The sequence below is a fragment of the Carcharodon carcharias genome, chromosome 18, assembly GCF_017639515.1.
Source record: "Carcharodon carcharias isolate sCarCar2 chromosome 18, sCarCar2.pri, whole genome shotgun sequence".
Taxonomy (NCBI): Eukaryota; Metazoa; Chordata; class Chondrichthyes; order Lamniformes; family Lamnidae; genus Carcharodon; species Carcharodon carcharias.
Window position 1 is genome coordinate 11,643,929 of NC_054484.1, and position 144,179 is coordinate 11,788,107.

The 144,179-nt window shown below is 46.1% G+C and overlaps 1 protein-coding gene across 2 annotated transcripts; it reads right to left on the minus strand.

The window, feature by feature from the left end:
• Window positions 1-7,143: 7,143 nt before the first annotated feature.
• Window positions 7,144-71,148, minus strand: LOC121290866 (SAM domain-containing protein SAMSN-1-like). Of its 2 annotated transcripts, none has more exons than XM_041211883.1 (8): window positions 70,949-71,148; window positions 30,588-30,668; window positions 27,084-27,242; window positions 24,361-24,487; window positions 20,330-20,481; window positions 18,874-19,080; window positions 16,739-16,883; window positions 7,144-10,154 (listed from the first exon to the last, which is right to left on the minus strand). In XM_041211883.1, exons 1-8 carry the CDS (start codon window positions 71,003-71,005, stop codon window positions 9,955-9,957), a joined length of 1,128 nt encoding a protein of 375 aa, XP_041067817.1. In that variant the 5' UTR covers window positions 71,006-71,148; the 3' UTR covers window positions 7,144-9,954. The 2 variants fall into 2 exon arrangements, with proteins under 2 accessions (XP_041067817.1, XP_041067816.1); XM_041211882.1 differs by having other exon boundaries at window positions 20,330-20,484.
• Window positions 71,149-144,179: the final 73,031 nt, after the last annotated feature.

The window sequence follows — 144,179 nt, forward strand, 5'->3', positions numbered from 1 at the left end:
TCACACACTCACAAGCTCATCACACATTCACTGGCTTCACACTCACTGCCAGCTCAAGGGACATCGCCACTCACTCTTTCTCACACACACCCTCACATCTCCATCTGGAGACTGCCTGCTTGTCCCTCACCCTCTTGAGGCCACTTGCACAGATCAAAATGTATTCCACACACAGATAAAAGCAAAATACTGCGGATGCTGGAAATCTGAAAGAAAAGCAGAAAATGCTGGTAAAACTCAGCAGATCTGGCAGCATCTGCTGAGAGAGAAATAGAGTTAGCATTTCAAGTCTGTATGACTCTTCTTTAGAGCTAAAGAGAAGGACAAATGTGATGTGATGTATTTTATACTGTTTAAGGTGGGGGGGGTGGGGGAGAAGGTGGAGCAAGATAGAAGGTTAAGGATATGTGACACCTAGGAGAGATTGACAAAGTGTCATGGACACAAGACAAAGAGAGTGTTAATAGCAGTGGTAAAGAGTAAAGGAGGTGCTGACAGAGGCATAAAGATAAGATAGCAGAAAGAGTTGCACCCAGGCGCAGAGCTGGAACTCCAGGACATGTCAAAGTTAGGGTGATGAGATGCTGGGAGGGGAGCTTCAAGGTGGCGTTGGCACTGATCGATTTGCAGTCCTCTGCGCTCCATGTGCTTGCGCCTCCTTGCTATGGGAGGTTAGACCGTGTGGTGCCTAATGTGATGTAGGCAGCATTTGGCCAAGGGGGTGGGGGGGTTGGGGACAGGCCTCGCATCTTTGTGTGAGTGTTCAGCAGTAGCGGGGTGAGGAGGCACTGGAGACCTGCAATGTCCCACTCTGGTTGGGGTGGACTGTCCACAAAGAGAGTCCAGGTACAATTAGCACTAATCAATGTTCTGCTCTCCTTCTCAGGAGAAGAATGCACATAATGCAGGCGAGCGGGTGAGGACTGGTGTAGGGCTGGTACAGTTAGCGATTCTCAGCGGCTTCAAGTAGGAGGCCCTAGATTTGCAGAGGCGCCTTGCGCCCAGGTCCACCGGTGTCGGTGAGGGTGGGGTACCACGGGCAGGTATGTTTGCCCAGCAGTGAGGTCACCATTGTTCTCCCAATAGCCATGGCAGTGCTGAATGTTCAGTGATTGAAGTTTTCAACATGGTTTGACCATTGCTTATGGAAGGATGAGCGCATAATGATCCGGGGAACAGGGATGCACATTGACATTGTCTCCACGTTAACTAATCAAATGCCCTTGTTCTTCCTTTCAGCATCAGTGGAGCAGGGCCGGGAGGGGTAGCAGCAGGAGCCCCCTCTTACACCTGAGGGCCCTGAAGTCTCACCAGTGTCACACCATCTCTGCCAGGCAGGCACCTCGGTAAGAATTAAAACATCAGCTAGTGTCCCGGGGCACAGCGGTGAGGGCACTTCACAGTCGCTGGAGGAACTGGCAGAGACAGAGAGTGCCCATGGCACCAGCAGTCGGAGGACTGCAGGGGACCAGGCACATGCTCAGTCGGTGCCTCAAGATGTGCCTCTGGAGTCGGAAATGCGACCTGATGTGCGGGAGCATCTGGGGGAGACACATGAGGCTATGCTTGGCTTGTGTCCATGGTGGAGAAATCTACGCAGACGATTGCAGAAGCAATGAGCCTCATGTCCAAGCACCATGCATCCTCCATGGGGAGAGTGGCGACTCTCGTGGAGAACCTCCTCCAGGAGACCCATCAGGGCTTCCTGGGGATGTGCTCTGACCAGCAAGCCCTCACATTGGCATTGACCTCAGCTGGTCATTGCCAGTGTGGGAGATGGTCTGGGCATCAAGTTCCCCAGCTCGGTGCCCATCCATCCACAGTGAGCAGGGAGGTCTGAAGTGACCTCACATTGGCGCAGCAGCTGCCTGTCGTCTCTGCGGGCACCTCTCAAGGTGCTCCGGATGAGGGCAGCAGCTCCTCCACCCCTCTCCCATTGACCATTGCATCCGGTGAGGCTGCAACGACTGGGGAACTGCTCACTGTGGAACTGGCATCTCCCTCCCAGGTGGGGCCAGCACAGGCTCCATGGGCCAGAGGACGTCCGCCAAGGTCACTGAGGTCAACAGGACAGCAGAATCAGCAGGCTGGCTCAGATTCCACTCCCAGCGAGGGGTCAGCACCAAGATGTAGCACCTGGAAATGAAAGTATAAGGCACCTTGGGCACACCCTGGGTTTATCACTGGTGATTTGGTATTGGCCCGCAACGAGGTCTTTATGAGTTGGTGTGATTTTTAACACCTTTTTCATTTTGTTTCATTAAGTCTCTTTGGTTGCAATATTAAATTCAGCCATGTCATCACGGCTGAGGGAGCTTCTTTTGTTCTGCAGGTGGATGGTTTCCAATAATGTAATGAGTGCTTTGTGGGACATTCAGCTTTATTAAGAAGGACCTTAGTTAATGTTCTTAACCAGGCAGATTTTGCATCAGGTATGGAGCCTACAGCCCAGGCTTGTCCTGGAGGTCCATCTGTGCTGTGCTAGCTGAAGGTTCGTTGGATTAAAGCCTCCTGGGTGTCCCTGCTTCCTTGGAGCTGCTGAGTTTTACCAGAATTTGCTGTTTTTATGTCCCCACACACACTCTGGGATACCCCCTTACCCCAGTAATGCCCTAGCCCCGCAGCCTCCTCCCTCGCCTGAAGCCACTTCTCCCCCAGTAGCTGTTGAAAAGCTACCCCCTCCTTAAGGCTGGCCTGGTAAGTAGAGAACAAAAACAGGATTACCTGGAAAAACTCAGCAGGTCTGGCAGCATCGGCGGAGAAGAAAAGAGTTGACGTTTCAAGTCCTCATGACCCTTCGACAGAACTTGAGTTCGAGTCCAAGAAAGAGTTGAAATATAAGCTGGTTTAAGGTGTTGCGGGGGTGGGGGGGGGTGGGGGGGCGGGGTGCGGAGAGAGAGAGAGAGAGAGAAGTGGGGGGGTGTGGTTGTAGGCAAAAGCAGTGATAGAAGCAGATCATCAAAAGATGTCACAAACAACAGGACAAAAGAACACATATGTCTTAAAGTTGGTGATATTATCTAAACGAATGTGCTAATTAAGAATGGATGGTAGGGCACTCAAGGTATAGCTCTAGTGGGGGTGGGGAGAGCATAAAAGATTTGAAATATTTAAAAATAATGGAAATAGGTGGGAAAAGAAAAATCTATATAATTTATTGGAAAAAAACAAAAGGAAGGGGGAAACAGAAAGGGGGTGGGGATGGAGGGGGAAGTTCAAGACCTAAAGTTGTTGAATTCAATATTCAGTCCAGAAGGCTGTAAAGTGCCTAGTCAGAAGATGATGTGTTGTTCCCCCAGTTTGCGTTGGGCTTCACTGGAACAATGCAGCAAGCCCAGGACAGACATGTGGGCAAGAGAGCAGGGTGGAGTGTTAAAATAGCAAGCGACAGGGAGGTTTGGGTCATTCTTGCGGACAGACCGCAGGTGTTCTGCAAAGCGGTCGCCCAGTTTACGTTTGGTCTTTCCAATGTAGAGGAGACCACATTGGGAGCAACGAATGCAGTAGACTAAATTGGGGGAAATGCAAGTGAAATGCTGTTTCACTTGAAAAGAGTGTTTGGGCCCTTGGACAGTGAGGAGAGAGGAAGTGAAGGGGCAGGTGTTGCATCTTTTGCGTGGGCATGGGGTGGTGCCATAGGAGGAGCTTGAGGAGTAGGGGGTGATGGAGGAGTGGACCAGGGTGTCCCGGAGGGAGCGATCCCTATGGAATGCCAATAGGGGGGGGGTGAAGGGAAGATGTGTTTGGTGGTGGCATCATGCTGGAGTTGGCGGAAATGGCGGAGGATGATCCTTTGAATGCGGAGGCTGGTGGGGTGATAAGTGAGGACAAGGGGGACCCTATCATGTTTCTGGGAGGGAGGAGAAGGCGTGAGGGCGGATGCGCGGGAGATGGGCCGGACACGGTTGAGGGCCCTGTCAACGACAGGTAAGTAGAGAACTGCCCATGAGCCCCCCTTAAAAGTGATGTGGTGCTGCCTGTGAAGCCTGGTGCTGATGACTGCGAGTGCTGACCGAAACAAGGTAGGCAAACAGACTTCAAAATCCTGAGCGAAGTGCAGCCCGCCAGGTGCATGTTATTTATGTACAGTTGTGAAACATGTCGGAGTGCAGTCAAATCCAGCGTCGGCGGGGTTGGGGGGGGGCGCAGTGGATGATTCCGGTGAGCTGGGCATACAATGATATGCAGATGTATTACAATGAAGTTCCCAATGTGCAGCAGTGGGAAATGCAGCCCACCATTGACAGGCAGAGTGGACGATTGCAAACTGGTCGTGAAACTGATTTTTGACCTTCCTGTTATATTATCCGTTCACGCCCACCATGCGCCTGATACCAGCGGCACAGGAAATTCCGCCCCTGGTCTTTATGTACATTCATGTGAGCAGTGTCAGACAGGTGTAAAGACCCTCTACCCCATCGAACTCATTGCACAGAGCTGTAATACCTTATGTATAGGGCCTTGTGAGAGTGTACCTGGAGCATTGTGTACAGTTTGGGCCTCCTTACCTAAGGGAGGATATATCTACCAAAGAGGGAGTGCAACAATGGTTCACCAGGCTGATTCCTTGGATGGCAGGATTGTCCTATGAGGAGTGATTGAGGAGACTGGGCCTGTATTCTCTAGAGTTTAGAAGAATGAGAGGCGATCTCATTGAAGTGTACAAAATTCTTACAGAGTTTGGCAGCGTAGGTGCAGGAAGAATGCTTCCCCTGGCTGAGGGGGTCTAGAACTAGGGGACACAGTCTCAAGATCAGGGGCAGGCCACTTAGGACTGAGATGAGGAGGAATTTCTTCACTCGTAAATCTTTGGAATTTTCTGCTCCAGAGGGCAGGTGGAGGCTCAGTCATTGAATATGTTTAAGACTGAGACCAATAGATTCCTGGATATTAAAGATATCAAGGGATACGGGAATAAAGCAGGAAAATGGCGTTGAAGTAGAGGATCAGATATGATCTCATTGAATGGATATGATCTCATTGAATTGAGCACACAATTATGTCCAGCCATGTTTACAAGCTTTCAAACCTCTGTACAGCAGGTGAACGCTGCTTTAAATTTTTAGTCCCTATTTCATAGGGGAATCACTCTTTTTAATCTTATAACTCCTTATTTTTAGCAGGGTTCTCTCATAACTTCATATTTATAGCTGCATTCCTTCACAGTATTACCACAAAAGTTTGCACCACAGCTTAGCAAAGCCATGAAGAGGCAAACCAAGCCCACTATTTATTTCTGGGGTAGGGGTGAAAGATCCTTTGGTGCTATTTCAAAGAAGAACAGGGGCATTACCTCCAGTCCTGGCCAATAGAGATTACTCAGTTAACAGCACAGAAACACATCATCTGGTCATTATCACATTGTTAAGCACATTCCTAGTAAAAAGAAGATGACGGAATATGGATGTTCATCTGCGGTATCGACATAACTAAAGCAGAAGCAGTAGGAGTAGGAAAATAGAATTGGAAAATTATGATAAGCCTGTACTGAAACTTGGTTAGACCACACGTCGAGTACTGTGTGCAGTTCTGTTTGCCATATTATACAAAGGATGTAGAGGCACTGGAGAGTATGCAGAAAAGATTTACAAGGATGATCCCAGAAATGTGTGGGTATGCTTATCAGGAAAGGCTGGCTCTTCTTTCTATTGAAAAAAAATTGAGGGGTAACCTAATAGATTGCTTTAAATTTACATGAAAGATTTTAATAGAGTGGATACAGGGAAAATATTTCCTCTTGCGTGGAACAGCATAACCAGAGGGCATCAATATGAGATAGTCAACAAGAAACCCAGCCGGGTATTCAGAAGAAACTTCTTCATCCAAAGAGTGGTGAGAATGTGGAACTCGTTACCACAGGGGGAGGGGGGTGATTGAAACGAATAGTATAGATACATTTAAGGGGAAGCTAGACAAACTTATCAGGGAGAATGGAATAGAGAGTTATGATGGTAGATTTGGATCAGGAAAATGGGAGGATGCTCGAGTTGAGCATAACCACCAAATGGCCTGTTTCTGTGACATATATTCTAGATAATCAACACAAGTTGTTGTTGTTGTGTGGGACCAGCATCACATACAGGTCAGGCTGGGTAAGGACCGTTGGTTTCCTTCCCTGAAGGGACATTAGTGAACCGGCTGGGTTTTTTGGAATGGATCCAAAAGCTTCAGGATCATTTTCACTGAGGCCAACTTCTTATTTCCTTTTTTAACTGAAAGCAAATTCTCAAAAGACCAAGGTTGGGATTAGTTCACGTTCTCTGTAGTTTTATTCCAGTTCCCTGGATTACTCGTCGCTCCAACAATGTCAGGCCCAACAATTCCACCACAAAACTGGATGGGACTGGAGTGTGATGCCCTCCATGGTCAGATAGTCTGACAGTATGCCCATGAAGCATTGAAGATGGTTGGAGCCTGGGTGATGCAGCAGGATTTACATCCTGGCAATCTTAGGAGAAGAGGAAAAAGTAGCAGAACTGAGAAGATTACAGGATGAATTAGTTGAGGTGTTGAAGATGCTTAAAGAAGTTAACATAAGAACATAAAAAATGCGAGCCAGAGGCTCCATCAGTCAACAAGCCATGATCTTCTACCTCAACTCCCAATTCCCAAACTATCATCTATATTCTTTCAGTACCCAAAAATATATCAATTTCAGTCTTGAATATACTCATTAACTTCGAGTACCCGTAGCTCTCTGGGCCAGAGAATTCACAGTTGATAAGAAAGGGTAGATAAAGAAAAAGTATTTCCTGTGTGTGGAAATGTGGAACAAGTGGGCATGACTTAAAATTAGAGCTAGCTTATTCAGGGGTGGTGTCAGGGAACAATTCTTCACGCAAAGGGTAGTGGAAAACTGGAACTCCCTCCCCTAAAAAGCTGCTGAGGTTGGGGGAAGTGGCATGCGGGGTGAATAAGGAAATTCTGGCCAAGAGGCTGAATGGCCTCCTCCTGTTGCTATGTTCCTGAGGAATAAAAGATTTATCCCCCTTCTTGAACCAGGAATAAACGTCATTCCGAACAAGCGTCCGATCAGAGTCAGTTTGACGCAGTGGGGAAAACCATATTGGTTTGTGAGCACAAGATAATTGTTTTTATCTCATAGTTTTATGAGTCAAATATGCAAATTTAGCATTCTACAAATATTTTAAAAATCTTATAATTTATTCACTGAGCTACATTTAAAGAACTTGTGATGCCTTTACATAAATTCATTTAAAGGTCCCAATGCAGAATACAACAGTAAAGGAGGAACAATTCGAGCCAAAACTTAAAACACAGGGAATTCCAAAACGATTGTGTAAAATCTATCCAGATAAAATACAAAAATCAAATAAATATTTACACATAAAAAGTTTAAAGTAAGCTTAAGACACGGACTGATGCAAATCACTCAACCGATCGTCATGGAAACTGTGTGGTGAAGGAAGGAGAGAGCAAAGGGGATTTTGATTTTCTACAACTTGGTTAAAAGTCACACATCTGACCTAACTAGTTACATCAAAATTCTTCTGTTTGCATTTACCATTTAAAACATGTTAAGAAAAGTAGAACAGCGGTTGCAAGTTGGATGTATTGACCTCTGTGTATAAATGTTTGTATCTGCATGTGTGTGTGTTTGTTTGTATTCGTGTGCATTTACGTATGTTCATGTGACTGTATGTATCTGTGTGTGTTTGTACATACACGTATATATGTCCATTCATCTGCATCAATATTTCCCTTAACTTGCACTCTTGTGGAGTAACCCAAAAGTCCCTGTGCAGGTCGCGCACAAGTTACTGTGCATCCCAACAGTACAAAAAGACATAAAGGGACCATGCGTATAACTAAATGAATTACATGCTCCAAAGAAAAACAGAGGAAACGTTGCATGAATCTCTGTATGTGTGCTGCGTGTATACCTGTGCAATACTGTATGTTTGTTGCGTACATGGGATCAGGCAGATGTAACCTTTGCCTTTCCCAGCACTGCATTTTCCCGTGTGTCAATATACCATGGGGCGAAGCACTAATTGTGTTGCCAGAGTTGCCACATTTAATTTTACCTCCACGAATTCGGCAATATCATGAGAATATTCGGGAGCAGGAAGAGAAACCTCAACGAACCTCTCCTTTTCCACATAGATTGCTCACCTCCTCACCTTAATCCTCGCTCAGTCATTTTTCTCACCAGATACTTGCCCGGTTGTTTCTTGGTCCCAATTATATTCTCTGTGGTGAAATTTCTCCTGCTTTTTCCAAGCCTTTCTGTCAGCAACTTTGGTGGAAAACTCCACTCGGTGGAATATATCCAACCAGAGTTGGCAACACTATTTTCATCATTATGAAACCTGGGCTCTAGAATAACTTATGGTGCTTCAGTCAAATGGGCAGGGTTCAAAAGCAATGTTGCATTGATGATATGATTCTCATGTTCAAAGACCATTCACTTCCGCATTGTCCACTAAATGATCATTTCCATCTGACAATGGTCCTTGCCAATTACCTTTCACATCATTACCCTGGCTGGGCGTAAGAAAATCGGAAGCGATCCGGCGAGCTGGGAAATTGGGAACATATAGGCGCTGAATTTCCACGCTCAATCTTTTGGACAGGGCCGAGAGAACCAAACTGGTGGTGGTCTACCTGCCACTCTTCCTATTGCCATTTATGGTTGGAGGTGCAGAACAGATGAACACTTTCATCCTCGGAGAGTTTTCAACTTCTCTAAATGTATAGCCATTGAAAGTCCAGCTTTTGTCTGTGAGTTGTTTGCTTTTCCCAATTGATAACTCATCTAACCACTCAAATGCTACATTCTGGCGTTGAGCACTGGTGGAAACAATTTGTTTAGCCGATCTTTGTATTAACGGGGGTTCATCCGTTCCAGTAGAGGAATGATCTTAGCCCGAGTGCCTCTCAGGAGATCATAGAATGATACAGCACAGAAAGAGGCCACTCAGCCTATTTTGTCTGTGCTGATTCTTTGGCACAACTACACAACTAGTCCCACTCTCTTTCCCAATATCTCTGAAAATTCTTCTCCTTCAAGTACTTGTCCAATTCCCTTTTGAGATATATAAACAAATTTGAACAATGTCAAGTACAAGGCTGCAAAAACCACAGGGGTTTATTGGGTTGTATTTTCTCAGCCCCATGAAAACAGCTTTGGGAGCAGCAAGGGCCAGAAAATCTAGAGGAAAAAAACCCATCAGGATGGCTCCCCGACATGTTCCCACCTCCTTGTGATGTTCCCAGAGGTGGCTTCAGGGAGATGATGGTTAAATGGCCAGTAGAGGTGAGAAGACAGTCAGGGTAATGACTGAGCCACTTGATGACCATTTTTAGGTGGGATAGAATTTTGCTGGTGGCACACAGGATTCCTGATTTGCCTGTGGCTCACCTACCCACAGGAGCACAGCGGGAGGTCAGTGCAGAGGCAATGGTCACTCTAAAGATCCAAATTGTCAAACCTCAGGCCGTCCACCTGCAAAGACATGAAAATCCATGCATTTCACCTGCAGATGGATCCAGTGGATAGTGCTGGGTGAGAGCAATTGGCTGATGGTCCCATCATCAGCATCTCACCTCCATTTTGTGCGAATTGGACATCAAAAGTGGAGGCAATGTACTAATAGATCACTCCCACAAAATTTAACTTCAACCGTGTTCACAACCCAGAAATGACCCCTAACATTGCATGACTAAAGTTCATAGAAAAGTTCAGCCTGTTTATTTGCAATAATTTGCTAATCAACATACTTTTAACAGGTATTCCCTGCTTTTTGGGAGATGGCAGGGTGAATCCAAAACTGTGCCCATTGCTTTCTCTTGTGGATTCAGATTAAATAAAGGAAACCATGTTCAATGTGTGCCCATGGATATCAATGCTTAGAGACTGAAAACCCTCAAGCATCCATTGGCTCCAACTGTATGACTTAAAACTGAACGACTTAACGATTCCCACTGCAATCAGTCGGCAAGAGAAACGCCTTCAATCATTTCTGGCAAATTCTCCAAATCCAAGTCTTCTTTACCATTGTCCGAGATTTCAGATGTAGCATAGCATCCAGAGTCCCTGGGGCATTGCATCAAGTGTGTTTGTTCGAGCTTGAGGTCAGAGGCTTGGCTAGGAGTTATAACGTCATTTTTCTCTTCCTCTTCACTTAGAACTGTAATAAAGAAGTGTAAGAATATCATTCTCTTTATCCATCATAATCTGTTTATCATTAAATAGGAAGGGATAATTGAATAATGCTCTTGTCTGGGAGACACGTGGTTGTGGATTGTGATGCTTGTACTCTGCCAAGACCTAGAGACCACTCAGTTATGAAGGTAGTACTGCAGTGACTGAGGTTCTTTGCCTTGACTTCCGCTCCAACTTTCTCAATGTATCCCTCAAACCTACCCACCTACTTCCTGTATCCCTCAATCCCATCTACCCACCTTCTCTACAGTTCCCTCAGCCCCACCTGTCCACCTTCTCCCCATATCCCTCAATCCCACCTACCCAGCCTCTCCCCATATCACACAATCCCGCCTACCCACCTTCTTCCCATATCCCTCAGCCCCTCCTATCTACCTTCTCCCCATATCCTTCAATCCCATCTACCCACCTTCTCCCAAAATCCCTCAACCCCGCCTATCTACCTTCTCCCCACATCCCTCGATCCCACCTATCCACCTTCTCCCCATATCTCTCAGTCCTAACCTTCATTTAGGGAGGCTTCTGTTAGGGTGTCAGCGTCATCAGCCCTTAGCCAGGTTTCTATCAACCCATGGTGTTGATGCAATGATCCACAATGAACTCTGGGATTGCTGGGGGCTGGTCTTCTGAAGTCCCCGGTGTTTTTGTTGCCTTAAGGTAGCAGACCAAGATCATAGTTCCTAAACTTTAAACATGACTTTTGTTTGGTGCAAGATGGTTCGATCACAAGCAATGTGCCCTTACACGGGACATTAGAAAGACAGTTCCACCACAAACTAATAACTGGCATCAACCAATTGACAACTATTTGTCACTGTCAGATTATGTCCATTATCAAAAGCTGTGGGACCTGCACGGGTGGAAGTCATGTTTGCTGGGTCTAAGTGGGCAGTGTTCTCACTTCGGTTGCAGAAAGTTGTGGGTTCAAAGTCTCAGGGGTCTGCGTCTGAAGTGAGAATGCAAAGTCACAGCAAACATGACATTTCCGTCCTCAATGGTAACGTTCACTCCAGAGACGAGAGTACAAAATCCAGGCTGATTACTCTCAGTGCAAGACTGAAGAAATGCTGCACTGTCAGAGGTGCCGGCTTTCGGGTGAGATGTTTAAGTGAGGCCCCCGCCTGTGACCTCAGGTGGATGTAAAAGATTCTGCAGTCATTATTTTGAAGATAAGCTGGCAAATTCTCCCCGATGTCCTGAACAATAATTCTCCTTCAACCAAGATCACTAAGTAACAGAGGATTTGCTAAATTGCTATGTGTGGAAGATCACTGTAAGTAAATTTGCTGCTGCATTTCCTTAGATCATAATAATAACTTCAAATCAAGACACACTCGCTGTTATTTTATTCCCTAGATGAGGATCCCTCTCCCCTCACCAGCTGGAGAACCAGTTGGAAACGTTGCTTCCAAGGATGAAACCAGTCAAAATGAAGTGTCCATCAGGCACCTCACTGGACAGTGCGAGGACGCCGGGGCAGAAATCCTGCCCTTGAGAGTTGCCAACCAATCAGGGGCCAGCAGCTCTCCATTGCCGGCAGCGCCTGTGGGATCAGTGGCTGCTGCTTGTGATGCATCAGTGGACAGTCCAAGGATCATCCCTTGATTCAGGTACACAAGTGAGAGGGACGGGATGGGGGTCACAGGGTGGGGATCACCAGAGGTCGGGAGCAATCGGGGGGGTCAGGGCCAAAGGCAGGGGCTGGCTTTCAGCATTACCTCCCTTCCTGATGCCAGGTCCCTCGACGATTGGACACAGTGTCTGAAAACAAGGGACCCCCCTCACACACACCCCACGACGACGAGGCCTCAGGCAAACCCTACAGGTGCAGACTCTGGAGGTGAGGGAGAGCCATGCAAAGCCCATAAAATCCCTGTGTCACCAAGAAATTCCTGTGCCCTCAGGGCTTATTGGTGTCAAGTGGCTCATTCTTGAAACAAATTAACATCCTGTCACCAGTGGATGGGATTCTCGCTGCGGGCCGATCCTAAACTCTCAACCGGCTCACACACCGAAACCGGACACGGGCTCGCACACCGAAACCGGACACGGGCTCGCACACCGAAACCGGACACGGGCTCGCACACCGAAACCGGACACGGGCTCGCACACCGAAACCGGACACGGGCTCGCACACCGAAACCGGACACGGGCTCGCACACCGAAACCGGACACGGGCTCGCACACCGAAACCGGACACGGGCTCGCACACCGAAACCGGACACGGGCTCGCACACCGAAACCAGACACGGGCTCGCACACCGAAACCAGACACGGGCTCGCACACCGAAACCAGACACGGGCTCGCACACCGAAACCAGACACGGGCTCGCACACCGAAACCAGACACGGGCTCGCACACCGAAACCAGACACGGGCTCGCACACCGAAACCAGACACGGGCTCACACACCGAAACCAGACACGGGCTCACACACCGAAACCAGGACACGGGCCACACACCGAAACCAGACACGGGCTCACACACCGAAACCAGACACGGGCTCTCACCCCCCGACACCAACGAACCACGGGCTCACACACCGAAACCAGACACGGGCTCACACACCGAACCAGACACGGGCTCACACACCGAAACCAGACACGGGCTCACACACCGAAACCAGGACACGGGCTCACACACCAGAAACAGGCCACGGCTCACACACCGAAACCAGACACGGGCTCACACACCGAAACCAGACACGGGCTCACACACCGAAACCAGACACGGGCTCACACACCGAAACCAGACACGGGCTCACACACCGAAACCAGGACACGGGCTCACACACCGAAACCAGACACGGGCTCACACAACAAAACCGAAACCAGACACCAGGGCTCACACACCGAAACCAGACACGGGCTCACACACCGAAACCAGACACGGGCTCACACACCGAAACCAGACAACGGGCTCACACACCGAAACCAGACACGGGCTCACACACCGAAACCAGACACGGGCTTCACACACCGAAACCAGACACGGGCTCACACACGAAACCAGACACGGGCTCACACACCGAAACCAGACACGGGCTCACACACCGAAACCAGACACGGGCTCACACACCGAAACCAGACACGGGCTCACACACCGAAACCAGACACGGGCTCACACACCGAAACCAGACACGGGCTCACACACCGAAACCAGACACGGGCTCACACACCGAAACCAGACACGGGCTCACACACCGAAACCAGACACGGGCTCACACACCGAAACCAGACACGGGCTCACACACCGAAACCAGACACGGGCTCACACACCGAAACCAGACACGGGCTCACACACCGAAACCAGACACGGGCTCACACACCGAAACCAGACACGGGCTCACACACCGAAACCAGACACGGGCTCACACACCGAAACCAGACACGGGCTCACACACCGAAACCAGACACGGGCTCACACACCGAAACCAGACACGGGCTCACACACCGAAACCAGACACGGGCTCACACACCGAAACCAGACACGGGCTCACACACCGAAACCAGACACGGGCTCACACACCGAAACCAGACACGGGCTCACACACCGAAACCAGACACGGGCTCACACACCGAAACCAGACACGGGCTCACACACCGAAACCAGACACGGGCTCACACACCGAAACCAGACACGGGCTCACACACCGAAACCAGACACGGGCTCACACACCGAAACCAGACACGGGCTCACACACCGAAACCAGACACGGGCTCACACACCGAAACCAGACACGGGCTCACACACCGAAACCAGACACGGGCTCACACACCGAAACCAGACACGGGCTCACACACCGAAACCAGACACGGGCTCACACACCGAAACCAGACACGGGCTCACACACCGAAACCAGACACGGGCTCACACACCGAAACCAGACACGGGCTCACACACCGAAACCAGACACGGGCTCACACACCGAAACCAGACACGGGCTCACACACCGAAACCAGACACGGGCTCACACACCGAAACCAGACACGGGCTCACACACCGAAACCAGACACGGGCTCACACACCGAAACCAGACACGGGCTCACACACCGAAACCAGACACGGGCTCACACACCGAAACCAGACACGGGCTCACACACCGAAACCAGACACGGGCTCACACACCGAAACCAGACACGGGCTCACACACCGAAACCAGACACGGGCTCACACACCGAAACCAGACACGGGCTCACACACCGAAACCAGACACGGGCTCACACACCGAAACCAGACACGGGCTCACACACCGAAACCAGACACGGGCTCACACACCGAAACCAGACACGGGCTCACACACCGAAACCAGACACGGGCTCACACACCGAAACCAGACACGGGCTCACACACCGAAACCAGACACGGGCTCACACACCGAAACCAGACACGGGCTCACACACCGAAACCAGACACGGGCTCACACACCGAAACCAGACACGGGCTCACACACCGAAACCAGACACGGGCTCACACACCGAAACCAGACACGGGCTCACACACCGAAACCAGACACGGGCTCACACACCGAAACCAGACACGGGCTCACACACCGAAACCAGACACGGGCTCACACACCGAAACCAGACACGGGCTCACACACCGAAACCAGACACGGGCTCACACACCGAAACCAGACACGGGCTCACACACCGAAACCAGACACGGGCTCACACACCGAAACCAGACACGGGCTCACACACCGAAACCAGACACGGGCTCACACACCGAAACCAGACACGGGCTCACACACCGAAACCAGACACGGGCTCACACACCGAAACCAGACACGGGCTCACACACCGAAACCAGACACGGGCTCACACACCGAAACCAGACACGGGCTCACACACCGAAACCAGACACGGGCTCACACACCGAAACCAGACACGGGCTCACACACCGAAACCAGACACGGGCTCACACACCGAAACCAGACACGGGCTCACACACCGAAACCAGACACGGGCTCACACACCGAAACCAGACACGGGCTCACACACCGAAACCAGACACGGGCTCACACACCGAAACCAGACACGGGCTCACACACCGAAACCAGACACGGGCTCACACACCGAAACCAGACACGGGCTCACACACCGAAACCAGACACGGGCTCACACACCGAAACCAGACACGGGCTCACACACCGAAACCAGACACGGGCTCACACACCGAAACCAGACACGGGCTCACACACCGAAACCAGACACGGGCTCACACACCGAAACCAGACACGGGCTCACACACCGAAACCAGACACGGGCTCACACACCGAAACCAGACACGGGCTCACACACCGAAACCAGACACGGGCTCACACACCGAAACCAGACACGGGCTCACACACCGAAACCAGACACGGGCTCACACACCGAAACCAGACACGGGCTCACACACCGAAACCAGACACGGGCTCACACACCGAAACCAGACACGGGCTCACACACCGAAACCAGACACGGGCTCACACACCGAAACCAGACACGGGCTCACACACCGAAACCAGACACGGGCTCACACACCGAAACCAGACACGGGCTCACACACCGAAACCAGACACGGGCTCACACACCGAAACCAGACACGGGCTCACACACCGAAACCAGACACGGGCTCACACACCGAAACCAGACACGGGCTCACACACCGAAACCAGACACGGGCTCACACACCGAAACCAGACACGGGCTCACACACCGAAACCAGACACGGGCTCACACACCGAAACCAGACACGGGCTCACACACCGAAACCAGACACGGGCTCACACACCGAAACCAGACACGGGCTCACACACCGAAACCAGACACGGGCTCACACACCGAAACCAGACACGGGCTCACACACCGAAACCAGACACGGGCTCACACACCGAAACCAGACACGGGCTCACACACCGAAACCAGACACGGGCTCACACACCGAAACCAGACACGGGCTCACACACCGAAACCAGACACGGGCTCACACACCGAAACCAGACACGGGCTCACACACCGAAACCAGACACGGGCTCACACACCGAAACCAGACACGGGCTCACACACCGAAACCAGACACGGGCTCACACACCGAAACCAGACACGGGCTCACACACCGAAACCAGACACGGGCTCACACACCGAAACCAGACACGGGCTCACACACCGAAACCAGACACGGGCTCACACACCGAAACCAGACACGGGCTCACACACCGAAACCAGACACGGGCTCACACACCGAAACCAGACACGGGCTCACACACCGAAACCAGACACGGGCTCACACACCGAAACCAGACACGGGCTCACACACCGAAACCAGACACGGGCTCACACACCGAAACCAGACACGGGCTCACACACCGAAACCAGACACGGGCTCACACACCGAAACCAGACACGGGCTCACACACCGAAACCAGACACGGGCTCACACACTAATACATGTAAGTTAAAGTGATGATAATGCTGCCACAGGTGACATTATTACTCATTCACCTTCATGCAGAGAGACTGACAGAGTAACAGCAACAGGCAGAAGTACCCTTATCGCCCTTACCATCATAATCCTGCTGAGCTGCGGTCAGAAGCAACGCCCTCTGTTCTGCATCTGTGACATTAAGTTCGATGAGGTGACTCTCCTTGAGATCCTTGAGGTCCTCCAGGCTCTGGTAGCCGTTCAGAAGTAATGTGGAATAAAGATCCTACATGGACCAAAATATGGAAACCAGAACCATTACTACTGGAAAGGGAGGAGAAAGAGTGCGGTACCTTTATTGTGACATTCCATAAAAGCTACCTCTTTGACCAAGTTATTGGCCGTCTGGCCCTGATTTATCTCCTTGGCCGGGATTTTACGGCCCTGGCACAGCATGTCTCCCCCTGGTGGATGCGGCGAGCCATTTAAATCTCCTTTCATTTCAGCGGGACTGTAATATCCCGCTGGGTGGGAGGTGCGGTAAAATCCTGGCCCTTGTGTGGCTCGGTGTCAAATTTTGTCTGATAAATGCTCCTGTGAAATGTCTTGGGACATTTTGCTTCATTAAGGCGCTAAGTAAATGCAAATGATTTTGTCGTGATGTCATTCTGCTCGCCAAACATTTCGGAGGGATTTCAGCTATCCCGCCTTCCTAGCAAGGAAGCTCCCCCAGTGAGCTAACACTGCGGTTCTGTCTCTGTCCATTCTCCCTCCAATCACAGCTCTCGCTGTGGGGGGTGTGATCAAATCCATCCTTTAGTATTTGAGTATGTAGTTCCCTATTAGAAAAACATGTCACCCGCTAGTTTGCTTATACGTGAAATATAGTAACTAGGATGGTGTGTAGTGAGTTAGCTTAGCTTAGTTGAAGAGATCATACCTACGGTACACAACAGAGGCAGTTCCGACTGGTAGAGGAGGCATGGAAGCAACCTGTTTTGCGAAACATGTAAGATTCTTAGGAGGCTGGACAGGGTCAATGCTGAGAGGTTCCCCCCCTCCGTGTGGGAGAGTCCAGGAGGGCAGAGGGCATAATCTCAGAGTAAGGGGTCGCCCGTTTAAAACAGAGTTGAGGAGGGATTTCTTCTCTCTGTGAATTCTTTACCGCAGAGGGCTGTAGAGGCTGGGTCGTTAAGTATATTCAAGGCGGAGATAGACAGATTTTTAAACAGTAAGGGAATCAAGGGGCATGGGGTAAAGGCAGGAAAGTGGAATTGAGGATTATCAGATCAGCCATGATCTCATTGAATGGCGGAGCAGACTGGATGGGCTGAATGGCCTACTTCTGCTCCTACATCTTATGGTCGTATGGGATATTGACATCGCTGGCAATGCTAGCATTTATTGTCATCCTTAGCTGCCCTGGACATAATTTTGGAGACCAGTTAAATGTTCAACCAAGTTGGAGTCACATATTGGAAAACTCGGGGGGTGGGGGTGTGGTAAGAATAACAGGGTTTCCTTTCCTAAAAGGTGTTAATGACAACCCAACAGCTTTGTGGCCAAGTTATTAACTGACACCAACTTATTCATTTTGAGATTTATTAAAAGCTCAGTCCATATTCTCAAACAGCCACAGCAGGGTTTGAACTCGGTATTAGTCTAAGCCTGGTGCGTTACTAATCCAGGAACATAGCCAAGACTCTAGCGTAACTGCCAAAAAACAGAGAAGTTTTTCAAGCAGCAAGTCATGAGGGTCTGGAATGCACTGCTTGGGAGTGTGGTGGAGTAGGCTCAATCTAAGCGTCAAAGAGGCAATTGGAGCGTTATCAGAAAAAGGAAAAATTGCAGGGCTACGGGGTAAAGCGAAGGAGCGACTCTGAGCGAATTGCTCCAATGGAGAGCTGGCACCTCCCTCTGTGCTGTAACTATTCCGTGATCCTTTAAAAAAGGAGCTCAGTTTGAGGTAGCAACCCCATGTGAATTCTCTTTCAGTGACTTGGAAATTGGGAAAGAGCAACAGGGATCTCCAACCCAGATTATTATACTTAGTGAGCCCTACAAGAGAGTGCCCGTGTTCATGACAGTTAATGTCCCTTCGCACCCCGACCCCCAGTTTAATTCAAAAAGATTTCCCAAGATGCGACACCTTCACTTGCCATTGAAGAATGAGCAAGGTGTCAGATGTCTTTGAGTGCCTGTGCGAGAGCCAATGTAATCTGGAGCAGAGAAGGAGGAGGAGAAGGGAACAAAGTGGGGCATCGTATGGCACTAACCTGCAGCTGGATTCGTTCCAACAGATCCTGTAAGGAATCAGGGACTGGCTGTTTGCTCCTCCTGTCTGTCCTCAGCTTCTTAGGTAGATCTTCTTCATTGGGCAGGGTATCCACGTAAATGAATTTAAAGTTCCCCACCTTGCCGTTTAGCATTCCTGTCCAGGTGCCCATGGTTGGCTTGTTAATTATATCGATGATGTCACCACTCTGGAAGATGGTCCGAGATTGAGGTAAGTTAACCTTTGCCCTTTGAACTCAAATAGCCTGACAGGACTGAGAAGGGTCGACTTTAACTCGAGGGAGTAAAATAGGTAGGAGGTGAATATTGCTCGTCCAGCAGGCACTTCCCCTCTCCTCTCCTCCCCTGTTCTCTACTCCCCAACCCATTCCTTCATCTAACTTCCCCCTTCCTCCCCTCCCCTACTCCTTTCCTACCCTTCTCTCACCTCCCCCTCCCCTTCCTCCTCTGTTCTCCCCTCCCTTGACCTTCCTCTCCTACCCTCCTCTCACTTCCACCTCACTTATTCTCCATCCCCTCCCCTGCAATCCCTACCTCTCCCCACCCCCTTCCTCCCCTACCCCTTTTTCATGTCCCCCTGCCCCTTCTTCCCCTCACCTCCCTTCCTTCCCCTCTTCTCTCCTCTCCTTTCCTCCCCTCCTTGGTTGCAGCTTGTCAGTTGTGTTCTCGTGTAGAGACCCTGCATGGGGACACGGCAGGTGTGGGAGAGGCACTGGGAAAAAGAAGGAGGGCCTAAGATGGGTTTGTAACAGCCACCAAACTTTTGCATTGAACGTGTGTGCTCTGGCTGGCTCCACAATATAACTTAATTAACTATTTCCTAGTCTGTATTCTGAGCGATCAGTGCTGAGGAAGTGGTCAGCTCTGGGGAAATTTTCAGCCTATTTGCTATGCACTCAAGCTCCACCCCAGAGGCTTTGAGTCCAGGCTAAGACTCTAGGACGTGCTGCTAAGGGAGTGCTGCTCTGTCAGAGGTGCTGTTTTTCAGCAAAAGTAAAATACTGCAGATATTAGAAATCTTAAAACCAGAAAATGATGGAAATACCCAGCAGGTCAGGCAGCATCTGTGAATAGAGAAGCAGGGTTAATGTTTCAGGCCAAAGATTTGGCGGCTCTGATGATTGACTTGAACATTAAGTTTGTTTTTTGAGTCACATAGATTGAGGAATAAATATTGTCCGGGACACCAGGGAGAAACCCCCTTGCCCTTCTTCCAAATAGTGCTTTGGGATCTGTTTACATCCATTTGAGAGGGCAAATGGGGTTTCGGATTAATATCTTATTCAACAGGCAGCACCTTCAGTAGTGCAGCACTCTGTCAGTTCTGCATTTGGAGTGATATCCTGGATTTTGACTCTGGAGTTGGGTTTGAGCCCACAACATTCTGAATCAGGTGAGTCACATATGACCAACCCAAATAAATCAGCATTATCTTACCTTGAGCTTGAGAGAGTCAGTATCATAGGGACTTGGGGTGAAGTCTGTATGAACCTTTGCTCGGCCACAGAATGGGCCTGAGTAGGGCACCTCCTCATCCAGCCTTAGACTATCACGGTTGCTTATTGCATCTGAGCCACTCACAATACCGCCTGCTTGAGAGATAAGAAAGCATCAGGACTGCTCAAGGCAGCTCAATCTACAAGTCTTCCCAAACCCTCCAGCGCCGCTCCCTCATCGAGAGCATGTTTGAAACTCTCCACTGCCTGTGCCTTCAGTCCCACACCTTCTTTCTCTTTCAGGGTTATCCTTTCTCTTGCGCATCGTTCTTTGTGATCGAGCTAAGTTTTATGTAAGTAGGCACTGGGAAACTCCACCCCTTGATGCCTCTGGGCACCTCAAAGAAGTCTAGAGTCAAAGTATGATCCCTATTGCAATGTTGGAAACGTGGCAACCAAAAAAGTGCACAGCAAGCTCACACTCATCAATAAAATTAGTAATCATGGGATCCTTTTGGGATGTTGGTTTGGAGATAAGCTTGACCAGGCTGACGTGTACCCAGCCACCGTGCGAGAAAGTGAGAAATCGCCATCACAATGCAAAAATATAACATCTCACATGACCCAAACCGTGCACTTTCAAGCAAAGGGAAAATGAAATAAATTCTAAGGCTCTCTCTCTAACTTTAACTGTCAACATGGAGCCACTGATAAGAAAGTGTGGGTGGTTGTTTTTGTGATGCACAGGTAACCACATTGCCAGCTCACGCAGCCTTTGCCTGAGGTTACTTATCACCTGAATCTGCTGAAGCAGTTTATCATGAGCACACATCCTCACTAACTTCGGCCAACGTAGCAGAAAAATGTTCATCATTTTTAACCCTTGGAATTCATACTATTCATAGAAACATAGGAATTAGGAGCAGGAGTAGGCCCTTCGGCCCCTCGAGCCTGCTCCGTCATTCAATCAGATCATGGCTGAGCTTCTACCGCAATGCCATCTCCCTGCACTATCCCCGTGTCCCTTGATGTGTTTAATACCTAGAAATCTAACGATCTCTGTCTTGAATACATTCAATGACTGAGCCTCCGCAGCCATCTGGGTCAAAGAGTTACAAAGATCCACCACCCTCTAAATGAAGAAATTCCACGTCATCTTAGTCCTATTCTGTAAGGCAGTTGAAAAATACAACAACCAGTGCATCCTAACAGGCCTGACTGTAAATTATAGGCAAGGCCTCACCATCGTGTTTTCTCCAAGAGGTATCAGGTGAACGTGACTGAGGTTTTCATGGGGAACTGGTACTGATGGTAAGCCTGGAAAACTGTTCATTTTGAGGAAAGGTTCAGGAGTTGCAAACACAAACAAGGAAATTTGGAAGACTCTGAAGGTGGGAAAATGGCTGGGCCAGCATTTATTGTCCATCCCTAGTTATCCATGAGAAGGTGATGAGCTGCCTTCTTGAACCACTGCAGTCCGTGTGGTGTAGGTACACCCACAGTGCTGCTAGGGAGGGAGTTCCAGGATTTTGACCCAGTGACAGTGAAAGAACGATGATATATTTCCAAGACAGGATGGTGATTGGCTTGGAGGGGAATTTCCAGGTGGTGTTCCCACCTTTCTGCTGCCCTTGTCCTTCTAGATGTTAGTGGTTTTGGGTTTGGAAGGTGCTATCGAAGGGGCTTGGTGAATTCCTGCAGTGCAGCTTGTAGACAGTACACACTGCTGCTACTGTGCTTTGGTGGTGGAGGGAGTGAATGTTTGTGGACGTGGTGCCAATCAAGTGGGCTGCTTTGTCCTGGAGGCTGTCAATCATCCCTCACAAAGGGATATTGAAACAGACAGAATCAATCGGGTTAAAGGGCAATTAGATATATCTGTATAGAGAAAAGGAATGTAGGGCTATGGGGAGAAGGTGGGTAGGTGAGACTGAGGGATATGGAGAGAGGGTGGGGAGGTGGGATTGAGGGATATGGGGAGAAGGTGGGATTGAGGGATATGGGGAGAAGGTGGGCAGGTGAGATTGAGGGATATGGGGAGAGGATTGGTAGGTTGGATTGAGGGATATGGGGAGAGGTTGGGAAATGGGATTGAGAGATATGGGGAGAGGGTTGGAATGTGGGATTGAGGGATATGGGGAAAGGGTGAATAGGTGGGATTGAAGGATATGTGGAGAAGGTGGGTGGTTGGGCTTAAGGGATATGGAGAGAAGGTAGATACATTGGGCTTCAGGAATTTGGGGAAAAAGTGGTCCCGCTCTATGAAAGAAAAGGTTTCGTCTGTTGAATCCAATGGGCTTTTTCTGTTCATGAATATACTGACATGGTGAAGGGCTTGGATGATAACATTGAAACTTAAATGGGGAGGACCTGTTACATATTTGTGACTGTACCCATTTTGTTGCTGGATTCTACTTCTCAGAAAACTTTTCTAGGTGATCCCTCATTCCAAACATCCTCAAGAATTTTTATGTGAGCACTGATAAACAGGTACTTACATTGAGGCACGTACATAGTGCACCCAGGAACAGAAGTACCATCATTCACTAGCCTGAGCCACTAGTTCTAATATGTGCCGCTTTTTGACTTTGGCAAGTAGCAGAGTGATTCAACAGTGATTGTTGTAAGCTTTTACAGCAAACAACGTAATTAAATTGTAAATGAACAAAGCAGAAATCTAACACGTATATTAACTAATTATAATAACTTTGCTAAGTTGTTGTATAGTAGAAATTCAGGATCCTATGTTACGCTACTTATGGCTCATTGGATAGTATCCTCGCTTCTGTGTCAGAAGGACGTGGATTCAAGTTACACTGCAGAGCACATAACCTAGGCCTGACCTATTCCCAGTGCCAGTGCTGAGGGAGTGCTGCATTGTTGGAGGTATTGCCTTTGGGCTGAAACTTTAAACCAAGTCTGTACTCTCAGGTAGATATAAAAGAAGTGTGAAAAAGAGTAGAGAAGCTCTCCCTGGTGCCTGGTCAACTGTTATCCCATAGTCAACAACACTAAAGCAAGATGATCTGGTCATTACCTCTAGGGGAGCTTGCTGTGTCTAAATTTGCTGCCACATTTCTCCATTATAGCAGTGTCTACATTTCAAAAGTACTTCCCTGGATGTAAGACACTTTGGGACATCCTGAGGTCATGAAAGGAGGTATAGAATTGGAAGTCTTGCTTTTTATCATTTTTAATCTAATGCAATAATTCCTGTTGACTTTTCTCATTACCTGGAGAACCAGTTATCTTAATTAATGCACATCAGAATCTCAGTCTGTCTGTCCAGGTCCTGGATAGCATAACAAAGGAAGGCTTTCTTCCCCAGAAAGCAGTGGAGGCTGAGTCATTGTATTCATTCAAAGCTGAGTTAGACAGATTTTTGATAGACAAGGGAGTCAAGGGTTATGGGGGCAGATAGGAAAGTGGAACTGAGACCACAACCAGTTCAGCCACGATCTTATTGAATGGTGGAGCAGGTTTGAAGGGCCAAATGGCCCTAATCCTGCTCCTAAATCCTAGGTTCGTATGATCCTAAATTAGCACTTTCAAAACTGAGTTCAACAGTTTCAGATCATAACTACCGTCCCCATTTATTTGGACAGCCGTATTAGTAATGATTCTGCTTTTGTCATTCCCAGCTCTTCTGGGTCCACCTTTTAGTTGTTGACTTGTCCCATTACCGCCCCCTTTTGCCTTGCCCTGTTATCCCTTTTGTCATTTAATCTCTCCTGTCTTTCACCCTATCACTGACCTTCCCCTTGGTTCTTTCCTCCCTTTGCCCTTCCCCTGCCTTTATACTGGTTTAAAACCTGTCAGACAATTGTTTTGCAGTGATGGCGAATGGTCATTGGCCTCAAACACTAACTGTTTCTCTCACCATAGATACTAGCTCACCTATTGAGTGTTTCCACAATTTCTGTTTGATTTCAGATTTCCTCCCTTGGTGGTGCGACAGTGCAGCTCCTAGCATTTGACCATTACATGCCTACAACAGGCTGCACCCCCGAAAATGCACTTCATTTGACTTACTGGACGAGCTTTGGCCACTGTTCAGACTGTAAAGACTCTCCATAGACTCGCACGTTTTCAGGGAACCTTCTTCTGCTTCATGCTCTCCTATAATTTGGCTTGTAGGGTTTTCCATATTGGCCTCGCACTGAAAGATACAAGTTTTCTCTTAAAAAAATCTTGAACAATCCCCACCGATTCCCTCCCAGAGCCAATTAGATAATATAGGAACATAGGAACAGACGTTGGCCATTTATTCCCTTGAGCCTAGTCCACAACTCAATGGCTGATGTGCAATCTAAATCAATATACCCACCTTTACCCCGTACCCTCAATATTTTTGTTTAACAAAGATCTATCAGTGTCAGTTTTGAAATTAACAACCTGTCTAGCGTCAGTTACCATTTGGAGAAGAGAGCTCCAAACTTTTACTGCCTTTGCGTGTAGAAGCACTTCTTAATTTCACTCCCTGGCTACAATTTTTAGGCAATATCCCCTGGCCCTAGACTCGCCAGCCAGTTTCGCTCCACCTACCCTATCCGTTTCTCGTAATATTTTGAAAACGTCAATCCAACAAAGTCATGAAACCTGGGCGCTAACGTATTCCACTGATTGCGACATCACTTGGTGTCCTCATTTAGGACAGACTGATATGGCTCCTCCATTAGCTGTGCGGAGCTAGTTACCAGGCCGTGGCCAGAAGGGGTAACCCTGGGTGACTTTTGCCCTCGGTAGCAGAATAAAACTGAAACGTTGCATCAAATGCCCCTGGCTCACTCAACACTGTCCAACCTGGGGCATTCCTCGTCTGGCCTGGGTGGCTTGGCACTCCGGCACCTAGAGCAGCACCCATTGAGACGCCAAGATGGGGCCAAACAGATCTTTAAAAGGGCAGTGCCTTTTTAAGTGTTGGGCCCATGCAATTTTACCCCATATACAAGATGGTCAGTGTTAATCTGGCAGCACTATTTCCACATAACAACGATGCTTCTTCTGAGTTGTGACCTTTTGCACTGGTTGTCATCAACTCCACTCTGGCCTATAGCCAAAGTTAAACTACAGTCAGTGCTTAGTACAAACTGTACCGTGTACTTGGAGGGAGTAAGCAGAGTATAACATGATATTTAAAAATAGTCGTTTGGTAGTAAACAACTTGAGTTTTGCTGAAAAAGGAGATATTTTTGTTGAAGCTTTTTGCCTTGCACTCATCAGGGCCACTGTCAGGGAAAGTAACATTTTACACTGTGTGAGAAGAGAATGCTGATTGGTTGGAAAGTGGACTCTGATTGTTAGAAGCGTTGCGATGGAGAATGCACCAGTGGGTGGTGACCTACGGTTAACTGCCAAACATTGCTTGAAATTTAAGCCAGGCAGCTTGATTCTGATTGGTCAAGACATTGCCCTGGGGAATGAACTAGCGAATGGTTGTCACTTGTTTTGTTTGGCTGAAACAGGCACAGGTTCATTCCCCAGGGCAATGTCTCCTTCTATTCCTTTCTGTCATCAGCAATCCATCAGCTGTCCGGATGACACAAAACAAAAAGCTGGGATAGCATGTCTCTTTTCTCAGCAATGTTTCTGCTTTCCCCATATGTTTGTCTAACTTCGCCTTGAATGCATCTATACCATTCATCTCACCTATGCCCTATGGTAGTGAGTTCACATTCTCACCACTCTCTGGGTAAAGATGTTTCTCCTGAATTCCCCATTGGATTTATTATTAATGACTATCTTTCATTATGATCTCCCCCACAAGTGGAAACATCTTCTCTGCATTAAGCCTATCAAACCTCTTCATAATTTTGAAGATCTCAATCAGGTCAACACCTCAGCCTCTCATCGTTATCTTTTTTAGTCAATCTGTTATGATAAGTATCATGATGCGGTATCATTCCTGTACATCTTTTTTTAGCACCTTCATTGCTATATCTATATCCGTTTTGTAATGTGGAGACTAGAACTGTGTACAATACAAGTGTGGTATAACCAATCTTTGATACAAGTTTAACACAGAATTAGAGTCCAAAGGGCTTTAACATATAAAACATAACTGAACATTAAAAAGATGCTATTTAGTTATGTTCCTACATTCAGTGTACTGAAAAGAGAGAAAACTAATGAATAATTAATCATTTGGTAGTACAGAACTTGAGTATTGCTGAAAAAGTACATTTTGTTGAAGCTTTTTGCCTTGCACTCATCAGGACAATCACAAGGATACTAATGTCAGGGGAAACAACAACTTAATACAGTATGAGAAGACAGTGCTAATTGGTTGGCAAGCGGGTGCCATCAGTCACCATTAACTGGTGTGTTCTCCATGGTAACGCCTCTACCAATCAGTGTCCACTTGCCAACTAATCAACACTCTCTTCTCATACAGTATAAAGCTGTTGTTTCTCCTGACATTGGTATTCTTTTGATTGTCCTGATCCGTGCAAGACAAAACGCTTCAACAAAATGTCCTTTTTCGGCAATACTCAAGTAATGAATAAGTATGGTTGTTTCTGCCTATAATAAATGGAGTTTTAAAGGTGTTACAACAGGCAACTTTCAACTTGATGTTAATGTGGATGGACAATGCTTGCTGCTATTTTTCCTAATAAAAGCAGCTGTCCCTTTTCAACGCTGCCGTGTTAATCGGTGGGATTATGCACTGTTGCTCATGAGTGATATTCTCGCCTTAATTAGAAAATGGGGATGCCAGGAACAGGCCAGGGCAGCTCAGCGACATTAAAACTCACCATCTCCTCCGACAGAGCTTTGATGTATTTGCGTGCCATCTTTTTCTTCATGGTTTTGGAAATGGCGCGCATGGTTTTCCCCAGCCCGCTCCCATTCTGTCCGCACTTTGCTGGATGCTGCTCCCCGGTGGCTTCAGCCCCTTGCTCAGCTTCGCCGGCCTACCAGAGCAGAAGAAATCCCTCGTCACTCAGCTTGCAAAACCACCTTCAGGTCTCATCCTCACAGGTAGCACATTTTTTTTTTAAAGATAAAAAAATGTTCAAGTCACCTCTTTAACCGCGGTTGTCAACCAGAAAGGAATTTCACTGCAAAGAAACGTTAATGAAGAGCCTGCATTTCTATAGCGCCTGTAACAACCTTAGGAAGTCCCAAAACACATCACAGCCCATGAGGTAAATTTGAAGTGGAGTCACCGTTGAAACGTAGGAAGCCTGGAAGCCGACTTGCGTACGCAAGGGTTTTAAGGAGCATCTCAAAGGAGGAAAGGTAGGGAGATACAGAGATTCTTTTACCAATCTTTAATTCCTGGAGACTCGAGGATAATCCCAGGGCTACCCTCATTTTATTTTCTCCCTTTTCTCTTTTCATCCTCATTGAGGTACAGGCTACCGGATACTTGGTAGCAAACCACCAAGTGAATATTTTGCACACATCGGACCAAGCGGTCAGTGTCTACAGGCTGTCCAACTGCAGGAGGCATCACTGCCAAACCTGTCGAGTTTCTCACTCCAACATTCATTCAGTCAACTTCAGGTACGTAGTTAGATTGGAGAAGTTGGGATTGCTTTCCCTGGAGAAGAGAAGAATGGGAGGAGATTCGATTTAAAATCATGAGGGTTGTGGACAGAGCGGATGGGGAAAAACTGTTCCCATTGGTGGAAGGGTCAGGTACCAGAGGACACAGATTTAAGGTAATTGGCAAAAGAAGCAGTGGCAACATGAGGAAAAACTTTTCACGCAGAAATGCAATGGTTCGAGAAAGTGGCTCACCACCATCTTCTCAAGGGCAATTAGGGATGGGCAATAAATGCTGACCCAGCCAGCAAAGCCCACATCCCTTGAAAGAACTTGAAAAAAGCAAGTGGTTAGGATCTGGAATGCACCGCCTGAGAGTGTGATGGAGGCAGGTTTAACCAAGGCATTCAAGGGGGAACTGAGTTAATATCTGAAAATTGAATTTGATTGTGCAGGGTTACGGGGAAAAGGCTGGGGAGCGGCATTAGGTGAATTTCTCCATTGGAGGGCCAGCACAGGCGCAACAGGCTGAATGGCCTCCTTCTGTGTCATAGCTATTCTGTGATCTGTGATTCCGAGGTCGCGCTGGGTGCTGACTGGGAGCCGCTGATCTTCATCCCCTCCCCCCCCCCGCCACTAGGGCTGCATCTTCAGTGGGCAACCATGTTGACAAAGGGTCTCCACCATTGTGCAGCATCTTGCCCGCCTGTCACCAGGTGGTGCTCTCACTGCAGCGTAACTGGGCCCAGAGCCATGAGTAACTCCTCCTCCCCTCACCAATCCAGTCTGACGGGGTCACATTTGCTCTGTGGGGTTAGAGATATGTCCCTCCTGACATAGGAGGCCTTTCTGGAAGATTCTTAACAATGAACAGTCATTGACAATCAATGCTTTCAAGAGGAAACTGGGGGCATTGAGGGAAATAAACTTTCACAATTACAGTGATATAAGCGGAGGTAGTTATGAGACTAATTGGATTGCTCTCCAGAGAGCTGGCATGAGTGCAATGGGATGAATAGCCTCCTTCTGCACCTTAATGACCCTATGACTCCCACTGACCTATGTATGCTGTAATGATGGTCTCTGTTCTATAGTAGCTGTGGCTTAGTGTGTAACATACTCACCTTTTCAGTCAAGAGGTTGTGGGTTCAGAATATTCATTCCAGAGGTTAAGGAGCACATATTTGAGGCTGACACTCCCAGTGCAGCACTGAAGGAGTGCTGCAATGTCAGGGGTGCACCTTTTGGATGACACATTAAATTGGTCCATCTGCCCCCTCAAGTGAATGCAAAAGATCCCGTGGCATAATTGGAAGAAGGATAGCGGATTTCTCCCTAGTGTCAAAGGGCCAATATTTACTCCTCGACCAACATCATTTAAACATTATTATTGTGTCATGTTCTCGTTGCTGGCTGTGGGAGCTTGCTGTGCACAAATTGGCTACTGTATTTCCTTAAATGACAACAGTGATTACACTGTCACAAATGAAAGAGAAAAAGGAGAACTTTCATTGGCTGTAAAGCACTTTGGGATGGCCTGAGTGCTTCCCGAAGCAAGGTAGGCAAACAAACTTCGAAGTGCTGAGCGAAATGCAGCTCGCCAGTTGCATGTCACTCATGTCCAGTTGTGAAACACATTGGCATGCAATCACACCGATGTGCCTGGATGATCCAGAGTAGGGGGATGTTTCCGGTGAGCAGGGCTTATAATAAGATGCTAAAGTATTGAAATTAGGTTCCCGATGTGTGGAAGCGGGAAATGCTGGGTGGAGCAGATGAGTGCAAGGTGGTTTCATGACAGCGTGAAACCGATTTTTGGCCTTCTTACTATATTGTTCCCCTTTCCACGCCCACCATGAGGCTCAATGCCAACGGGACCAGAAAATTCTGGCCACGCACACGCGCACACGCACACGCACGCACACGCACACGCGCACACATTCACATGCAAATACACACACATGCAAATACACACACATGCAAATACACACACATGCAAATACACACACATGCAAATACACACACATGCAAATACACACACATGCAAATACACACACATGCAAATACACGCTCACACATAAACATAGACATGTTTACATACACTCACACAAACACATACACAGACAGACACACATACACACTGGCACAGACGCACAGGCATACACATAGCCACATACACACGTACCCACACAAACACACTTTCACACACACATGCACACACATTCACATGCACACACAAATTCACATACTAACACACACATTCACATGCATGCACAAACAGACACACATGCACGCAGATACACACACACACACAAACACACGTGCATACACACAAATGCACACACACACAAACATACATGGCCAGAGAGAAACACACACAATGGAGAAAAGTGAGATGAACATGGAGTGAAATAAGTGCATAGGGAGATAGTGGGAGAGAGATGTTCATATGCAGGGGTTAGGCAGCAAGCGGGGAAGAAGCAGGCAGAGGCAAAGAGACACACAGAGTCAGGAAGAGCAAGAGATAGAAAGAAAGGTAAGGACAGTATGGAGGAACATGGGACTTGCACAAAATTCCAGCCATGGAGTGAGCAACACACGGTGTGAAATACATACACACAGACAGGGAAAGTAAGAGAGATGCAGTGTATATTTGAAGGATAGGTCAGCTATTGAGCATTAGACACAATGTTCTCCAGCCTGAGAGGTTGCAGAGAGGCGACTCCATTCACACTGCGTGAGCTTGACCCGACAACGGGAACACCTACACTGTTGTCAGCTTTCTCCTCCGGCTTTGGCATGTGTGGATGATGTCTAAAGCGGTCGAAGCTTCCGAAACTGCTGGTGCGCTGCAAGGGAGACAAGAGAAGAAGCACCGTTTAGTCACAGCCCCATCTACACTTGGGTAAAACTGGAACTTTCACAGTTCGGGGGCAGCCAGTTCTTATTGTGCTCCCAAACTTGATTCTGTTATGGCCATTTTTTACTGCAAACAATTCTCTCCCCTCCTCACAAGAAGGTGCTGCCTCACACTGTGGAACAGCCCCACAGTCACTGGTCACTGCCTGATGACTTACGCCTTGCTTTCCACATCTTCAGTTTACATTACAACAGTGGCTACCCTGGAAACAACTTCATTGAGAGCTGTTGATCGCTTTGAGATTCCCTGAAGTCTTCAGTGGGGCTATAAAAATGTGTTTCTTCCTTCTTTCCCAATCAGTGAGTGTCATCATGATATTCCACCACACAGAAGGCCTCAAACATAACCTTGACATTTGGATGAGATGTGAAACTGAGTCCCCGTCTGCCCACTCAGGGGCAAGTCAAAGATCCCAAGGCATGATTGGAAGAAAGGCAAAGGTGGTAGCCCCAATGTCCTGTCCCCATCAAACACTCCCAGGGCAGGTACAGCATGGGGTTAGATACAGAGTAAAGCTCCCTCTACACTGTCCCCATCAAACACTCCCAGGGCAGGTACAGCACGGGGTTAGATACAGAGTAAAGCTCCCTCTACACTGTCCCCATCAAACACTCCCAGGACAGGTACAGCACGGGGTTAGATACAGAGTAAAGCTCCCTCTACACTGTCCCCATCAAACACTCCCAGGACAGGTACAGCACGGGGTTAGATACAGAGTAAAGCTCCCTCTACACTGTCCCCATCAAACACTCCCAGGACAGGTACAGCACGGGGTTAGATACAGAGTAAAGCTCCCTCTACACTGTCCCCATCAAACACTCCCAGGGCAGGTACAGCACGGGGTTAGATACAGAATAAAGCTCCCTCTACAATGTCCACATCAAACTCTCCCAGGGCAGGTAAAGCATGCCTTGCACTTTATCTAAAGTGGCAAGTTGAGAAATATTAAAGTTGTGTTGCTAACGTCCTTTGCAATGACCTAAAAAATACAGAAAATGAGTTTCCTGTCTGTTGATTGTAGATTGTATGCTGTTGCTCCTCATAGGATGGGTGTGTTGTTTTTAATCTATGTTTGATGTGCGAAGATGAAAAGATATCACAGAGTCAATGAACCTTTCCTGAAGAAAGAGGCTGGTTGACTATTTAAATCCTCAGCAGACACTACACAATCCCAGAAAGAGAAGAAACTTGATTCTGCCCAAAACTAGGTTATGCTGGTAATTACCATGAAGGTGTGTCTGATGACTAGGCTAGCAGGCAATCATCTGCCTTGTCTGAGTGCCAATCAAAGAGGTTTGGACAGGGCGGGGTCTGGGTCGAGAGGTTTGGACAGGGCGGGGGTTGGGTCTAGAGGTTTGGACAGGGTGGGGGTTGGGTTCAGAGGTTTGGACAGGGTGGGGGTTGGGTTTAGAGGTTTGGACAGGGTGGGGGTTGGGTTTAGAGGTTTGGACAGGGTGGGGGTTGGGTTTAGAGGTTTGGACAGGTGGGGGTTGGGTTTAGAGGTTTGGACAGGGTGGGGGTTGGGTTTAGAGGTTTGGACAGGGTGGGGGTTGGGTTTAGAGGTTTGGACAGGGTGGGGGTTGAGTTTAGAGGTTTGGACAGGGTGGGGGTTGAGTTTAGAGGTTTGGACAGGGTGGGGGTTGGGTTTAGAGGTTTGGACAGGGTGGGGGTTGGGTTTAGAGGTTTGGACAGGGTGGGGGTTGGGTTTAGAGGTTTGGACAGGGTGGGGGTTGAGTTTAGAGGTTTGGACAGGGTGGGGGTTGGGTTTAGAGGTTTGGACAGGGTGGGGGTTGGGTTTAGAGGTTTGGACAGGGCGGGGGTTGGGTTTAGAGCTTTGGACAGGGTGGGGGTTGGGTTGGGGTTGGGTTTAGAGCTTTGGACAGGGCGGGGGTTGGGTTTAGAGCTTTGGACAGGGCGGGGGTTGGGTTTAGAGCTTTGGACAGGGCGGGGGTTGGGTTTAGAGCTTTGGACAGGGCGGGGGTTGGGTTTAGAGCTTTGGACAGGGCGGGGGTTGGGTTTAGAGCTTTGGACAGGGCGGGGTTGGTTTAGAGCTTTGGACAGGGCGGGGGTTGGGTTTAGAGGTTTGGACAGGGCGGGTGTTGGGTTTAGAGGTTTGGACAGGGTGGGGGTTGGGTTAGAGTTTGGACAGGGTGGGGGTTGGGTTTAGAGGTTTGGACAGGGTGGGGGTTGGGTTTAGAGGTTTGGACAGGGTGGGGGTTGGGTTTAGAGGTTTGGACAGGGCGGGGTTGGGTTTAGAGGTTTGGACAGGGCTGGGGGTTGGGTTTAGAGGTTTGGACAGGGTGGGGGTTGGGTTTAGAGGTTTGGACAGGTGGGTGTTGGGTTTAGAGGTTTGGACAGGGTGGGGGTTGGGTTTAGAGGTTTGGACAGGGTGGGGGTTGGGTTTAGAGGTTTGGACAGGGTGGGTGTTGGGTTTAGAGGTTTGGACAGGGTGGGGGTTGGGTTTAGAGGTTTGGACAGGGTGGGGGTTGAGGTTTAGAGGTTTGGACAGGGTGGGGGTTGGGTTTAGAGGTTTGGACAGGGTGGGGGTTGGGTTTAGAGGTTTGGATAGGGTGGGGGTTGAGTTTAGAGGTTTGGACAGGGTGGGGGTTGGGTTTAGAGGTTTGGATAGGGTGGGGGTTGGAGTTGGGTTTGGAACAGGTGGGGTTGAGTTTAGAGGTTTGGACAGGGTGAGGGGTTGGGTTTAGAGGTTTGGACAGGGTGGGTGTTGGGTTTTTAGATGTTTGGACAGGGTGGGGTTGAGTTTAGAGGTTTGGACAGGGTGGGGGTTGGGTTAGAGGTTTGGACAGGGTGGGGGTTGGGTTTAGAGCTTTGGACAGGGCGGGTGTTGGTTTAGGAGGTTTGGACAGGGTGGGGGTTGGGTTTAGAGGTTTGGACAGGGTGGGGGTTGGGTTTAGAGGTTTGGACAGGGCGGGGGTTGGGTTTAGAGCTTTGGACAGGGTGGGGGTTGGGTTTAAAGGCTTCAAGAGATTGACCAATTAGAGGCCTTTTAAGGCCCCAGGCCTGATCCATCCCTGCCGCTGGTAAAATACAAGCGGAGACAAGTAGGCAATGGATATGAACTCCTGCCATGGCACCCAATTTTACAGTGCCCCCACCTGCCAGCCCACTTCCGGTGGGGGCGGGGGCTGTAAAATTCCACCCATTGTTTCCCACCAAATCCAACGTTACTCATTGATCTTTTGTCTATATAAACACAAAGTTCCTCCCTTAATTTACCTGGCGTCAGCTTGGCTCAGTGGGTGACATTCTCTGCACTGAGCCAGACAATTCAATGTTCAAGCTCCAATCCCAGAAACATGACCCATAATCCAAGCTGACACTCCCAGTGCAGTACTGAGGGAGTACTGCAATGTCGGAGGGTCAGTACTAGAAGCATAGACAAAAGAAGCAGGTCGTTCAGCCCTTTAATCCATTAAATATGATCATGGCTGATCCTCGATCTCAATACCGTACGCCCACTCTCTCCTGTAACCCTTGATGCCTTTGAAGTCGAGAAATCTCTCTTTTTTTATTCATCCATGAGACGTGGGTGTCTCTAGCCAACATTTATTGCCCTTGTTCAGGGGGCATTTAAGAGTCAACCACATTGTCTGGAGTCACATGTGGGGCAGCAGATTTTCTTCCCTAGAGGGACATTAGTGAACCGGATGGGTTTTTACAACAATTGATTCATTAGACTTTTAATTTCAGATTCTTTTTATTGAATTCAAATTCCACCATTTACGACGGCGGGATTCAAACCCAAGTCCCCAGAGCATTACCCTGGGTCTCTGGATTACTGGTTCTTTCTTAGGCAAGGAGACCAAAACTACACGCAATACTCCAAGGTGGTCTCACCAAGGTCCTGTACAGCTGCAGTAAGACATCCTTGCTCCTGTACTCAAGTCCTCTCGCAATGAAGGCCAACGTACCATTTGCCTTCTTAACGGCTTGCTGCACCTGCATGATTGCTTTCACTGAGGGAGTGCTGCACTGCCAGAGGGTCAGTACAGAGGGAGTGTTGTACTGTCGGAAGGCACTGTATTTCAAGTGAGACGCTAAGCCAAGAAACCAACTGCCCCTCTCAGGTGCATGTAAAAAATCCCAAGCCACAAAGAGGAGCACGAGAGCTCTCCAATATTTATCCCGCAGCCCACATCACTCAAACTGTTTAATTTTTTAATTGGTAGCTTGCGATGCACAAATTTCCTGCCACATTTCCTATGTTACAACAATGGCAACATTTCAAAAATACTTAATAGACTGCAACATTTGGTGGGGGGGGGGTGGGGGGGCGGCAGTAGCATAGTGGTATTGTCACTGGAATGATAATCCAGAAACCCAGGATAATGTTCTGGGGGCCTGCATTCAAACCCCACCATGGTGATGTGATGTGGTGTGTTATGGCACAGCCGATGGTAAATGCTGAGCTGCTCAAATCCCAGAAGGAATCTTGGAATAGCTGTTTCACAATTGTATAAATTTCGTGATGCTGCTTTAAATTCAGTAAATTCAAATAAGACCACTGTGACTTATAGGATCCTTACCAAACTAAATTAAACCTTTATTAATAGAAGAAATGCTTTTAAGTATACACATAGATCCAGAAATTACTACTATGATAATTTCTAAATCCCCTAATTAATCTAAATCCCAGTTACAATTTCGTTAAGGCGACAGTAAGACGCATAGACTTTAAAACACAATACCCTCAACAATCCAATTCAAAGTGAGTTTTCTTAACTTCAGTTCTTTGTAAACAGCAGCTTGAGGCATAAGTGCCGAAGGCTTTTCACACTTGTTAGATCTTAGAATGTCTTCCCTTGCACACAGCCTTCTCTCCTTTATCCATATTTTCCCCTTTGAATTCCCATTGTTTCACTATGGCCTAAATTTTTCAGGCTGTGGGCGGGCTTGGCCGGAGTGGGTGGAGGCAGTCGTGGAGCTGATTAAGGCCCGCACAGCGTAATAGGCAAGCCATAGCACTCAGCACTACCTGTGCAGGTGGGAGGAGGAGGGAGAGTTGGGGTGAAAGAGCGCTTCGATCTTGAATGGATATTGAAATAATTAAATAAATGGTTCAAAAATTTATTTAAACGTGTCTCCTCATGTGACTGTGTCTTGGGACATGTTTTTATATTAAGGTAAACTTTTTTTATTTAATAAAAACTTTAGGAAACCTCATCCCACTCATGAATGAGATCTCCTAAAAAACATGAAGGCTACTTTTGCCTGTCCGCCAACCTTAAAGTTGGATGGGCAGCGCTAGCAATTAGATCAATTACTTCCTTAATGGCATTAGTGGGCTATTTACATATTGGCGGGCACGCAGCTGACTCCGGCACGCACCCACCGAACAAAAAACGCAGGGCTGCGCTATGATGTTGGGACGTATGCCCAACATCATCGTGCATCATTTTACACGTAGGCAATTAGGGCTCAACCCCTGCACACTGACTGAAATCCTGCCCTATGTCTTTGAACTTTACCTTTCTAAAAATAAAAATCTCTCATAGTACCAAGTTTACCAGTAATCTTTGGGAAAAATAAACACACTGTTTCTTAACTGCTCCTGGCTAGGTGTAATATTTCACCCCCTCTTTTGAATTCGATCTAGTCTGGTTTATTTAAAAATGCAAATGGTCCCTTTCCACCTATGTTTATCTGCTTAACGTTTCAAACCTAGTTTATCTTTTGATCAAAGCCTTCAGACCAACTGTCTTTAATTCACACACACACAGACACACACACAGACACACACACAGACACACACACAGACACACACACAGACACACACACAGACACACACACAGATCCTGACAGGTAGAATTTTAATTTTAAAAAATCTGTAATTAAAATCTGTAATTGAGATGACCATGAAAACATTGCATATTCTCATAAAAACCTATTTGGTTCATTAATGTCCTTTAGGGAAGGAAATCTGCTGTACCTACCTGGTCTGGCCTACATGTGACTCCAGACCCACAGCAATGTGGTTGACTCTTAATTGTCTTCTGAAGTGGCCGAGCAAGCCACTCAGTTGAATCAAGCTACTGTAGATCCAATAAAAAGGATTGAAACTGGACAGACCACCCAGCATTGACCTAGGCACTGGAAACGACATGGGCAAACTCAGCCCTGTCGACCTTGCAAAGTCCTCCTTACTAACATCTGGGGGCTTCCGCAAATTTGGGAGAGCTGTCTCACAGACCAGTCAAGCAACAACCTGACATAGTCATCCTCATGGAATCATACCTTACAGACAATGACCCAGACTCCACCATCACCAACCCTGGGTATGTCCTGTCCCACTGGCAGGACAGACCCAGCAGAGGTGGCAGCACAGTGGTACACAGTCAGGAGGGAGTTGCCCTGGGAGTCCTCAACATCGACTCCGGACTTCATGAAGTCTCATGGAATCAGGTCAAACATGGACAAGGAAACTCCTGCTGATTACCACGTACCGCCCTCCCTCAGCTGATGAATCAGTGCTTCCTCCATGTTGAACAGCACTTGGAGGAAGCACAGATGGCGGCAAGGGTGCAGATGTACTCTGGGTGGGGGACTTCAATGTCCATCTCCAAGAGTGGCTCAGTAGCACCACTACTGACCGAGCTGGCCAAGTCCTAAATGATATAGCTGCTAGATTGGGTCTGCAACAGGTGGTGAGAGATCGAACAAGAAGGAAAAACATACTTGACCTCATCCTCACCAAAATGCCTGTTGCAGATGCATCTGTCCATGACAGTATCAGTAGGAGTGACCACTGCACAGTCGTTGTGGAGGCGAAGTCCCAACTTGACATTGAGGATACTCTCCATGTGTGGTACTACCACCGTGCTAAATGGGATAGATTTCAAACAGATATAGCAGCTCAAGACTGGGCATCCATGAGACGCTGTGGGTCATCAGCAGCAGCAGAATTGTACTCAAACACAATCTGTAACCTCACGGCCCGGCATATCCCCCACTCTACCATTACCACTACACCAGGGGATCAACACTGCTTCAATGAAGAGTGCAGGAGGGCAAGCCAAGAGCAGCACCAGGCATACCTAAAAATGAAGTGTGAACCTGGTGAAGCTACAACACAGGACTACCTTCGTGCCAAACAGCATAAGCAGCATAGACAGAGCTAAGCAATTCACAACCAATGGATCAGATCTAAGCTCTGCAGTCCTGTCACATCCAGTAGTGAATGGTGGTGGACAATTAAGCAACAGACTGGAAGAGGAGGCTCCACAAATATCCCCATCCTCAATGATGGAGGAGCCCAGCACATCGGTGCAAAAGATAAGGCTGAGGCATTTGTTACAATCTTCAGCCAGAAGTGCCAAGTGGATAATCCATCTCAGCCTCCGCCAGAGGTCCCCAGCATCACAGACTTCAACCAATTCGATTCACTTCATGTGATAGCAAAGAACAGCCGGAGCCACTGGATACTGCAAAGGCTATGGGACCTCAGAATATTCCAGCAATAGTACTGAAGATATGTGGTCCAGAACTTGCCGCACCCTTAGCCAAGTTATTCCAGTACAGCTATAACACTGGCATCTACCCAGCTATGTGGAAAATTGCCCAGGAATGTCCTGTACATAAAAAGCAAGACAAATCCAACCCGGCCAATTACTGCCCCATCAGTCTACCTTCAATCATTAGTAAACTGATGAAAGGCGTCATCAACAGTGCTATCAAGTGGCACTTGCTTAGCAATAACCTGCTCACTGACGCCCAGTTTGGGTTCCGCCAGGGCCGCTCAGCTTCTGGCCTCATTACAGTTTTGGTTCAAACATGGACAAGAGAGCAGATCTCCAGAGATGAGGTGAGAGTGACTGCCCTTAACATCAAGGTAGCATTTGACCGAGTGTGGTGTCATGCAAATATAATACTTTTCATAATATTGTTGTGATTTATTGGAAAGGTAGGTTAATAGTGGGGATTGGATTAGTTTCTCTGTGTGGATATGTGTTTGGGGAATTTAATTGAATTAGAGACTGAAGCTTTTGAGTGTTCAAAGGGGAAGCTTGGTTTGAAATGATAAATACATAAATATGGCTGAAGATTTAGAATGTGAGGTGTGAGGAGCATTTGCATTTTTAGATAAACCAGACTGATGAATTTCAGAAATGGTAAGGTGTTACACCTAGCCAACAGAGGCTAAGCCAAACAGTGTGTTTATTTTTCCCAAAGATTACTGATAATATGAGTACCATGGGAGATTTATATTATGGAAAAAGTAAACTTGCAAAGACATATTGGAACAATGGAATTTACATTAAAAAAGGAGAAACATGTATAAAGGAGCTAAGGTTATGTGTAAGAAGGAAGGAATTCTAAGATCTAACAAATGCATCAAGTTGCTGTCTACAAGAACCAAAGCTAAGAAAACTCACTGTGAATATCATTGTCCAGGGGATTGTGTGCTCTGCTCGGTCTGTTGAAATGTATTTGTTTTTACTGTTGCCTTAATGGAGGTGTAACTTGGAATCAGATTAATTAGGGGAGTTAGGAGTTATCATAGTAGTAATTTATAGACATATGTATGTGCTTAAAATATTTTCTTCCATTAATGAATGTTTAATTTAGTTTTGTAAAGAACCTCTCAGAGTCAGTGGACTTATTACGACTGAATTCAAAGCATGCATCTCGAAATAAAGATGCAAAATTTAAAAAAAATAGTTGTGACAGTTGTTTCAAGTTTCCCTATGGGATTCCTGCAGCTCAGAATTTGCCATCTGCTGTGCCATAACATGTGGCATCAGGGAAGCTGAAGTTGGAGTCAATGAAAATCAGGAGGAAAACTCTGCACTGGTTGGAATCATGACTAGTACAAAAGGAGGATGGCTGTGGTTGTTGGAGGTCAATCAAGTCAGCTCCAGGACATAATTTCAGGAGTTTCTCAGGGTACTGTCCTAGGTGCAAACATTGTCAACTGCATCATCAATGACATTCCTTCCATCATAGTTCAGAAGTGGAGATGTTCGCTGATGATTACACAATGTTCAGCCCCACTTGCGACTCCTCAGATACTGAAGCAGTCCATGTCCAAATGCAGCAAAACCTGGACAATATCCAGGCTTGGGCTGACAAGTGGCAAGTAAAATTCACACCCCAAAAGTGTCAGGCAATGACATTATCCAACAAGAGAGAACCTAACCATCGCCCCTTGATATTCAATGGCATTACCATTGTTGAATACCCCGCTATCAATACCCCTGGAGGTTACCATTGACCAGAAACTGAACTGGACTAACCATGTAAATACTGTGACTACAAGAGTGGGTCAGAAGCAAGGAATCCTGCGATAAGTAACTCACCTCCTGACTCCCCAAAGCCTGTGCACCATCTACAAGGCACAAGTCAGGAGTGTGAAGGAACACTTTTTGCTTGCTTGGATGAGTGCAGCTCCAACAACACTCAGGAAGCTGGGCATTGTCCAGGACAAAGCAGCCCACTTGCTTGGCACCATATCCACATCATTCACTCCCTCCATCACCAACGAACAGTAGCAGCAGTGTTTACCATCTACAAGATACACTGCAGAAACTAACCAAGGCTCCTTAGACAGCACCTTCCAAACTCATGACCACTACCATCTAGAAGGACAAGGGAGCAGACACGTGGGAACACCGATCCATGAAATTTCCCATCCAAGCCATTCACCATCCTGACTTGGAAATATATCACCATTCCTTCGCTGTCACTGGGTCAAAATCCTGGAACTCCCTCCCTAACAGCACTGTGGGTGTACCTACACCACATAGACTGCAGGAGTTCAAGAAGGTAGCTCACCACCACCTTCTCAAGGGGCAATTAGGGATGGGCAATAAATGCTGGCCTAGCCAGCGACACCCACATCCTGTGTATGATTAAAAAGGATAGAATAGACATTAACCACTTACCAGGTACCCAACAAACAGCTACAGGGTGAAAAAAGTTGGAAAAAGCAAAAGGAGCATCTCCTTCCTCTAACTCCCTCACTCACTCCCTCCCTCCCTCCCTCCCTCCCTCCCTCCCTCACTCACTCACTCCCTCCCTCCCTCCCTCCCTCCCTCCCTCCCCCACCCACCCAACTCCCTGTGCACTCTTGTTCAAAGTCACACTGCAGTTCAAAGTTGCACTAAGAGGCCTGTATTTATATGCTCTGAAACTAAAGACTTATGTCAGCCCCGGTAGAGGAGAAACAATTTAAGCTAGTTTCCTTAATTAACTGCCTTCAGCTGCTCTCCAACAGGGGAGCTTGTATATTCCTGCTTCAGCCTGGATGAAAGGTAGAATTTAGACAGTAAATTGCAGTGAGATGTTAAATGTGAAATGCAAACAAAATTAGACCTGTCAAAACTTCTTTAGTTACTTGTCCAGTGCAAGGCGTTAAGTAGTGACGGGTTTTGGACAATTTCACAGTGTGGGATATGGACATTGTAGAGCAGCTGTGCCAACTTGCCTGGTTCATGTGCAGCATATTCTATTTAAGGTGTTTCCTTTTTACGCCGAATACCAGGAGGAAATGACACAATCGAAGATTCACTGTGGCACATTGCAGCAGTTCTGCTTACCTAATTTTTCCGTTGTAATAAAACACGTGAGAGCTTCAAATTGAGTTTATTGTTGGGGGGAGTCAAAAATTCGAGGGACCGTGCTGGGAGGCGGATGGTCCTTATCTTTCTCTGTTGGGAAAGCGCCGGCTGTGGTTTCTCCTCACTTCCTCGGGTCCAGTGCTGGGCTGTGGGTTTTTCTTAGTGCCTCTGCTGGGATGGTGCTGGGGTGTAGATCTCGTGCCATGTCTCTGCTGGGACGGTGCTGGGGTGTAGATCTCGTGCCCTGTCTCTGCTAGGACGGTGCTGGGGTGTAGATCTCGTGCCCTGTCTCTGCTGGGACGGTGCTGGGGTGTAGATCTCGTGCCCTGTCTCTGCTGGGATGGTGCTGGGGTGTAGATCTCGTGCCCTGTCTCTGGTGGGACAGTGCTGCAGTGCGAACAGTCCACACCATTCCTACTAGGACCAGGGTGACTAACCCTTATGACATAGCGTAAGGGACACTTTGACAGGAGTGGGGGGGCCTTTTGAAATTTGAGCCATGAGAGTGGGTGGTGATGGGGCAGGGGAGGTTAGTCAGCATGAGAGCCAGACCTTGAGACCATAATAGCAAGGGAGGGTGTTTGAAAAGCAACTAAAATTATAACTTGTCTTGTTGAGCCACAGCATCATTCTTCCCTGGTGGGCGGCTCCTCACTTGCAGTCCCGCTCAAATCATTCAAACTCACCCCGGAGACCCTCAGGATCAGCTTCCCATAGGTTGTCCTGGGAATACGGGACAAAAGGCATTCTTTGAGGGACAGGGAGCAAGGAGTCAAAATGAGGGATAATCTCTCGAAATATGGGACAGTTGGCCACCCAGACTGCAGCAGTGGTCGTTCTCACCCCCTTGAACCGGGGCGGGGGGGCAAAGTTAGAAACTGTGACAGCACAAAGAGGCAAACTGTTCTTTTTTAAATTCATTTACAGGATGTGGGTGTCACTGGCCAGGCCAGCATTTATTGCCCACTCCTAATTGCCCTTGAGAAGGTGGTGGTGAGCTGCCCTCTTGAACCCCTGCAGTCCATGTGGTGTAGGTACACCCACAGTGCTGTTGGGGAGGGACTTCCAGGATTTTGACCCAGCGACAGTGAAGGAACGGTAATATATTTCCAAGCGAGGATGGTGAGTGGCTTGGAGGGGCACTTCCAGGTTGTGGCGTTCCTATCTATCTGCTGCCTTTGTCCTTCTAGATGGTAGTGGTTGTGGGTTTGGAAGGTGCTGTCTAAGGAGCCTTGGTGAGTTTCTGCTGTGCATTTTGTAGATGGTACACACTGCTGCTACTGTGCATCGGTGGTGGAGGGAATGAATGTTTGTGGATCGGGTGCCAAGCAAGCGGGCTGTTTTGTCCTGGATGGTGTCAAGCTTCTTGAGTGTTGTGGGAGCAGCACTCATCCAGGTAAGTGGGGAGTATTCCATCACACTCCTGTCTTATAGATAGTGGACAGGCTTTAGGGAGTCAGGATGTGAGTTACTCACCACAAGATTCCTAACCCCTGACCTGCTCTTGTAGCCACGGTATTTATGTGGCTAGTCCAGTTCAGTTTCTGGTCAATGGTAACCCCCAGGAAGTTGACAGTGGGGGATTCAGTGATGATAATGCCATTGAATGTCAAGGGGCGATGGTTAGATTCTCTCTTGTTGGAGATGGTCATTGCCTGGAACTTGTGTGGAGTGAATGTTACTTGCCACTTGTCAGCCTGAGTCCGGATATTGTCCGGGTCTTGCTGCATTTGGACATGGACTGCTTCAGCATCTGAGGAGTCGTGAATGGTGCTGAACCTGGTGCAACCATCAGTGAACATTCCCACTTCTGGATATCTCGCTTGCTCTTTCCTGATCTCAACTGGCATCACCAGACCCCCAATACCACACTCAGATGGCCAATCTTCACATGTAAGCCCAGACAGTTAGTTTTGACAGCTATTTGACCGTGGGGGCATTGAATTCAACAACAATCCTCATGCAATACTGGCACAAGAACCTTAGGTAGGAAACAAGGGCTGGGACTCCTGTACCTTCCCCATCCAAAATCCCCACATCCCTCTCTCCTAGCCAGTGCCCATCATTGTGTCTCCGAGCTGAACAAACACAACACAGACCAACAATCAAATCTGGAGCCACTCTGTGCTCATTAGGCAATGGGTTCAACAAACAAATGCCCAGGGAGAGAGGACTTTGTGATTTTAAAAATAGAAAGCTGATGAGCAGGGTTTTTTTTACATCAAAACTTATTTATTATTGGAAAGGTGAGGTAAGCCCCAAAGTTAACCATTAAAGTTTAAAAAATGGAAGTGAAACTTGTTGGTAACTTGCCTCTACAAGAGTCGCTGAAAACAGAATAAATACTTCTTCTAACAGGATAGAAGCAAGTAGAAATAATTATGAGAAGGGATTGGAATCATTGGGCATAACTTTCAGGTCATTGGGTGGGCGCGACCGATGGACCCTGGAGCAGACAGGGAATGGACCACTGAGTGCGATCGGTCCCCGAATGCGTTTTCACGCTGGTTGGGCCAATAAACGGCCAGCCAGCATAAAGCGAGCGCTGAAATCCTCAGCGCTGCTGGGATGGGGGTGGAAAGAGGGCGGGCGTGGGCGAGCACGGAATGAAAGCTATTTTACACTTGAGTGGGTTGACCGCGTGCCTGCATGCCCACCTGAAAATCCTGCCCAATAATTGAGTAATTGTCAGATAGGGATGGAGGGTTAGAGAGCTATTAACATCGAGATTGCTTCTTTTAAAGAAAGAAAGACTTGCATTTATATAGCGTCTTTCCTGGTCTCAGGACATTTCTTTATTTATTTTTACAGGACAATTGATGGTGAGCTGCCTTCTTGAACGGCTGCAATCCATGTGGTGTAGGTACACCCACAGTGCTGTTAGGAAGGGAGTGCCAAGATTTTGACCCAGCGACAGTGAAGGAACGGCCAATATATTTCCAAGTCAGGATGGTGAGTGACTTGGAGGGGAACTTCCAGGTGGTGGTGTTCCCATGTATCTGCTGCCCTTGTCCTTCTAGATGGTAGTGGTCATGGGTTTGGAAGGTGCTGCCTAAGGAGCCTTGGTGAATTCCTTCAGTGCATCTTGTAGATGGTACACACTGCTGCTACTGTGCATTGGTGGTGGAGGGAGTGAATGTTTGTGGGTGTGGTGCCAATCAAGCGGGCTGCTTTGTCCTGGATGGTGTCAAGCTTCTTGAGTGTTGTTGGAGCTGCACTCATCTAGGCAAGTGGGGAGTATTCCATCACACTCCTGACTTGTGCCTTGCAAATGGTGAACAGGCTTTGGGGAGTCAGAAGATGAGTTACTCATCGCAGGATTCCTAGCCTCTGACCTGCTCTTGTAACCACAGTATTTATATAGCTAGTCTAGTTCAGTTTCTGGTCAATGGTAACCCCCAGGATGTTGATAGTGGGGGATTCAGTGATGGTAATGTCATTGAATGTCAAGTGGCGATGGTTAGATTCTCTCTTGTTGGAGATGGCCATTGCCTGGCACTTGTGTGGCATGAATGTTACTTGCCACTTGTTAACCTAAGTCTACTGCATTTGGACATGGGCTGCTTCAGTATCTGGCGAGTCATGACAGGTGCTGAACATTGTGCAATCATCAACGAACACACCCACTTCTGACCTTATGATGGAAAGAAGGTCATTAATGAAGCAGCTGAATATGGTTAAGCCAAGGACACTACCCTGAGAAACTCCTGCAGTGTTGCCCTGGAACATAGATGATTGACTTCCAACAACCACAACGATCTTCCTTTGTGCTAGGTATGACTCCATCCAGTGGAGAGTTTTCCCCCTTATTCCCATTGACTCCAGTTTTGCTCGGGTTCCTTGATGTCACACTTGGTCAAATGCTGCCTTGATGTCAAAGGCAGTCACTCTCACTCCGCCTCTGAAGTTCAGCTCTTTTGTCCATGTTTGAACAAAGGCTGTAATAAGGTCAGGAGCTGAGCGGCCCTGGCAGTGCCCAAGCTACGTGTTAGTGAGCAGGTTATTGCTAAGCAAGTACAACTTGGTTGCACTGTTGATGACCCCTTCCATCACTTTACTGATGTTTGAGAGTAGACTGGTGGGGTGGTAATTGACCAGGTTGGATTTTTCCTGCTTTTTGTGTACAGGAGGTACCTAAGTAATTTTCCACTTTGCCGAGTGGATGCCAGTGTTATAGCTGTACTTGAACAGCTTGGCTAGGGGCACAGCAAGTGCTGGAGCACAAGTCTTCAGTACCATTGACGGAATATTCTCATGGCCCATAGCCTTTGCAGTATCCAGGTTCTTCAGTCGTTCCTTGATATCATGTGGAGTAAATTAAATTGGCTGAAGACTGGCATCTGTGATGTTGGTGACCTCCGGAGGAGACCAAGATGGATTATCCACTTGGTACTTCTGGCTGACGATTGTTGAGAATGCTTCAGCCTTATCTTTTGCACGGATGTACTGGGCTCCCCCATCATTGAGGATGGGGATATATGTGGAGCCTCCTCCTCCAGTGAGTTGTTTAATTATCGACACCAGTCTCGACTGGATGTGGCAGGACTGCAGAGCTTAGATCTGATCCATTGGTTGTGGGGTCATTTAGCCCTGTCTATCACTTGCTGCTTATGCCATTTGGCACGCAAGTAGTCCTGTGTTATAGTTTCACCAGGTTGACACCTCATTTTTAGGTATGCCTGGTGCTGCTCCTGACATGCCCTCCTGCATTCTTCATTGAACCAGGGTTGATCCCCTGGGTTGGTGGTAATGGTGGAGTTGGGAGATATGCTGGACCATGAGGTTACAGATTGTGGTTGAGTATAATTCTGCTGCTGCTGATGGTTGCTAGCCTTGAGTTGCTAGATCTGTTCAAAATCTATCCTAATTAACATGGTGGTAGTGCCACACAACATGCTGGAGGGTATCTTCAGCGTCAAGACAGGACTTTGTCTCCATAAGGAATGTGTGGTAGTCACTCCTACTGATACTGTCATGGACGGACACATCTTCAGTGGGCAGGTTGGTGAGGATGAGATCAAGTATGTTTTCCCCTCTTATTAGTTCCCTCACCACCTGTTGCCAACCCAGTCTAGCAGCTATGTCCTCGGCCAGCTAGGTCTGCAGTGGTGCTACCGAGCCAGTCTTGGTGATGGTTTAAAATAGTACACAAACTGGTGGCAAGGTTAGTAAAATATATTTAAAAAGGATATTAATTAATTGAATAAATTAATTAAGCAGTTAATGAAAACAAATCAAGGTGGCAGGACAGATGATGTGTCAATACTGCAGCATGTGGGAGCTCCTGGATACCAGTGTGATCCAGGGCGAACACGTCCGCAATAAGTGTGTGTGGCTCGAGGAGCTTTGGCTTAGAGTCATTGAGCTGGAGGCTGAGCTGTAGACACTGTGATGCCTCAGGGAGGGGCAACGTTACCTGGGCACTTTGTACCAGGAAGTAGTCATACCCTTAGGATAAGGTCTTCTGATTTTGTCGTGGTCAGGGACAGGAAAGTTGACTGCGAGTGAGACAGGTGAGGGGACTCAGAGGGCATGAATGCAGGAACCTCAACCTTTGCAATTGTCCAGCAAGGTTGAGTCTCTTTCAGCGTGTTTGCTTGAGAGTGGGGGCTGCAGGGTGGATGGGCTGACTGACCATGGCACCATGGGACAGGAAGCCAATCAAGTGGGCCGAGCAAAAAGGAATGTAGTTTTGGTAGGGGATAAAGTAGTCAGTGGGATTGACACCGTCTCTGCAGCAAACAGGCAGAAAGTTGTATTGCCTGCCTGGTGCCAGGATTCGGGACATCTGCTCAGGGCTGGAGAGGAACTTGGAGTGGGAAGCAGAGGATCCAGTCATTGTGCTCCATGTACGTTCCAACGAGACAGACAGGACCAAGAAAGCGGTTCTGCATAGTCAGTATGAGGAGCTAGCACCAAGCTAAGAAGCAGAACGCCATAGATAGAAATCTCTGATTATTACCTGAGCCACATGCAAATTGGCGTAGGGCAAATCAGATTAGAGAAATGAATGCATGGTTCAAAGAGTGCTGTGTGGGAAGTGGGTTCCGGTTCATGAGGCACTGGCGTCAGGACTGGGTAAAGTGGGGAGCTGTACTTTTGGGACAGTCTGCACCTGAGCTGTGCTGGCACCAGTATTCTAGCAAGCTGCATAACTAGGGAAGTGTAGGGGCATTTAAGCTAAATAGTAGGGGCAAAGGATCAAATTGGGGGAGAGGTGCTAAATTAAAGAGTAGAGACAAGGCAAGAGAGAAAGGCATGAGTATGAGAAATGATAAACAGGCCATGACAGGAAAGAACAGATAGTACATATCTCAGAGTAAATCAGCAGATATGGCTAGAGGTTACAAAATTACTAAAAGAGCAAAAGGCTCTGTACCTGAATGCGTGTCGCATTCGAGACAAAACAGAGGAACAGATAAGCGCAAATAGAAATAAATAAGTGTTGCTAAAAAAAGAGACATGTCGAAACTTTTTGTCTTGCACTCATCAGGACACTTCACAAGAATACCAATATAAGAGGAAAACAACAATTTAAACTGTATCTGTAGAGGGTGCTGATTGGTTGGAAAGTGGAGTCTGATTTGGTAGAGGCATTGCCATGGAGAATGCACCAATTGATGGTGAGTGACAGTTAATTGCCAGCATTTTTTTTTAAACTTATTCCAGGCAGCTTGACACTGATTGGTCAAGGCATTGCCCTGAGGAATGAGTCAACAAATGGCTGTCATTAATTTTGTTTAGCTGAAACAGGCACAAAATGTGTACATGTTCTTTCTGCCTGCAAAGAACAAGGTCCTGTGTATTAATATATGTAGCTTCCAGTACATGGAAATGCACTACACTGCATGCCCGACTGACAATCTAAAATTTGTTATCAGCATCATTCTTAGCACCTCTAGGATTATTTCGCAAATACTGTCTAATCATGGCATCATATCTAGTGTAGAAACTGTGTTTTGAGTTTTGTAAGCACAGGCTGGTTGGTTATGGTCTGTACCTTGCCTGTTGCGAACAGTGGCTAGGACATGGCTTGGATATGACCCTCCAGTCTTTGGAATGTACGGCCTACATATCTGGCATCACACTGGCTATACCAGAGCTGGTATTGTGCAAACAGATAGGATTAATTAGTGACCTCACAGTGAAGGCACCCTTAGGTGGCAGTGATCATAATATGATTGAATTTTAAATTCAGTTCGAGGGAGAGTAGAGTGGGTTCAACACTAGTGTTTTAAACTTAAATAAGGACAATTGTGAGGACATGGAAGCAGAGTGAGCTAAAGTGAACTAGTACATTAAGTTGAAGGGTAGGTCAATAGAGATGCTGTAGGAGACTCTTAAAGGGATATTTCAGAATAGATTCTTTCTAATGAGAAAGAAAAATTCCAAAGGGGGGACCCACATCTGTGGTTAACCAAAAAAGTTAAAGACAAAATCAAACTTAAAGAAAATACATATAATTATGCAAAAATGGGTGTCAGGTCAGAAGATTGGACAGAACATAAAAAAACAGCAAAGAATGACTAAAAGATTAATAAGGAGGGAAAAATTAGATTACGTGAGAAAGCTAGCTCAAAATATAAAAACAGAGAGTAAGAGTTTCTATAGATATTTTTTAAAGAAATGTTAACAAAGTGAGCAGAGTCAAAGTGAGCATTGGTCTGATAGAAAGTGAGTCTGGGGAATTAATAATGAAAAATAATGAGATGGAGATGAATTGAGCCGGTATTTTACATCAGTCTTCACTATGGAGAATACAAGTAGCATCCCAGAAATAGCTGTAAATCACAAATTGGGAGGAAGGAAATCGGGAAAATTACAATCACCAGGGAATTGGTACTGAGAACATTGTTGGAGATGCGAACTGACAAGTCCCCGAATCTTGATGGACTTCTGCCTCGAGTCTTAAAAGAAGTGGCTGGTCTGATAACTGATGCCTTGGTTTTAATTTTCCAAAATTCCCTAGATCCGAGGAAGGTTCCATGAGATTGGCAATTAGCAAATGTAACTCCTTTATTAAAAAAGAGAGAAACAGAAAGCAGGAAACCACAGGCCAGTTAGCTTAACTTATGTCATAGGGAAAATGTTAGAAGCCATTATTAAAGATGTAATAGCAGGGCACTTGGAAAACTTCAAGGTAATCAGGCAGAGTCAACATGGTTTTTTGAAAGGGAAATTATGTTTAACCAATTTATTGGAGTTCTTTGAAGAAGTAACATGCTGTGGATAAAGGGGAACTGGTGGATATACTGTACTTACTTCTCCAGAAGGCATTTGGAAAGGTGCCTCATCAAAGGTTATTGTGGAAAATAAAAGTTCATGGTGTAGGGGGTGACATATAGTCATGGATAGAAGATTGACTGGCCAACAGGTAACAGAGAGTTGGCATAAATGGCTCATTTTCAGGTTGGCAAGATGTAACGAGTGGTGTGCCACAGGGATCAGTGCTGGGGCCTCAAATTTTTGCAACTTATATAAATGACTTGGATAAAGATATGGTTGCTAAATTTATTGGTGACACAGAGGTAGGTAGGAAAGTAGGTTGCGAAGAGGGCTACAAAAGGACACAGATCGGTTAAGTGAGTTGGCAAGGATTTGGCAAATAAAGTACAATGTGGGAAAATGTAAAATTGTCCATGTTTGGCAGGAAGAGTAAAAAAGAAACATATTATCTAAATGGTGAGAGATTGCAGAGCTCTGAGATGCAGAGGAATCTGAGTGTCTGAATGCATGAATCGCAAAAGGTTAGTGTGCAGGTACAACAAGTAATTAGGAAAGCTAATAGAATGTGATTGTTTATTGTGATGGGAATTTAATACAGAAGCAGAGAGGCTGTGCTTCAGTTATACAGAGCATTGGTGAGACCACATCTGGGGGAGACTCTTCGGCTCGGCGAACAGGGGTGTGTCCCTCTAGCCGGGGTGTAAAATGACGTGGAGTGACATCGGGCATGTATCCTGACATCACAGCGCATCATTTAGATTTTTAGTTCAGCGGGCGCACAGCCAAGTCGCTTGTGTGCCCGCCGAAATGTCAAAGGCCTATTAAGGCCATTAATGAGCTAATTAAGCCTATTGAGAAAACTGCCCGTCCAATGATAAGGTCGGCCGGGCAAGCGAGGAGCCCAGGCAGCCTTCACATTTCTCGTGGAGCCTCATCCACGGGTGGGATGAGGTTTCATGAATGATTTAAAATTTTCAGAAAATTTTCTATTAAAATTGATGCACATGTCCCAGCTCATGTGACAATTTCACATGAGGGGACATGTCATAAAAATTTTTTCAACACTTTATTGGACTGTTAAAACTTAAAACTAATCTCCCGGAGGCACAAAGATTTCTGTGTTCTTTTGCACACGTGAGCGAGAAAGCACACTCCTGACTCAGGGACCCCCCCCTCGCCTGCACAGGGAGCGCTCGGTGCTTCTGGGCACACATCACGCTGGGCATGTCTGAATTGGTCCACCCACGTAAAATGGCGGCGCATACCCAATCGGCGCCCCCGATCGGGTCCACGCCAATCCACACCCCCCCCCTCCCCCACCTTGATGGGGGGAACATTCTACCCCTGGTGAACTGTCTACAGTGTTGGTCTCCTTATTTAAGGAAGGATATAAATGTGCTGAAAGCAGTTCAAAGGTTTAATAGACTAATACCTGGAATGGGAAGGTTGTCTTATGAGGAAAGGTTGGACAGGTTAGGCTGGTATCCTCTGGAGCAAGAGGCACTGAAAAGAATAAGACCCTGAGGGGTCTTGACAGGGTGGATGTGGAAAGGATATGCCAATCGGTTATGCAGGTTCAGGGCTATGGTTAGGTAGAATCTTGCTGGGCCATGGGAAGGTTGGGAAATGTCAAGAGGGTGGAAATCTTTGTTATAAATAAGTCCATGAACTCCTCGCACTTATTGCCCGGGGTGAGGGTCGAGAGGTCAGGGAAGGTGGGGTTGAAGAAGAGAAATCTTTGCCCTCCAAGTTGTTTGGAAGTGACAAGCTTTGGCAGAGTGTGAGGCCCAATAGTATATCAGGTGGTCTCACTAGATGCAGTGATCGATGCCTTAACTAGTTGAGCACCATTTGTGCTCATGACAAGAGAAGTTTATTAATGAAATGCAAATTATATTATTAATATACACAGGTGAAGAGTATTGTTTAATTTATATGTAATACTGCATTATGTAAATAAGCCTATTATAAAGAAAAGGATTTGTATCTAGTGATAATTCACCATCCGGCTTGGGACTCAATTAACAAAGATGACCCAAATAGATGTCTTTAAAATATTAAAAGGGTAGAGGTAGAGAAGATGTTTCCACTTCAGGTGAAGATCAATAATAGGGGCCATAAATATACGATAGTCACTAATAAAACCAGTAGGAAATTCAGGAGAATATTCTTTACTCATACCATAAAATGGTGAGAATGTGGAAATCTAATGAAGCCACCTGGTAATTATAGCAACAGAAACAGGTGGCCAGACATCAGTTTCTTCCCATGTCCTCATTATGAGTTCTTGGCTGAGTTCTAAGACTCACTATTGGAATCAGCAGTAGGGATCTGTTTACACAAATGGAAGGGGAGATTTTTTTGATTGATTGACTCCTTTATGAGATTATAATAAGATATTCTTTCTTTGATTTGTTTTCCCAAAGTCTGCATGTTTACTTGGACAAGATTAAGAGGTGTGAAGTGAGGTAACGCTTCTATTATTAAAACTATGAATGGCTCTGTCTCTGATAATTTTATTCGGTTGTAAGAGCAGCAGTTTTTTTTAAAGGTGATTTCTAAACGGGTGTTCTTGCACGAGCGTTTCCATGTTATTATAAAGCTCATTGGTTCTGTACATAGAGCATGCTAGATGAGTGAATATGGCGGATATAGGGGGGCTATGGTCAGGGCATGCAGGTATGAGGAGGCATGGGGAGGTGTGGAGGGTGTGAGGGGGCATGGAGAAGAATGAGGGAGCATGGAAGGAGTATGGAGGGCTTGTGAGGGATATGAGGAGGTGTGAAGGGATGTGAGGGGTAAGACCTAGAGAGACTAACAGCTTGAATACAACTGGGCTGAAGTTCCAGAGAACGAACGTGGGCCTTCTAACCAGCCTGGCTTCGCACTCACCTGCCTCTGTGGCTACCTCCAAATTGCCTCCTTAGTTGGTGGACCTGACTTGGTCCTTCCAAGAACAAAAGTTTTGTCCATGGGACATAGGCATTGCTGGCTAGGCCAGCATTTATTGTGCGTCCCTAATTACCCTTGTTCAAGGGCAGGTAAGAGACAACGACATTTCCTTTGGATCCAGAGTCACATGTAGGCCAGACCGGGTAAAAACAGCAAATTTCCTTCCCTAAAGGGCATTTGTGAACCAGGTAGATTTTTCCAGCAATCAACAGTGGTTCCATGGTCATCTTCAGTTTTTTAGCTCCAGATACCATCTGCAATGGTAGGACTTGAATCTGGGTCCCCAGAACATTACCCTTGGTCTTTGGACTGTGTGTCCAGCTGCAATACCAGTACGCCACTACCAACCCCATAAAATCGCTGGCTTGATCTCCCCGCCTCATTAGAAAACATCTGGCCCTAAATATTTAACTGAGAACAAAGTGGAGCAGAAGGAGTGACCGAGAAGATTGGCAGCTCCAGGAATATTGCGGCAAGGAGAGCGGCAAACGTTAGGCAACTTGCACCTTGACGTGACTGGTGGGATCATTTTCCTGACTTTTCCAGCATTCAATGCTGAAAAGTTACCAGTGTCACAATGATCAAAATAGTTTATTGAGCCAAATACAGGAATGAATAATTTTCGCCCTTGGCCGGAGATGGGAAATGGTAAAGGGGAAGCAGAAAAGTGATTAAAAGGCCTGAAAATTTTACTCAATCTCACTTTAAGCTTTAACTTTTCCACTTTGCAGACAGTGAATGTTGTAATCAGACGTGATGAATCCGGTCAACTGGTGTTGGCTAAAAACAATGATGAAATCTCTTGTAGAGAACAGGATGTCTCAGTAAGAATTCAGGCAGTCTCTCCCAAGACTTGCATTTTCTTTTTAACACCTTCCAAGATAGTTTTTATTGAAAGAAAGACCTTTGCCTGCTGCCTTCCTCACTGGGAGTATCAGCCAGGGTTATATGGACTGAAGTTCCTAGGGTGGGATTTGAACCTGTGACCTTCTGACTCAAAGACAACAGTGCTAATCTAAGACAATTCACAAAGCCCTGAAAGTATCATGGAGAAACCATAAGACCATAAGACATAGGAGCAGAAATTAGGCCATTCAGCCCGTCGAGTCTGCTCTGCCATTCAATCATGGCTGATAAGTTTCTCAACCCCATTCTCCCGCCTTCTCCCCGTAACCTTTGATCCCCTTACCAATCAAGAACCTATCTATCTCAGTCTTAAATACACTCAATGACCTGGCCTCCACAGCCTTCTGTGGCAATGAATTCCATAGATTCACCACTCTCTGGCTAAAGAAGTTTCTCCTCATTTCTGTTTCAAAAGGTCTTCCCTTTACTCTGAGGTTGTGCCCTTGAGTCCTAGTCTCTCCTACTAATGGAAACATCTTCCCCACGTCCACTCTATCCAGGCCTTTCAGTATTCTGTGAGTTTCAATCAGATCCCCCCTCATCCTTCTAAACTCCATTGAGTATAGACCCAGAGTCCTCAAACATTCCTTTTATGTTAAGCCTTTCATTCCTGGGATCGTTCTCGTGAACCTCCTCTGGACCCTCTCCAGGGCCAGCGCATCCTTCCTGAGATATGGGGTCCAAAATTGCTCACAATATTCTAAATGTAGTCTGACCAGAGCCTTATAAAGCCTCAGCAGCACATCCCTGCTTTTACATTCTAGTCCTCTCGAAATAAATGCCAACATTGCATTTGCCTTCCTAACTACCAACTCAACCTGCAAGTTAACCTTAAGAGAACCCTGAACTAGGACTCCCAAGTCCCTTTGCACTCTAGTTTTCTGAATTCTCTCTCCATTTAGAAAATAGTCTATGCCTCTATTCTTCCTAGCAAAGTGTATGACCTTACACTTCCCCACGTTGTATTCCATCTGCCACTTCTTTGCCCATTCTCCTAACCTGTCCAAATCCCTCTGCAGCCTCCCCACCTCCTCAATACTACCTGTCCCTCCACCTATCTTTGTATCATCTGCAAACTTCACCAGGTTGCCCTCAGTTCCTTCATCTAGATCATTAATGTATAAAGTGAAAATTTGTGGTCCCAACACTGACCCTTGCGGAACTCCACTAGTTACTGGCTGCCATCCTGAGAAGGACCCCCTTATCCCCACTCTCTGCCTCCTGCCAGACAGACAATCTTCTATCCATGCTAGTACCTTGCCTCTAACACCATGGGCTCTTATCTTACTGAGCAGCCTCCTGTGCGGCACCTTGTCAAAGGCCTTCTGGAAGTCCAAGTAGATAAAATCCATTAGCTCTCCTTTGTCTAACCTACTCATTACCTCCTCAAAGAATTCTAACAGATTTGTGAGCCATGACCTCCCCTTGATGAAACCATGCTGACTTTGCCCTATTTTACCATGCACTTCCAAGTATTCTGAAATCTTATCCTTAATAATGGACGCTAAAATCTTACCAACGACCAAGGTCAGGCTAATCGGCCTGTAATTTCCCGTCTTTTGCCTCACTCCCTTCTTAAACAGGGGGGTTACATTAGCGATTTTCCAGTCCTCTAGGACCCTCCCTGACTCCAGTGATTTCTGAAAGATCACCACTAATGCCTCCACTATCTCTTCAGCTATCTCCTTCAGAACGCTGGGGTGTAATCCATCTGGTCCATCTGATTTATCCACCTTCACACCTTTCAGTTTTCCTAGCACCTTCTCCTTGGTAATGGCCACCATACTCACCTCTGCCCCCTGACTCTCTTGAACTTTGGGGATGTTACTCGTGTCTTCCACCGTGAAGACTGACGCAAAGTATCTATTCAGATCCTCCGCCATTTCTTTGTTCCTCACTACTACTTCTCCAGCGTCATTTTCCAGCGGCCCAATGTCCACTTTTGCCTCTCTCTTACCCTTTCTATATCTAAACAAACTCTTGCAATCTTCTTTTATATTACTGGCTAGTTTACCCTCATATTTAATCTTCTCCCTCCTTATTTCTTTTTTAGTTGTCCTCTGTTGGTCTTTGTAGGCTTCCCAATCCCCTGGGTTCCCACTGCTCTTCGCCACATTGTATGCTTTCTCTTTAGCTTTTATGCTGTCCCTGACTTCCCTTGTCAGCCATGGTTGCCTCTTCCTCCCTTTAGAATGCTTCTTCTTCCTAGGGATGAATTTTTGCTGTGTCTCCCAAATTAATCCGAGAAATTCCTGCCATTGCTGTTCCACTGTCTTTCCTGCTAGACTCATCTCCCAGTCAATTCTGGCCAGCTCCTCCCTCATGCTTCTGTAGTTGCCTTTATTCAACTGTAATACCGTTACATCTGATTCCAGCTTTTTCCTCTCAAATTGCTGGGTAAATTCTATCATATTATGGTCACTTCCTCTGAAGGATTCCTTCACTTTAAGCTCCCTTATCAAATTTACCTCATTACACATCACTAGATCTAGAATTGCCTGTTCCCTAGTGGGCTCCATCATCATGTATAACATATGCAGGGTAAAGACATTTTCCCTTTCCTGAAGGACTAGAGCAATACAACAGCTTTTCAGGTCCTTTTTTGTTCCTAGTGCCAACCCAAACCACCACATTTATTTTATTTAAAAATTCATCATGGTGAAGGGATTGAGTCGAACAGGGAAGGACACTCAACTCACCATGGCTAGGGCTGAATAGCACCAGCTTAACCATTTAAGTATCCCATTTTCATCGTGCTTCTAGTTTCAAAAACTTCTTCAGGTACCATGTCCTAAGAGGGCATAAACTTCCATTGAGTTATCCCACGGATTATGATTGACCAGGAAACTCTCTCACTCGCTATCAAGCGTAGTGGAAGAATTCATAGGCTGACCACATTACATGCACATCTTCTATAGCCTTCAAGCAGGCCTCGAACCCAGGAACCTTTCAGCTTAGAGGTAAGGACGCTGTCAGTGTGCCACAAGACCTCCCGTCTGCAAGCACTACAGTGGCATTAAGTACCTGGCAATCTCCAGATTAACCTGAAATAATAGCCAAACAATTGCTTGCAGATCATGTAGCCGACTCCCTCTGTGCCTCTGTTTCTTAACTGTCGGTTTGTCCCGTTCGAGTTTCATGAAGTGCAGAAAGGTTTTTCACCTTGCAGCTCCTAAATCTTAAATCAGGATACCCGGTACCAGTTAGTATCTATAACTTGAGATGAATGGAGTAATAGCTTGCATTTATATGATGCCTTTCACATCCTCAGGACATTCCAAAGCACTTTACAGCAAATGAAGCACTTTCAAAATGAATTCACTGCTGTAATATAGGAAATGCAGCAGCCGAATTGCACACAGCAAGCTTCCAAAAACAGCCTTCACAGTTGCAATAGCACACCTTCTGTGCTTTATGCTTCTATGGGTCTGGGTAGGTTCCTACTTCAGTGACAATAACAACAACTTGCATTTGTATAGTGCCACTTAATGCATTAAAACATCTCAAGGGCCCTTGCAGGAGGGTAATCAGAAATAATTTGAGGCTGAGCCACATAAAGAGGGATCCTCTGCTCATGAGGATACATGTTCATGATCAGCAAGTGAGGACAGGAACGGACTGGTCAGTGATGCTTGTCATAGTTGAATAGCCTCCATACAGTCACCACCTGGCATGCTTGGGTCTATACCATTCAGTGAGGCAGAACCTTAGGACAAGAGGGGAGTAACTAGAAGGGAAGAAGAACACTGTACCCCAGCATCTGTAAATACAGGCACACTCCCAGAGACCCCTGTAGATACATGCACACACACACAGACCCTGTAAATACAGACATACTCCCAGACACCCCTGTAAATAGACACACACTCTCAAAGACCCCTGTAAATAAAGACACATTCCCAGAGACCCCTGTAAATACAGGCACACTCCCAGAGACCTCTGTAAATACACACACACACAAACACACACAAACACACACACACACACATAGACCCCTGTAAATACAGACACACTCCCAGAGATCACTATAAATACAGACACACTCCCAGAGATCCCTGTAAATACAGGCACACTCCCATATACCCTTGTAAATACAGGCACGCTCACAGAGATGCCTGTATGTACAGATACATCCCCAAAGATGAAATTCTAACACATTCCCAGAGATGCTTGTATATACAGACACACAGCCATAGACCCCTGCAAATATAGGCACATTCACAAAGACCCCATAAATACAGACACACTCCCAGAGACACCTGTATATACAGACACACACCCAGAGACCCCTGTAAGTACAGACACACACCCAGAGACCCCTGTAAGTACAGACACACACCCAGAGACCCCTGTAAATACAGGATACTCCCAGAGTCCCCTGTAAATACAGATACACACCTAGGGACCCTATAAATACAGACACATAACCGGAGAGCCCTAAATTCAACAACGTTAATAACCATTACATCAGGATCTTTTTACAATGATGCAATCTTATCCCCAGTTGAATTATTCTCAGAATCACTCCCTAAACAGCAGGGCTGACGGGCAGTAAGAGCTGACTCATCCTGTCCAATATTTAAGCACTATTTTAGCTTCCTTATGACACCATTTTAGCCCTTACTGTTAAACTATATTCAATTATCACTGAGGGCTCCCATTAAATATCACCCCATTCCAGAAACTTGCTGTGCTACAGACACACTCTGAGGCCCATATATATACAGGCACACTCCCAAAGACCACTGTAAATATAGGCACACTGCCAGACAGTTCTTTTTATACAGAAACACTCACAGAGACCCCTCTAAATACAGTCACACACCCAGAGAGCCCTGTAAATACTGACATACACCCAAGGACCCCTGGAAATACAGACACACACCCAGAAAGTCCTGTAAATACTGACATACACCCAAGGACCCCTGGAAATACAGACACACACCCAGAGAGCCCTGTAAATACAGGCAATTCCTAGAGTGTCCTGTATATACATAAACACTCTCAGAGTCCTCTGTAGCTACTGACATACACCTAGAGGCCCCTGTAAATAGAGGGACACACCCAGAGTCCCCTGTAAATACAGGGACACACCCAGAGGCCCCTGTAAATACAGGGACACACCCAGAGTCCCCTGTAAATACTGATGCATACCCAATGACTCCTATAAATACAGGCACACACCTAGAGACCCCTGTAAATACAGGGACACACCCAGAGGCCCCTGTAAATACAGGGACACACCCAGAGGCCCCTGGAAATACAGGGACACACCCAGAGGCCCCTGTAAATGCTGACACATACCCAGAGACTCCTATAAATACAGGCACACTCCCAGAGAACCCTGTAAATACTGACACACACCATGAGACCCCTGGAGATACAGATACACTCCCAGAGAGCTCTGTAAATGCAAGGACACACCCAGAGACCCCTTTAATACAGGCACATACCCAGAGACCCCTGTAAATACTGACACACACCCAAGGGAATATAGTTGGACAAAAATTGACACCAAGCCTTGCAAGGAGATCTGAGTGGTGGCCAAAAGCTTGGTCAAATTGGAAGGGTTAAAGGATTGTCTTAAAGGAGAAGAGAGAGGTAATGAGGCAGAAAGGTTGAGGGAAGGGATTTCAGAAGTGAGGACCCAAGCAATGTAAGGCACAGTTGCCATAGGTGGAGGAATCAAAATGGGGGATGTGCAATGTTGACTTACATGCTGACATCTACAATACTTAAAATCCATGCCCCCTGATTATTGACCTTTCTGCTTCCTTTTATAGTTGTGAATCAGGCATTGAATAAACAGGTTCCAGCATTGAGCATGAATATAAGATTAATTTTAAGAGATTGAGAAGGGAGCGCAGGAGAAACCTTTGCACATAGGGCTATGGAGATGAGGGTTTCACTTACTGGGGAGTTCTTCCCACTACCCTGGCCAATATTTGTCTCTCAACCAACATTACTTTAGCATATTAGCTGTTCATTATCCGGATCTTGCTGTGCACAAATTGGCTGCTGCATTCCTACACGACACTAGAGACTACAAGTCAAAAGTAGCTCACTGGGTGCAAAGCACTTTGGGGCACCCTAAGGTCATGCAAGGCGCTATATAAATGCAATTCGTTCTTTCCTTGCTTTACAGGGCTTGAGTTGAGGCAGACACTGTGTCGATTTACAGGATTAGATTGGATTGGTGGATGAGGGATAAAGAATTGAAGGGAGATGGGAACTGTATTTGTAAATGTGATAAAGCAGGCTATTTGCTCAGGTGCAGGGTTTAACGCTGACACAGACTTAATGGGCTTAACGGATTCTTTCTGCATTGTAACTTCTATATGTCGGGTCATCAAAAACTGCGTTGGGGCTGATCCTCTCTGTTCGATGTTTTGGTGAAATCGTGAAGGCATATCCCTGTTTGATAGTCGGCACCTTTCAAAGTGATTCATTTTTTAAGAAGAGCTCAGAGGGGTTTTTTTCTGCCCAATGTGAGATAATCTGATGGCTATGCAAGCCTCTCCATCATCCACTGGCAGAAGTGTGAATTCTTTTTAACAGGGCCAAGGTGATTGACATTTCAACCAAAACTAGTTGACAAGCCTGTGAATGAGACCTACATATTCCCCTTCACACTCACACATACACTTCCTCTACGATCTACTCCATCTGTTGACTTGCAACTCTATTATTACAATTGCGGCTGTCCAAATATAAAGTGAAATGGTGGCTAGGGTCAGGCGTTATGAATATTGAACAGACTGGGTCCGAGACATGTGAATTTATCAGTTTGAACGCATAGAAAATGATAGGCCAAATGATCAAGCATTTCATGTCTGGTGTACATCTGTTAGAATTGGTTTTTCAAACACCTCCACTTGTGTCAGCTGTGGTTCAGTGGGTAGAACTCACCTCTGGGTTGGAAGCCATCACAGCCATCAACACAGCCGTCAGATTGTCTCACATCAAGCAAAAGTAATCTCACTCCAGGGGGATAAAGCCATATTCCGGGCACTTTTATGGAGATACCGTATTTTTTGGATGAAATATTAAACCCAGAATTCGACTGTCCAATGAGGAGAATATAAATATCCCACGGCACTGTTTCTAGAGTTTGAGGGAGGTGGTGGTGCAGTGGTAACATCAGTAGACTAACAACCTAGAGCCCCAGATTAATGCTTTGGAGTGTGTAGTTCAAATCCTACCCATGGCAATTCAATTAAGAACATCTGGGATATAAAGTTAAGCAATAATGATCATGATAACTATCTCTGGATACTCTACCAGCCTTCCTTAAATTCTGGCTTTCTGTGTATCATCTGTTTCAATCAGCCCACCTTTAGTGGCCTTGCCTTCAGCTGCCTAAGCCCTAAGCTCTGGAATACTCATCCTAAACATCTCCATGTCTCTACCTCTCTCACCGCTCCTCCCCCCACCCCACCCCCCTTAAGACATCCCTCTTTGATCAAGCCTTTGTCCTGAATTCTCTTTCTGTGATTCAGTGTCAAAAATGTTTTTTATTGTCTCGATCTTATCAAGTGCCTTGAGATTTTTTGCAACGTTAAAGGTGCTGTGTAAGTGCAAGTTGTTGTTGTTGTCACTGTGGTAGAGAGTTCATAGCACAGATAGCCAGGGAGATTGTGGTGACTGATGACTTGGCCAATGGATGAGCAGAGCTACACCTATCACCCCCCCCCCCACACCCCACCGCCACCCCCCCCCCGCGCTCATTAATTTCTACAAATCCAACCATGCAGAATTGCTGACAAGATTGATCAACTTCAACAAAAAAGCAAACCTAACAACCTTTACAAAGACTCAGCAGGTGAACACAAACCCCTTGGCGTGTGGAATGGAGATGTAGATGCCAGAAAAATGTCAAGCTTCATCCTGGGCCTATGATGATTTGACCTTAGCTCGGTTTACCAGTCCATCACTGCCCAGTGAATCCTGCCAACGTCAAAGGGTTAACTCACCAATCACACCATCTCCACGGGCAGCCTCCTCCCTCTAAATGATCACAGTTTGGGGATAGGGTTACAACAGTCCAATGGCACCAATGCTTTGACCCTTGGTGCATCTTGATTGGCTGCGGTGCCTTCTGCACTCAATGAGCTGCCAGCATTCACCGCTCTAGGTTCAGCAATATGGTGGCACTCAGGACTGGCAGCAAGAACTGGTGAACATTGGAAGGGAGTGGGTAACATTTTGTGGCAGGGTGGGGAAATGGGTGCCTCTTTGAACATGGACATGAGTTTCTGCAACAGCCGTTTGACCCTAATAGCAAAACGAGTAATGGAATCGGATTAAATGTGTCATGTCAGCACGTCAGTTGCTGCAGTTTGACAGATTGTAGAGATAGTGTTGGTCCCCCAACATGGTAGCTGCTGTTATGGGACTTTATCTCTGTAACCTCCTCCAGCCTGGCAAACCTCCAAGATCTCTGCACTTCTCCAATTCTGTCCTCTTGAGTGTTTCCATCCTCCATCCTTTCAGCTGCCTAAGCCCTAAACTCTGGAATTCCCTCTCTAAACCTCCCTAGTTGCCCTTGCTCTCCTCCTTTAAACCTACCTCCTTGACCAAGTTTTTGATCAGTTATTTTATCATCTCCCCACGTGGCACGCTGTCAGATTCGATTTAATTGTCACTCCTGGGAAGTGCCTTGGGATGTTTTATTGCTTCAAAAGTGCTACATAAATGCACATTGTTGTTCTTGCATCTGCATAACTTGGTCTTCAGACTCAAAAAAATTCAGTTTCTCTGGGTCCGGGGCAGGATGGTTGCAGATAGAAGCAGCTTACACTTTTCATTTTGTATCTATGTCACATGTGGCTGAATAATTGGTACATACCGTGTTTTGTATTATAATCACAGACTTTTTTCTCCATATAATTTAATGTAACTGTGGTCAGTTTGCAAGATCGCACGAGTTCACTGCTGATCATTTTTCGTTAGCAATTTCTGGGGTGTGAGCTTCACTGGCTGCCCATCCCTAGCTGCCCTTGAGAAGGTGATTATGAACCTCCTCCTTGAACTACTACAGTCCATGTGGCGTAGGCACACCCACATGTGGCTGTTAGGAAGGGAGTTCCAGGATTTTGACCCAGCGACATTCAAACAGCATCGGATGCAACTGCCTTGTAACTGGGTAAGACTTTCCTGTCTCCTCCCATAACTCGAGTGGGAGAGTTCCCAGGCCAAATGCCTCAAAATCATGTTGCACTGATGACAGCAGATTAGAGGAACCCCAAATCATTTCAGGACCAATAAATCCAATACAACATCTGCTTTGAATAATGACTTTCCAAAACTATTTGATAAGGTGGGATACGTATGGTGAACATCAAAAGCTTGGACGAACTAAGGCAAATATATTACAATGTTATTGAGTTTGTAGGGTGGGTTGGATTATGGTGCCGGGAGACTTATTTGAAACATAAACAGCAGCATAGAACTGGATGGCCTTTCTTGATACTTTACAGTTCGAAGTTTTCTATGCCACACAAATTTGGTTCAGCGTGTTTTGAGGACCATTTAACCACGCTCACAACATCTGTCATGCCCAGAGGAAGGCCAGAAAGCAGCTGCAGAAGTCCCCCCACCAACAACAACAACATGAACTGCCAGTTCTGTGGACATCCATGCTAATCTCGCAACGGACTCTTCAGTCATGCGAGATGATGATAACAGTAATTTACAGCTTGGACGTACTTGAACAATGAGCAGTCTACCATTAACGCAAAGTGTTAGCACTTGACATATTGTGCACAGTTCTAGGCACCCAATTATAGGAAGGATATTAGTCATGGAAAGATAGTAGTGAAGATTCACTAAATTGATAACAGGAATGAAAGCAAGAAGGAAGCAATAATACCACTCGTTCAAGACTCACATGAAAGTGCTTCACACAAAGAAATTGTGTGATACAGGCAGTCTTATTATATAAGGGAAGGGAAGGAACTTACATTTATATATCTCTCTCATTGTCAGGATGTCCCAAAACATTTCACAGGCAATTAATTACCTTTGAAGTGAAATTCACTATTGTTTCTTAGGTAAATGCAGCAGCCAATTAGCACCCAGCAAATAAGCAATGATGCTCATTACCAGTTTAAATTGTGGGTTTTTTTGGCGTTGGTTGAATGTTGGGCAGTTCATCAGAAAGTAAATATTTCCCATTCTTCAAATTGTGACATAGCATCTATTAGATTTATCTGACTGCTGGATGTGGCCTCGGCTTAGCACCTGAAAAGATGGTACCTCTGGCAGTGCAGCACTCACACACAGTGAATTGCAGATGGCAAGGGCAACATTCCAATCTGGCAGGGTCCTCAACATGGACCAGATGGGCCACATGGCCCATTTTTTCCTGAAATTCTATGCAATTCTGCGTAACTGGCAAGCGGCCCTGGGTGGGCCACAGGAGCTTGGACACTGGCTGATCTTTGACCTCTCCCAGGCTCACTGTAGCATCCTCCGGTTGGCTAAATTCTCCTAACTCAGCATGAAGCTGGGAAATTCTTCATGCCAGGTACCCTAATGTGTTAATGTGTATAAATCTGTGCAAGGAACAGGACTCCATGGCTAACTGATATGAGAAGAGAATATGTTGGGGGGGTGGGGGGAGTTGGGACACATAGCAAAGAACTGATAGAAGACAGGCCTTGGTTTACAGGGCACAATTTCAAAATTTTTGGATGATGCAAAACTCAGAAGTGTTATGAACTGTGAGGAGGATATTGTAGAACTTCAAAAGGACATAGACAAGTTGCTGAATGAGCAGACAGGTGACAGATGAAGTTCAGCGCAGAGAAATATGAAGTGATTCATTTTTGGTGGGAAGAACATGGAGAGACAATATTAAGGAAGGATACGATTCTAAAGGGGGTGCAGCGGCAGAGGGACCTGGGTGTATATGTGCATATGTCATTGAAGGAGGCAGGACAGTTGAGAGTATAGTTAATAAACTATGCAGTATCTGGGGCTTTATTAATAGGGGCATGGAGTGCAAGAGCACATGTATAAATCACTAGTTCAGCCTCAGCTGGAGTATTGCGTCCGGGTTCTGCACTTTAGGGAGGATGTGAAGACATTGAAGAGAGTGAAGAAAAGATTCAAGAGAATGATTCTAGGGATGAGCAACTTCAGTTATGAAGATGGATTTGAGAAGTTACGATTGTTTCCCTCAGAGAAAAAAAGGCTGTAAGGAGATTTGATAGGGTTATTAAAAATCATGAGGGACCTGGACAGAAGAGATAGGGAGAAACTGTTCCCACTCGTGAAGGGATCAAGAACAACAGGGCATAGGTTTAAAGTAATTCGTAAAAGAAGCAATAGGGATATGAGGAAAAACTTTTTCAGACAGCGAGTGGTTAGGGTCTGGAATGCACTGCCTAGGAGTGTAGTGGAGACAGGTTCAACTAAAGCATTCAAAAAGGAATTAGACTGTTACCTGAAAAGAAAGTGTGTGCATGGTTATGGGGAGAAGGCAAGAGAATGGAACTAGGTGAACTGCTCACTTGGAGAGCCAGTGCAGACACGATGGGTTAAATGGCCTCCTTTTGCACTGTAAAAATTCTGTGATTCTGAGAGTAGGTTTTAAAGGACAGTAAGGAAAAGGAATTAGTTATTGCCTCCCTGCAGTTAATAAATGCTCTGGTTAGACCCCATGTGGAATAATTGTGTTCAGTTCTGAGCACCACACCCCAATGAAAGATATATTGGCCTTGAGGGAATACAGTGTGGATTCAATAGAACGATACCAGGGCTAAAAGGGTGAAATTATAAAGGACAGGTTGCATAGATTAAGCTTTATTCTGTGAATATAGATTAAGGGGTGACCTAACTGATGTGTGTTTAAGATGATTAAAGGATTCAATAGGGCAGGTAGAGAGAAACTGTTGCCCTCCTGTGGGCTGAGGGAACAAGGGGGTATCAGCTTAAAATTAGAGCAAGGTGTAGAGGGGTGATGCCAGGAAGTGATTCTTCACATAAAGGGTAGTGGAAATCTAGAACTCCCTTCCCGAAGAAGCTGTAAATGGTGAGAGTGATTTGAAAATTTCAAAATGGAAACTGATAAATTTTTGGGTAAGGGTATTAAGGGCTAGGGAACAAAGGCGGTAGATTGTGTTAAGGTACAATTCAGTCATAATTTAATCGAATGAAGTGCTGACTTGTGGGGCTGAATGGCCTCCTCCTGTCCCTGTGTTCCTAACACTGTGGGCTCTACAAAGGAACCTTATACAAGACCAGCTGACACGGGTAAACAATAAAATGGCATCTAACTGCAAATGAAAGGTGATGGATTTTACTTGTAAAAATATCAAACATTGTGGAACAATGATAGATCCAGTAAAGGCAAAGGCAAAGAGGTTTTGATGTGTTTTTTTTTTAAAGTGTTGTCGCATTTTGGGGTTTTGCTAGTCAATAGGGAAAATCTTTGTCAACATGCAGGAGAGTTGGTAAAAAGAGGAGACAGATTAAAGACAATCGACAAAAGAACAAGAGAAGAGATGCTGACAACGCTTTAAACCGGGAATTGTTATAGTCTGGAATAAACTGCCTGAAAGAGCGATGGGATCAAAGTGGATAAATAACCGAAAAGGAAAAAAATGCAGGGCAATGGGGAAAGAGCAGAGGAATAGAACAATCCTGATAGCTCTTTAAAAGAGCAGACACAGGCAGAATGGGCTGTCTCCCTCCGTTCAGCTTTTCACATGTTTGTCCAACCCCTTTTTGAAATTTATTGTTGAATCTGCTTCCACTGCCCTTTGACGCAGCACATTTCAGATCACGACAATTAAACGTTTCTCTTCATTTACCCTCTGGCTCCTTTGCCATTTATCTCAAACCTATGTCCTCCTATTACCGCCCGACCTGCTACTGGAAACAGTTTCTCCTTATTTACTCTGATCGCCTCTATTAAATCTCCCCTTAATCATCTCTGTTCTAAGAAGGCCAATTGACGCTTCTCCAGGTCTTTCCACTTAACTGAAGCCCTGTGGCCCTGGAACCATTCTAATGAATCCCCTGTTTGTAATAGTCATGGTTACTCATCACTGTAAGAGAGGTGCCTCTCAAAGTGGTGATAACTTTCTGCATTTCTCAATTTCAGAACGTCAATCCGTTCGCAGAAAAATGACCAACCTTAAAACAGTTCGAGGAACTGGGGGTTGGATTTAATGGAAGTGACGGGGATGGAGGAGAGGTGGGGGGGGTGGGGGCGGGCGGCGGTGGGTGGGGGGGTTTTGTCCTCCCTCACCCCTCCCACGCCCCCAGCCAACAGGAACCCCGCATCGCCCCCTTTGGGGAAGGCAACTCGGGCACTTAACCGGACAGCAGCCTTCTGCAGGATCAAGTAGCCCAGGAATGGGAGCCCCACTCACCAAGAGCTGCCGCAGTCAACCAGGGAAGCGGTGACTGCTGCCGGTACGACACCTGCCTAAGACCAAGTATTGTCACTGGATCCCAGGTGGTGGAGGGTGGGGGTTGCGGGGGGTGGTTGGGGGGGGTCATGGGGTGGGGTCGGAGAGGTCAGCAGCAAGGGCAGGGGAGTGGCTTTCAGTACCCACCCCATCCTTCCTGATGCCGGGTCCCTCGATCTGACACTGAGTGCCTTTGAATGAGGGAGCTCCTCTGGCAGCCCATAAGCAACCCTGCACTGGTTTGCTTAGTTGTGCCCTCAGTATGGTGCCCCACCGCCTGCTGCTGTGTTAGTGCCAGTGGCGGCCGGATGAGAGCCTCAAGTGTGCATTCATTTCCCACTTGAGGGCCTCAATTGGCAGGAAGGCCACCCATGGGCTTTTTCACCATTGACTCGATCAGGGTAGAGGCGAGAAGGCAGTAGGGTCCCCATCCACCACCTGATTAAGTGCCCCCAAACCCCCAAGCTCACCACAGGAGAGGGCATTAAATTCTGCCCTGCCATGGTGAATCCACTGTGCAACATGAATGCTCCAGTGCTCCACCTGCTGCTTCAAATCATTTATAAAATGTGTTTCTTTAAGCCCCTTAGTCCTGGCGCCTCTGTACAGAAGCGGAAAACAACCGAGTGACCGAACACTGCGGCATGAAGCAGGAAGGTGAATGAATTTTTCTAAATAGGGTTTCAGCGTTGGCTCAGTTGAGCCAGCAGGTCACACATTCAAGCCCCCACTACAGAGACTTGAGCACAAAATCTAGGCTGACATACACACACACACACACACACACACACACACACAGAGCGCAGCACTGAGGGAGTGCTCCACTGTCAGAGGTGCCGTCCTTCAGGTAAGATGTTAAACCAAGGCCTCATTTGCTCTCTTAGGTGGATGGAAAATATTATACTTGGAGGAAGAGCAGAGCAGTTCTCCCTGGTGTCCTGGGCCAGTATTTATCCTTCAGTCAACTTCACTATCTGATCGTTATCACATTGCTATTTTGTGGGATCTTACTATGGGCCTATTGCTAATCCAATCAGCAGCCTGCTTTTCCTGGTACTCCAACACAGGTCACTGTTATAAGATTCTTACCCTCTAGTTCATTGGATAGATTTTTAGGCACTACGGGAATGAAGAAATATGGGGATAGTGTGGGAAAGTAGGGTTGAGCGAGAAGATCAGCCTTGATGGAGGTGGCGACAATAGCGGAACAGGCTCGAGGGGTCGAATGGCCTATACTCCTGCTCCTATTTCTCACATTCTTCTGGTTGATTTTGACTGGCTGCTAAGACATCATTGGAATAAACTTGTAATATGAGACTTGCATTTCTATAGCACCTTTCACAACCTCAGGCTATTCTAAAGCACTTTACAGATCAAGTATCTTTGATAGTCACAATTGCAATGCAGCAAATTGCAGTTTAGATGCTAAATTGCTTACGTCTCCACAACAATGCACAAGTAATAGAGTCCTCGATATGAACGGGGTGTGTAAGATCTTTACATGCATTTGGGCTAAACATTGAATACAAAAAAAATCCCTTAAATTACTGAAATACCACATGGATCAAAAACCCAGATGTGGTAAAGTTGCACAAAGCATCAAATTTCAAACTGATTCAAAGTGACGTTCTGCAGCATTTACAGTTGTACACGCACATGCTCAAATACATCACCCCACCACCACCACCAATCCCCCACACACACACACACACACACATACACACACACACACACACACACATATAAACACACACACAAACACACCTATCCACGCATGCATACACACACACACACACACACACATCACCACATCCACACATCTTCACACCCACACATCTCCACACCCACACACAGCCATCTATACACACACACATCCACACACCCACACAACCACAGATCTCCACTCCCACACATTTTCACACCCACACCCACAAACATCCATCTACATACACACACACATCCATCTACACAGGCATGTCCATCCACACACACACAGTTCCACACATATACACACAAACACCACACCCCCACACACACACAACCTCCGCCCGACACACACACATAAGTATCCATCTACACACACATCCACACACCCACACATCTACACACACATCCAGAAACATCCATCTACACACACACACACACACACACACACACATCCATCAACACAGACACGTCCATCCACACACACTCACACACACACACACAAACATAATCCAGAAAGACACATAGGCATACATACACAAATATAGCACATGTATATTCTCAGACACATAGAGGCACACATATTTATGAATACATGCACACATTACACACATTTCCGCATACATGCACCAATGACCTACATGCATGCACACACACAGACACACATGTCCACATTCCACAAATACATATCCTACATATGCAAACACATTTATTAAAAACCATATACACATACATATGGAGACACTCACAGACATGTAGACACACTCATGTAACACATCATGCACAAACACAAATACTAAAGTACACTTCAAAACCCTCACAAAGTCCAGCGCTAAATTGTTTAATTTTTACAAACCATTCTCATTCCTGCAATTCTGGTTATTTTCTCTCTTAAGCACCTCTACCTAGCAGCCTAATGCATACTTTGCACATCATAGATAGTGTAGGCACCAAACAGAGGGGAGAAACATTAACACAAATGGACAGATTAGGAATCTTGTTCCGATCTCTTGACTTCTACAGACTTCTACATCTATAAAAAAATTGAGGTTGTTGCTTCATCAAAACCTTTTGAGTCAAGAAAAGGAAATTTCACAAGAAAGCTCAGAGTGGAGTTTATTATTTGATGGGAATAGGAGGTTACCATCAGTGATCATTCATCCTAGAAGCTTCCCAAATCCCCTGTACATGCGCCCAATGCGTGTTACATAGTTTTGTAGAATTGGACAGTTAATTAAAAGGTACAACCAATTTCAGGAAATACACATGCCCTTCAAGGGAGATTTCATATTCAATACCTCCCCACGGCCCCTATCCCTACTTTCTAACTGCATCTTCTCTCCCAATTCAAAGGCATTAACTCACACTGGATTTGGTCTCTATGGGTGATCACTACCCTACAGCTCCTCAGCCAAGTGGTTACTCTTGAACTGTGAGTCCAGACAACAACAATAGCAACAATTTTCACTTATGTAGATCTTTAGTGTAGGAACACATCCCAAGCTGCTTCTCAGGAGCTTAATAAGCAAAATTTCACAGCGACCCACACAAGGAGAAATTAGGACGTGACCACAAGCTTGGTCAAAAAGGTATAAGGAACATCCTAAAGAAGGAGAGACAGGTTGAGAGGCAGAGAGCTTTACAGAGGGAATTCCAGAGCTGAGGGCCTTGGTAGCTGAGAGTGAACAATGGAAAGCTATTTGACTGTGGGAGACATCACAATCAAACCTGCCTTCATTTACGTCCAGATCTGTGCACATTCTGCACAGAGGTCACCAAAGAATGACCAGCAGTGAGAATCTTGCTGCATTTATATCCCTCAGATGCCCTGAACATCGACTGATTGAGTACGACTGATGCATCTGGTCTCTGTGCCTCAGATCCATTTTGCATGGTACCTTCACCCACTGAGCCCCGGGGGTACACCACAAGTATAATTCTGAATAAAGTCCCTTCATTTTCTCTCCCGTTATGTAGAATGCCAAGGACCAAATGCCTTTACATTTAATCCCATTATACACAATAACAACGGACCAAAGTACTTCCCACAGAAGAGTCCCTAATGGTTTAAACCCCTTCCCATTTAGCCCATTTTATGGAGATCCAACTCACTTAGCCAAGCCATGGATTACACAGAGGTCCAAACCACCAACCCTTTCTCAGCTACTGCCATTCTACAGAATCCAAATGCACCAACAGAGGGATTCATGTAGTTGTCCAACTTTAATGTTCATTACCGTCCCGCTATGTTCATAATAGGGTCAGTGTGCGTTTGAGGTTGATTCGTTGCAGAGGCTTCAATGCCCAAAGCCCCGGACTGCAAACTCTCAGTTTAGCTACTGGCAAATCTCACACACTCAGAGAAGATGTCTCTCCTTTTAACAGGGCAAGGACGTTTCACAATCCCTCAACGTCGAACTCACCTTAGGCTTTACGCACTTCTCTTTATCCGAAGCATTTGAAACTTTTCGGCGTATCATTTTTCCAAACTTTGATTAAACCCCTGACGCGAAGAAAATAGAAACAATGCTAAGGCTTAACTAGAGCTGAAGAAGCAACTGTCGCGAAACCACAACGGTTCACATCAGAACACAAAAACCTGACTTCCTCACAAAGCCGGAAGCGTTATCTGGCATGACGAGATACAGGAATGTCACTGAGAGCAGCATACCAGAAGTCAAGCACACAAGTAACCCAGTAACCCGGCAAATAGATGCCTTGGCAATTTCCACAAATATGTCACCAATGAATTGACAGCAATTTCCCCAAACCGAATCACAGAAGCTTGGCTCTTCAGTTCTTTTACGATTACCCCTGTATTATTTGGATCGTCATCATTTGTTACTTGTGCAGGATATAAGATACTAGCTGGCAAAGAAATTGAAACGCTCTGATAATTTTCTGATTACATTGTGGCATTTAGTGGCATTTCTAGACAGGATGCAAGAAAACACGAGAAATTTGATACTTGATCCCGCTCTCTCAACTCGAGCTGACAACCTCTCTTCCTTCATTACAAACCTTCCCATCTCTCTACTTTTTTTGACACCACCACAGAGACAGAGTAGAGGAATCTATGATGCACCTGCTCTGAGAGTGTTTGACAGGACAGTGTAAAGGAAGTTTTACTCTGTATCTAACCCTGTGCTGTACCTGTCCTGGGTGTGTTTGATGGGGACAGTGTAGAGGGAGCTTTACTCTGTATCTAACCCCGTGCTGTACCTGTCCTGGGAGTGTTTGATGGGGACAGTGTAGAGGGAGCTTTACTCTGTATCTAACCCCGTGCTGTACCTGTCCTGGGAGTGTTTGATGGGGACAGTGTAGAGGGAGCATTTCTCTGTATCTAACCCCGTGCTGTACCTGTCCTGGGAGTGTTTGATGGGGACAGTGTAGAGGGAGCATTTCTCTGTATCTAACCCCGTGCTGTACCTGTCCTGGGAGTGTTTGATGGAGACAGTGTAGAGGGAGCTTTACTCTGTATCTAACCCCGCTATACCTGTCCTGTAAGTGTTTGATGGGGACAGTGTAAAGGGACTTTTACTCTGTATCTAACCCCGTGCTGTACCTGTCCTGGGAGTGTTTGATGGGGACGGTGTAGAGGGAGCTTTACTCTGTATCTAATCCCGTGCTGTACCTGTCCTGGGAGTGTTTGATGGGGACAGTGTAAAGGGACTTTTACTCTGTATCTAACCCCGTGCTGTACCTGTCCTGGGAGTGTTTGATGGGGACAGTGTAGAGGGAGCTTTACTCTGTATCTAACCCCATGCTGTACCTGTCCTGGGAGTGTTTGATGGGGACAGTGTAGAGGGAGCTTTACTCTGTATCTAACCCCATGCTGTACCTGTCCTGGGAGTGTTTGATGGGGACAGTGTAGAGGGAGATTGACTCTGTATCTAACCCCGTGCTGTACCTGTCCTGGGAGTGTTTGATGGGGACAGTGTAGAGGGAGTTTTACGCTGTATCTAACCCCGTGCTGTACCTGTCCTATGGGTGTTTGAAGCAACAGAGTAAAGCTCGATCTGTACTGTCCTACCACATAATTTGACATCATGATCCGGGAAACCAGGGAACATTCACTACCTTTAAAAAATATGGAATTTTAAAAATTCTCTTTGAACATTTTTGTTTATTATTGTGAAAGGTATTGGCGATGGAGAGAAGGGCTGTTTGACCAGGTCCGGTGGTTGGACTGGAACCTCCATGAATATGTCCAACCAGAGTTGGCCACCAAATTGGCGTGGGTTGCTCTGCAATCTCTCTGCACTTGGCCACAATCTGCTACTGGGGCCTTGTATTAATTAAGGCCCTCATGTCCCATCTTGGTCTGATCAAGTATCTGAACTCTCCGTCAGCTTTCAGACTGCATTTATCTAGCTTGTGGCCTGTCATCTGATGTTATCTCTTTCACCTCGGTCTATCCCTCCATTCTAGATGTAGTTACAGTTCTCCACGTGATCCAGCCACCGAGTTTTCTATCTCGAAGCTTCAAAAATAGTTTACAAAAATGAGCCAGAAGAGCTTTATAAATAGAAGCACAGCGAACAAAACCAAGTAAGTTACGCTCAACCTTTATAAAACACTGGCTGTGCCCCAGCTGGACCATTTTCTCAATACTCGAGGGAGCATTTCCTCACATGATCAGTGTCAGTCGGTGTTGGGTTCAGACTTTCGATCCCAGGTTGGGCGAATTCACAGCTCTGCAAACGCAACCTTTAAAAATGGCCATCGGCAGTTCTGGTTTTCATGCCTGGTGCTGCTCCTGGCATGCCCTCCCGCATCTTCATTGCACCAGGGCTGATTCCCTGGCTTGAAAAGTAATGATAGAGCTGAGTACATGCCGGGCCATGAGGTTACAGATTGTGTTCGAGTACAATTCTGCTGCTGCTGATGGCCCACAGCACCTCATGGATGCCCAGTCTTGAGTTGCTGGATCTGTTCGAAATCTATCCCATTTAGCACAATGGTTGTGCCACACAACACGATGGAAGGTGTCCTCAGTGTGAAGACAGGACTTCGTCTCCACAAGGAGTGTGCAATGGTCACTCCTACAGACACTGTCATGGACAGAAACATCTGCGATATGCAGATTGGTGAGGATGAGGCCAATCAGATTTTTCCTTCTTCGTGGTTCCCTCACCACCTGCCGCAGACCCGGATGTTGACGTCCCCCACCCTGAGTACATTCTGCGCCCTTGCCACCTTCAATTCTTCCCCTAATTGGTGTTCAACATGGAAGAGTACTGATTTATCAACTAAGGGTGGGGTGGGGGGAGGATGCTGGGAGGTCGTGGGTGGTAATCAGCAGAAGGTTTCTTTGCCCATGTTTGACCTGGTCCCATGAGACTTTATGGGGTCCGTTGAGAACTCCTAGGGCAACTCCCTTCCCAACTGTGTACCACGGTGCTGCCACCTCCAGTGAGTCTATCCTGCTGTTGGGACAGGACATATCCAGGGGTGGTGATGGTGGTGTCTGGGACATTGTTTGTAAGGTATGATCCCGTGAGTATGACTGTCAGGTTTTTGTTTGACTAATCTGTGGGACAGCTCTCTCAATTTTGGCGCAAGATGTTAGTAAGGAGGACTTGCAGGGTGGACAGAGGGTTTGCTATAATCATTTCCAGTGCCTAGGTCAGTGCTGAGTGGCCTGTCCAGTTTCACTCCGTTTGGACTTCATAGAGGTTTGATAAAACTGAGTGACCTGCTAGGCCATTTCAGAGGGAAGTTAAGAGTCAACCACATTGCTGTGGGTCTGGAGTCAGGTGTAGGCCAGACCAGGTAAGGATGGCAGATTTCCTTCCCCAAAAGGCATTAGTGAACCAGATGGGTTTTTTATGACAATTGTTTCATGGTCATCATTACTGAGACAAGCTGGCAATTTGAGATTTATTAACTGGGTTTAAATTCCACCAGCTGCTATGGTGAGATATGAACCCCTGCCCCCCATGGCATTAGCTTGGGCCTCCAGATTCCTAGCCCAGTGACATTACTACTGTGCCACCATCTCCCCATTCATTTTGATGGCAAGTTAACTGGTATTCGGTGTGGAGGGTTTTACGCCTCTGAATATGCAGCTGTTTCTCTGCCTTACTATCATTGCAGAGCTTTAATAATATGTTATTTGCCAATCACAGAGTAAACACCCATTTAACTGATCCGATTGTAACCTCCTGCCTACTCCGATAACCTTTCACCCCCTTGTGAATCTAGGATCTATCCACCTCTGCCTTAAAATTATTCAAAGACTCTGCATCCACCACCTTGCGGGGAAGGGAGATCCAAAGACTCACGACGCTCTGAGAGAAAAAAAATTCTCCTCATCTCTGTCTTAAATGGGCAACCCTTTATTCTTAGACATTGACCCCTGGTCCTGGTTTCCCCCAAAGAGGAAACATCCCCTCCACATCCACCCAGTCAAGACCCCTCAGGTTCTTAAAGGATTTGATCAAATCGCCTCTTATTCTCCTAAACAAGCCTAACCCGTCCAACCTTTCCTCATAAGATACACTGCCCATTCAAGGTATTAGCCTAATAAACCTTCTCCAAACTGCTTCTAACGCATTTACATCCTTCCGTAAATAAGGAGACCAGTACCGTGCACAGTTCTCCAGGGGCAGAATTCTGAGTTCGGTGGGTGGGCCGCTGCCCGTGACCAGCCCTCGAGCGCAATTTCGTGCAGGCGGGCCAATTAAGGCCCACCCGGCGTGAAACGTGTCTCCTCACTGGTCGGGAAGAGCCGAGCGGGGGGCCAGCGAGGGAAACTTCTTCGGTGTTGTCAACAGGAGATTACGGCTTCCAGTGTGGCTGCAAACGCCAGCCGGGAGGGCAGGTCGGGTGGGCACTCGGCCTCCCAGCTTTCTGATGAGTGCCTCGTGGTTCCCCCTGGAGGAGGGACGCCCCTGTCCCCAGGGATGGAAGGAGGAGGCCACAGCGCCTCACAGAGAGAGATTGGGAGGAGGCGGTAGCGCAGGGCAGCAGATGTTGTGCGGCGCGCCTGGGTCCCGTGCAGCAAGAGGTTTAACAACCTGCTACGTCAGGAAGGGTGAGTACCATGTTGGCATGGATCAGTGTGTTGAAGTGTTGAGGTGTGGTTTCCTCCCCACACCCCACCCCCCACCACCCCCCATGGAGCTCAGGAGGTGTTAGAGTCTGAGCGCCAATTGTCAATGATGCCAGAGATGGCCAAGGGGGTGAGCCCTGGCTGCTTGGACTGAGTGCCTTGCGGCTCAAGGGCCTCAACTTGGATGTGCCCTGCAAGGTGTTGCTCAGCTGGGGTTGGCCAGGCTGCAATGGTACTGCAGGTAGAGAGGGGACTCATCAATGATCCTCAGTCCTTTCAGGAGAAGATGGCCCATGACAACACGGAAAGGTCGCATTGATGGAGGCCCCCAAAACCTCCTAATCCTCACGAGGTACGAGCAGGATACCTTGGAGATGGAGAACCAGCACACACCCCAGTCAACCGGCTGCGGAGAGGCTGGGGTGTCAGACGAAGGTAAGAGTGCAGGGCGCAGAGGTGAGAGTTTTGGATGGGTGCAAACATTCTTGTGTGGTCTCATCATTGATGGGAGCCTCAAACCTGGATTCCCCATTGATCATTGAAAGAAGATGACACCATGATGCAGATCACCATGGTCTCACCAGGGTGCCTGGCATCCACAGTGACAGTGTGATGGCTTAAACTAATGGTCTGTCCTTGTTCTCTCCTTAGGTTTACCACCACACACCCAATCATAGGACCCTGAAGAGCCACCCCTGACGCTAGAGGACTGCCAAGCTCCAGATGCACCTGCGTCACACCCGCTCTCTGAACCAGGCACCAGCTCAGATACCAGCACCTCAGTGGGTGTTAGATCAGCAGCTAGAACGTCGGCGCACAGCAATGAGGGCACTTCACACAAGCTTGAGGAGGAGGTGGAGGCAGAGAGTGCCCAGGGCACCAGCAGTTGGAGGACTGCTGGAGACCAGGACGATGCTGAGCCGAAGGCAGATGTTGAGCCTCTGGAGTTGTCCATTAGATGGCAGATGATGGCAGACACCAGCGAGATGTCTGGGAGAATCTTGCGGAGATCCATGAGAGTATGCATGCCATGGTCTCTGCTGTGGAGGAATCCATGTGGAGCATGAGCACTGTATTAACCCTCATGGCCGAGCGCACTACCTCCTCCATTGAAAGATTGGCGACTCTCATGGAGAGGCAGCTCCAGGAACAGAATCAGGGGATTCCTGGGTTTGCACTCGGACATGCAGCCCTCACACATTACCAGGGTTACAGAAGGCTGTCTGATACCTGGAAGGGTCCACATGGTCTGAATCCTCTGGGGGCCTTGGAGTCCTGAAATGAAGCCTGGACATGGTAAGAATGAAGCCCCGAACAGAGATGAAGCTGCCAAGTACCAATATGTCACCAGCAGCAAACTATCCACCAAACTCCTCACTACTCACACTGGCAATGCTGCTGGATGGGGTTCTGCAAATTGTTGGCTGGCCGCCTGCCCATTTTGCCCGTGCGATGAGCACGAAATCACACACACAACGTAAGATGGCCGTCAATTGCCTTTTTAATGGCCTTAACTGGCCACTTAATTAATGGCGGGCGCAGCTCCGACTCCCACTCGGACCCACCAACTGAAGTATCGTGTGAGCGAAAGCTGATGTCGGGATGCTCACCCAACTGCATTACACTCGAATGGAGCGGCGTGCCCCCACCTGCTCAACGAAAAATTCTGCCCCAGCTGTGGTCTCACCAGTGTCCTGTACAACTGAAACTTACTTTTGTAATCAATTGGATTGATTCTATTGGAATTATAATCAATTCCCCTCACAATAAACGATAACATTCTATTAGCTTTCTTAATTACTTGCTGTGCCTGCATACTAGCCTTTTGTGATTCATGCACTAGGACACCCAGATCCCTCTGAATCTCAGAGCTCTGGAATCTCTCACCATTTAGATAAAATGCTTCTTTTTTATTCTTCCAGCCAAAATGGACAATTTCACCTTTTCCATTTGCCAGATCTTTGCCCACTCACGTAACATGTCTATGTCACTTTGTAGCCTCCTTTTGTCCTAGCGCAACTTATTTTCCTACTTATCTTTGCATCATCAGAAAATTTAGCAGCCATTCCTTTGGTCCCTTCATCCAAATCATTTATATAAATTGTAAAAAGTTGAGGCTCCAGCACTGAGCCCTGTGGCACACCACTCAATGCATCCTGCCAACCAGAAAAAGACCCATTTATGACTATTCACTGTTAGCTAGCCAATCTTCTATCCATGCCAACATGTTACCCCCTACACCATGAGCTTCTTTCTTCTGCAATAAACTTTGATGTGGCACCTTATCAAGTCTGGGAATTAGATAAACATTTGAAGTGGAAAATGTTCAAGGCTATGGGGAAAGAGCAGGGGTTTGGGACTAATCTGATAGCTCTTTCAAAGAGCTGGCACAGGGGCTATGTGCCAAATAGCCTCCTTCTGTGCTGTATGGTTCTATAATTTCATATGAGAAAACAAAATTATAAACAAAAACATAAAGAATACAGCTGTGTGGGGAGGAGATGCAGTTGGGATGTGCATGTGTAAGGAAGTGGGGGAAATGGGTATTCAAGGGAAGAATGTGGATGAGTAGGGAAGCGGATGAGAGGAGGGGAGATATCTTTGTGTACAGGAAGGTGGGAGAGCATGGCGATATCTGTGAAGGGCAGGGAACTGGGAAAGAGGTGCGTGCATATGCAGGAAGAAGGGTGAACATTAGATGGAGATATGTGTGCTTTGGGGAGGGGAGTGAAGGATAGGTGTGTATCCGTTTGTGGATGTGTTTATCTGTGTGTGTGCCTGTGTACCTGTGTGTAACTGAGTATGTTGTTTTTTATTTGTTCGTGGGATGTGGGTGTTGCTGGCTAGACCAACGTTTATTGCCCATCCCTAGTTACCCTTGAGAAGGTAGTGGTAAGCTGCCTTCTTGAACTACTGCATTCTATGTGGTCTAGGCTGTGCTGTAAGGAAAAGAGTTCCAGGATTTTGACCAGTGATAGTGAAGGAACGGCAAAATATTTCCAAGTCAGGATGGTGCATGGCTTGGAGGGGAACTGCCAGGTGGTGGTGTCTGCTGCCCTCGTCCTTCTCGATGGTAGTGGTCATGTGTTTGGAATGTGCTGTCAAATGTACCTATGTTTCTGTGTGTGTATGAGTGTTTGCATTCTCCTGTACTCGCACACACAGGTGTGATTGTATATAGGTGTGTCTGTATGTTTGTGTATCTTTATATAGAGGAAGAGCTTTTTAGAAGGATTTTGTGATGTTACACTTCCTCCACAGTTTCACCATTTCCTTTCATTGTCCTAGTCTGTAAATGAACCAGTATCCTCGGTAAAGAACTGGTGACTACGCACACACTGACGACATTAGTCTGATTTTGGTGGTGAAATAACTTCAACTGCGCATTTTGCCTTGGCGTATAGCGTGACACTGAACTACTGTGGGCCAGGGTGAGCAGGGGGCAGGAGGAATGAATCAGCCAGTGACTTCCTCTACATTTATACATCTCAGGGTACTAAAGGAGGTGGCCATGGAAATAATGGATGTGTTGGTTGTTATCTTCCAAAATTCTGTAGATTCTGGATCAGTCCCGGCAGATTGGAAGGTGGTAAATGTAACCCCACCGTTTAAAAAGGGAGGGAAGGAGAAAACAGCAAATTACAGACCAGTTAGTCTAACATCAGTACTAGGGAAAATACTAGAGTCTATTATAAAGGATACTTAGAAAATATCAATGGAATTGGACAAAGTCTTCATGGATTTATAAAAAGGAAATCATGTTTGACAAACCTACTGGAGTTTTTTGGGGACGTAATTAGCAGAATAGATAAGGGAGAACCAGTGGATAAGGTGTATTTGGATTTTCAGAAAGCTTTTGATAAAGTTCCACACAAAGGGTTAGTGTGTAAAATTAAAGCACATGGGATTGGGGGTAATATATTGGCATGGATTGAGAATTGGTTAGCAACAAGGAAACAGAGAGTAGGAATAAATGGGTCTTTTCCAGACTGGCAGGCGGTGGCTAGTGGGGTACCACAGGGATCAGTATTTAGGCCCCAGCTATTCACAATATATATCAATGATTTGGATGAGGGAACCAAATGTAATATTTCCAAGTTTGCTGACGACACAAAACTTGGTGGAAATGTGAGCGATGAGGAGTATGTTAAGAGGGTCCAAGGTGATTTAGACAGGTTAAGTGAGTGGACAGATACATGGCAGATGCAGTACAATGTGGATAAGTATGAAGTTGTCCATTTTGGTAGGAAAAACAGAATGGCATAATATTATTTAAATAGTGATAGATTGGAAAATAATTTTGCACAAAGGGACCTGGGTGTCTTTGTACACCAATCACTGAAAGCAAGCATGCAGGTGAATCAAGCAGTTAAGAAGGCAAATGGTATATTGGCCTTCATTGCGAGAGGACTTGAGTACAGGAGCAAGGATGTCTTACTGCAGCTGTACAGGGCCTTGGTGAGACCATCCTGGAGTATTGTGTGTAGTTTTGGTCTCCTTACCTAAGAGAGGATATATTTGCCATAGAGGAAGCGCAAGCAAAGGTTCACTGGACTGATCCCTGGGATGGCAGGATTGTCATATGAGGACATATTGGGCCAACTAGGCCTGTATTCACTGGAGTTTCGAAGTATGAGAGGAGATCTCATTGAAACATATAAAATTCTGCCAGGGATGGACAGACTGGATGCAGGGATGATGTTTCCTCTGGTTCGGGGGTCTAGAATAAGGTGTCACAGTCTGAGGATACAGGATACATTTAGGACTGAGATTAGGAGAAATTGCTTCACTCAGAGGGTGGTGAAACTGTGGAATTCTCAACCACGGAAGGCCTGTGGAGGCCAAGTCACTGAAGGAAATAATAGGTTTCTGGACTCTAAAGGCCTCAAGGAATATGGGAAAGAGTGGGAGTATGACATTGAGATAGAGGGTCAGCCAGGATCATATTGAATGGTGGAGCAGGCTCGAAGGGCCAAGTGACACACTCTCGTTCTTATTTTCTATGTTACTGTGTTTCAATAAGCCTGGGTTGGGTGAATGTAGGATACTGTGCAACTATTAAGGCCCTTTTTACCGCAGGGATCAATATTTTGGGCCCCATCTATTCATAATACATACCAATGATTTGGATGAGGGAACCAAATGTAATAATTCCATGTTGCAGAATCACAAAACTGTTATAGCACAGAAGGAGGCCATTTGGCCCATCATGTCTGTGCCAGCTCTCTAAATGGAAAATTTACCAAGTGCCTTCACCCATTAACCCTGCACATTCTTCCTTTTCAGATAATACTTGCTTACTCTCTCTTTCATCCTTCCCAATTATAGAATTAACATGTTGGCAAAACACCGAAAGTATGTCGGCAACTTTGAGAACCGGAGACGGTGACATCAGCCACCTGCAGAGGAGGAGAGAAAGGGAGAAAGGCCTTCAAATTGATTGTAAAATCTTTAAGGACTTTAGTTGGGGTACTATGTTAGTATTGGACTCCAAACTGGAGATCCTGAGGCTTAAGAGAGGGCACAACACAGAGTTCTAGAATTCTGGTACAGAGCAATGTAAATACCAGGAATCACAAAAATTGATATTGCACCAGTTCTTAGAAAGAGCTCTCCAAGCAGTCTCACTCCTTCTGCTATTTTCCACAGTATTTCCCTTCATATTTTTCCCTACAGGCATTTATCTAATTTCCCTTACTTGTACTTGCCATAACAAACAAATCTCCTTCAAAAAGTCTTAAGTCAGGTGTCATTATGGGGAAGAAGGAGGCCATTCAGCCCACCGAGACCGTGCCAGCTCTCCGTCCAGCAGTCCAGTTGGTCCTATTCCCATAGCCCTGCAAGTTCATTTTGCTCAAGTGCCTACCCAATTTGCTTTTGAAATCTTTGATTGTCTCTGTACATCCACCACTCTCGTAGGTAGCTAGCTCCAGGTCTTAACCACTTGCTGCGTAAAAAGGCTCTTCTTCACATCTGCCCTGTATCTCCTGCCCAAAACCTTAAATCTATGCCCTTAGTCCTTGTACCATCCATTAATGGAAACAACTTTTCTTTGGCCACCTTATTTAAACCAGGTCCCTTTGAGGCTAGGAATCGTGTGATGGGTAACTCACCTCCTGACTCCCCAAAGCCTGTCCACCATCTACAAGGCACAAGTCAGGAGTGTGATGGAATACTCTCCACTTGCCTGGATGAGTGCAGCTCCCACAACACTCAAGAAGCTGGAAACCGTCCAGGACAAAGCAGTCCGCTTGATTGTCACCACACCCACAAACATTCACTCCCTCCACCATCAACGCACAGTAGCGTCAGTGTGTACCATCTACAAGATGCACTGAAGGAATTCACCAAGGCTTCTCAGACTACACCTTCCAAACACTTGACCACTACTATCTAGAAGGACAAGGGCAGCAGATAGATGGGAATACCACCATCTAGAAGTTCCCTTCCAAGCCACACACCATCCTAACTTGGAAATATATCATCATTCCTTCACTGTCGCTGGGTCAAAATCCTGGAACTCCCTCCCTAACAGCACTGTGGGTGTACCTACACCACACGGACTGCAGCGGTTCAAGAAGGCAGCTCACCACCACCTTCTCAAGGGGCAACTAGGGATGGGCAATAAATGCTGGCCCAACCAGTGATGCCCACAACCCGTGAATGAGTAATAAATAAATAAATCAATCAATAAAAATTTCACAATAAGATTGAAGCAGAAATAAATACACTTTAATTAATTCAAGAAAAGCATATAAAAAGAAAAATCAGTCTCATCAGCAAAAGAACTCTAAAGCATCCTCACTCAATGGACTCAATCTTTGGAAATTTCTACCACAGAGGGTTGTGAATGCTCAATCGTTGAATATATTCAAAGCAGAGGGCAACATACTTTTGGATATTAAGAGAAGCGAGGGATATGGAGTTTGGGCAGGAAATTGAAGGTGAGATAAAAGGTCATCCACGATCTTATTGAATGTCGAAGCAGACTTGAAGGAGTGAATGGTCCACTCCTGCTCCTATTTCCTATGTGCCTATGTTCATGAAGTCCAAGCACTAGTTATGTGTCACTCGTCTAGTCGTTGATAGACTTATTAATCGACAACTATTATTCACTACTATACTTTGCTGAGCACTTAGAATCAGAAGCCCAACTATTCAATGATTGAATACAAGTTTTCAATGATTGAGTACAAAACTGATCAACTGTAGGAGAAATTCCAATGTTCCTGTGTCTTTTCCAGTGAGCTAAAGTCTGCCTTTTCCAAAAGATTGTTCCGATAAAAACAAGGCGATATAAATTTTGGGGGGTGGAGGGGGTGTTTGAACACCATGAACATTCTACTCCCCAAGTCCCATAGCATAGAAATTTATAGCACAAAAGGAGGCCCTTCAGCCCATCAATGCTGTGCTGGCCCTCAGTTAAAGTAACCATAGAGTGATCGCACCTATGATATTCTGTGATGTATCCCCTATGCTTCAATCCCACCTGATGTCCACTGTGAGGAGGCGGAGGTGGAGTGGTTTAGGGCCAAAGAGTGAGCCAAGGTGCAGCAATGATAAGATCCAGTCATCCTCGCACTCACTCTTTCATCATTTCCTCCTCCCCTTCAGTTTGCTAATCATTGCTATGTAAGCAGTGAGAGAGATTGCACAAAATTGCATCAAGGACAGTGATAGTGAAGTAAAGTTGACACATACACCCGGTCCAAACCCAGACTAATCATGACTTAAAGGAGGTTCAACACTATTACCAAATATTTCTCCTGAAAACACACTGATCTATTGCATTGATAATATTCAAAGCTGTCTTTAGAGTCAATTTATTTTCAGTTTCTGAGGTTACATTACAACAACTTACATTTAGACTGCGCGCTTAATGTAGCAAAATGTCCCATGGCTCTTCATGGGAGCGATTATCAAACAATGTTTAATACTGAGCCACTTAAGAAAATATTAGGATAGTTCCAAGAGCTTTTAAAAGAAGAGTTATAGACGTGTAGAAGGCTAGGGAAGTATTCCAGTGCTTAGGACTTAGAAAGCTGAAGGCATGATTGCCAATGATGGAGCGACTAAAATCACAGATAAACAAAAGGCCAGAATTCAAACGAGCCCAGATATCCCCAAAGTATTCTACAGCTGCAGGAAATTGCGGAGATAGGGAGGGGTGAGGTCATGGAGGGATCTGAAAACAAGGATGAGAATTTTAAAATGAAGTTAATGCTGGACTGGGAGCCAATTTAGGTCAGCGAGCACAGGGTTGATGGGCGAATGAGGCTTGATCTGACACAAAATACTATTGCGTTCCCCTTCCAGGAAGATTTGGACTAATACCACCTTAAAACACAAGGCTGGATTTTGCTCCAGCGAGGCAGGGACTCCCACTCTCCTATGAGTTGGAGAAGCAGCAAGAGCCCCATGTTGTTTCCGATTAAATGGCTGTATGGCAGTCAAGCCCCCAGTGGTGCATAAAACCCGGTCTTGAGAGCTGCTTGCCAGTCAGAGGCTGACAGCTCTCAATTGTCCGCAGTGCCACCGGGAATGGTGGCTGCAGCCAATGATACACTGAGGCCCAGCCCAAGGATTAACAGTGAGGGCGGGGTGAGGGCAGGATGAGTGTCGCAAGGAGGGGGTGGGTGGCAAGGAAGAAGCCCCCCCAGGGGGCAGGATAGCAGTCTGGTGAAAACTGTAAATAGAGTGCCATGCCATGGGTGTACTACCTGCCCACCCCCACTCCTGCCTCAATTTTACCAGCAGTGCGTGAGGTGGTCAGATATCGGGAGGCCTGCCCACTTGTAGGTCGATAGAGGCCCTAAAGTGGTCACTTAAGGGCCTCCTCCCACTGAGGCTGGGAGTTCACCCACAGTGGGAGAGGCCCATGCCACAGATACAGCTCATCACAGTGCCAATCCCAAAAAGTTTTTTACCCCCAGGTTTTCCCTACCCCCTTGCCTGTCCACCTCAGACTAATACACCTCTCGACACCACCCTTTCCCCGCCCACCACTGACCCCCCCCACACCCCACCCCACCCACCACCCCCACCCACCCCACCTCCAGGCTCTGACCGCAATACCTCCCTCATCCCACTCACTTTGTATTCAGCTCCAACGATGATCAGTGATGGACACTTGCTGCAGTCCCAACAGTGGCCACCTCTCCCAGTGGTGCTGCTGGGACCAGAGATCTGCCTGCCATTTGATTGGCCAACAGCTCTCAGTAACCTCAGATCCCACCTGCTTACCTTCTCCCCATTCCCCTCAAGCCAAATGGCAACCCGATGGCCATTAAATGGCCACAGGGCAAGCCGGCAAAGCAGAGGCAATGGCACTCCCAACTGTTACATTGAGGGAGTGGGGAGCAGGGACAGCACCCCCACTTTCCCCACCATAGCCCCTCTCCATCCGGAAAATCCAGCCCTATGTGTGTGTCCCACTATAAGTCCTTGTAGCGTACAGTACATAGTGCACATGTACAAACATGTTGTACCGAGGATCTGACCTCTGAGTCAGACGCTGTGGGTTCCATTTTCACTTGATCCAGGTCAACCCTGCAGTACAGTACTGAGGGAGTGCTGAAATGCCGAAGGCGCTATCTTTCTGAAGAGAAGCTGAACCAAGACCTTGTCTGCTCTCACAGGTGTAAAAGACCCTGGCAAATATTTATCCTTCAACCAACATAGAAGAAACATCATCTGAGCATTGCCACTTGTGGGATCTTGCTATGCACATATTGGCTGCCACATTTCCCTACATGACAACAGTGACTGCATTTCAAAGTAATCCTTTGGCCGTCATGTGCTTTTGGGGATTATGAGGCTGCGAAAAGTGCTATATAAATGCAGGTCCTTTCTTTTACTGTACACACAATGGGTAAAAGGGGACAATTCACTTCTGTCTGATAGTCTTGGCGACAGCCCCTACATCAAGGCAAAAGCACGTTAGCTAAAAATGAAACATTTACCTACCAATCCATCTGACAGATTTATTCCTGTGACGGAGCATGGAAAGCTTTGGCAATGACAGGTGTGCAGACAGGAAGGAGACCAATCGCGCTCCATCGGCAGAGTTGCATCAAGTTGGAGGTCTTCAGAACCTTGCAGCTTCCTACAACAGGAATGATGCTTCCGGTCCCATGGAGAAAAGAATTCCGGCATTTCATACCACTCGGGGGTGCGGATCCCGATCAGCGATTGGGAGGAGAGGTCCCAGTCCGGGTCCGGGTCTGGCTCATATAATTCCCTCGGTGCCTGGGAGCCGCATTTGAGTTTTGGCTGTGGACGCAGTGGTTTCTCTGCAGACGTAGGGTCATCTGATCCCTGCCCAGGAGCTAATCAACCAAAAGCACATACACACAGGTCAACTGCATTTTTTAGAAATATGTTCTTTCATGGGATCTTGGCATCACTGGCAAGGCCAGTATTTGTTGCCCATTTAAGACAGGCGAAGAGAAGAATTTTTTTCTCTCAGAAGGCAGTGAGCCTTTGGGACTCTCTTCCTCAAAAAGCAGTGGAAGCAGAGCCTTCGAATGCTTTCAAGGTGGAGGTAGATAGATCCTTGATAAGCAAGGGGTGGGGGGTGAAGGGTTATTGGGGTTAGGCGGGAGGTTACAGTCAGATCAGCCATGGACTTAAATGGTGGAGCAGGCTGCTCCTAACTTGTATGTTAGTATGTATATGCCCCTAATTGATCCAAAACCATATTGCTGCGAATCTGGAATCATATTTGGACCACACTAGGCATGGATGACAGATTTCCTTCCCTAAAGGACATTAGTGAATCAGGCGGGTTTTTACGACAATTGATGATAGTTTCATTATCGCCATTACTGAGACCAGCTTCAGTTATCAGGTTTACTAATTAATTGAACTCAAATTCCACCAGCCATCATGGTGGGATTAAACCCATGTCCCCAGAGCATTAGCCTTGGCTTCTGGATTACGAGTCCAGTGACATCACCACTACATCACTGTCTGCCCCATAATACCGAAAATAAAGGATGACATTAATAAGCTTGCAGGGTGGGTGTGTAATTTGCAAATGAACTTTAGTGTAACTGAGGGTGAGGTAATACATTTTAGGAGGAAGAATAAAGAGGTGATTTTTACTCCTTGGAAAGTTGGGTCAAAATGGGATCGAGGAAGAGAGGGTCCTGGGGGTACAAATAGACAGATCATTAAAAATAACAAGACAGGTTAATACGAGTATTTTTAAAAAATCAAAAAGACATTGGGATACATTTTTAAAGGGATAGAATGCAACAGCCGTGAAGATCTGCTAAACTTATATCAATATTTGGTTTTTTTTTCATTCATTCATGGGATGTGGGCTTCACTGGCCGGGCCAGCATTTGTTGCCCATCCCGAGTTGCCCTTGAAAGGTGGTGGTGAGCTGCCTTCTTGAACTGCTGTAGTCTATGAGTAGTAGATACACCCACAGTGGTGTTAGAAAGAGAGTTCCAGGATATTGACCCAGCGACAGTGAAGGAATGGTGACATATTCCCAAGTAAGGATGGTGAGTGACTTGGAGAGGAACTTCTAGGTGGTGGTGTTCCCATCTATCTGCTGCCCTTGTTCTTCTAGATGGTAGTGTCATAGTTCGGAAGGTGCTGTCTAAGGAGCCTTAGTCAATTCCTGCAGTGCTACCTGTGGATGTTACACACTGCTGCTACTGTGCATCGGTGGTGGAGGGAGTGAATGTTTGGTGGATGGAGAGCCAATCAAGTGGGTTGCTTTGTCCTGGCTGGTGTCAAAATTCTTGAGTGTTGTGGGAGCTGCACTCATCAAGGCAATTGAAGAGTATTCCATCACACTCCTGACTTGTGCCTTGTAAATGGTGGACAGACTTTAGGGAGTCAGGAGATGAGTTACCCATCGCATGATTCCTATTCCCTAACCTGCTCTTGTAGCCACAGTAGCCACAATATTTATAAAAATAGTCCAGTTCAGTTTCTGGTCAATGGTAACTCCCAGGATGTTGATAGTGGGGGATTCAGTGATGGTAATGCCGTTGTATATCAAGGGACAATGGTTGGATTCTCTCTTGTTGGAAATGGTCATTGCCTGACACTTGTGTGACATGAATATTATTGCCACGTGTCAGCCCAACCCTGGATATTGTCCAGGTCTTGATGCATTTGGACATGGACTGCTTCAGTATCCGAGGAGTCACAAATGGTGCTGAACATTGTGCTATCATCAGCGAACATCCCCACTTCTGACCTTATGATGGTAGGGAGGTCATTGATGAAGCAGCTGAAGATGGTTGGGCTGAGGACACTACCCTGAGGAACTCCTGCAGTGATGTCCTGGAGCTGAGATGATTGACCTCCAACAACCACAACCATCTTCCTTTGTGCTAGGAATGACTCCACCCAGCGAGAGTTTTCCCCCTGATTCCCATTGACTCCAGTTTTGCTAGGGCTCCTTGATGCCACACTCAGTCAAATGCTGTCCTGATGTCAAGGGCAGTCACTCTCACCTCACCTTGGGAGTTCAGCTCTTTTGTCCATGTTTGAACCAAGGCTGTAATGAGGTCAGGAGCTGAGTGGCCCTGGTGGAACCCAAACTGGGCATCACTGAGCAGGTTGTGGCTAAGCAAGTGCTGCTTGATAGCACAGGTGATGGCCCCTTCCATTACTTTACTCATGATTGAGAGTAGACTGATGTGGTGATAATTGATCGGGTTGGATTGGTCCTACTTTTTCTGTGCAGGACATACTGGACAATTTTCCACATAGCCGGGTAGATGCCAGTGTTGTAGTTGTACTGGAAAAGCTTGGCTAGGGGCGCGGCAAGTTCTGGAGCACAAGTCTTCAGTGTTATTGCCGGAATATTGTCAGGGCCTACAGCCTTTGCAGTATCCAGTGCCTTCAGCCATTTCTTCATACTATGTGGAGTTAATCGAATTGGCCGAAGACTGGCATCTGTGAAGCTGGGCACCTCCAGAGGATGCTCAAATGGATTATCTACTCAGCACTTCTGGCTAAGATTGTAGCGAATGCTTCATCCTTATCTTTTGTACCAAAGTAGTGGGCTCACCCATCATTGAGGATGGGGATATTTGTGGAGCCTTCTCCTCCAATGAGTTGTGTAATTGTCCGCCACCATTCATGACTGGATGTGGCAGGACTGCAGAGCTTAGATCTGATCTGCTGACTGTGGGGTTGCTTAGCTCTGTTGCTGCTTGGCACACAAGTAGTCCTCTGTTATAGCTACACCAGATAGACACCTAATTTTCAGGTATGCCTGGTGCTGCTCCTGACATGCCCTCCTGCACTCTTCATTGAACCAGGGTTGATCCTCAGGCTTGATGGTAATGGTAGAGTGGGGGAATATGCCGGGCCATGAGGTTACAGATTATGGCTGAGTATGATTCTGCTGCTGCTGATGGCCCACAGCGCCTCCTGGATGCCCAGATTTGAGTTGCTAGATCTGTCCGAAATCCATCCCATTTAGCATGGTGGTGATGCCATACAACAAAATGGAGGGTATCCTCAATGTGAAGGTGGGACTTCATCTCCACAATGACTGTGCGGTGGTCACTCCCACCAATACTGCCATGGACAGATGCATCTGCAGCAGGCAGGTTGGTGAGGATGAGGTCAAGTATGTTTTTCCCTCATGTTGGTTCCCTCACCACCTGCTGCAGACCCAGTCCAGCAGCTATGACCTTTAGGACTCAGCCAACTCAGTCAGCAGTGGTGCTACCGAGCCAGTCTTGGCGATGGACATTGAAGTCCCCCACATTCTGAACCCTTGCCACCCTCAGTGTTTTCCCCAAGCGGTGTTCAACATGGAGAAGCACTGATTCATCAGTTGAGGGAGGGCGGTATGTGGTAATCAGCGTGGCTATCTATGCAACTCACAAACACATAAAGTGGTTGTGACAATGAGTATAAATACATTGAAAGGAAAGTTGGATAAACATATGAGGGAGAAAGGGACAGAAGGATAAGCTGTTACTTCTCCCCACATCCCTCAAATCCACCTACCCACTTCTCCTCGCACCCCACATTCCCAACCACCTTCTCCTCATAGCCCCCAATATTGCCCAATTCCACCTACCCACCTTCTCCCCATATCTCTCAATCTCACACACCCACTTTCCCCCATATCCCTCAATCCCACCTACCCACCTTCTCCCCATATCCCTCAATCCCACCTACCCACCTTCTCCCCATGTCCCTCAATCCCATCTACCCATCTCCCCACATCCCTCAATCCCACCTACCCACCTTCTCCTCATTTCCCTCAATCCCATCTACCCACCTCCCCATATCCCTCAATCCCACCTACCCACCTTCTCCCCATGTCCCTCAATCCCATCTACCCACCTTCTCCCCATATCCCTCAATCCCACCTACCTGCCTTCTCCTCATTTACCTCAATCCCACCTATCCACTTTCTCCCCATATCCCTCAATCCCACCTACTCCCCATATCCCTCAATCCAACCTACCCACCTTCTCCCCATATCTCTCAATCCCACCTACCCACCTTCTCCTCATTTCCCTCAATCCCACCTACCCACCTTCTCCTCATTTCCCTCAATCCCACCTACCCATCTTCTCCCCATATCCCCCAATTCCACCTACCCACCTTCTCCTCATTTCCCTCAATCCAAAATTCTCCTCATCCTCCCCCGCCCCCCCCCACCAACCGCCTGTTCCTTTGCCAATTACTTCAGTTACCAAAACACCTGCCACTGGAAACAGTTTGTACTTACTTACTCTATCAAAACTCTACATAATTTTGAACAGAACATCAGTAATAAGATGCACTTGGCGATGTCAACTGATGGTCCTCGTTAATCAAGGTACCAAGAGGACACACTCGTTCAAATAGTACTGTGGGATCTTTGTATTCAACTGCAGGGGACAACCGGTCTCAACTTAACTTCACCCCTGCTCCCGGTGGGCCACTTTAGTCTCAACGCTGAAACCTTCAGACAATGGGACACTCAAATCAGCCACATTGATACGCTTTGATAAATGGTCAGGGTAGTGGGACCAGAATACCGCTGGGCCCGAAATTCTGTGGCAAGGCCCTGTTTAATTTTTAATCATGTTACGAGGAATGATGTCAAAGTTTAATTGTGACACCAAAATCAGTGGTAGGCCAAGTTTGACAAAGAATCACGAAGGGAATAGAGAGGTTAGTAGAATGAGCAGATAGAAGGCATACGAATCTCCTTGTACAGGCATCTGGAGAAGTGCTTCCTACCATTACCCCTGAGTGGCCTGGCTCCAATTTTAAGTTATGTGCCCCCTAGTCCTAGACTTTTCCACCAGAGGAAATGGTCTGTCTTTATCAAGCCTATCAAATCATTTAAATCCTAGTTTTTCTTTAACACAGGCAGTTGGGAAAACAGGATAATATTTGGAGGTGTCAGTCCTGCCTGGCAGTCAGCATTATAAAACCATTGGCTACGTCACAGGCCAATTGCTTGAAATAAAAACAGAAAATGCTGGAAAAACTCAGTATCTGGCAGCATCTGTGGAGAGAGAAGTAGAGTTAACGTTTCGAGTCCGAATGACTCTTTTTCAGAGCTGATTGGCAATTGGCTGATCCAGCCTAGTTCAATGTTAACTCATCAATTGGAGCTATCTATTCCAATTCCATTTCCCTGGTCTTTCCTCCAATGTGTTTACACTCTTCCTCACATCTAATTCCCTGCTAATTAACATCATAATCCCTGCCTCAGTCTCTATTTGTGGAGCAGGGTTCGTGTTTTATAGTTCCCTGGGCCTAAAACACTTCTTCCAGCCTTTGCTTTTTGTATTTCTCACATTCCTCTTTCCCTTGTTACTGATTCATGAAAACTTTTCATAATTTTGAAAACCTCCATTAGGTCGGTCTCCTTTAAACTTTTCAGTTGCGCAGAGAAAAATAAAATATTTTCCAGCTCTTTCTTTACAGTGATAACCTTTCATTCCAGTGAATCTTCGACCTCTCAATGGCTCGTCCTATACTGGGGCACCCAGAACTGCACAAAATAATCCCTAAGTATCCCAATCATTTAATATTCATGTATCTGCAGCACTTTGTTCAGGATCTGAACCTTTTAGAGTGGAATTTATTCCTCTGTCCTTTTTTCCCCCTAAGAAGCACTTGTTCACACAAAGAGCAGTGGGAATCTGGAACTCTTGGCCCCAAAAAGCTGTTGAGGGTGGGAGGGTCAATTGAAAAACTTAAAACAGATTGACAGACCTTGTTAGGCAAAGTGTCTTAAGGGATATGAAATCAAGGCAGGTAACTCAATTTGAGATACAGATTAGCCTTAATCTAATTGATTGATGGAACATGGTTGAGGGGCTGAATGGCCTCCTCCTGACCCTACCTTCCTATATATTGCATTTCATGACCTCAGGATGCCCTTAACCATTATACAGATAATTAATTACTTTTAAAATGTAGTCACAGTTCTATATTGGGAGCATGGTGGCAAATTTTCACCCAGCAATGTCAAACAGCACTTATAGCTAATGACCAAATAATCTGTTTTTAATGATGTTGTTTGAGGGATGAATATTGCTGCTGTTGTTTTATGGGTTCATTTGATTCTCAGTGAAGAGATCTAGAGACTTACATATTTAGACATAAATCATTTGTTGGTAGTCTTGAACTATATACAGAACCCAGTTATTGTCATGCATAGTGCTGCTGCCTTGCAGGTAGGCTGCTTCTAGAGGGTTCTATAAGTCTATTACCATGTGACTCCACACATCATACCTTGGGCAGTGCTAATCTCCAGTCCACATTAACCGTTACTCTGCTGAGAACTTTTACAGTACAATGGCATGCAGGCACATACAACATCATACAACAGACACAGGAGAGAACTTCCCTTCTATTCTTCAAAATAGAACCATAGGATCTTTTACATCCACCCAAGAGGGCAGAGCGGACCTCAGTTTAACATCTCATCTGAAAGATGGCAACCCAGCGCAGCACTCTCTCTGTACAGCACTGAATGTGTCAACCTTGATTTTTGCGCTTAAGATCCTGGAGTGGGACTTCAACCCACAATGCCTGGCTCAGGGGTGAGAGTTTTATCCGCTGAGCCACAGTTAAAAAATGTTGGAAAATGTTGCAGCTTTCACTCATCCCAGCCCATGGCATTAAGAGTTGGCCCTTTCCCATCAGAATAAAAGGGCTTTAAAGTGGTTTTACACTGAACAACCTAGGAACCCAGGAGTGCATAGCACAGCGGTTATATTACTAGGCCAGCAATGCAGAGGCCTGAACTAATGATTGGGAGACATCAGGTAAAATCCCAGTATTACAGTTGGGAACTTAAATTCAATTAATTAAATAAAATCCGGATTGGAATGGCTTGGCGTCAGTAATTGTGACCATGAATGTCATAAAATTCATCTGGTTCAGGAAAGGAAATCTGCTATCCCATCTGTCTGGCCTACATGTGACTCCAAACCCACAGCAATGTGATTGACTCTTAATTGCCCTCTAAAATGGTCTAACAAGCCTCTCAGTTGTACTCAAGGTGACAGCTCATCACCGCTCTCTCAAGGGAAATTAGGCAACAAATGCTTCTCATGTATGAACTAAGAAAAACATAAGGACCAGAGGACCCCATTCAATACCTTGAGCCTGCTCTGTCATTCAATTAGATCAGGACTGACCTGCACCTCAACTCCATACATCTGCGTTGGTATTCTTGGTAGCATACCGACAATGCAGCACTACCTCAGTAACGTACTGGCAGTGTCAGTCCGGATGATGGGGCTTAAGTCTCAGGAGCAGCCTTTGAATCCACTACTTTCTGACTCAGACAAGAGTGATACCCACTGAACCAGATGGGTGCTTTAAGCTTTGCAAGAACCGGTGCCTTCTCTGAGAACAAGAGCTTCACCACAAAACAGTTGTAGTTGTCACCCACATTCCTTAGCCTGAGCGGTACCTCTCTACAGGGTAGCACTTCTCTGAAACTCCAGAAGGGGCGGAGGGGTGGAATAAAGAAATATTAATGAGAATAAAGTCATACAAGATGGAGGAAATGAGTGTAAGGATGGCATGTTTTGGCTACGTTATAATGATCACTCAGAAGTATGTGACCTCCTCTGAAGGTCACCTTGACCCTGCCTAACAATGGTTGTGGGATATTGTTTCTGCATCAGCAACCTCGAGGTCAACTAGAACAAAGCACATGAGCACTAAATCAAACTGCAAACGCTGTAATTGAAATTCTCACATTGAGGCAAATCTCCATCATCAACTGCGAACTGAAAGAAAAAGTGTTCCAGAATCTTAAAGGGACTGCTCCTCACATAAAATTGTTTAACTGGCCGTTCAAGTATGTACGCGCCCAGTGTGATTCTGAGAGACCAACAACAACTTGCATTCACAGAGCGCCTTTGAAATATCCCACAAGTGCAATTTTGACATCAATCCACGTTTCAAAAACGAGGGCGAGAGTTTTAAAACAAGGTATTGCTAACCAGGAATCGATGTTATCCAGCAAGCACAGGGGTGATAGGTGAACGTGATTTGGTGCGTTAGGATACAGGCAACATAGGAAAAGCCGTTGAATAACTTATATGCAATGAGACGGTTAATTAATGACTCACAGGTACCTAAGTCATAAGTGGGTTTGGGTCAGTGTCATGAGTGGGAGAATCTTGGATTGCCAATGGTTTTCACTTGGTATCCCATTTACTTGGTGCATACTTATCTTTTGTTTTTAACTGAGAAACTTGGGTAAAGGTTTCAGGCTCACAAGAGCACAACAAGGCTGAAGGAAAGCTAAGAGATGGCAACGAGAATCAGGAAGCAACTCTCGATACCAAGCTGGTGTTTCCCCCATTTGAAGGCCGTCGGAGGGAGGGAGTTCTAGAGTTTTCCAGCTCCTGGGAAAGAGTATGGTAGAGCAGGTGAAAATATAGCGAGGATCCAGGGAGGAGGAAGAGAATGTTGGACGATGGTCTCGGAGCAGGAAGTGAGAGAGCAACAGAGCTGCACTGACTACAGCTTAAGTATGTGAAGAAGAAACAGCTAAAAGTTGATTGAGCCAAAGAGTTGAGCAGCAGTTCAGTAGATAATTTCACTGCTGCTTGATATGTGAATTTATCCATGTGTAGATGGGAGGGTAATTGCTAGTTCTTCTCCAATATAGAATCATAAAACCATACAAAGATGGGTCAAAATCCTGGAACTCCCTCCCGAACAGCACTGTGGGTGTACCTACACCACATGCACTGCAGTGGTTCAGGAAGGCATCTCACCGCCACCTTCTCAAGGGCAATTAGCGATGGGCAATAAATATGCTGGCCCAGCGACACCCACGCCCCGTGAAATAATTTTTAAAAAGCACAGGAGGGAGCCATTCAGCCCATCGTCCCCATGGCAGCTCTTTGGTTAAAAAGATCCCATTAGTCCCACTTAAACATTCCCTCTTCAAACCTTTATCCAATTTCCTCTCGAAAGTCGCTCTCAAATTGGCTTCCACCACCCTTTCAGGCAGTGCCAACAACGTCACAAATTATTGTGTAAAAAAAAACAAATTCTCATCTCCCCCTCCTGTTCTTTTGAAAAATTATCTTAAATCTTGCATCCTCTGGTTACTGACCCTCCTGTCAGTGGAATCATTTTCTCCTTATTCACTGTACCAAGATCTCTCATAATTTTGAGTATTTCTATTGAACCTCCCTTAGCCTTCTCTGCTCTAAGGAGAGCGGTCCAAGTTCCCCTGGTCTCTCCACTTTAGAAGCTGTTTTCTTTTTAAAAAATTCCTTTCTGATGAATATTCAAAGCGAAATAATTATGCTCCGACCTCATGACCTCCTCGTGAAGGAGATAAGCGTCATACGAATGTTTCAAGGGCCGGTGTCTTCAAAAAAAAGTCTATGTGGAAAAGCAACTTCTTGGGGTGGGGGGTGGGGGTGGTGGGGGGGGGGGGGGGGGGGGGGGGTGGCGGTGAGTTGGGTGAAACATAAAATTGTTGCCATAGCGACATTGCACGCAGGTCATGAGTTACGCTGAGATTTATGCCACAAGTGTTTTAAAACAAAAAGAAATGTTTCTCCACTCTGTCAGTTCTTATTACCCTGAATTTCTTCCCCTCTTCTGAAGGTGCGGGCTCTCCTTGGGATATTCACTGTGGGATTCTGGGCTGTGTGAGCATTTGCAGATATCACCGACCAATATAATACAGTCCTCACTTGGAATGGGACCATCACCTCCAAGGTTTCCTCCAACTCACACACTCCGTCCTGAATAGGATGTGCATTGCCACTACTTAGGAACATAGGAGCAGGAGGAGGCCACTCAGCCCCTCTAGCCTGTTCTGCCATTCAGTTAGATCATGGCCATTCTACTCTTCTATTTACCTACCTTTGTCCCACAAACCTTAACTCCCTTGCCAAAGAAAAATCTGCCAAGCTCCATTTTGAAATTTTCACTTGACCCCCAGCCTCAACAGCTTTCTTTTGGCGGGGGAGAGAGGGTTCCAGATTTCCACTAGCCTTAATGTGAAGAAGTGCTTCCTGACATCACTCCCGAACAGCCTGGATCTAATTTTAAAGTTATGGCCCCTTCTTCTGGACTCCCCCATCCCCACCCCCTCACCACCAGAAGAAATAGTTTCTCTCCATCTACCCTATCAAATCCTTTAACCATATTAAAAGCCTTGATTAGATCCCCTCAGCCCCTTAAATCTCCTACACTCAAGGCAGTACAAGCCTACTCTATGCAACCTGTCTGTGTCATTTAACCCTTTTAGCCTGGGTTTCATTGATCCTAGCTAGATCAAAAACCTGGAACTCCCTACCTAACACCATTGTGGGAGCATCTTCACTACAAGGACTCCAACAGTAGAAAGACTTGCATTTAAGAAGCACCTGTTATGACCTTGGGAAGCTCCCAAAACCTGTCCATATCCATTTACAAATTTCTTATTTCTTCATTGCAACTTACCTTCCCACCTATTTTGGTATAATCTGCAAATTTAGCTATAATACCTTCTATCACTGAATCCAGGTCATGAATATAGATTGTAAATAGTTGGGGCCCAAGGACTGAACCCTGTGGGACCCCACTAGTTACAGCTTGCCATCCAGAAAAAGACCCATTTTTCCCAACTCTCTGCTTTCTGTTGATTAGCCAATCCTCTATTCAAGCTAATATATTACCCCTAACTCAGTATGATCTTACCATGTGTATTAATCTTTAGTGCGGCACCTTATCAAAAGCCTTTTGAAAGTCCAGATATACTACATCTACAGGATTCCCAATATCCACTTTGCTTGTCACGTGGCTGTGACTTCAGTTCTTTTGAACATAAGCTTTGGAATTCCCTCCTTAAACCTCTCAACTCTCGGTCGTTCTCCCTCTCTCTTTCTCTATCCATCTATCACCTATAAAACACGGCATAAAACCTACCTCTGTGACCAAGATTTTGATCATCTGCTGTGGTATGTCTTTTTAGGTGGTTCAGTTGTCAAATTCTGTTTGACTCTGCTCCTGTTAAGTGCTTTGGGATGTTTTACTGTATTAAGTGGGCTATACCAATGCAAGGTGTTATTATTTAGTGAAATTGATGTTGCACCATCTAGTCTGGCAGCGTTGATGTTGTGGAGTTAGTTTGAACTAAGCATCTACCAACTCAACTGCTGATATTACTTACTGGGATGGTTCATTCAAAAAGAGAGGCACAATATAGTTTTATTAACATTTCAAGGGTGGGTAATCAAATTTAAGGCTTTACATTTTATAACTCTTTTATTTTCGGTCCCAACTCACTTCCCTTCTTGACCGTGGAATTTTACAGGGTAGATAAAAGCCCTTTGGCCTAATTGCTCTTTGCCAGTGCTCATGTTCATGTTTAACAAGTTGTCATGGCCCAAAATGAGCCTCCTCCCACCCTACTTTGCATTTTTGATGCAGTCCAAAATTAGGGGCTATGATTATATAGATAGATAAATCAATCGCTAATTTTAATCTGTGTCCTGGCCAATATTTATCCCTTAATCAACATCACAAAAAAAGCAGATTATCTGATCATGATCACATTGCTGTTTGTGGGAATTTGCTGAGCTTAAGCTGTCTGCCATGTGACACTGAGGATAACTCCCCTGCTCTTCTTCAAGACAGTGCCAGGGATCTTTTGGATCCACCCAGGCAGGGAGATGGGGCCTTGATTTAATGCTTCATCCAAAAGACACCAGCTCCAACAGCACAATGTTATTTTCCTCAAGCACACACTTTGTACCACACTCACACCACCCCCCAGACTGAAATTAGTGATTTATTTATCTATATAATGTACATTACAATAATAACAACACTCCATTGGTTGCAACGCACTTTAAGACATTTCGTGGTCATGAAAAGCACTCTTTAAATGCAAGTGTCATCTGAATGTTAGCCATTATCTCAAGTGCATCTGGAATACAAAGTGGTGAAATGAATGTCAAAGTTATATAAAGGTCTGGTTAGATGTCATTTAGAGTTCTGCTTTCGGTTCTGGGCACAGTAGCTCCGGAAGTATAAATTAGCCTTGGAGAAGGTGGGGAGCAGGTTCACCAGAATGACGTGAGGCCAGCAGGGTTCAATTATGTGGACAGACTGCATAGACTGGGCTTGTATACCCTTGAATATAAAAGATTAAGGGCTGATTAAACTGATATGTTTAAGCTGAATAAAAAAGTTGATGGGAGGTCTTTGTGGTGCAGTGGGTAGTGGCCCTACTTCTGAGCCAGAAGCTCAGATCAGCCTCAATCTAATTGAAGAGTGAAACAGGTTGGAGGGGTTGAATGGCCTCCTCCTGCTCCTATGGTGCCAGTCTACACAGACCAGCAATGGAACTTATAAGTTTCTTCATCTGTACACCTCATTACCACTGTAGGGGTTGATTCTCAGAGTGAATCTGACTGGCTCAGAGACTTATTCTAAAACAGACACCACTAATGTCCTTCCTTTAGACATTACACCCTTAGAAAAGTCTTTAAAACAAGGCCTAATGTGGCCCATCTTGGTCGATGTATTCCTAGGGGATTTATCACATGAAGTCCCTCACCCACACTCCAGCCTTTGGTCACCTATCAAGTCCATTATCATGGCACACTGCCTTCCTACTACCAATTGAAAAGTGAATAATGGACACAGCACCAATCCACAAGTACTTCTATGCTGTTTGTGGGGTCTTGCTGTGCACAAATGTGTTATCGCTTGTACATCACAACTGTGACTACTCTTTGCAAATACTACATGGCCATAGCACACTTTGGGATGTTCTGTAGTCATTAAAGTGTTACATAAATGTAAGCTTTTTCATTCCTCTCTCTGCAGTGAATCTCGTTTTTGGTTGAGGGATAAATATTGGCCAAGACACTGGGAAGAACACCCTTACTCTTCTCACAGTTCTGAAGAGTGTGCAAGGACTCACAGTTCTAAAGAATGTACAAGTACAGAGTGACCTGGGGTTTCATAAACATAAATCTTTGAAGGTGGCCGGATATATCGAGAGACTAGTTAGCAAAGGATATGGGATGCTGTCTTCATAAATGGAGGTATTGAATACAAGAGCTGGGAAATCATGCTGAACCTGATTAGGCCACAACTATCGTGTCCAGTTCTGGTCACCACACTTTAGGAAGGATGTGAGGGTCATGGAGAGAGGGTGCAGAGGAGAGTTACCAGAATAGTTCCAGGGATGAGGGATCTTAGCTATCAGGTTCAAGAAGCTGGGATTGTTCCCTCAGAGCAAGATAATGACAGGTTTAGATACGGTACACAAAGAAAAGCTGTGCCCATTAGCTGATGGTGCACAGACCAGGGGGCACAGGTTTAAGGTTTTGGGCAAGACATACAGGGGGAATGTGAGGAAGAACTTTTTTACACAGTAAAGATGTGAAACTCACTGCCTATGAGGGTGGTGGAAGTGGAGACGATGAGTGATTCCGAAAGGAAACTAGGTGGACACTTGAGGGAAATAAACTTGCTGGGCTAGGGGATAGAGTGGGGAAATGGGACTGACTGGATTACTCTACAGACAGCCAAAATGGACTCAGTGGGCTGAATGGCCTTCTTCTGTGCCCTAGAGGCCCATTGACTCCTTAAGATGATGCCATTGTGACCTTTCACGTGAAAGCGCAGATGGCCGCTTGGTTTAACACTGCATCTGAAAGACATCAGCTTGGACAGTGCAACACTGAAATGGGAGTGCTGGCCCAGATTTTCTGTGCTTGAGTCTTGAGGGTGGAATTCAAACACAGAGTCTTCTGACTCAGTGTACTACCCGCTGAGACATGGCAGATATTAATGGTATGTTAATTACATTGTTAAAATGTACAATTGAATGGCATTGGTTAATCAAGTACTTAGTGAACTTATAAAGAGAGACTGCTGGAGAACTGGTTGTTAGTAGGTAAGAACCAGGCATGCACAATGTTGCAATATGTGAATAAGCCTATTAATAAGGAAAGTGTTAATGTCTAGTTTTATGCTTCACCAACTGGTTTAGGATTGGATTAACACCAGATGCCTCTATATGTTGATGCGCATTAGTTTCTGACCCTGCCATGATGTCCACCTCTAGGGTATAATCTATTGCCATAGGAGCACTAGTCACCTGTTGGGATGCTGGCAGCAGCCAACACTGACATAGCCCAGCATAGAGATTGCTTTAGAGCCAGGAGAGAAGGTAAGGAATGAAAATTGGTGGTGACGCTTACTGTGAGGAAGTGGAGTTTGCTTTCCATCATCGGTGCCATGGCTCCTCCTACTCCAGACCAGCTTCTGAAGCCGCTTTAACGTTCCAATCTCTTCTGTCTCCTCACTGCCTGGCTGTACCTTCTGTAAAAAAAAAGAGGGAATCAAGGTGAGTTATTTGCATTCTTTCAGGGGGTGTGTGCATCGCGACTAGGCCAGCATTTATTGCCCTTGAGAAGGTGGTGCTGAACTGCCTTCTTAAATCACTGCAGTCCCAGTGCTGTAGGTACACCCACAGTGTTGTTAGGGAGCTCCAGGATTTTGACTCAGTGACACTGAAGGAATGGCGATATATTTCCAAGTCAGGATGGTGAGTGGCTTGGAGGGGATCTTCCAGTTGATGATGTTCCCATGTGTTTGCTGCCTTTGTACTTCTAGATGGCGGCAGTCATGTGTTTGGAAGATACTGTCTAAGAGGCCCTGATGAGTTCCTGCTGTCATCTTGTGGATGGTACACACTGCTGCTTTTGGATGAGAAACAAAACAAAACTTCGACTGTTAGATATGATTCTGCAATTAGGTAACACTTGCTGAACAATCCTGAGTGTGCTAATGGCTACACTGACAACCAATTTAAGATAATCAGTTGAGTTCATAATGTGGCTCATTCACACTTGCTAGAAGTGACATACATTCACATGCAGGGAACTGTTCTCTGCAAACAAAGCAATATGTTCCAGCCTTGCATCTTTTTTAAACTCATAGATGTCTACAGCACAGAAGGAGAACATTCAGCCCATTGTGTCCATGCCGGTCAATAAAAATACTACTACCCTAATCCCATTTTCCAGTGCCTGGCCCATAGCCCTGGAGGCTATGGCAATGCAAGTGAATATCTAAATTCTTCTTAAATATTATGAGTTTCCGACTCAACCACCCTTTCTGGCAGTGAGTTCCAGACTCCCTCCACCCTTTGAGTGAAAAATTTCTCCTCAACTCTCCTCTTCGCCTTCTACCTCTTACCTTAAATCTATGCCCCTGGTTATTGACCCATCTACTAATGAAAAAAGTGCCTTACTATCCACCCTATCTATGCCCCTCATAATCTTATACACTTTTATCAGGTCCCCTCACAAACTTCATTGCTCTAAGGAAAACAACCCCAGCCTATCCAATCTTTCCATATAGCTCAGACCCACCAATCCAGGCGACATCCTGGTAAATCTCCCCTACACCCTCTCCAGTGCAATCACATCCTTCCTGTAATGTGGTGACCAGAACTGCACACAGTACTCCAGGTGTGGCCTAACCAGCATTTTATACAATACCAGCATAACCTCCCTGCTCTTGTATTCTATGCCTCAGCTAATAAAGGCAAGTATCCCATATGCCTTCTTAACCAGCTTATCTACCTGCCCTGTTACCTTCAGGGATCTATGGATTTGCACACCAAGGTCCCTCTGAGTACTTTTCAGGGTCCTACCAGTCATAATATTAACCCTTGCCTTGTTAGCCCTCTCCAAATGCATTACTTCACACTTTTCCAGGTTGAATCCCATTTGCCACTGCTCTGCCCACCTGACCAGCCCATTGATATCCTCTTGCAGTTTACAGCTATCCTCTTCACTATTTACCACCCTACCAATTTTCGTGTCATCTTCAAATTTCTTGATCATACCTACTATATTTAAGTCCAAATAATTTATGCGCACCACAAATTACCCAGGAGCTTAGGGATCCTATATTTCCCCATTGCTTTCTCCATAGCAATGCCTCAGCCAATCAGAGTTGACCTGCCAACCAATCAGCACCCAAGCATAAATTGTTGATTGTGATCATTTAAAATTTAGCATTCTTGTGTTTGTTCTGATAAGCGCAAGATGAGAAGCTTCAGCAACATAGCTCTCTTTTCAAGTTCCGTATTACCAAGCAACAGTTTGAAATACTTTCTGAAGTGTACTCACTGCTGCTTGTAGGAAATGTGGCAGCCAATTTTCACATAGTCAGGCCCCACAAAGAGAAATCAGATCATCTTTTTAACTGATGTTGGCTTGAGGGATACGATGGAGAATGTTAATTGTCTATTAATTGTATTTAATTGCATGCAGGCAGAGGGCATTAACTGGATGAAAGTACTTTCATGCCTACAAATAGGAACCGACTGAAACTCTGGTTGTTGGGTTAGGAGGCTCATGTTTGTAGTATATGACTCTGTAAATAAATACTAATAAATGTGTGTAAAGATTGGCTCCAGTTCTATCCTTTACTTCCAGACTTTCTGGAATAGAGCAGAGAACCTCAATCATCTTTAAAATAATGTCATGGGACCTTTTATACCCACCTGAGAGGGCACACAGTTCCTTGCTTTAATATCTCATCCGAAGGACAGAACCCCCAAATGTGCAATGCCACTTAGACAGCATCAGCCTGGATTAAGTGCTTAGGCCTCTGGAGTGGGACTTGAACCCACAACTTTCAGACTCAAGGGGTGAAACCCACTGAACCAGAGCTGATAGGAATGTCTGACACTGACTGTTCAATACATTTGCATTTGGGAGTAAGCAGTTCAATGAAAATAAAACAAGCAAGAGAAGCTGGACATTGAGCTCTAGACTGTAATGTGTGAGCTTCTGCTGCAAAGCTCTATCTATGAGTATGCCATGTAACTCTTAATAAACTTGTAAATGTCTGTCTCCTGTTACCTAGAACCCCCATTTCTGGCACATAGAGTCCCTGTCAATCACTACAATGGAGAAAGAAAGACACAAAAAGCAAAGGAGAAGCAGAAAGTGAGAGATGCAGAATAAGGAAGGGAATTAGAGAAGAACGCATGATTGGCACATGGCCACATCTATATTGGTGCTTTAAGCGAGATTGGTGCTGGCTGCAAAGCAATGCTCATGCACACAGCTTGTGACAAATAACTCACACTGGAGTCTGCCAATGTTAAAATCTGTGTAGTGAATAGCCAGGGATTAGCCTGAGAAATCTTGGCTTCCTTGCCCTTTACCTTAAGCAGCTGATTCCTATCGTCATTCTTGACAAGTTCCTTGTGGAGATAATCGACATTCCAGTCTGTAACAAGTAGCATGAAAAAGTAGAGTCAGAATTAGTGTACCAAATAGGCATGTATGTGCATGCGTGCCTGTGTGTTCGTCTGTGTTTTTATAAGAGGTTGTGTATATGTGTCTGTCTCCTGTGTGTGTTTGTATATGCATGTTGTCTCCTGTGTGTGTGTGTGTGTGTCTGTGTGTGTTGGATGGGAAGTGGGGGTTGTGTTTTGGTGTGGATGGGTGTGTGTCTCCTGTGTGCGTGTGCACTCATGCGTGTGCACACAAGTCGCCAAAGTGTATGGGGAGAGGAAAGGTACAGAAAGCAATATAACTCAATCGCCTGTCCTTGCCCCACAAATCCAAGGAGGAATGCCTCATATCTGCAACACATGTAGAATGTCTCACCTGGAGTGAGGAAACCAATTTTGAATTGCACATTTCCAAAACATCTTACATTGCAACTAGAACTAATTTCACATCATAACAGGCACACACAAGGGCAGAGAGGGTTATCAGGGCACCTACAGCACAGAAGGAGCTTATTGTTGGGCTATCAGAGCAGGTAGGCATGTAGAGGAGTGTGTCAGGGCAGGTAAAGGCTTCCATGCACCCCACCTGTTCCCGCGGTCTCCCTGTTTACTAGATCTCAAAACAATGAATCTCCTCACCTCCCTCGCTCCTTCCTTCCTCATACAGTCTACAAGTTTGTGAAACTCACATTTTCCATCACATCCCCCCAGCTTTCAGCTGTACTTATCTTCTCTCCTGCTGCTGTGGCATTTAATATGGACTGCTGTGCAATTCTCAAGGACAGCCAGTCAAAATATACTTAACGCAATGTTATCAAATGCTCTTCAAAGGGAGGAGAAAAATAGATTGGGATAAAATTTATTACAACTAAATAAATTTGATTTGGCACTGGGCAGACCGTGAAGAAAGGCAACAATAACAGATATTTATAAGGCAAATTTACAGAACAAAAGGGGGCCATTTTCCCCTTCTTGTTTGTGCTATTTAAAGAAAAGAAGCTCTTGGCCTGTAACTCCGTAGGTTACACCACTCAAAGTGCAAATCCAGTGTTTTTAATATCTTTCTTAGAACCTTTATTTGAATTCCTCCAATCAGATTTCCAACCCTGTCACAGAACCAGAAATAGCTTTTATCAAAGTCACAAATTACATCCTATGTGGCTGTGTCAAAGGTAAATCGGCCCTTCTCTGAAGAGTCACAGTGGGCTCGATACGTTAACTCTGCTTCTTTCTCCACAGATGCTGCAGGAACTGCTGAGTTTCTTCCAGCGCTTTCTGTTCTTCTTTCAGATTTCCGGCATCCGCAGTATTTTGCTTTTATTTAACTATCCCTCCTCGTCCGTCCTGACCTTTCTGCGGCCTTTGACCCGGTTGACCGCACTGTCATCCCCCAGTGCATCTCCAACATCGTCCATTCGTAGCTATCTAAACATCGCCAAAATAAATGGCTTCTCTTCCTGTTCCTGCACTGTTACCTCTGGTATACCTCAAGTATCCATCCTTGCCCCCGCCCACGCCTTATCCACATGCAGTCCCCTCGATGACATCATCTGAAAACACAGCGTCCGTTTTCACACGTATGCCGATGACACCCAGCTCTACCTCGCCACCACCTCTCTCGACTGCTCCACTGTTTCTAAATCATCCAGACTGCTTATCCGGCATCCAGTACTGGATGAGCAGAAATTCCCTCCAGTTAAATATCAGGAGGGCTGAAGCCATTGTTTTCAGTCCCCTCTCCAAACTCCGCTCCCTCGCTACCAACTCCTTCTCTCTCTCCCCCTCGGAAACTGGCAGAGACTGAACCAGGCAGTTGCAACCCTGGGGCGGAGTTTTAAACCGGTGGGATTTTACAATCCCGCCGAAGCCAAAGGGTTTTCGAATGGCTCTGTGCATTTTACCGCACCACCCCAGCAGCACTGGGGCTGTAAAATTCTACCCTTGGTGTTCTATTTGACCCTGAGATGAGTTTCCGATGACATATCCATTTCATCACCAAGACCGCCTATTTCCATCTACACAACAACACCTGGTTCCTCCCTTTCCTCAGCTTCTCTGCAGCTGAAACCCTGGTCCCTGCCTTTGTTGCCTCTAGACTCGACTATTTTAACCCGACCCTGACTGCCTTCCCACATTCTACCCTCTGTTTTGAGGTCTACCAAAAACATTGCTGCCTGTGTCCTTACTCACACCAAGTCCTGTTCACCCAACACCCCTTGTTCTCACGGATTTACATTGGTCTCCTGTAAAGCAACACCTCGATTTTAAAATTCTCATCCTTGTTTTCAAATCCCTCCATGGACTCACACCTGCCCCCCTCCCTATTTCTGTAATCTCCTCCTGCCCCCCAACTTTCTGAGATATCTGTGCGTATCTATTCCTGGTCTCTTGCACCATCCCAGCGATTATAGCTGGTCCACCATTGGCGGATTGCTCAGGACCTAAGCTCTGGAATTTCCTCTGTTAGCCTCTCTGCCTCTGTCTCCTTCTTTAAGATGCTCTTCAAAATCTACCTCTTTGACCAAGATTTTGGCTATCTGCCTACATCGCCTTATGTGGCTCGATGTCATTTTTTTCATTTGGTGATGCTCCTGTGAATTGCCTCAGGACATTTTGTGTTGAAGGTGCTCCTATAAACACGAATTGTTACTGTTGTTGTGGAAACTAGCTGTGAGCAAATTAGCAGCTCTGCTCCCCTACAATGCCACAATAACCTCATTTCAAGGGTAAATCACTGGCTGGAAAGCATTTCGGGGCGGAATTTGGTGCCCTTCCCTGTGGTGAGTTTGGCGGCGGGGGGGGTGGTGGGGGGAGTTTAATCGGGCCGGAGGGTGATGGGCCCTTCCCACTGCCACATTAATTAAGTTAGCGCCAGGAAGGTATGTGGATGGCCTTCGCGCCCTGCTTCCAATTGAGGCCCTTAAATGGGCAATTAATGCCCATCTAAAGCCCTCATCCCCCGATGGGTGGGGGCCTCAGCATGCAGGGAGCGTGACAAGCAATCCCGCGGGGTTGCTTACAGGCTCCAGGAGTGGGCGTTGGGGGGGGGGGGGGGGGGGGGGGGGGGGGGGGGTGGGGGGGGGGCATGTGGTGTCCCTCATTCAAAGGCACTCAGTGCCTGATTGAAGGATCTGACATCGGGAAGTGGGGTAGGGGTAGGGGGTTCCCACTGATAGCCACCCTCTCTTGCTGCTGACTCTGCTCCCACCCGTCCCACACAACCCCCACCCTGTAACCCCCCTCACCTCACCCCCCACCACCCCCACCCCCCCCCCCCCCCCCCCGCCCCCCGACATCACTCAGCTGTGGCGTGGGTTCCAGCAATGATACTAGGCCTCGGGTGGTTGTCATACCAACAGCGGCTGCCACCTCCTAGTTGGCGCTGCCATGCAATATAGCTGCTAGCCTCTGATTGGCCGGCAGCTCTCAGCGGGAAGGCTTCCATCTCTGGGGTGCTCACTTCCTGGAAGGGCCCGCTGCTGTGCAGGTGGGCCTTCCCTAAGAGTGATGACGCAGGGCTCTCGTCGGCTCTACAGTCAGCGGGAGAGATGCCCGTCACCTCCAATAAATACCGCCCTCGGACTTCCTGAGGTCATAAAAGATGCTATAGACATGTAAGTCCCTTTTCTTTCTCTCCTTGTCTTCCACACACCCTTGACTTTGGCGACCCAAATGTTATAGTCAGCTAACATTTGTCTCAATGCTCTCAGGTGGGTAACTATTCTATAAACGGTACAGGTTACCATGAATTTTGAGTGCAAAACAGCTTCTGTTCTGGTGGAAGCTAAAGATCTTGCATGTCAGTTTTTGAGGATGATCATGGGAACTTTACAGGTCCCGCTTACTGAATGATGTGTTTTCTTTGATAGTTAGTAGCAAGGAATGTTTTTTTTTAAAACCACGCACATGTGGTGAGACAGTGGTAATGCGACTGGATTAGTAATGCAGAGGCTGAAGCGAATTCTTTGTAGGAATTGGGTTCAAATCACACCATGACTGTTGGTGGAATTTAAATTCAATTAACAAAATCCAGATTTGAAAGCTAGGTACACTAATGGCGACCATGAAACTGTCATTAATTGTTGTAAAGACCCATCTGGTTCATTATGTCCAGAAGATAATCTGCTGTCCTTACCTGGTCTGTCCTACACATGACTCCAGATCGACAGCAATGTGGTTTACTCTTAACTACCCTCTGAAATGGCCTAGCAAGCCAATTAGGGTTGAGCAATAAATGCTGGACTTACCAGCGATGTCCACATCCCATGAAAGATTAAAGGAATAAAAACTGAACATTAAGCATTTTGGTCCAAAAGTGTGATGGAACTTTACATACAAAACTCATTCCTGCATCCTAATTGTCTCCTATTTTCCATTTTGTATTTAACAAACAACCTCCATTTTAAACCCAAAGCGTTTCAGTCTATTTAAAGCTATCGACAGGAGTTTGAACTTTGGGCACATCCAGTGCCCCCAGAGGATCCATATGCTCTGAAATGTCTTTGAACGTAAAGGTGATTATATAGAATTACATGGGCCAGATGTTTACAGAGATCCAGCGGGCATGCGCCCAACCCAACCTCCCGTGAAATCGTGCCAGAAAAAGTCGGGTGAGATCCCACTGTCGCGCTATATTATGGTCAGCAAGCTCACGTGGGAGCCGTAAGTGTACCCGCCGACAATTAAATGGGAAATTAAGCCCATTACATGCTGGTAATTAATAGAGATTTTACGATGGTGCATGGGCCAGTCTGCCAGTTGGCCTTCACATTTTCGCCTCACATTCAATCCAGGAGAGGATAAAATGTCTGGAATGAAATAAAATAAAGCAACAACAAAAAAAATTGCTGGAAAAGCTCAGCAGGTCCGACAGCATCTGTGGAAAGTCCGTGTACAGACTCGAAACGTTAACTCTGTCTTCCTCTCCACTGATGCTGTCAGACCTGCTGAGCTTTTCCAGCAATTAGTGTTTTTCTATCAGATTTCCAGCTTCCGCAGTCATAGAGTCAAAGAGGTCAACAGCACAGAGAAAAGGCCCTTCAGCCCATCAAGTCTGCACCGGTCAAACAAGTACCTAACTATTCTAATCCCATTTTCCAGGCCCCATAGCCTTGTATACCATGGCATCGCAAGTGCGCATCCAAATACTTCTTAAATGTTATGAGGGTTTCTGTCTCTGCCACCCTTTCAGGCAGTGAGTTCCAGATTCCCACCACCTTCTGGGTGAAAAAATTCTTCCTCACATCCCCTCTAAACCTCCTGCCCCTTACCTTGAATCTATGCCCCCTGGTTATTGATCGCACCACCAAGGGGAAAAGTTCCTTCCTGTCTACCCTATCTATGCCCCTCATAATTTTATACACAGTGTTTTGCTTTTATCTTAAAATAAAGCAGGATGTTTGAGGACTGAGGTATTATGAGTTCTGCTGCCGGTTGCTTGAATTGGTAGCACTTTGAGGGAACTTGTGGCATTTTTTTCTTGTAAATTTCATTAGCGCTACAACTCCCTGGGGCAGCTCCACATCCGCTGCCAGACTTCAGGGAACTTGTTGGAAATGCCCACCTGCACCCTCACCTTTCACAGGTGCCCATCCTCTTCCTGGATGAGGAAGCCTCCCTAAGCGGGCGTTTCACCCTGACTGCCAGTTGATTGGCCAGCCGGCGTGAAATCGCGTGTCAGTTGCGATCCATGGGCGGAAGCGCAAATCGTTGCTGCACACGCGCAACGAGCGGGAAACTCTGGCCGTAGAAAATTACATCACAGAAACAGGCCATTCGGCCCAACTGTCCATGCTGGTGTTTATGGTCCACATGATGCTTCCCCTGCCCTATCAGCCATACCTTTCTGGTCCTTCCTCCTCCGCACACTTATCTGACTTCATTTTAAATATGTCCAAGTCATTTGCCTCAACCACTTCATACAGTAGGACATTCTCACTCTCACCAATCTCTGAGTCCAAAATGTAATGGTAAAAGGGTTTACAAAGTACTGGCTGAGCAAAAGCGTCACTGAATTCCAGAACAAAAGGGTTATCACTTAGACAAGACACAAGTACATGTTCAACAAAGGCATAGCTACAAACCACAGGATGCACCATCAGATACCGGCCTCTGAGTGGAATTTCTTTCAAAAAAAGAGAATTAAAACAGAAAATTAATATGCGACAATTAAACAAGATGGATGAAACTTACTGTCTTCAGGAATAATGTAAACAGAAGCATGTTTTCCAATTAATACAGCTGTGTCCGCCAATGAGTTGGGGGTGGGATTCACAGCAGGACTCACAGAAAACAGAGTCTATTTTGCACCAAACCAAGTTGATCTACTCAGCAAACAGGAAACAGAGTCTATTCAAACAGCACACGACAGCAAATAGTGGGCAGAGTCTATTTGAACAACACCCTGGCACAGTCTACAAAGTCTATTTGAACAGCACACGGGAGCAAACAGTCTACAGGGTCTTTTTAAACAGTGAATTACAACAAATAGCCGACAGTATGGATTTAAAGAGAGTCTCTCCAAGCTGCAGCAAATAGAGCTCATGACTACAGCAATGTTTCCTGATAAAAGTAGTGTCATTTTTCCAGCAAAATGCAGAGTGAAGGATAGTCACAGAAAACAAATGATGTACATAAAATCAATGCATAGTCACGTATAGCAGCGTGATCTCCAGGTATGACTGAGGTGAAGTTATCTGGCCAAGAATCACGATGTCATTATAGGCAGCCTCAAAAGACGATGCCAATGACAATACATTAAGACATGAGGAGCAATCTTCTCATTCTGCATTATGGCAGGAAGGTTCACCCTAAACAGTGGTGGATTTGGGAAACCTGAGCACTTTCCCCACTATTGCGGTCAAGGGCAGCCCCCCATTTTCTGATCCACAAGGCCATTGGCCCAGATATGTAACCTTTTCAGATATGTGGGCAAGGCTGCGCTTATTGCCCATGGAAATGATTGCTGGCGATGGTTGATCTTCTTAGAGTTGCTATATTACTAGCAGTGGTTTTTAAACCTCTGGAAGAGTGCATAGACCCTAACCATGGGCTAGCCGAACAGATTAATAATCACCTCTGCCTAGTCAGTCAGTGTGATTGATTGGCCAATGTAATTTGGAGGCCTGATCAATTAGTTATTTTTCCAACATACTTCATTGTGTTGCATCTCCATCATTATGAAGGTCTTAGCTTATCATCAGCTTTATTGTCATCATTATTCATCCAAACCCAGGGTTATGGTCAGGACTGCATGAGACCAACTTGGTAACACCCCTACATCAGCCCATCATCTACTGAAACATTCATCCATGTTTTTTCAACCTCTAGACTTAATTAACATAGTGCTCTCCTGACTGATCTCTCAACCTCCACCCATCATAAACATCAACTCATTCCAAGCTCTGCTGCCTGTATTCTAACTGTCATTAACCATTCACCACACTGCTAGCTGATCTACTTTAGCTCCCAGTCTGATAACTCCTCAAAACTAATCCCTCCCTATCTCTGTAACCTTCTCAGTACACCCCATCCTCTCCAGGATTGTCCATTTCTCTGTCTCTAGCCATTTGTGCATTGCCCTCACTCCTCCATTTCCCTCAATACAGGCAGCCATGCCTTCAGCCAACAAGGCCCCATTTTCAGGAATTCCCTCTCTAAACCTCTCTGCCTCTCCACACCCCTCTCCTCCTTTAAGATTTCCCTTCAACTATCCCCTCCCTTCTCCCTTTGATTTTGTACATAGTTCTTCAATCTCCTTCTTTGGCTCAAGGCCATTTTATTTTTCCCTTACAACAGCAACTTCTACTGATCCAGCATCTGTAACATAATTAAACATCCCAAGGCTCTGAGGAAAGCCATTGGATGATTTCTACATTAAGGGCACTATAGAAAGGCAGGGATGTTGTTCTTATCAAAAGAAAAAAGCCTCAAAAGTTTAAAAGTAACGCAAAAGTTTAAAAATATTACAAAAAGCTTCTATAGAATCATAAAGTTGTACAGCACAGAAGGAGGCCATTCAGTCCATCAAGTTGGTGGCAGCTCATTTGAAGAGCAATCCAGTTAGTCCCGTTCTGCCGCTCTTTTCCCATATCCCTGCAATATTTTTTTCCTTCGAGTATTTGTAAAATTCCCCTTTCCAAGCTACTATTGAATCTGTATCCATCACACTTTCACATAGTGCATTCCAAATCCTAACCACTCACTGCTTAAAAATGTTTGTCCCCATGTTGCCTCTGGTTCTTTTGCCAATCACTTTGAATCTGTTCATTCTGCCTATTGACCCTTCAGCCATTGGAAGTCGTTTCTCCTTATTTACTCCACTTAAACCTTTCATGATTTTAAACGCCTCAATTGAATCCCCTCTTGGCCATTTTAGTTCTGAGGAGAACGACCTACATAACTGTAATCTCTCATCCCTGGGTTACTTTGTCAAATCCTGAATCCACCAATTCTCTTTGTTCAATGGGATGTCGACCCCTTTGAAGCTCACAGTTAGCAATGTCTGAGATGTCAGTCTGATATTCTCAACTGGAAAATTTCTTCTTCCGTGGTAGAAAATGTTTTCATCTAAAGAACAATTTGATATGAAACGTAATAAATTCAACTTACTTTGCCTTTTTCCGTATTTTTGTCTCTAGCCTGCTTGCTTCGGAGAACTCCTAGAAATACAGGTAAGTGTTATATTGTTATATTACTTGTAAAGAGTTAGGAACTGTATCATAATGCACATGTATACACACGTATCCAAGATGCCACATCACTCACTACTACGCTAGTCTGTGTACCAAAGGACAACGTATCACTCCACAGCACATGGGGAGGCCTGAGAAATACATTCGATGTCAGCTCTTGTATCTGGGCAAAATAGTGTGATTGTTTCAAACTTCTGGGAACCACAAGTTTTTTTTGAAAGTGACTAGCGAATCAGCTTCCGCCATCCTTTCTAGATCACAATTCACCAAAAGAAAAATGCTCCTCATTTCCCCTCTGCTCCCCTCTGCCAATTATTTTAAATTTGTCACACAATTGTCTCTGGCAAAGGAACATTTCAACAGCCTTCCTCTTGGACAAGTTAAGTGCCAGTAAGCGTAGCACACTTGGGGAGGAACAGGTAACTTTTGGAATCAAATCCTGCCGAAGCTCATCACCGCTGGGAGTTTTCCCGGGTTAACCCCAGACAGGGTTTGACACTTGTCAACGTGTCGAAAACTTATGGACATGGAGACGGCCTGGGTCTCTGCCCAACAACAACGAGAGGTGAGGGGGATAATGTTCATCTGACTGTCCTCTGGATTGCTGAGTCTTATCCTGAGAGACTGTGGGCAGAATTTTTCATTTTTGAAACTAAGAGCTGTGGCGGACAGGTTCGCCAGCGCTTTTCCTGCAGGTCAGTGTGTCAGGAATTCACACCTGATTTCATGCTTGGAAGCGAATTAATTGTGCGTAGGCGAGTATCTCCCCAAATGGGGAGGTGGTGGCTTAGTGGTATTGTCACTGGGCCGGTATTCCAGAGACCCATCATAACGCCCTGGAGACCCAGGTTCGAATCCCACCACGGCAGATGGTGAAATTTGAATTCAATGATACACAAAAAATTGAATTAAAAGTCTGATGATGAGCATGAAACGATTGCTGTTTAAAAAACCCAACCTCCCTTTGGGGAAGGGAAATCTGCTGTCTATACCCAGTCTGGCCTATATGTGACCCCGGGTTGACCCCGAACAAGGGCAATTAGGGATGGGCAATAAATGCTGGCCTAGCCAGTGACACCCACATCACATGAATGAATAAGAAAAATGCATAGCAGGTCAGGAACTGATCCATCTGTCAAAGGTCCAGGTGCTGTATTTAAACTGACACATAGACACACCCCATTTCACTCTGTCCAGCCAGCTCACCTCAGGAGGTGTATAGAGATGGGAGTGCAAAAGAAGGAGGCTACCGTGAGCCTTAGCCATGATTCCCTCGAGGTGTGGGTACGAGGAGTCCACCAGCACTGTGACGTCCTGTACCCAGGTCAGGGATGGCTGCAAGAAGCCCACCAGCCTCACCCCGCTGGCCTGGGAGACAGTCACGGCGGAGGTGACCTCGTCTGACACCTGCTCCAGTAACACAACACAGTGCAGGACGAGGATAAACGATCTCATTGCTCCGCCAGAGTAAGTCAATCTCCAATCTCCCACATTCCCAACATGGCATCATGTAACCCCAAACCACACACAGGAGACCTGCATACTTCCCAACCTCTGCCCCATCTCTTCTCATCACATTCCATCCTCCTGCCTTCATGCAGGCCAAGCTTTCCCACAACAAATGGGAAAGATCCCAGACTAGAGCAGGGATTGCCACTATCCAGGAGCTCATCCCTGAGTTGGCAGGGCAGGACAGGGATCACTCCTGTGGGAAAGGCGAGATCAGCTTTTCCCAGAAACCCAGTACAGTCGAAGCCTCCTTGAGTTGTTCACATCCCGACATTCACAGGGAGTGACCTGCAGCCTATTCATGAACTAAACCCATCTTTTCTCTCCCTTACAGGCACCAGCAGATCCAGGCAGAGGAGTAGGGCCAACATAACCTGCCACCCCCTAGCCCACCTCAGAAGTGGATGCTAAGGAGCCATCAGAGGAAGACCCATCCCTGCAGAGACACGCACCTCTAGAGTATTCTCGGGATCACTTTCTGGAGAACACATCACTGACAGGTCTCCGCAGCAGTCAGAGGCAGTGTAAGCTCAGGTTTCTGGCGTTCGGAGCACTGCTGGTGGTCAGGCACCCGCTGAGCTCCAGTCAGGTGATGAGCCTCTGTGAGCGCCTGCAGAGGAAATGCTGGAGATACAACGACAGGCGAGGGAACGTCAGGCAGAGTTGCGAGAGGCAGTCAACAGACTAGGGTGAAGGAGGAAGGAGTTGTCCACAATCTGTCTAATTTCATGGCTCTGACATGCAAGCACCTCAAGGTTACCGTGGGAGGGGTGATGTCCACCTTGGAGATGTTGGGCTAACAGGTTCTGCCAGGTTTGTGCTTGGACCTGCACTCCATGGCTATTGGCATTGGTGGGATCCATCAGTGGCTAGGGGAGGGGGGATTGGGGCACCTCGACCTCCCTTCTCTCTTCTCATCAAGTAGTCAGGGAGGGGCCCCTCGGGCACCCACAGGGAGGATAAGGGTCAATCCAAGGGTGTCCAGCTGCTCCAAATCCCCTCTGCCTCTGACCCCATCAACTGCAGCTAGTCAGGTCGAGGAGGGTGTATCTGCCCCTTATCAGACCAGGGCCCTGCAGGCCTCAGGCCTCCAGAGTACGCCCAACAAGGACATCTCTGAAAACAAGGTGTAGCAGTCAGCAGGCTGCCCTACCTCTGCTGCAGATGTCAGGGCTGCACCCAAGCCTAGCAGCAGTCTTAGAAACGTGAAGAAACATGGGCATCGTTTTTGTGTTATGGGTGTTCAACCACTGTATGTGCCTTGCACATTTGTAAATACATTTGCTGCTCTTGAGAATGCTCTCATCATTTGAAAGCATTGTTCATATATATCTGTGTACCTTTTTATTGTGAGGGTGAGGCATGCTCCCACTCAGTGATCACCTTCCTTTGTAGCCTCACATTCATGTGATGTCTCCTTGACTCATGATAGTTGCTGGACCCTTGTATTGTATCAGGGAGGTGTGTCAAACTAAAACAGAATTACCGGGAAAAACTCAGCAGGTCTGGCAGCATCGGCGGAGAAGAAAAGAGTTGACGTTTCGAGTCCTCATGACCCTTCGACAGAACTTGAGTTCGAGTCCAAGAAAGAGTTGAAATATAAGCTGGTTTAAGGTGTGTGGGGGAGGGGAGAGAGAGAGAGAGAAGTGGAGGGGGTTGGTGTGGTTGTAGGGACAAACAAGCAGTGATAGAAACAGATCATCAAAAGATGTCACAAACAACAGAACAAAAGAACACATAGGTGTTAAAGTTGGTGATATTATCTAAACGAATGTGCTAATTAAGAATGGATGGTAGGGCACTCAAGCTATAGCTCTAGTGGGGGTGGGGAGAGCATAAAAGATTTTAAAATATTTAAAAATAATGGAAATAGGTGGGAAAAGAAAAATCTATATAATTTATTGGAAAAAAAAGGAAGGGGGAAACAGAAAGGGGGTGGGGATGGAGGAGGGAGTTCAAGACCTAAAGTTGTTGAATTCAATATTCAGTCCGGAAGGCTGTAAAGTGCCTAGTCGGAAGATGAGGTGTTGTTCCTCCAGTTTGCGTTGGGCTTCACGGGAACAATGCAGCAAGCCAAGGACAGACATGTGGGCAAGAGAGCAGGGTGGAGTGTTAAAATGGCAAGCGACAGGGAGGTTTGGGTCATTCTTGCGGACAGACCACAGGTGTTCTGCAAAGCGGTCGCCCTGTTTACGTTTGGTCTCTCCAAAGTAGAGGAGACCACATTGGGAGCAACGAATGCAGTAGACTAAGTTGGGGGAAATGCAAGTGAAATGCTGCTTCACTTGAAAGGAGTGTTTGGGCCCTTGGACGGTGAGGAGAGAGGAAGTGAAGGGGCAGGTGTTGCATCTTTTGCATGGGCATGGGGTGGTGACATAGGTGGAGGTTGAGGAGTAGGGGGTGATGGAGGAGTGGACCAGGGTGTCCCAGAGGGAGCGATCCCTACGGAATGCCGATAAGGAGGGTGAAGGGAAGATGTGTTTGGTGGTGGCATCATGCTGGAGTTGGCGGAAATGGCGGAGGATGATCCTTTGAATGCGGAGACTGGTGGGGTGATAAGTGAGGACAAGGGGGACCCTATCATGTTTCTGGGAGGGAGGAGAAGGCGTGAGGGCAGATGTGCGGGAGATGGGCCGGACACGGTTGAGGGCCCTGTCAACGACCGTGGGTGGAAAACCTCGGTTAAGGAAGAAGGAGGACATGTCAGAGGAACTATTTTTGAAGGTCGCATCATCGGAACAGATGCGACGGAGGCGAAGGAACTGAGAGAATGGGATGGAGTCCTTACAGGAAGCGGGGTGTGAGGAGCTGTAGTCGAGGTAGCTGTGGGAGTTGGTGGGTTTGTAATGGATATTGGTCGGACTGATGTGTCAAACTCTTTATTGGAATTGTGTGTGATAAATGCATTAGTAACCTTTATTATATGCAAGGCAGCATGGGGTTGGGCCTTTTCAATAGCCTTGGAGGCTCAGCTGTGGTTATATCTCTTCATTGTGCCAAAGAATAAGACCTGGAGCCATGCTGGTCTCTCCAACCATGCACGCATCGCAGTGTCTGCTAAAAATTTCTCATTAAGGTAGCGATGACTGCATCAAGTCCTTTGGTGCAGCATTTATGCTGTTGTGCTGAGTTTCACTTCCCCAAGCACACAGAAACAGGATCCACTGCTGACCTTACCAAAGATTAGGGCCTGGTGAATCAGGAGGGGTGAAGTCACAAGTTCAATTGCTGAACTTGCTCTCGATGTTACTGATTGCAAAGGCCTTTCAGTTCCTGGCTTGGCACTAAGGGACAGGAGGAATATGGCCATCTCCCCTCTTTGCCTGCACCTTACTGCTCCTGGAATCTTGTGGCTATCAGTGTGACACGGGCACGTCTTCCTTGTCGTGCTTCTCCGATATCATCCTCGCGTGGAAGCCATCCCTCATCTCCCTCTTCAGGTTCCTGCCCTTCCTGCTCTCCATCACCCAAGGAGCTCCCAGCCTCCTCCAACTCTCCCCCTAGTGAGGAATCCCTCATTGAAGTGCCAGGTTGTGAAACATAGAAACATAGAATATGGGAGCAGGAGGAGGCCATTCGGCCCTTTGAGCCTGCTCCGCCATTCATTATGATCATGGCTGATTATCAAGCTTGCTCCCGCTTTCTCCCCCTATCCTTTGATCCCTTTTGCCCCAAGAGCTATATCTAACTCCTTGAAAACATACAATGTTTTGGCCTCAACTGCTTTAGGTGGTAGCGAATTCCACAGACTCACCACTCTCTGGGTGAAGAAATTTCTCCTCATCTCAGTCCAAAATGGTCTACCCCGTATCTCAGACTGTGACCCCTGGTTCTGGACTCCCCTACCATCAGGAACATCCTTCCTGCATCTACTCTGTCTAGTCCTGTTAGAATTTTATAGGTTTCTATGAGATTCCCCCCTCATTCTTCTGAACTCCAGCGAATATAATCCTAACCGACTCAATCTCTCCTCATATGTCAGTCATATGAAGGATGCAAGAGACCACGCTTTTGTGGGGCACCCTCTCTGGAGGGTACTGCACAGCCCAACCTGAGCTGTCCAAACGCCGGAAGTGCATCATCACAATGGCGATGACCTGCTGGATGATGGATTGTGTACAGCTATGTGCTGCGTTGTATCTCTCGCCCGAGGCACTCTGAGGATGATGCATGGGTGTCATGAGCTATCACTTGAGGGGCTATCCCTTAGCCCCAAGCAGCCAGCCCTGTATTTGCTGAGGCCCTTCGAATATGTGAGGCACCTGAGAGTGACTCAGGATGTATGGATCATGGGAGCTCACAGGGTACCTAGCACAAACATGCATGATGTGCTTCTGTTGATCGCATGCCAGTTGAACATTCAGGGAGTAGAACTGTAGTAATTATAATTCTGATAAACATAGTACTGTAAATTTAAGAATAATACTGTGTTGTAAGATCACATGAACTGTGTAAACCAATGGGTTAGCAGTGCATGGAATCTCTAAGGAGGGAGTTCTTCTTTAGTTATAGAGTTAGATGCACACGTGTAGTTACTGCTGCTGTCTTGTAAATAAATTTAAATGTGCCCACTATGGAAAGTTGCCTGGAAGATCAACTCTATAACAAACTGGTGATGAGGATAAATCAGATCCAGAGCTGTACTTCACCCAGCGATTGTGAGTGTCTAATATAATTAAAAAGAAAGGAAGATATACTCATTAAAGATGCCACAGTTTGGCAGAATCAATCCCTTTGAACCAGCCACAGATGACTGGTCTCAATAGATAGAATGTCTTGTGTTCTAAATTCAAGCCAACAAAATCACAGGGGAGGAAAAGAGGCGAGCAATTCTCTGAGTATTTGTGGGAGCAAGACCTACAGTTTAATTCGAAGCTTGATGACCCCCAGTGCCCCAGATTTGAAGACTTTCAGTGAATTAGTAGACCACATTAAGGGGCATTTCCAACCCAAGCCCTCAGTTACAATGCAAAGATTCAGGTTCAATTCACAGAATAGAGCCCCAGGAGAGACCATTGCTACCTACGGGGTGAAATTGAAACAACTAATGGAATATTGTGATTTTGGTGAAACCCTGAATGACATGTTCAGGGATTGTTTGGTATGTGGCTTGCAGGAGGATGCTATTCAATGAAGATTGTTGGCTGAAATGAATCTTGATTTTAAGAAAGCATTAGAAATAGCATTTATGATAGAAAGCACTGTAAGGGATTCTCAAGCGACTCAAGGGGTGCAAAATGGTTCTGTTCTCTTAGTTGGGTGGGAACGGTCAGCTGAAAGTAGCATGAAAAGCCGGGACTGCGCTGTAAAGTGGGAAACAGCCCCCCGCTAACCGAAAACTTAGAGGAAACAGCTTAGCAGCAAAGTCGAAAACTAGTTTTTATCAACATGGAAACAATCATACTCCTAACAACTGGCTATTTAAAAAGGTAGAGTGTTATTTTGGTCACAGAAGTGGACACATATTGAAACATTGCGAAGTGGGATTTAAACAGGCTTCCAGGCAATAATCGAAATCCAATGAAGTCTATAGTGTAGAAGAGTCAGAAACAACCAATTCTGACACTTATTCATTATTAAACATGAAAGTTGGGAAGACAGAGCCAATTATTGTCACAGTGCAAGTGATTGGTTAACTCTTAAAAGTGGAAGTAGACACAGGTGCTTCTACCACTGTAACAGGACAACACACTTTCAGATATTTAAATAAAGACGCTCAACGATTAAATTTGGAATAAACATGTGCCAAGTTAAGAATGTACACAGGCGAAGAAATCCAGGTAACAGTTCATTACAGACACCAATCGGCACATCTACCAGTGAGGTGGTAGGAAGTGAAGGGCCAAACATTCTAGGTCGCGATTGGTTGAAAGAGATTAAATGAAACTGGTCTGAAATCTTACAGTTGCGAGCTGGGGGACTGCCAAAGCTGCTTAAAAAAAATGACATTGTCTTCAAGGATGAACTGGGAAAAATCCAAAGCCTCGAGGCCAAGATTTACGTGGATCCAGAAGCAACTCCTCGCTTCTTGAAAGCAAGACCGGTGCCACACGCCCTGAGAGAGGAGGTTGATGCTGAGTGGAACCGGCTAGAGAGGCTGGGTGTCATAAAAGTGGTTCAGTTCTCAGAGTGGGCAGCACCCATGGTCCCTGTCCTTAAACCAGACCAGACCGCCCGGGTTTGTGGGGACTATAAGCTAATGGTCAACAAAGCAGCCAAACTGGACAGGTGCCCTATTCCGAAGATTGAAGACATCTATGCCAAACTAGCAGGAGGGACAATGTAGACAAAGCTTGACATGAGTCACACATATCAGAAACTGGAACTGGATGATGCCTCCCGAGAATTTGTGACCATAAACACCCACAAAGGGTTATACCGATATACACGCTTGCCCTTTGGTGTTCCCTCGGCCTGAGCCATTTTTCAGAGGACAATGGAGAGCTTGCTACAAGGACCACCTCAAGATGTCGTCTAGCTGGACAATGTACTGACAACTGGATTCACAGAAAAGGAACACTTGGCTAATCTAGAGGAAGTCCTGAAACGATTTTTAGAAGCAGGAGTGCACCTAAAGAGTGAAAAATTTACTTTTTGGGCAAATGAAGTCATTTATTTGGGCCACCAGGGAGATGACCAAGGGTTACACCCTGTTGAAGAGAAGGTTAAAGCAATCAGAGAGGCACCTGCATCTAAGAACGGCTCTGAACTTCAATCATTTTTAGGGATGGTAAATTATTATGGCTGATTTCTACCAAATTTATCAATGGTTCTAGACCCTCTACATTCACTGTGAGAGAAAAAACAGCATTGGGTTTGGCAGTCACCCCAAGAAGAATACACCTTTGTACAGAGGCCAGGAATTCATATAGCAAATGCTGATGTCTTCCTTTATAAGAGAACAATGACCACATTCCTATTCCCCAAGAACTTGTATTAGTGATGAATTTCCTGGATTCCTCACTAGTCTGTGCCAGGCAGATAAGAAACTGGACAAATCGTGATCCAGTCCTATCTCGAATGAGAGACCAAGTGTTACATGGTTGGTCCCAGGAACTTGTCTCTGAAGAATTGAAGCCGTTTTTCAATCAAAGACACAAGGTGAGCTGTCAAAATGGTATTCTATTATGGGGTGCACGAGTAGTAGTTCCTTCATAAGGAAGGGAACCACTCTCAGCAGAGCTATGCAGTGCCCATCCAGGAATCTCACGAATGAAGACGATAACGCAAAGTTATCTTTGGTGGTCGGGAATGGACGGCGATATTGAGAAGGTGGTAAAACACTGTGTGCAATGTCAATAGCTACAAAAGTTGCTGGTGTCAGCCCCATTACACTCCCCATGGGAGTGGTCTGGTAGACCCTGGATGAAATTGCACACAGATTACGTCAGTCCTTTCCTTGGAACCACATTTCTACTGATTAAAGGTGCTCATTTCAAGTGCTTAGACATTTATGAGGTAAAGCCGCCAACGTCAGAAAAAAGGAGATGCCCCAATAAAATGATGTTCCACCTGTAACCATTGCTGAACCTCTGGTTCCTGTTGAAGTTGCTCAACCAAGGACAGACATGCCCGATGTCTCTGTCAGAATGGAAGACACTGAACTGCCTGTGCCTAATGAGGTACCTGATGTTAATGTGGTTCCAGAGAATGTGTTTCCTATGAAAGAATCAGATGTTCTGGAGCTGCGACATTTCACACGGATCCAGAAACCACCTGATAGACTGAACTTGTAATTTCATGACCTGTGTAAATATTGTAATGTCATGAGATAAATATCCTTGTAAATATAAAATGTGCAGCAAAGTTAAAGGGGGGGGGGGGGGGAATGTAATAATTATAGTTTTGATAAACGTTTGACTGTAGCTTTAAGAATAATCCTGTGTTATAAGATCACATGATCCGTGTAAACCAATGGGTTAGCAGCACGGGGAACCTCTAAGGAGGGAGTTCTTCTTTAGTTATAAAGTTTGATGCACACGTGTAGTTGCTGCTGCTGTCTTGTAAATAAAGTTAAATGTGTCCACCAAGAAAAGTTGCCCAGGAAAATCAGCTCTATTACAGGACCCCTTTCCTGTTAATGAAGATCAGGGGCTGCTGCCATGGAGCACTCAAGGCCACATGTGAGCCATCTTTTGCATCCTTTACCCTAGGGAAGCCTGAGATAGCTGCAAACCCCAGGAATCTAGCAGCCTGGCTAGCTTCATCAAGTATGAACTTTACATAATGATGAGCCTTACTATTGAGGGTATCTGCCACCTCCTTGGTGCATTGATATTTGTGGAGGACAGTGAGATGCCACACACATCCTCTATAGATCCCTGGAATGAACCGAAGGCAAAAAAAACTTGAGCGCGGCAGAGACCTCCCAGTCCAGGGGGCATTAGATCTTCCTGCAAAATGTGGCAGTTGTGACCCACCATATCTCTGGACATGCGAGGCATTGTCTCTTGCTCATCTCCAGAAAAGAAAATCTTCTTCAGTAGACTCTTGATCGCGCGAGATGCTTCCATGGGATGAGTCTAACCTTCTCATCCACTGGGTCATGCTGAGGCTCCCCTGGGCCACAGACCTCAGGCAGGGCTTCTTCTTGAAGCTGTGCTAGGAGGCTCCTCCTCCAGTTGATTAGTGCCATCAAGAAGGCAGCATTGAGTCCTGGCTCCATTACTCTTTCCCTCTTCTCCCTCTGGACTGATAGATACTACAGATTAATGAACACTAGAGAAGGGGGTGGGGTAGTGATATTGTCACTGGACTAGTAATCCAGAGACCCAGGGTAATGCTCTGGGGGCCCAGGTTTGAATCCCACTAGGCCAGATAGTGGAATTTGAATTCAATAAAAAAAAATCTAATGATGACCTTGAAACCATCTTAAAAAACCATCTGGTTCACTTGTGTCCTTTAAGGAAGGAAATCTGCTGTCCTTACCTGGTCTGGCCTACATGTGACTCCAGACCCACAGCAATGTGGTTGACTCTTAACTGCTCTCTGAAATTGCCTAACAAGCCACCTAATTGTATCAAACCGCTAAAAACAAGTTAATGAAACTGGATGTACCACCCAACATCGACCAAGACACCAGAAACAACAATGGCAAACTCAGCCCTGTCAACTCTGCAAAGTCCTCCTTTGCTAACATCTGGGGCCTAGTGCCAAAATTGGGAGAGCTGTCTCACAGACTAGTCAAGCAACAGCCTGACATAGTCATCCTCACGGAATCATACCTTACAGACAATGACCCAGACTCCACCACCATCATCCCTGGATATGTCCTGTCTCACCGGCAGGACAGACCCAGCAGAGGTGGTGACACAGTGATATACAGTCGGGATGGAATTGCCCTGGGAGTCCTCAACATTGACTCTGGGCCCCAAGTAGTCTCATGGCATCAGATCAAATATAGAGAAGGAAACCTCCTGCTGATTACCATGTACCATCACCTCTCAGTTGATGAATCAGTGCTCCTCCATGTTGAACACCACTTGGAGGAAGTATTGAGGGTGGCAAGGGTGCAGAGCATACACTAGGTGGAGGACTCCAATGTCCATCACCAAAAGTGGCTCGATAGCACCACTATTGACTGAGCTGGCTAAGTCCGAAATGACATAGCTGCTAGACTGGGTCTGCAGCAGGTGGTGAGGGAACTAAAAGAGGGAAAAACACACTTGATCTCATCCTCACCAACCTGCCTGTCTGTTGCAGATGCACCTGTCCATGACAGTATCAATAGGAGTGACCACTGCACAGTCGTTGTGGAGATGAAGTCCTGCCTTCCCATTGAGGATACCCTCCATCGTGTTGTGTGGCACCACCACCATGCTAAATGGGATAGAATTTGAACAGATCTAGCAACTCAAGACTGGGCATCCATGAGGCATTGTGGGCCATCAGCAGCAGCAGAATTGTACTCGAACACAGTCTGTAACCTCATGGCCCAGCATATCCCCCACTCTACCATTACCATCAAGCCAGGGGATCAACCCTGGTTCAATGAAGAGTGCAGGAGAGCATGTCAGGAGCAGCACCAGGCATACCTAAAAATGAGGTGTCAACCTGGTGAAACTATAACACAGGACTACTTGTGTGTCAAACAGCATAAGCAGTAATCGATAGGCAGAGCTAAGCGATTCCACAACCAACGGGTCATATCTAAACTCTGCAGTCCTGCCACATCCAGTCATGAACGGTGGTGGACAATTAAACAACTCAATGGAGGAGGAGGCTCCACAAATATCCCCATCGTCAATGATGAGAGAGCCCAGCACATCAGTGCAAAAGCTAAGGCTGAAGCATTCACAATAATCTTAAGCCAGAAGTGCCGAGTGGATGATCCAACTCAGCTTCTTCTGGAGGTCACCAGCATTACAGATGCCAGTCCTCAGCCAATTCAATTCACTCCACGTGATATCAAGAAAGGGCTGAAGGCACTGAGTACTGCAAAGGCTATGGGCCCTGACAATATTCTGGCAATAGTACTGAAGACCTGTGCTCCAGAGCTTGCCATGCCCCTAGCCAAGCTGTTCCAGTACAGCTGCAGCACTGGTATCTACCCGTCAATGTGCAAAATTGCTCAGGTATGTCCTGTACACAAAAAGCAAGACAAATCCAACCCGGCCAATTACCGTCCCATCGGTCTACTGTCGATCATCAGTGAAGAGATGGAAGAGGTCATCAACAGTATGATCAAGCACTCTTGCTTAGCAATAACCTGCTCACTGTCGCTCAGTTTGGGTTCCACCAGAGCCACTCAGTTTCTGACTTCATTACAGCCTTGGTTCAAACATGGACAAAAGAGCTGAACTCCCAAGGTGAGGTGAGGGTGACTGCCTTTGACATCAAGGCAACATTTGACTGAGTGTGGCATCAGGGAATCCTGGAAAAACTGGAGCCAATGGGAATCAGGGGAAAAACTCTCCACTGGTTGGAGTCATACCTAGCACAAAGGAAGATTGTTGTGGTTATTGGAGGTCAGTCATCTCAGTTCTAGGACATCAATGCAGGGTGGTGTCCTAGGCCCAACCATCTTCAGCTGCTTCATCAATGGTATTCTTTCCATCATAAGGTCAGAAATGCAGATGGTTGCTGATGATCGCACAATGTTCAACATCATTTGCGACTCTTAAGATCTGCAGCAGTCCATGTCCAAATGCAGCAAGACCTGGACAATATCCAGGCCTGGACTGACAAGTTGCAAGTAACATTCATGCCACACAAATACCAGACAATGACCATCTCCAACAAGAGAGAATCCAACCATCGCCCCATGACATTCAATGGCATTATCATCGCTTAATACCCCACTATCAGCATCCTGGGGGTTAGCATTGACCAGAAAGTGAACTGGACTAGCCATATAAATACTGTGGCTGCAAGAGCAGGTCAGAGGCTAGGAATCTTGCAGCAAATGACTCACCTCCTGATTCACCAAAGCCTGTCCACCATCTACAAGGCACCGTTCAGGAGTGTGATGGAATACTCCCCACTTGTCTGGATGAATGCAGCTCCAACAACACTCAAGAAGCTTGACACCATCCAGGACAAAGCAGCCCATTTGATTGGCACCCCATCCACAAACATCCACTCCGTCCACCAATGATGCACGGTAGCAGCAGTGTGTGCCATCTACAAGATGCACTGCAGGAACTCACCAAGGCTCCTTAGACAGCACATTCCAAACCCACGACCACTACCATCGAGAAGGACAAGGGCAGCAGATACATGGGAACACCACCACCTGGAAGTTCCCCTCCAAGCCACACACCATCCTGACTTGAAAATATAACACCGTTCCTTCACTGTCGCTGGGTCAAAGTCCTGGAACTCCCTCCCTAACAGCTCTGTGGGTGTACCTACACCATGGGGACTGCAGCAGTTCAACAAGGCAGCTCACCACTACCTTCGCAAAAGCAATTTGGGATGGACAATAAATGCTGACCCAGCCAGTGACACCCACATCCTATGAATGAATTTTAAAAAAAGATTAATTTTCTCACTCACAAACAGAAATCTACTGTCGTATTCTAGGGATGCATCTCTCATACTAGCCTTGTGGCTGATACAGCCTTGTAGCTGAGATGCAAACTCACAGATCTAGGTGACCAAGATACTTGACATATCAATCCCACAGAGATTGCAAGAGGCTTGGATGCATTCATAAAATGCATTATCTTAGATAACTCACTCCTGCAATCTCTGATCTGGCAAACGGATTAAGATTAACATGTACATGAGCTGGATGCTCTTTGTCCCATTAGCATTCCAAATGGTGAAAGCACATTAGAGACTTCCATTGAAAGTCTGGCAGATGTGCAGCAGCTGTGCCTCCTTAATGGTTGCCTGCATTCTCCATTATCACATTCCTCTCTGTTAATGCTGAAATGGAGCAACTGTATTGTGAAGCCAATGACTCCTGCAGTCTCTTCTTAAAGCGCACCAAAAGGCATTGGCTCCAATGGCACCTTCTCCAGGACGTCTTTCCCTTTTCTCTCAATGTTATGACTCTAAGAAGTTTAAGACTGCCCCCTGAAAGGGCCCCTTAGTCCAGCCGTGCAGTCCTCCCACACTGCCTCAGGCCCCACCCATGCAGACTCTTTCCAGTTTCAATTTAAAACTGCCTTAACTTCGTGGAAGATGGTGGTGTTCCATTTTTATTTTGAGACCAGCTTCGACCCTCCCTCTGTCAGAATTCGGGTCCCCCCCAGTTTTCCTGGAACCTCACATTGTGCAGATAAACCTCCCTCTGGTTCTACTCCAGTCTCCCCTCCCCCTCCGTAACCATGGATTGCATTGTCATTGTGGTAGAAATTCCAGCCCTCTTCCTGAACCCATCATTGTTATTGTGCCTGTGCCCCATGTGGACCTCACCCCTCCCCATCTAGAGCATAGTCACATACAGAGGAGATACCCCCCTCCACCTCCAGGAGAGTTTCAAGTACCACACCCACTCTTTATTATATTTTCCCCACTTACAGGCTGCAGATGTCTCCCCTAACCATGACCATCCCATCTGCAGACCAATACCAAGCCAGGCCAAGCCTATCACCGCTAACTGTGAACACACCCTGCTCATCAAGCTGTGCCTTAGCCCAATTATGCACACAGGCCTTGCCCTTCCTGGGAGCAGGAGTACAATGTGTCTGCCATGCATAGCCCTGTAGTATGGCCTGCAAAGCCCCAGGGCTGCCTTTAACCTCTCGCTCTGAACTGTTGGCCCCAGACCAGGAACTATGATTGTCTTTCAATGAGTTCTCCCATTCCCTCATTACAGATCACAACACAATCTCCCTTCCCTCCCCATCCCCCCCAACCAGCACCAACTCCCAAGCGTCTCTGTGCAACCCATCCCTAACGCACACACTCTCCTTTCTATTCCAAAGTCTGCATAAGCCCCCTCCCATTTAGACAGTTCGATTCCCATCCACCCCCTTCTGTGTCTGCATTCCAGTTTTCCATGTCAGGCTCCAGCTTCCCAGCCCCTCTGCCTGCCATCGTTCCCCTACCCCCTCCTCTCCCCCTTTCCAACCGCTTCATACTCCATTGTCCCCTGCGCGTTCATCATCTCCTGAAACCTGGTCACAAGCTGGTCTCTGTTTGAGGGTGTAGCCCTGCCCGAGAGCGGCTGCACAGTGGAGTCCCCCTGGAGTACAGAGGCACCCAACTCGTGCAGACCAACCCTACACCCTCAGCAGTGTGGCATTCCACTGCCACCACTAAGAAACCGGAGCAGCCCTGTTGCAGGTAGGCTTTGAATGTTGCACTCACCTCAAAGACCATTACATGCCACTCATTTCCAAACGTGTTTCTGAGTGGTCTAAATTCCCGCTGGCAATGACGCAAGATTGGAAGACGGAACGTGATTCCGGCAGGCAGCATATCTAATGAGCATTCAGGAGATGGTAATCTGATTTTTTTGGTCTCTCTCCAAATTTTCCTCTCCCCTCGACTACGAAACTTGCCACAGGCAGGAAGGGAAAACTCTGCCCCGTGTCATTACCTGAGGTGGCATCACCATAGGATAAATTAAATCCACATTCATTTTAGAGGACATTCGGCTGTGGCGCACTTCAGCATATTCCTGCCTCAACCAATATGATGAAAATAAATGATCACCTGGTCATTTTCACATCCCTGTTTGTGGGAGCTTGTTGTGAGTAAGTTGGCGGCCACATATATTTCAACAGTAGAATTACCTGGAAAAACTCAGCAGGTCTGGCAGCATCGGCAGAGAAGAAAAGAGTTGACGTTTCGAGTCCTCATGACCCTTCGACAGTTCTGTCGAAGGGTCATGAGGACTCGAAACGTCAACTCTTTTCTTCTCTGCCGATGCTGCCAGACCTGCTGAGTTTTTCCAGGTAATTCTGTTTTTGTTTTGGATTTCCAGCATCCGCAGTTTTTTTGTTTTTATATTTCAACAGTTACCACATTTCAAAAAAATTTTCATCAGCATAAAATACTTCCAGATGTCCTGAGGTTGTATGACAGAAATGTTGTTTGTTTCTTTTTTGTTCTTTATAGCACACACCTTTATAGGTAGTTAAAAGTTCATGGTGTAGGGGGGTAGCATACTAGAATGGATAGAAGATTGCCTGGCCGGCAGAAAACAAAGAGTGTGCATAAATGGGTCTTTTTCTGATTGGCGGGATGTGACGAGTGGAGTCCCGCAGGGGTCTGTGTTGGAGCCTCGATTTGTTTTACAATTTATATCGATGACTGAGGTATGGGGAGTGAAAGCCTGATAGCTAAATTTGCAGATGACACAAAGATAGGTAGGAAAGTGTGTTGTGAAGAGGACGTGAGGTTGCAGACGGATATAGATAGATTGAGTGAGCAGGAAAAAATCTGCCATATGGAGTTTAATGTGGGAAAATGTGAAGTTGTTCACTTTGGTAGGAAGAATAAAAAAGCAGAGTGTTACTTAGATGGAGAATGGTTGCAGAATTCCAAGCTGCGGAGTGATCTAGATGCTCCAGTGCATAAGTCGTGAAAAGTTAGTCTGCAGGTACAGCAAGTAATTAAGAAGGCTAATGGAATGCTATCCTTTATTATGAGAGGAATTGAACGTAAAAGTAAGGATATAATGCTTCAGTTACACAGGGGCATTGGTGAGACCACATCTCGAATAATGAGTGTATTTTTGGTCTCCCTATTTAAGGAAGGGTGTAAATGCACTGGAGGCGGTTCAGAGGAGGTTTTCTAGATTCATACCTGGAATGAGTGGGTTGTCTTATGAGGAAAGGTTAGGCAGACTGAGGTTGTTTCCACTGGAGCTTAGAAGAGTGAGGGGCAGCTTGATTGAAGTACATATGATCCTGAACAGCTTTGACAAGGTGGACATGGAAAGGATGTTTCTCTTGTGGGTGAATCTAGAACTAGGAGGCACTGTTTTAAAATTAGGGGTTGCTCTTTTAGGACAGAGATGAGGAGAAATGTTTTCTCTCAGAGGGTGGTGCAACTTTGGAACTCTCTGCCTCAGAAGCTGGTGGAGGCGGGGTCACTGAATATTTTTAAGGCAGAGGTAGATAGATTCTTGTTAGGCAAGGGAGTCAAAGGTTTATTGGGGGTAGATGGGAACGTGGAACTGGAAACACAAACAGATCAGCCATGATCTTATTGAATGATGGGGCATGCTCGAGGGGCCGAACGGTCTACTTCTGCTCCTATTACATATGTTCGTGTAAAGGGAATCATTTGTTCCTACCTAGTATTATACAGCTCTTGTGTATTCAGCCTCAATCACTGTATATGTATAGTGCACAGAGAGTGTAAAAGGGAATGACTCTCTCCAGCCTGATACAATATAGCCTGTATGTGTCTCAGTGTCAGTTCCTGATTAAGTGGGTAAAAGGGGATAGTTTACTTCCGTAAGGCCCGTGTGAGTCTTAATGTCAGCTACAAACATTACAGTGCATTTAAAGCTAACCCATCCATTACCTTTTCAAAATAAATATTAGTTTCAAAGTCTGATCATTCGCCTCAAAATTCTGGAAGGTGCACCAAAAAGTGGCAAAAATCAAAATTTGTTAGGGGTAAGAAAATAAAGGGTTCTTATGCGGCGCTCATATCCCCCTTCAAAATTCTTGAGATCCACATTGACAACAGACGCCTAGTTTTTTTTTGTACATTACAGTTATTCCCTGACGTATAAATGGTGGGTACACCTGCAGATTAAGTTATAACAAGGTTCTGTCCTGCTGCACTCTCAGTAGAACTACTTGTTTTATATCATCGTCAGATAAGGGAAAGAAAGACTTTCATTTCTATAGTACCTCACAGAATGTCAGGATGTCTGAGGCCCTTCAAAGTCAACAAACTACCTCCTGAAATGCAGTCAACGGTTGTAATGTCAGAAACACGGCAGTGAATTTACGCACAGAAAGATCCCACAAACAACGCTCTGAAAATAACCAGTAAATCTGTCTTTCTCAAGGATATTAAATGAGGAATAAATATTGGCCACGGCACCAGGGAGAATTCTTCTTCAAAAAATCCTTTAAATCCACTTGAGAGGGACATCTCATCTAAAAGATAGCAGCTCTGATCATGCAGCACTGTGAGGGAGTCACTCTGAGTGGCGATTTGAACTCACAACCTTCTGAATCAGTAGTGAGAGTTGCTGGCCATCAAGACACAACTGTCAATATTTGTAGGTTTTGTTCTACACAAAAGAGTTGTAAAACCTGATTGCAGAAAAGCCACTGAAAATCCTGGAATCCTACGGAATAAAAGAGAATTGAATGCCATAAAATACTGATGCTGGTCAGGGCCAGATTCAGCAGAACCGTCCCGGGGCTTAAAGTGTTAAGTTACGAGGACAGGTTACATAAACTTGGACTGTACTTGCTCCAGTTAAGGAGATTGAGGGGTGACCTCTGATTGAGTTGTTTAAAGACATGACACGTTTTGATGGGGTTGGAACAGAGCAATGATTCGCTCTGGTGAGAACATCAAAACTGAGTCGACATAACTTTAAAATTAAAAGAAAGACTTGCACTTACGTAGTGCTTTTCGCAACCGAAGTGTTTTACATCCCAATGACTTACTTTTAGAAGCGGAGCCACAGTTGGAATGCAGGAAATTAGAGTTGGGCCTTTCAGGAACAAAGCCAGGGAGCACATCTTCACACAAGTGGCAGTAGAAATCTGGAACTTTCACTCCCCCAAAAAAAGGTACTGGGGACAACTGGAGCTTTCATGGCTGAGATGAGATTGTGTAGTTTTGGTCTCCATATTTGAAAAAGGATATAACTGTGTTAGAAGCAGCTCAGCGAAGGCTCACTTGACTTATGCCTGGGGTGAGGGGCTTATCTCATAAAGAAAGGTTGGGCCTATACCTCGAATGAGAGATGATCTTATTGAAACACAGAAGATCCTGAGGGGGGACTTGGATGGGGTGGATACTGGGAGGACGTTTCCACTTATGGGAGAGACTAAACTAGGGGACACCGTTTAAAGACAAGAGGTCTCCCTTTTAAGATGGTGATGAGGGGAATATTTTTCTCTCAGAGGGTCGTTAGTCTGTCGAATTCTTTTCCACAGAGAGCAGTGGAGGCTGGGTTATCGCATTTATTCAAGACTGAATTGGACAGATTTTTGATAGACAAGGGGGTCAAGGTTGGCGGGGGGGGTGCAGGGGTGGGGTGGGGAGGAGGGGGCGTGCAGAAAGCGAAGTGGAGTTGAGACCATAACCACATCAGCCATGATCTTATCGAATGGCAGAGTAGGCCCAAGGGCCGAATGGCCTAGTCCTGCTCCCTAAGTCCTATATTCCTATCGATAGATTTTATGTTAGGAAGGGTACTGAGGGATATGACGCTAAGACAGCTAAATGGAGTCAAGATGCAAACCATCGTGGTATAATTGAATGGTGCAGCATGCACAAGGAGCAGAATGGCCTACTCCATGTTTCAATACTCAGGGCTAAATTAAGAAGTTTCGGTCAAAAATAGCTGACAGCACTTGAAGTATTAGCATTTTTCTTTTGCAGCTGTGTCCATTTTTTTTTTCATTTTTGGCAGCTCTTGTGAGATCTATTTTTAGGTAGCCTTGTGAGAAAATAGGAAAGAGGAATAAACAAATTAAAAAGGACACCGGCACTGCAGTTTTCAGATGCACCACATGAGGTGCTACAGAGCCATTTGGGCCCAGGATAGGAATCACTCTCTGCCCCCTGTTGAACTGGCTGCTCTCAGTCAGAAAGATTCTATAAGCCCGGGAATTGGGCTTAGATCTCCAGAGTTGGGAACGGCGAAGCAAAAGATCCCTTTTCTTTCCACAGGCAGCTGCAGGAAGTGGTGCCTGGGTATCAGAGAAGGGCAGGCAGGCTAGCCTGTGATGCCTTCAAGACTGAATAGTCTGTTGTCACTCGGGCTAGACAAGTGTCAGAAACGGAAATGGAGAGCACGCAGAATTCCGCGGCGCCGGCCTGCATGCTGGTTCCCCAGCACTGTCCCACTCCCAGGCTATCCCAGTAGGGGGGAAGGGCAACCTGCCCACAAGCAGCAGGGAGCGAATTAAAAGGCCTATGAGGGCCTATTAATGGAGGCTGACTAGGATTTTCCAGTCGGCCTCCGGGTCCATGGAGGTGGTGGGGAAACAGCTTAGCTGCTTGGAGGAGGTTTCCCAGATGCAGCAAAGGGTGGGGGCCAGCACTCCGGGCAGGCTTAAGGGCTCTCCCTCCATGCCTAGCAGCCACAGGCTGCCTTGTTGAGGGCCCCAGCCAGAATGTTGGTCCATCTGCCAAGGCCTTTTTTTAATTTAAAGTTTGGAAAAGCTGGAGGGTTGGGGGAGGGGGGGGTGGGGTGTTGTTGCCTCCATTTTGAAACTCCGTCTCCTTCACTCACCCAGATCCTGCTGCTACTTCTGAGCTGGGAGGCCTTTAATTGGAAGCGTCCAGCTGTGAGAGCCAGCCTGTTATGAGCTCAAAGATTAAAGTCTTGATTGAACAGAATGTAACATGGCTGGCTGCAGACGTTCCCTCATGGCAGAGGTCACATGACTATGGCATGGTAGGACATGTAGTAGAGATTGCATTTCAAAACCCACAAACACCCACTTTTCCATAATGAGCAACAGACAACTTGGCGTACACTATCGTGTGTAACTGTAGTTACCCACTACACCACAACTGTTCTCAGGCATTAACAAGCTGTTTGTTATTCTAGTCAGTCGCTGCACATGCATTGCACACATAGTCATTAAACCATGCAGGTCTCTTAATGGTACTTGTGCGTGTTGTCATAGGCTGTTCATCTGAATGATGTTCTTCCTCTGAGGAGTGTTGTTGCAATGGCACTTGTTACCATGGTAACTGTTGTTGTGGTTCCATTTCTGTTGTTGGGATCTGGTGGACCTCTGGGAGTGATGGGCAAAGATAGTATAGATGATGAATTCATAGAATGTTTTTGGGATAATTTCTTAGATCAGCATGTTCTTTAGCCAACCAGGGAGCAGGCTACACAAGACCTGGTATTGTGCAATGAGATAGGGTTAATTAATGATTTCATAGTGAAGACGCCCCTAGGTAACAGCAATCATAATACGATTGAATTTTACATTCAGTTTGAGGGAGAGAAGACTGGGTCTAACACTAGTATTTTAAACTAAAATAAGGGCAATTGTGAGGGCATGAAAGCGGAGTTAGCAAAAGTGAACTTGTAATTTAGGTTAAGGGATAGGTCAATAGAGATCCAGTGGGAGACATTTAAGGGGATGTTTCAGAATAGATAGATTAGATACATTCTAACAAGAAAGAAAAATTCCAAGGGGAGATCCACCATCCATGGTTAACTAAAGAAGTTAAAAATAGTATCAAACCTAAAGAAAAAAACACATAAATGTGCAACGATGGGTGACAAGACAGAAGATTGGACACAATATAAGAAACAGCAAAGAATGACTAAAAGCTGAATATGGAAGGAAAAGTATGAGAGAAAGCTATCTAGAAATATAAGACAGACAGTAAGAGTTCCTATAGATATTTAAAAAAGAAAAGAGTTAACAAAATGAGCATTCATCCTATAGAAAGTAAGTCTGGGGAGTTAATAATGGAAAATAAGGAGATGTCAGATGAATTGAACAGATATGTTGCATTGGTTTTCGCTATAGAGGATACAAGTAACATCCCAGAAATAGCTGTAAATCAGGAATTGGAAGGGAGGAAGCAGCTCTGGGAAAATTACAATCACCAGAGAAGTGATACTGAACAAATTGTCGGAACTGTGGGTTGGCAAGTCCCCGGATCCTGATGGACTTCATCCTGGGGTCTTAAAAGAAGTGGCTAGTGAGATAGTCGATACATTGGTTTTAACTTTTCAAAACTCCCTAGATTCAGGGAAGGTTTCATTAGACTGGAAAATAGTGAATGTAACTCCTTTATTCAAAAAAGGGAGGAAGACAGAAAGCAGGAAACTACAGGCCAGTTAGTTTAACATCTGTCATAGGGGAGATGTTAGAAGCGACTATTAAAGAAGTTATAACAGGGCACTTAGATAAATTTAAGGTAACCATGCAGAGTCAACACAACTTTGTGAAAGGGAAATCATGTTTAACCAATTAATTGGAGTTCTTTGAAGAAGTAACAGGTGCTGTGGATAAAGGGGAACCGGTGGATGCGCTGTACTTAGATATTCAGAAGGCATTTGATAAGGTGCCTCATCGAAGGTTATTGCAGAAAGTAAAAGCTCATGGTGTAGGGATTAACATATTGGTAAGGATAGAAGACTGGCTAGCTAATAGGAAACAGAGAGTAAACATAAATGATTCATTTTCTGGTTGCCAGGATGTAACGAGTGGTGTGCCACAGGGCTCAGTGCTGGGGCCTCAACTCTTTACAATTTATATAAATGGTTTGGATGAAGGGACTGAAGGTATGGTGCTAAATTTGCTGATGACACAAAAATAGGTCAGAGAGTAAGTTGTGAAGAGGATGTAAGGAGGCTCCAAAAGGATATAGATAGGTTAGGTGTGTGGACAGTGATATGGCAAATGGAGTATAACGTAGGAAAATGTGAAGTTCTCCATTTTGGCAGGGCAAATAAAAAAGCAGCATATTATCTAAAAGGTGAGAGATTGCAGAGCTCTGAGATACAGAGGGATCTGGGTGTCCTAGTGCATGAATCGGAAAAGGCTAGTATGCAGGTACAGCAGGTAATTAGGAAAGTTATTAGAATGTTATTGTTTATTGCGAGGGGAATTGAATACAAGAGTACAGAGGTTATGCTTCAGTTATACAGGGCATTGGCGAGAGCACACCTAGAATACTGTGTACAGTATTGGTCTCATTATTTAAGGAACAATGTAAACGCATTAGAAGCAGTTCAAAGAAGGTTTACTAGATTAATACCTTGGAATGGGCGGGCTGTCTTATGAAGAAAGGTTGGACAGGTTTGACTTGTAACCACTGGAATTCAGAAGAGTAAGAGGTGACTTGATTGAGACATGTAAGATCCTGAGGGGTCTTGACAGGGTGGATGTGGAGAGGGTGTTTCCTCTTGTGGGAGAATCTAGAACTCAGGGTCACTTTTCAAAATAAGGGATCGCTCATTTAGGACAGAGATGAGGAAGAGGTTTTTCCCTCAGAGGATTGTGAGGCTTTGGAATTCTCTTCCTCAAAAGGCGGCTGTGGCAGAGGATGGTATTTTCCGGCCTCACCTGCTGCAGGGATCATCCAGTCCCACTGAAAACCAACGGACTTCTGGCTGGGCCGCTACGGGTCCCACCACAACAAGGCCGGAAAATCCCGCCCAGAGCCCTTGAACATCTTTAAATCAGAGGTAGATAGATTCGTGATAAACAAGGGGGTGAAAGGTTGTCAGGGGTAGGCAGGAATATGAGGTTAAAATCAGATCAGCCATGATCTTATTGAAAGGCAGAGCAGGCTCGAAGGGCTAAGTGGCCTACTCCTGCTCCTAATTCATATGTTCCCATGTTCCTATGCCCTATTTCCATGGTAGAGTTGTGGGACAAATAGCTTTAAAATAGTTGGTAGAGCGATTGGAGGAGAATTGAGGAGTTTTCTTTTACTCAGAGAGTGGTGGGGGTCTGGAAATCATTGCCGGAAAGGATTGTAGAAACAGAAACCCTTATCACAGTTAACGATATTTGAACATGCAGTGGTGTCCCACATCCTACAGGGCTACGGGATCCAGAGCTGCAAAGTGAAATTAGGCTGGGTAACTCAGACGCGATGGGCTGAATGGCCTCCTACTGCACTCTAAATTTTCTCTGATCCTACAAGGAATACAATGATATTGTTAAAATAAATGTTTTTCAATGTTTTATATTCAAGCAACTGTCTATTCTGGGACTATTAACTGTTAAATCTTTGCCAGGTTTCCTGATCGCATTTGTAACCTATTTCTCTCTTAACTAATGTTTCCGCAAAATGTTTATATACAAAATAAGAAGGCTCCGAGGCGCAGTCCCACAGGTTGCTGATGATCATGGAATATGACCCTATCAGGCAGGAGAATGGAGAAAATACATTACGTGGGGCAGAGCAGAGAAACAAGTTGTGCTTGGGTGCACCTACACTAACAGCACTGTGGGTGTACCTACACCACATGGGCTGCAGCGATTCAGGAAGGCAGCTCACCTCTGCCTTCGCAAGGGCAGTTAGGGATGGGCAACAAAGGCTGACCTTGCTGATGACGCCAACATTCCATGAAAAAATAAATAAAAAATGACTTTCAATAAAAGGCTGATATTTATAGTTTTATCCTCGGCTGAGTGGTGGCACTCTTGCCTGGAAAGAAAATTCACATTCCTTCCCATACAGTGGGACAGGAGTAGGTCATTCAGCCTCCTGAGTCTGTTCCACCATTCAATTTGAGCAAGGCTGATGTGTATCTCAATTCCGTTAACCTGTTCCCGCTCCATACCACTGGATGTCCTTTACTTAACAAAAGGCAAAATATTGCAGATATTGGAAATCTGAAAGGTAAACACACGATGCTGGAAATACTCAGTAGGTCAGGCCTTATTTGTTTCAAAACGCTAACGTTCTCAACCTTGAACATTTCATTTGACCCCTCCCAACATGCTCAGTGATCCATGGGGAGAGAATTCCCAATTTCCACATAGTGTGGGCTGACATTTTAGTGCAGTACTGAGGGAGTGCAGTATTGTCAAAGATGCCATCTTTTCAGATGAGATGTTAAGCCAAGGCTGCATCTGCCTGCTCAGATGATGGATAAGGTCAAGGCTGCAAGGTCACTGTTCAAGGAAGAGTAAGGGTCTTCCACTGGGCCTGAGTTTTCCTTGGTCTACCCAAGGAAATTCAAGACAAGTTATTCAACTGCCAGGTCAAAATGCCTAATTTTCTTGTGTTGTGAGGGTGTGATACAGGTGGTGCCTTTATCTCTGGGAACTCTGCCGTATGGGAGAATTCACCAGTGTTGGAAAAGACAGCATCAGGAGAACTTCAGGCATTGCATCCAAAGTTTTAGGGACCACTTAATGGGAGGGGAAAGGTGAGCAGCACGGGAAAGCTCCAGACCTTTAGCAGCAAGTTACAACTTTTAAGCCTTTGCCAGGCCGAAATCTAAAAATGCTAAGGGTGTGGGGTGGGGTTCCTAACCCTGCTGAATTACTCAGGACATCTCCAGGAAGTGATGATTAATCTCCAGGAAACTGCTGGGAGCAACACCTGGGAAAAAACATCAATGGCAATAAACAAAATTGCTTTCCTTTGAACACTTTAGTTTCTAAGGTAAAAAAAAAATGTAGTTGTTGTTTGTTTAACTGACAATCAAGAGTCATCCAACTGGATAACAAAGAGTCTTTTCTCTCTCCAATTGGCTGTGGGAGGTGGGGCATCATGACGATTGGCATGTTGGGTGGCCAATGGTGGGAGAGTGGAAGCAGGGCTGATGGAGGCCATATAATGAAACCTCCAAGATGTTAAACTGTGGTTGACAACATTATCCTGAGGTCTAACAGATATTAAACTGTAACTTAATTACATGGTATATAATATTACAATTATTTCAATTGACTTAGGAACCATTTCCAGTAGCAGGTGGGTCGGGAACCAGAAGACACAAATTTAAGATAATTGGCAAAAGAGCCAGAGGGGGAGATAAGGGTTTTTTTTTTTAACTGATCTGGAACGTGCTGTCTGAAAGCGCAGGGGACGCAGATTCAATAGGAACTTTCAAAAGGGAATTGGATAAATACTTGGAGAGAAAGGATTTGCAGGGCTATGAGGAAAGGGCAATGCAAGTGGGAGGAATGGAATAAATCTTTCCGAGAGCCGGCACAGGCATGACAGGCTGAATGGCCTCCTTCTGTATGGGACGAATCTAAATGAATAACTAGATAGTAGTGAGGGGGTCCCTCATTACAGGGCTCTGTTCCTCCGAAGGAAGGGCACACGTGAGCCTCCCATTGCTGCCCCAGGGATTACCACCACCCCTCTCCTGGCAGTCCCTGAGATTGGTGGGATCACCAGTGATGATGGGCCTACCACCCACCACCACCCCCCCCCCACCCCCCCCACCCCATACCCCCCCCACCTCCTCCTCACTCTAATTCACAGAGGGAATGGACTCTTTGCAAATCATCCCAGCAGAGGGCAGCAGGAGGGAAGATACACGTTGGGGGTCAAGCAGAGCAGCAGGACTCCCCACCTGATCTTTCCCTTGTTTTCTGCCAACCTGCCCCGCCCAATTTCAGCCAGAATATCTGAGGAAATGTTTTGTTCCCTGGGTGCCCTGAAGCATTAATTTGATGTACAGTGAACTAAGATTAAGGATAAACAGTTGGAAATTGATTAAGCAGCTTGGGAATGTATAAAAAGGGACTTCCGCGTCCCGAAAGCTCCCTCGAGAACCTCGGCTCCCCCTTTTGAGCCACCTCGTGGAATTCGGTCCATGCCTTTCCGTTCTGCACAAAGGGGTTTCCTATAGGGGCGGCTGCTGCACACCCTACACTTACTCGCCCTCGTCAACCATCCACCTATCCTGCCGTACGCAGGTGATGGGCAACCCCCAGTGGAGGGCTTTCTATGTGGGGTTCCTGCCCTTTACCAAGCAGCATGCAGCAGCCCTGTGCAATAAAAGATTACATACAAACATCCAAATTTGGAGCAGGAGTTTTCTTTTATTCATTTGGGGGATGTGGGCTTCGTTGACTAGACCAGCATTTATTGCCCATCCCTAATTGCCCTTGAGGAGGTGGTGGTGAGCTGCCTTCTTGAACCACTGCAGTCCATGTGGTGTAGGTACACCCACAGTGCTGTTAGGGAAGGAGTGCCAGAATTTTGACCCAGTGACAGTGAAGGAACAGTGATATATTTCCAAGTCAGGATGGTGAGTGGCTTGGAGGGGAACTTCCAGGTGGTGGTGTTCCCATGTGTCTGCTGCCCTTGTCCTTCTAGATGGTAGTGGTCGTGGGTTTGGAAGGTGCTGTCTATGGAGCCTTGGTGAATTCCTGTAGTGCATCTTGTAGATGGTACATACTGCTGCTACTGTGTGTCAGTGGTGGAGGGAATGAATGTTTGTGGATATGTTGTCAATCAAGCGGGCTGCTTTGTCCTGGATGGTGCTGAGCTTCTTGAGTGTTGTGGGATCTACACTCATCCAGGCAAACAGGCAGTATTCCATCACACTCCTGAATTATGCCTTGTAGATGGTGGACAGGCTTTGGGGAGTCAGGAGGTGAGTTACTCATTGCAGGATTCCTCACCTCTTACTGTCCTCATAGCCACAGTATTTATGTGGCTAGTCCAGTTCAGTTTCTGGTCAATAGTAACCCCCAGGATGTTGTTAGTGCGAGATTCAATTATGGTAACACCATTAAACATTAAAGGGCATTGGTTACATTCTCTCTTGTTGGAGATGGTCATTGCCTGGCACTTGTGTGGTGCAAATGTTACTTGCTACTTGTCAGCCCAAACCTTGATATCGTCCAGGTCTTGCCCTATTTGGATATGGACTGCCTCAGTATCTGAGGAGTCATGAATGGTGCTGAGCATTGTACAATCATTAGTGAACATGTCTACTTCTCACCTTATGATGGAAGGAAGGCCATTGATGAAGCAGCTGAAGATGGTCGGGCCTAGGACACTACCCTGAGGAACACCTGCAGTGATGCCCTGGAGCTGACATGACTGACCTCCAACAACCACACCCATCTTCTTTTGTCCTAGATATGACACCATCCAGTGAGAGTTTTTCCCCTGATTCCCATTGACTCCAGTTTTTCTAGGGCTCCTTGATGCCACACTCGATCAAATATGGCCTTGATGTCAAGGGCAGTCACTCTCACCTCACCTCAGGAGCTCAGCTCTTTTGTCCACTCAGCCCCCCGAGCTTGCTCCACCATTCAATAAGATCATGGCTGATTTAATTTTAACTTCAAAGACTCTCAATCCTCTGAGAGAAAAAATTTCTCCTCATCTCTGTCTTAACTGAGTGACCCCTTATTTTTAAACAGTGATCCCAAGTTTTAGATGCCCCCACAAGAGGAAACACCATCTCTCCATCCACCTCTGTAAGGACCCCTCAGGATCATATATGTTTCAATCAAGTCACCTCTTACTCTTTTAAACTCCAGCAGACACAAGCATAATCTGTCCAACCTTTCCTCATAAGAAAACTCACACATTCCTGATGTTAATCTAGTAAACCTTCTCTGAACTGTTTTCAACATATCTGCATCCTTTCTTAAGTAAGGAGGTCAAAACTATACACAGTGCTCCAGATGTGGTCTCACCAGTGTCCTGTACAACTGAAGCATGGCCGCCCTACTTTTGTATTCAATTCCTCTTGCAATAATTGATAGCATTTTATTAGTTTTCCTAATTACTTGCTATACCTGCATATTAGCCTTTTGTAATTCATGCACTAGGACACCCAGATCCTTCTGAATCTCAGAGTTCTGCAATTTCTCAATGTTTAGATAACATGATTCTTTTTTATTCTTCCTGCCAAAATCGACAATTTCACATTTGCCCACGTTATACTCCATTTGCCAGTTGTTTGCCCTCTCACTTAACCTATCTATGCCTCTTTATAACCTCCCTATATCCTCTTCATCAGTCATCAGTCAACTTAGCAAACTTACCTTCGGTCCCTTTAGCCAAGTTGAGGCCCCAGCACTGATACCAGTGGCAAACCACTTGTTACATCTTGCTAACCAGAAAATAACCCATTTATGCCAACTCTCTGTTTCCAGAAGGCTAACCAATCCTCTATCCTTACCAATATATTACACCCTACACCATGTGCTTTTAATTTCCACAAAAACCTTTGATGTAGAACATTATCAAATATTAAGGTGGTTCATGGACTCCCAGGCCATCTGTATTTTCTGTGGCCTTGGGGAGTCCATGTTCCACATATACATAGACTGTGCGAGGTTACAGACCCTTTTTGGTTATTTGAAAGGGCTGCTCCTCAAATTTTGGTTGCACTTCAGCCCCACACTTATCTTTGGCCAACTGGTGCAGAGTTGGGGGAGTGGGCAGGGCAGAGGACGTCTGCGTTAGCCTGCTCCTGGAACTGGCCATTAGGCAGCTGGCTGTGGAGTGGTGGGTGGGGGAGGCATCATTATACCTGACTGTTTGCCCCTATTCTGTGCCTGCCATCGCGCCTGGGTGTCCCTGGAGAGGGAGCACACAGTGTCCACCAGTACACTTGAGGCCTTCTGTGACTGTTGGGTACTGCACGGCCATCTTGTGTGCATTCCTACCCAATATGGTGGTTGGAGCATTTCCAACCAAAAGTTGGAATGGGCCTCCTGTTTGTTATTTTGTGGCCTTAGTAGCCTGAGCTGTGCCTGAAAAATGGGTGGCCTTCATCTCCAGAGAAAAATATTGGCTCAGATTTTGCTGTTAGTGGTTGAGTGATGTCACTCATCGCTGACCTGGGAGAAAGCTTTCCACAAAGATTTAGTGGGCTCCAGCATACCAATACCAATGCCAATTTCAATCTGGCATTCATCTATAGAAAATGTGACCTCAGTGAGCAGCCAATCAGGTTGAAGAATTCTCACAGATGGCAAAGCAGAAATTAAAATGTGTGGATTATATTTCACTTTTTAATCATTTTATCGAATGCAAAATTAAGTTTGAGATAAACAAATGGTGTTCGAACAGACTTTTAAAACATGAAAATTAATTTTTAATATTTTGAAAATAATGGAATGGAGGGAGAGACATTCCATATTTATAAAATTTCCTTTTCAAGACAGGAGAGGCTGTTCAGCATTGATTTTGGCTTAGAATGCCATTAAAAGCTCATATTCCACAAGGTTTAACATTTTCAATAGTATTTTGCAGTGAGACTAACAGACAGAGAGTAGAAGCTCACATCAATCCACTGGTTCTGCATCTGTGAAGATTGTAGAAGCACACCTTGCGAAGGAGCAGGGTGTTATTGACAGATTCCCATATGCAGATGGCAGAAATTTCTGCCCATTTCAGTCGAGTCACTAACATTTCCGGCATCATTATAGCCGCAAATTCTGGGCTAATCTCAAAAATACTTCACAGATAAGCTGTGTGTGAATGGGCAAGTAGTTTTATTCATTGGAATTCTGTACAATATGAGTGAATGGGAAGAATGTATATTGGCATTAAATGGGGAGGGATTTGTTCATTGGAGTGTCCATGAATGGGAGTGAATGGGAAAGGGTTTGCTCCATTGGGATTTTATACAATGGGATTGAATGGGAAGGGGTTTGGTCCATTGGGATTCAACACATTGGGTGTGAATGGAAAAGGTTTTGCTCCGTTGGGATTTTATCCAATGATGGTGAATGGAAAGGGTTTGCTCCATTGGGATTTTATCCAATGGGAGTGAATGCAAAGGGTTTGCTCCATTGGGATTTTATCCAATGGGAGTGAAAAGGGAGGGGTTTGGTCCATTGGGATTCAACACATTGGGAGTGAATGGAAAAGGTTTTGCTCCATTGGGATTTTATCCAATGAGAGTGAACAGAAAGGGTTTGTTCCATTGGGATTTTATCCAATGGGAGTGAATGCAAAGGGTTTGCTCCGTTGGGATTTTATCCAATGGGATTGAATGGGAAGGGGTTTGGTCCATTGGGATTCAACACATTGGGTGTGAATGGAAAGGGTTTGCTCCATTGGGATTTTATACAATGGGATTGAATGGGAAGGGGTTTGGTCCATTGGGATTCAACACATTGGGTGTGAATGGAAAAGGTTTTGCTCCGTTGGGATTTTATCCAATGATGGTGAATGGAAAGGGTTTGCTCCATTGGGATTTTATCTAATGGGAGTGAATGCAAAGGGTTTGCTCCATTGGGATTTTATCTAATGGGAGTGAAAAGGGAGGGGTTTGGTCCATTGGGATCCAACACATTGGGAGTGAATGGAAAAGGTTTTGCTCCATTGGGATTTTATTCAATGAGAGTGAACGGAAAGGGTTTGTTCCATTGGGATTTTATCCAATGGGAGTGAATGCAAAGGGTTTGCTCCGTTGGGATTTTATCCAATGGGAGTGAATGGAAAGGGTTTGCTCTGTTGGGATTTTATCCAATGAGAGTGAATGGGAAAGAGTTGGTTCTTTTGAAACGTGCTTGGACCATATTATGTAAATTGCTTGTACCTGTAGTTTAAGGGGTTAATCCTCACTGTGTAATATGCTAATGAGACACAGTGTACATCACAGGAACTTATCCTCTCTTACAGGCCTCTTGGCAAGATGAAGGCACTGTAAGACGTTTTTCAATAAAGTTAGTGTTTTCCTTACCTCAGCAGACTCTGTGAGTATTCTGTGTTAGCGCAACAAGACCCAAGAACATGATAAAATGCTCTGTGTCTGCTTTCAATGAGACTTCGCACAGCAGTTTTAATTTCATTTCAGACTGAGCTTGCTCTGCACAATTTACTGACAACCCCAGAATACCATATGATCTCAGAGCCATTTGGAGGGGATTAAGGATTGCACACTGTTGTGAAAGTATAATAATTTTCACAGTGTTATTGTAAAGTAGGTATATTGGGATGAGAATGGATGATTCTGTCTGTGTGCGATTTAATTAAGTTGGAGTCAGCTAGATTGCAAGCTTGATATTATCAAAAGGAGTTGGGTGTAGAAGGGTTATTGAAATGATAATGAGTAAGCATGGATGGGGTCTTAGCATATGAAGTGTGAAGGGAATTTGCATTTTTAGATAAGTGAAGGAGTTATTTGGATTTCAAAGGGATGGTAGGATGTTTATAATTAACAAGATAAATAGGACAAGATTATTATTTTTCTCAAAAGTTACTGACCATATTGGCAACATGAAAGATTTTTACAGTATTGGAAAAGTACATTTCTGAAGACATAGGGAACAATGGAATTTACAAATTAAAGAAAGAGAAACATGTATAAAGAGGGAAGGAAGATGATGTTGGGGGGCATTTAAGATCTAACAGGGGTGTGTGAAATAGCCTTGAAGAAGCCTCCAGCCATTTTTGCAAAAGTCTGCTGTGTTCAGTAACTAAAGTTGGAGAAAAGCCTTTGGAATTCCATTGTCAAGTGGGTACTATGGTAACTTGCTGGCATATTTTTTTAAAATTTAAAATCTATTTTGGACTGTTGCCTTAAAGGGTGTGGGTAGTTAAGAGTTAGGTTAATTAGGAATTTTAGGATTTCTTATAGTATTAAGTAACTGTAATCTTGTGTATGTGCATGA

What these genes read in the sequence shown, in the direction of transcription:
- LOC121290866 (XM_041211882.1), bottom strand. Translation starts at nt 71,005, where the DNA reads ATGATACGCCGAAAAGTTTCAAATGCTTCGGATAAAGAGAAGTGCGTA. An exon ending in CTGACTCTCTCAAGCTCAAG is followed by an intron (nt 19,081 to 20,329) that starts GTAAGATAATGC and finishes ACCATCTTCCAG; the next exon opens with AGTGGTGACATCATCGATAT. An exon ending in TGGAACGAATCCAGCTGCAG is followed by an intron (nt 16,884 to 18,873) that starts GTTAGTGCCATA and finishes TGGTCCATGTAG; the next exon opens with GATCTTTATTCCACATTACT.